This window comes from Esox lucius, chromosome 14 (assembly GCF_011004845.1).
Source record: "Esox lucius isolate fEsoLuc1 chromosome 14, fEsoLuc1.pri, whole genome shotgun sequence".
Classification (NCBI taxonomy): domain Eukaryota; kingdom Metazoa; phylum Chordata; class Actinopteri; order Esociformes; family Esocidae; genus Esox; species Esox lucius.
The window spans coordinates 13,252,717-13,368,436 of record NC_047582.1 but is presented as its reverse complement, the minus strand read 5'-3'; the positions used below and the strand labels follow the sequence as shown (position 1 = coordinate 13,368,436).

General features: G+C 41.8%; 4 protein-coding genes across 7 annotated transcripts; 2 read left to right on the top strand and 2 right to left on the bottom strand.

Annotated features, from left to right (window-relative positions):
- The first annotated feature begins 25,042 nt into the window (after nt 1-25,042).
- trim69 (tripartite motif containing 69) lies at nt 25,043-28,726 on the top strand. Its single transcript, XM_010877523.5, has 6 exons — nt 25,043-25,872; nt 26,250-26,345; nt 26,433-26,666; nt 27,158-27,180; nt 27,293-27,408; nt 27,691-28,726. Exons 1-6 carry the CDS (start codon nt 25,246-25,248, stop codon nt 28,233-28,235), a joined length of 1,641 nt encoding a protein of 546 aa, XP_010875825.3. The 5' UTR covers nt 25,043-25,245; the 3' UTR covers nt 28,236-28,726.
- A 1,413-nt stretch (nt 28,727-30,139) lies between these two features.
- bmp1b (bone morphogenetic protein 1b) lies at nt 30,140-59,297 on the bottom strand. Of its 4 annotated transcripts, none has more exons than XM_010877524.4 (20): nt 59,025-59,297; nt 54,728-54,844; nt 54,400-54,549; nt 54,022-54,139; nt 53,055-53,233; nt 52,846-52,951; nt 42,955-43,079; nt 42,347-42,462; nt 41,973-42,075; nt 41,541-41,657; nt 41,133-41,278; nt 40,791-40,986; nt 38,501-38,626; nt 37,455-37,618; nt 37,011-37,191; nt 36,770-36,901; nt 34,293-34,420; nt 33,954-34,167; nt 31,725-31,975; nt 30,140-31,537 (listed from the first exon to the last, which is right to left on the bottom strand). In XM_010877524.4, the coding sequence occupies exons 1-20, from the start codon at nt 59,167-59,169 to the stop codon at nt 31,403-31,405; spliced, it is 2,949 nt and encodes a 982-aa protein (XP_010875826.1). In that variant the 5' UTR covers nt 59,170-59,297; the 3' UTR covers nt 30,140-31,402. The 4 variants fall into 4 exon arrangements, with proteins under 4 accessions (XP_010875826.1, XP_010875828.1, XP_010875827.1 ...); XM_010877526.4 differs by having other exon boundaries at nt 36,776-36,901; XM_010877525.4 differs by having other exon boundaries at nt 37,455-37,615.
- Nucleotides 59,298-66,331: 7,034 nt separating this feature from the next.
- Nucleotides 66,332-74,220, bottom strand: npffr1l1 (neuropeptide FF receptor 1 like 1). Its single transcript, XM_010877629.4, has 4 exons — nt 74,181-74,220; nt 73,500-73,805; nt 72,366-72,465; nt 66,332-71,959 (listed from the first exon to the last, which is right to left on the bottom strand). Exons 2-4 carry the CDS (start codon nt 73,798-73,800, stop codon nt 71,122-71,124), a joined length of 1,239 nt encoding a protein of 412 aa, XP_010875931.2. The 5' UTR covers nt 73,801-73,805; nt 74,181-74,220; the 3' UTR covers nt 66,332-71,121.
- A 3,717-nt stretch (nt 74,221-77,937) lies between these two features.
- antxr1b (ANTXR cell adhesion molecule 1b) lies at nt 77,938-101,987 on the top strand. The gene is made up of 18 exons (XM_013137083.4): nt 77,938-78,371; nt 81,747-81,818; nt 81,976-82,047; nt 82,269-82,350; nt 82,525-82,555; nt 82,781-82,860; nt 83,315-83,383; nt 83,496-83,576; nt 83,775-83,835; nt 84,290-84,388; nt 86,154-86,223; nt 86,423-86,501; nt 86,708-86,803; nt 86,954-86,995; nt 94,917-95,012; nt 95,122-95,289; nt 99,938-100,018; nt 101,266-101,987. Exons 1-18 carry the CDS (start codon nt 78,217-78,219, stop codon nt 101,677-101,679), a joined length of 1,848 nt encoding a protein of 615 aa, XP_012992537.2. The 5' UTR covers nt 77,938-78,216; the 3' UTR covers nt 101,680-101,987.
- Nucleotides 101,988-115,720: the final 13,733 nt, after the last annotated feature.

Here is a 115,720-nt window from a genome sequence, read left to right as displayed (position 1 = left end):
AAGACGGGGACAGGATGTAGCTTTCCCCCCCACACTGGCCAAAAATAGTCTTGTCATCCCTAGACATCAGTCTAGGATCCTCAACCTACTCCTATTCTCTTTCACCTGGGGATCCTGTTATTGAAAGAGAGAGAGAGATACAGACACACAGACATTTTTCAGTAGTATGTTGCTGTGGGAACAGTTGCTAAGCGATGTTTAGACAATTAGATAACATAAGGGGGAGGGAGGGGGAAGTAAATAGAAGAAAAAGTAAAAAACAAGAATATAAGACTTCAACTCAATGATTCCAAGGGGGGAAATGAGGATTGGTTAGAAATTCAAATGATCAGTGCAAATGTATTCTCTCAGTCATCTCAGCTATCCAAAACACGCATCCTCTAAGGTAGGCCGATAAACTGGTGCAGATATGTCTTTACTCCACAATAATTGTATTTTTGATTCACTGAATAATAATATAAATTAAGAGACAATCAACTAATCTATCAAAATAAATAGGCTCATGTTAAATTTCTGTAGTATTTAATATCTGTGGTATTACACAGTGGAGTATTCAACTCCATTGTCATTTCTGTTACAGGAAAACTGCCTTAAATGTTCAATATGTCCATGAGTCTGTGCCCTGTGTGCCTCGGTGCATTTCTGCCTTTAAGTCGATCTCATTCCTGCAGACATGATGGCTATTTTTAGCCTAGCGACTGGCGAGCTGCAGAGCTCTTGATGTCCCTTATGGTTTCCACACAAATGTTGAGTCTAATTGAGGATGTGTGCATTCACACCACATATCCACCCCAAGAAAGGTTGCTGTCGGCCCATGGACACGCATGCATACACAAAGTAACCCCTCTGTCCATGGCATATTATTTAATGCCCTATACCCATGCCTTTATCATCTCTTCATACCTCAGCCTGGTTTACATCCAAACTCCTGTGTCATGTTTCACATTCCCTCTCTTTAATCTTACTTCTACACTGTCATCTGTAGCTTTTCTGCCAGACCGCATAAGCGGAGCCGGCCACAACGAGAGAATGTGACTGACTGACCCTTGTTAAATAGCATAGTGGTTAGAGACACGGACTCTTACACAAGGGTCTGGTGTTTGAGCCTCACTGCAGTCAAAGCAAATTACGCTTTAGGATTTGTTCAGGATAGACAACAACTTTGCCACCCACAACCTTGAGTAGCTGGCTACATTGTAGTAAGGCCAAAATAAAATTGTATTATGGTATTATATACCGACTGTTTCTGGTGGATTTTCGAAGCAGGCCTATGCATCCGTGCATGCTTTTTTTGTAGTATAATACAGTAACCTCTTGCGCTGTAAAAGAGGATGGGTTTCCACGATTCTCTGGTGTTTTCACTAGACGAAAATCACCTATTGTCACCTATATTGATTGATATTGTATCAATGTAATTCAAGAATGAAAGAAAAACAGACGTTGTTGTGCCATGAAATTAAATAGCACAAAACGAATTATGCATTAGTCTTTGTTCAGGATTGACAAAAACGTTGCTGGATACAACCTTCAGTAGTTACGTTATAGTAAGCCTAAAATAAAACTGTTTACAGTTATATTGTGACTATTTCTGGTGGGTTTTTTGGGGGGTAATTTAGGCTAGATTACAACCCCTTGGGCAGTAAAAAGCGGGTGGTTTCGATGATTCTCTTTTCTTTTCACTTGACGATAAACGTCAGATATCATCACCTATATTAATAGTTGTATCAATGCTATTCACGAATGAAAGGAAAAGAGCGTTGTTGTGCCATGAAATGAAATAGGCACTATAAAGTTCACCTTCAGTCTCCCTAGAAATTGTTAAATTCTCATGACTATTCCAAGTAGTAAGTTATAGTAAACCTATTTCTGGCTAATAAGCTGTTAAAACGGCAAGTGGCAAAAGCCATACAGTTCATAGATGCTGTTTGTGTAACTTTATTGGAAAGGTTTGCTATTTTTGATCCTGGGAAGGTCATAGTATGTTGATATGGGTCTCCATATGTTCTCCGAAAACAATTTGTGTCAAAACGACTACTGTATCAATGGTTATCGCTGTTTATTCTTTCTGGAAAATGTATATGCAGCTGCCGTGCAGATTAATCTGTCTGAGGAGGCTGTATCTGTAACCGGCTTTGCTTACAGAACTGTAGCTCACATTAGCTAGTATAAACTAGCTCAAACAAAAATGCCAACAGGTTCTATTAGCTGCTGTTCAACCGACGCAAATCTGTCAGCAAGGTGGATTTATCCTGCAACTGGCTTTGTTTACTAAACTGTAGCTCACATTAGGAGTGGGATTAATTTCTACCTAGTGCCAACTTTGTGTCCCTGGAAGAGGTTGAATCAGGTCTTATCAACCCTGAAGTTTTGGAAACCTTCCACAATCCCAAAGAAACTGGAAGAGTCAAAGGCTGAAGGGACCAAAAGGACAACTCTCAATTCTGTAAGTATATAGGCATGTAAAAGCTATTTGGATAATTCTGTCCCGTTCTGCATTAATAGTTTGGGAAGTACTGAAATTATTACTTCTACGGAGCATTGGCACAATTTTCAGTCATTTATCGTCCCTGACTGATAACATTCCGGAATTACGGTCTGTCTTTTAGACAGTTAGTTTTCATTTTATTAATACAATAGGGGACTGCACATTCTCGAAACATTTTGATAATTGTCTGTAAATTGTAGTTGTTGCTAGCTAGTAAACTCCAATGAGGTCAGCACTGTAGTGCAGCTGTTTTGAAACAGCACTGCGCTGTTAGCTCCAGTGCGGAAGTTTAAAGATGTTGTGAGGTAGTGCATTGTTTATGAAAAAAATTGTTAGGTTTCACAGAACATAACTATTGATACAAAATGAGTTTTGGCACAATTTTTTCTGGAGAACATATGGAGACCTATATCAATACACCGTGGCCTTCCCATTTTGGAAAACCAAATGTATCATATATTTTCCAACGCTACATCAGTTGCCTGTTTAGTTCGTTTTTAGCCTTGAGAGACTGCAGGAAAAATCGTAAACTCTTAAAACTGTATTAATTTCAAAAGTAATGTCTCCACAGTCCAGGATTAGGCTAATTAATTAAAAAAAAAAGAAACGTTAGTCAGTTTAACACAAAGCTTAATGGTGTCTAGCGAAATATTCAAACTTGGCGTGATGTTAATGCGTGACAAAATGATAAAGGTCGAGACGCAATACCGACACTCAACACACGTCTAGCTTCATGGCATGGTGGGTAAAGAAGCAGCCTCTCATGTGGGAGTCCCAGATTTGAATCCAGTGAGGATAACATTCATCCCTTCTGGTCAGGGGCCGGACAAACTAGACTTGCCTGGTTCCTTTTCTGTTTTTTACCTGCTACATATCTCCTCTTTGCCATACAGTCCTATCAATGTTCCACGTCCTGTCACCCTGCACATTTAACTCAGTAAATATTTTTTTAAACTGATATACAGACTTTCTTGTTTCAAACTCATTGGTAAAATGATTCATTGGGGCAGACATAAGACCCCACTATATAGTTATATACATTTTTTTAAATATAGTTTAGTGGAGTTTTCTATGTACAGATTTTATTTTATTATATTTTGAAGACATACAATTAGGGCCGGAAATAATTGGACACTGACACAAGTTTTGTTATTTTGTCTGTCTACCAACATGTATTCAAGTTACAGTTAAATAATGAACATAGGCTTAAAGTGCAGTCTCTCATCTTTAATTTGAGGGTATTCAGGTCCAAATTGAAGGAAGGGTTTAACGCACTGGTGAGCTCTGCATCATAAAAAGGCCTGGATGTCCACGAAAGAAAAAAGTGTTGGATGATCGTAGGATCCTTTCCATGGTAAAGAAAAACCCCTTCACAACATCCAACCAAGTGAAGAACACTCTCCAGGAGGTAGTCATATCATTAACCAAGTCTACCATAAAGAGAAGACTTCACAAGAGCAAATACAGAGGGTTCACCACAAGGTGCAAACCAGTCGTAAGCCTCAAGTATAAAAAGGCCAGATTAGACCAAGAAACATAAAAAAAAAAGCCAGCCCAGTTCTGGAACAGCATTCTTTGAACAGATGAATCTAAGATCAACTTGTACCAGAATGATGGGAAGAAAAAATAATGAAGAAGGCTTGGAACGGCTCATGATACGAAGCATACCACATAATCTGTAAAACATGGCAGAAGTTGTGTGATGGCGTGGGCATGCATTGCTCCCAATGGCCATGGGTCACTACTATTAATTGATGATGTGATAGAAGACAGAAGCGGACAGATTAATTCTATAGGGATATATTGTCTTATCAGATTGAGCCAAATTCAGTGAAGTTGATTGGATGGCACTACACTTTTCAGATGGACAATGGCCCAAAACATGCTGCGAAAGGAACCCAGGTTTTTTTTTTAAGGCAAAGAAGAGGAATATTCTGCAATGGCCGAGTCAATCACCTAATCTCAACACGCATTGCATGCATTTCACTTGCAGAAGACAAAAGTTAAGGCAGAAAGACCCATGAACAAACAACAACTGAAGACATCTGCAATAAAGGCCTGGCAAGGCATCACAAAGGAGGAAACCCAGCATTTGGTGATGTCCATGCGTTCCAGACTTCAAGCAGACATTGCCTGCAAAGGATTCTCATCAAAGATGTATTTGTTTTTTTGTTAATTTGTCCAAATACATTTGAGCCCCAGAAATAAAGGGACTGTGTAATAAAATGGTTGCAATTCCTAAACGTTTCACACAATCTTTTGTTCAACCCTTTGATTTAAAGCTGAAAGTCTACACTTCAATTGCATCTCAGTTGTTTCATTTCAAATCCATTGTGGTGGCGTACCGAGCCAACATTATGAAAATTGTTTCAGTGTCCATATATTTCGGGACCTAACTGTACATGTATCATGGAACACTGTGAATATCATTGAGTGGAGGCAAAATGGCAACATCAGGACAATGCATCAGGACCTTTCAAAAATCAGGTGAAAAATGTATGAAAGCGCAAGGAGAATGCTTTTCAGGCTACTAGGTAGGCTACGTGGCTTCTAACTATTGATTTAGGTTAAAATATTTGCTTTAATTTGGTTTAAGTCATCATGGGTCCCAGCAAGCTTCAGTAACAAGGTCTTTAAGTGCATCCAAAACATTGTTTAGGGTTAGACTGAAAATGCGCCCTCTATTTCCGAAATACAGTTGGAATTCCTGTTTAAAACACCTAAAAGAAATAGCAGACAGAAGATATTTCACTCTTTAATTAACTGTCTGAGGTTAATGAAAGGTTATGGGGCTGGGGACTGAGCTGCTAAGCGGCAGGCTCTGTAGTGATTTCTATGAGGCAATGACATATCTTACATCTTAATTACTCTTAAAGCCAAGATTGTGTATGCACATGACCTCTTCTCACTTCAAGTTTCCAGTTTACTTCAGACAGAAAGGAGACAGGACTATATTTAGAATTTATTTTACTATTTTGCGATCTTGACTGTCACCTAGTGTTGGGAATACTAGAGTTCCATGATGAACTCTAGCTTTTCACTAGGACAAGATAAGTCTTCTTCTGGATTCAGTCCAGACTCAGACTTGTTGTAGTTAGATTGAGGTTTAGGATGCATCCTCAACAACTTTAGATGCCAGGTAGGACTTGATGCGGCCCATGTCAGAGGTTGTGTACTCGACCACTGGAGGGAGACAGACACCAGGGTGAGATGCATAAGAACACCTTGAATAGAGCCCCCAAGAATCTGAGTCAGGGCTTATGAGGATCATGAAAAGATCAGGAAAAGCCATTCTATTAGTTTTCTTCCTTCATCCAGTTCTGCAGTGGGTAACACTTTATTTGAAGGGGTATGCATAAGACTGACATGACATTGTCATGAAACTGTCATAATCATGACATGACACATGAAGGAATCATTATGACATAACCTATCAATGTATTTGTTATGACAACTTGACATTAACCACGACAACATTAGATTAGATTCAGCTTTATTGTAATTGAACAAGTACAGTACAATGAAATTGAAGGAGTGCAACTGAAATGCAGGAATAGCAGCAATGAGGTACCCAAGGTAGACACATACCTGTAACAACAGAAAACTTCTGACGTTGCTAGGCAGTGTCAGAGTCCAGTAGTAAAAGGGTCAATGTGGTTAGTGATGGGTCACAGAGTTCAGCAGGGTTACAGCAGATGGAAAGAAAGTGTTCATGAGCCTGCTGGTGCCACCTGCCTGTACCACCTGCCTGATAGAACGGATGTGAAGGGTCCCTGATGATGCCACATACCCTGTGCAGACACTGCTTGCACTGGAGGTCTACGATGGCCGGGAGCTGGGTACCAGTGATGTGCTGGGCGGTTTCCACCACCCGTTGCAGGGCCTTCCAATCGGCTACAGAGCAAACGCCAAACCATGCTGTGGTGCAGTTAGTCATACACGTCATAGGAGGCCTGATTATCAAACTTGAAGAAACTATTTAGCTTTGTGTGTTAGCATTAAAAACAACTGTCATGTGTGGTCGTCATGAGACCAATGAAAATTTTCATGACACAGTGGTACAATTCCGACTTGTCATAAAGATGTAATTAAGCTTGTCAAATGCTGTCATAAAGATGTAATTAAGTCTGTCAAATGCTTTTAAATACCTTAACAAAAGCAAGATTATTTATTGTTTCTGCACAACAAATGTTTCCTAAAAAAACAACTACTTTTAACAATCCTACTTTGGTAACACTTTCCGATAAGGGTACATGAACCACCATTAACAAATGCAGTAGTTACCTTGAACGAATTATGAACATTGATGAACAAGACATGAACAAACGGTTAATAATGATAACCCTTAATATATTCCCCTCCTTGAACTGCCACCTTAACGTGGTGGAGGGGTTTGAGTACCCGAGTGACCCTAGGAGCTATGTTGTCTGTGGCTATATGCCCCTGGTAGCATAGGCGCCGATTTATATTTTCCTCCGTGGGTGCTCATAGGCACACGCCATTTATATATATATATATATATAAATATATATATATATACACACACACCTATATATACCTATATATACACACCTATATATACCTATATATATACACCTATATATACATATATAAACGCACTACGCACACCTATTCATTTACTTATTAATAAAGCCGTAAAGTAGATCTTTCAAAATGTACCACTTATCACAAATACAGGATTGGAGATGAAAAGTTTAACTGACACGTAGGCCTAACCGCGATCAGTTCGTGGGAAATTAATGTTTTGCGCTATTATCTAAATATCGATAAAAAAAAACAACACATATAGTTTCTGTGAGTTTCTCCCTAATTTCTGCTTCGAGTTTTTGATAGTGGCATTTTTTCATCTGAGAAACGCTGTGATTGGTGGATAGGGAGCACCCGGAGCAGGCGACTGGTTATGTCGCTGTCACTAACATCGACATAACCAATCACAGTGTGACAGACGCTTTACATATCACCAACGGCAAGTTTAATTTTAAATGAATGTAGCCTACTGGCGGACTGGCGTTCTGGCACACGTGGGTGCTCGTGCTCGGTATTTTCGTGGGTGCTCGCTATTTTCCGTGGGTGCTCGCTATTTTCCGTGGGTGCTCGAGCCCCGGAGCACCCACGGTATTGGCGCCTATGCCTGGTAGGGTCTCCAAAGGCAAACAGGTCCTAGGCGACGGGTCAGACTAAGAGTGGTTCAAAACCCCCTTAATGATGAAAAACATTTTGTGTTCTGTGACGTCGCCCGGTAAGGCGCAGCCGAGGCCCCACCCTGGAGCCAGGCCCGGGGTTGGGGCTCGTTCGCGAGCGCCTGGTGGCCGGGCCTTTCCCCATGGGGCCCGGCCGGGCTCAGCCCGAACGAGCGACATGGGGCCGCCTTCCCGTGGGCTCACCACCCACAGGAGGGACCATAAGGGGCCGGTGCGGAGAGGATCGGGCGGCAGTCGAAGGCGGGGGCCTCGACAACCCGATCCCTGGACACGGAAACTAGCTCTAGGGACATGGAACGTCACCTCGCTGGCGGGGAAGGAGCCTGAGATCGTGCGTGAGGTTGAGAGGTTCCGACTAGAGGTAGTCGGGATCAGCTCTACGCACGGCTTGTGCTCTGGAACCACACTCCTTGAGAGAGGGTGGACTCTTCACCACTCTGGAGTTGCCCATGGTGAGAGGCGGCGGGCTGGTGTGGGTTTGCTCATAGCTCCCCAGCTCTGCCGCCATGTGTTGGAGTTTACCCCGGTGAACGAGAGGGTCGTTTCCCTGCGCCTACGGGTCGGGGATAGGTCTCTCTCACTGTGGTTGGTGCCTACGGGCCGAACGGCAGTGCAGAGTAACCGACCTTCTTGGAGTCTCTGGGAGGGGTGCTGGAAAGTGCTCCGACTGGGGACTCTATCGTTCTACTGGGGGACTTCAACGCCCACGTGGGCAACGACAGTGACACCTGGAGGGGCGTGATTGGGAGGAACGGCCCCCCTGATCTGAACCCGAGCGATCTGAACCCGGAAGAGCTGGAGGAAGTGTCTGGGGAGAGGGAAGTCTGGGCCTCCCTGCTTAGACTACTGCCCCCGCGACCCGGCCCCGGATAAGCGGAAGATGATGGATGGATGGATGGGTTTACAAATGCTAACAGAGTGTAGTGTCATTTGTTCATGTTGACACAGGCAGTGCTTGACATTAACTTTTTGGCTCACCAGCCACTGTGGCTAGTGGTTTTCCAAAGTTACTAGCCACTCAGCATTTTCATTAGCCACCATTTTGTTGTTGGGAAATTATGTTTTATTTGTTTATCAATGCTATATCATAGCCTGTCTAGTTCACACTGTCGGACACTGACGTGCAAGGCAATAGGCCTAACACAAATGGACCAGAATCTAACACTGTATGTAGGTAGTGCTCATGGGAGTTGTAGGGACATAGGTCGCAATGTCACTCTCATTGCAATGCGACTACAGTTAAAAAAAGTATATATATATACAGTGGGGAGAACAAATATTTGATACACTGCCGATTTTGCAGGTTTTGCCTCTTACAAAGCATGTAGAAGTCTATAATTTTTATCATAGGTACTCTTCAACTGTGAGTGACGGAATAAAAAATCCAGAAAATGGTGTTCTTGGGGTTGTACTCACACTTCTTCTTCCTCCAAACAGTGGAGTTTAGACCAAAAAGCTCAAATTTTTGTCTCATCAGACCACATGACCTTCTCCCATTCCCCCTCTGGATCATCCAGATGGTCATTGGCAAACTTCAAACAGGCCTGGACATGCGCTGGCTTGAGCAGTGGGACCTTGTGTGCGCTGCAGGATTTTAATCCATGACGGCGTAGTGTGTTACTAATGGTTTTCTTTGAGACTGTGGTCCCAGCTCTCTTAAGGTCATTGACCAGGTCCTGCCGTGTATTTCTGGGCTGATCCCTCACCTTCTTCATGATCACTGATGCCCCACGAGGTGAGATCTTGTATGGAGCAATAAAATGCAAATTAATTATTTCAAAATCATACAATGTGATTTTTGTTTTAGATTCTGTCTCTCACAGTTGAAGTGTACCTATGATAAAAATGACAGACCTCTACATGCTTTGTAAGTAGGAAAACCTGCAAAATCGGCAGTGTATCAAATACTTGTTCTCCCCACTGTATATATAAACACAGACACAGGGGTTTTCCTGGCTCAAAATAAGGCAAAGGTGGTACCCCAACCCTCGCACTCAACCAAAATACTTTATATAATATGTGGCTACCCACTTGAAAAAGACAACTATTAAATCTGCCTTGTGTTAAATCTGCAAACTGGAGACAGCTAATAACGAACCGAAGCCAGATAACAACAAGGAACAAGCTAATCGCTAACCCTTACAGTGCAACGACTGCAAAGTACCTAAACAATACAGTTATGGTATTCTATTATTATAATATTAGGGATATTCAGTACAGTACAGTAAAAAAATCGTTTTTTCCCAAGGAATGCACCACCGTCATGGCATTTTACATAGATATGTGTCTCTGTCATCTGTCATAGTTATACAATTATCATGCTTTTCCAACCCTCCACATACACTTTAACAAGTTATCAAACCTATCGACATGTCCAGTGTACTTTTGTACTTTACCCACCTAGAAAACAGGATAAATGATGAGAAAGACATGGCTTTTCCTTGAATAGTTACGAGAACGCGCAGGTTTGTGGATCGTTAACAGTCCCAATGCCACACGACCACGTCAAACTGCCCCCAATAGTAACTGTCCTTTCAAAATTCTATATCAACCCCACATGCGACCATACATTTTGTATCCTTGACACCTATTTGAGGACACAAGTAGCCAGTCTATCTTATTAATAATGGTTACCGCACTGTAATCATATTAACTAATTTGATTATGGATATTATCTCTTGAATAATGTATAATCCTATTCTTCATGCAAACCACTAGTTACATGAATGGATGTCCTGCATCAACATTAACAAAATTATAGCACAAACTATGTTCCTGCAAAAAACTTTTATATTAACTTGAGTTGTTTTTTCAAATAATGGAAAAGTCTGCCCAAGACACCATTATAATGGCATATGACTAACAAGTGGTGCCCCGCTATAATTTTGAGGTGAATTTTCAGTGACTCAGGAGTGCAATTACCACCATGACTCCATTTCCAATTTGTATTTCTACCATGTACTTTCAATATGCTGTGTAGGAGCACCAGTCTCAGGATCAGCAAAGTCCCTTTGATGTCAGACAGAATACTGGCTAAATAGTTTCTTCAAAATTGATAATTAGGCCCATGTTTATGACAGGTTATGTTGTCTCAGTTAATGTCAACTTGTCATAACAAAGACATTGACAGCATATTTTGTCTCAGTTAATGTCAAGTTGTCATAACAAAGACATTGACAGCATATTTTGTCTCAGTTAATGTCAAGTTGTCATAACAAAGACATTGGCAGGTTATGTTGTCTCAGTTAATGTCAACTTATCATAACAAAGACATCACAAGCAATGTCAACCTTGCATAAAAATGACATAATCAACCGATTATATTAGGGTCACGTGTAGGGTCACGTGTAATGTACCTAGAGGGACATCTGCTGACATGTCTTGGATAGGGGAGTCACTCTGGAAACGAAATTACAGGCAGTACCGGCAGGGAAGAGACTGACAAATCTTGTCAGAGAAAACAGGCTAGAGAACTCAAATTGGGTAAAGGCTATCCAAAAGATTAACAGATTAACAGGATTTGTAATGTCGTAACGTACAAAAATGACCTCACAAAGAAAATGGTTCAAAAAACTGAACTAAATAGCGGGTGCTGATAAGAAACAGATTATTAGAATTCTGGCGATTGTGATCTGGGGAGTGAGCTCTAATCAGGTGATGGGTGGCGTGTTCGAGGGCATGAACTGGAGAAAGACCTTACACTCAATTGACTTCCTTGCATAAATAAAGGCAATAAATAAAAATTAAGGAAATGAAGGAATTTTACAGCAAAACAGTTAAAATATGTGAAGTTTCAAATTTAGCAGAAATATGGTTTAAAATGTGTTTTGATAATTACTAGTATTTCTGGATAAAAGTTGTCTGTAATATGTAAATATATGTTCAGTTGCTTAGTTACAAAATCAGTTCTGGGCCTGTTTACTTGGCAGTCAGAAGAAAATGTGTGTGTGTAAGTGTGGGTGCAAGTGAGTTGTGTGTGTGTTTGTGTTTGTGTGAGAGGAGGCAGTCTTCCTCCCAGCCTCACTCATTGCTTCATCTTCATTGTCTACAGTTAATCCGGGCAGTTTGATGTTGCCAAAACCCAACTGAGAACTGAGAACTGGACCACGCCTTATGCATAAGTGACCTTGAGAGCATCTCCCATCAGGGACAGGTCTCTATAAATCCTACGGAACTCACCAGACAGCATTTTCACCACACAACTCGCTCCTACAGAGAGAATAGGATATTATTCCAGGTACCAAATTTATAGCTTCTTCACTGTGTCAATGGATGGGGATCACAGCGATACCAATGGAATCCCTTGCTTTGTAAGTTGAGGTGCATGAGGGAAATGTGATGAGTCCATACTCTGAAGGGAGATACCCGAGGACCTTTCCTCCCTGAAAGCTTCAGTGATAAGGTCTTTAAGTGCTTCCAAAACTTTCTTTAGACCTTGGGTCAGTTGTGCCTCAAACATGTAGATCTGATGCTAAGTCGAAAGATGTGGAAAGCTAAGGATTCTTCCCTCAAACTTTTCTGTAAAGTTTGTCAGACCATCAATTTAGCACTGCAGACATCAATGAGTTCTTGAGTAGGATGTCTGTCTGGAGTCACACACGGTAGTGCTTGTGATGCTTCAACAAGTGTTACGTGCACGGACAAAAGTAGATCAAGCAGCAGACAATTTGAAGACAAAATACTTGTTTAGAACTTGTAATTCGATGCCTAGTGCGTAACAGATTATTAAATGTTACGACAGGCACAGCTTTCCAGGACCAACTCATAAAGAGGATGGGGGATGACAGTTGTTTGTGGAGCTACAGCAGCTCTTGAACAATATGCCTCGCAACAGTGTAACAAAAATCTAATCATCTCATGGCCAGAACTTGACCCAGTTTGAAATGAATCAAGAAATAGTCTTCATTTGTAGCAGTTTTAATCTAGCCTCCCTTGTTTAAAGCACACCTTTTCCAGCCAGGAGATGTAAATGAATCACGACTCAGTTCATGTGATGTGTGTTCAGCCAATCTTCAGCCTGGGATAATCAATCACAACGACATTGTTTAGTTTTAAATAGGCCTACCATCTCCTGGCCTTTATGGGTTCTGTGTGTGCATGCTCTCCAAGAACTACAGTTTTGTGTAACTGGTCAGATTATTAATGTACACATTACAAGATATTACACATTACTGATTTTCATCCCCACCGCTTCACACTCGGCTGCAAACCGTCCAAGTGCATGCTGGAGGTCCTGGCTTGAAGGGGCCAACACGACAACATCATCCGCAAAGAGCAGAGACGAAATCGTGTGGTCCCCAAACCTGACACCCTCCGGCCCCTGGCTGCGCCTAGAAATTCTGTCCATAAAAATTACGAACAGAACCGGTGACAAAGGGCAGCCCTGCCGGAGTCCAACATGCACAGGGAACAAGTCTGACTTACTGCCGGCAATGCGGACCAAGCTCCTGCTTCGGTCGTACAGGGACCTGACAGCCCTTAGCAAAGGACCCAGGACCCCATATTCCCGAAGCACCCTCCACAGGATGCCACGAGGGACACAGTCGAATGCCTTCTCCAAATCCACAAAACACATGTGGACTGGTTGGGCAAACTCCCATGAACCCTCCATCACCCTGTAGAGGGTATAGAGCTGGTCCAGTGTTCCGCGGCCCGGACGAAAACCACACTGTTCCTCCTGAATCCGAGGTTCTACTATCGGCCGTATTCTCCTCTCCAGAACCCTGGCATAGACTTTCCCGGGGAGGCTGAGAAGTGTGATCCCCCTATAGTTGGAACACACCCTCCGGTCCCCCTTCTTATAAAGAGGGACCACCACCCCGGTCTGCCATCCCAGAGGCACTGTCCCCGACTGCCACGCGATGTTGCACAGGCGTGTCAGCCAAGACAGCCCCACAACATCCAGAGACTTGAGGTACTCAGGGCGGATCTCATCCACCCCCGGTGCCTTGCCACCGAGGAGTTTCTTAACCACCTCGGTGACTTCAGCCCGGGTGATGGACGAGTCCACCTCTGAGCCCTCATCCTCTGCTTCCTCAATGGAAGACGTGACGGCGGGATTGAGGAGATCCTCGAAGTATTCCTTCCACCGCCCGACGACATCCTCAGTTGAGGTCAACAGCTGCCCACCTCTACTGTAAACAGCGTTGGTAGGGCACTGTTTCCCTCTCCTGAGGCGCCGGATGGTTTGCCAGAATCTCTTCGAGGCCAGCCGATAGTCCTTCTCCATGGCCTCACCGAACTCCTCCCAGGCCCGAGTTTTTGCCTCCACAACCCCCCGGGCTGCAGCCCGCTTGGCCTGTCGGTACCCGTCAGCTGCGTCAGGAGTCCCACAAGCCAACCAGGCCTGATAGGACTCCTTCTTCAGCTTAACGGCATCCCTTACTTCCGGTGTCCACCACCGGGTTCGGGGATTGCCGCCTCGACAGGCACCGGAGACCTTACGGCCACAGCTCCGAGCGGCCGCTTCGACAATGGCGGTGGAGAACATGGTCCACTCGGACTCAATATCTCCAACCTCCCTCGGGATCCAGTCGAAGCTCTGCCGGAGGTGGGAGTTAAAGATCTCTCTGACAGGAGACTCGGCCAGACGTTCCCAGCAGACCCTTACAGTACGCTTGGGCCTGCCGAGTCTGTCCAGCTTTCTCCCCCGCCATCGGATCCAACTCACCACCAGGTGGTGATCAGTTGACAGCTCCGCCCCTCTCTTCACCCGAGTGTCCAAGACATACGGCCGCAGGTCAGATGAGACGACAACAAAGTCGATCATCGACCTGCGGCCTAGGGTGTCCTGGTGCCACGTGCACTGATGGACACCCTTATGCTTGAACATGGTGTTCGTTATGGACAAACTGTGACTAGCACAGAAGTCCAATAACTGAACACCACTCGGGTTCAGATCAGGGGGGCCGTTCCTCCCAATCACGCCCCTCCAGGTGTCACTGTCGTTGCCCACGTGGGCGTTGAAGTCCCCCAGTAGAACAATAGAGTCCCCAGTCGGAGCACTTTCCAGCACCCCTCCCAGAGACTCCAAGAAGGTCGGGTACTCTGCACTGCCGTTCGGCCCGTAGGCACAAACAACAGTGAGAGACCTATCCCCGACCCGTAGGCGCAGGGAAACGACCCTCTCGTTCACCGGGGTAAACTCCAACACATGGCGGCAGAGCTGGGGAGCTATGAGCAAACCCACACCAGCCCGCCGCCTCTCACCATGGGCAACTCCAGAGTGGTGAAGAGTCCATCCTCTCTCAAGGAGTGTGGTTCCAGAGCCCAAGCCGTGCGTAGAGGTGATCCCGACTACCTCTAATCGGAACCTCTCAACCTCACGCACTAGCTCAGGCTCCTTCTCCGCCAGCGAGGTGACATTCCACGTCCCTAGAGCTAGTTTCCGTGTCCAGAGATCGGGTTGTCTAGGCCCCTGCCTTCGACTGCCGCCCGATCCTCTTCGCACCGGCCCCTTATGGTCCCTCCTGTGGGTGGTGAGCCCACGGGAGGGCGGCCCCACGTCGCCCGTTCGGGCTGAGCCCGGCCGGGCCCCATGGGGGAAGGCCCGGCCACCAGGCGCTCGCATACGAGCCCCAACCCCGGGCCTGGCTCCAGGGTGGGGCCCCGGCTGCGCCATACCGGGCGACGTCACGGTACTCAATATTTTTTTTCATCATTAAGGGGGGTTTGAACCGCTCTTAGTCTGACCCGTCGCCTAAGACCTGTTTGCCTTGGGAGACCCTACCAGGGGCATATAGCCCCAGACAACATAGCTCCTAGGGTCACTCGGGTACTCAAACCCCTCCACCACGTTAAGGTGGCAGTTCAAGGAGAGATCCGAGGCCATGGTCATCAGTCGGAAAAGGGTGGCTTGCCCACTTCAGGTTGGTGGAGAGTGCCTGCCTCAAGTGGAGGAGTTTAATTATCTAGGGGTCCTGTTCACGAGTGAGGGAAGGATGGAACGGGAGATTGACAGACGGATCGGTGCAGCTTCTGCAGTAATGCGGTCGATGTATCGGTCTGTCGTGGTGAAGAAAGAGCTGAGCCGTAAGGCGAAGCTCTCGATTTACCGGTCAATCTACGTTCCTACTCTCACCTATGGTCATGAGCTTTGGGTCATGACCGAAAGGACAAGATCCCGGATACAGGCGGCCGAAATGAGCTTTCTCCGCAGGGTGGCTGGGCGATCCCTTAGAGATAGGGTGAGAAGCTCGGTCACCCGGGAGGAGCTCAGAGTAGAGCCGCTGCTCCTCCACATCGAGAGGGGTCAGCTGAGGTGGCTTGGGCATCTGTTTCGGATGCCTCCGGAACGCCTTCCTGGGAAGGTGTTCCGGTCCCGTCCCACCGGGAAGAGACCCCGGGGAAGACCTAGGACACGCTGGAGGGACTATGTCTCCCGGCTGGCCTGGGAACGCCTCGGTGTCCCCCCGGAAGAGCTGGAGGAAGTGTCTGGGGAGAGGGAAGTCTGGGCATCCCTGCTTAGACTGCTGCCCCCGCGACCCGGCCCCGGATTAAGCGGAAGATGATGCGATGCGATTACAAGATAAAAGGCAACAGATATCCTTGTGACATCACAGAAAGCTAACATGAACTGTGGCGCTATTTCATTAAAACCAATTCCCTGTCGACAAGGTAAGAATGTTTTAGAAATGTACAATATGGAGCGATAATCCATTAGTAATCCATCCTCCATCGTGTACAATGTTTATTTACATGATTTCAGGCTCAAAAACATATTTTCAGGGGACCCATCCAACTAACTCCTCCCCATGTATGTCAGTGCCTAGCTTGCAGCACTGTAGAAAGGCTGATGTTGGAGGGCCAGTGTGCAGACTGTGCCTTGGTGAACGTCTGTACCCGCAGGCCGCTCCCACACCAGGGGGATCACAGGAACACCTGAAGCTGCGTCAGATCAGGAGGCTGCTGTCCAGGCAAAGAGAGACCATTCAGACCTACTCGTGGTCACCCCGGAGAAAAGTCCATGGATCTGCACACCAAGCAGAGGCCCAGCCGGGGTGTGGCCGTGCTCTGGACACACCATCTCCTCCTGGTTCTTATCGGACACAGAGGGATCAGCAGAGGAGTCCTCAACCACAAGGTCGATCAGATGACCGCAGGCCTCCGCAGTGAAAGGTCTTAACCTCCCTTGATTTCCCAATTACCTGGAAAATAATGAAAAGTGTATGACTGAGTAAACTGAGCTGAATCTGTAGAAAACTGTCTGCACTCCCCTGGTTACTGTTATGCTGTATGAGTACATTAATTAAAGCAAGCTTCTGTCAAAATGGCCAACAAAATTGCCTCTAATTTCTAGGTGCATTTCCATATAACCAACATGTTACTTGGTGTACTGGTGTGGCTGGTGATGGACAACATATGCGTACAGAATTTACAACCCTGTTTCCCCAACATTTGGGAAAATGCATAAAATGCAAATTAAAACAGAATGCAATGATGATTCTGGCTCAATGATATTAAGGTCAGGAGACCTTAATGTGTAATGGCCACTCCAGAACCTTCACCTTTTTCTGCTGTAACCACTGGAGGGTCAACTTGGCATTATGCTTAGGGTTATTGTCGTGCAGGAAAGAACAAGAGCGTCCCATGCGCAGCTTTTGTGTAGAAGAAAGAAAATTGTCTGCCAGTATTTTCTGATAACATACTGCATTCATCTTGCCTTCAATTTTCACAAGATTCCCTGAGCCTAAGCTCACACACCCCAAAAAACATCAGTGAGCCACCACCATGCTTCACAGTGGGGATGATATTCTGTTCACTATAGGCCTTGTTGACCTGTCTCCAAACATAACGCTTATGGGTGTGACCATAAAGCTCTACTTTGCTTGGGTCACTCCAAATTACAGTGTACCAGGAGCTGTGAGGCGTGTCAAGGTGTTGTCGGGCATACTGTAACCAGGCTTTTTTGTGGCATTGATGCAGTAAAGGCTTCTTTCTGGCAAATTGTTCAAGTATCCTTGTATTGTGCTCCTTGAAACAACCATACCGTCTTTTTCCAGAACAGCCTGTATTTCTCCTGAGGTAACCTTGGGGTTTTTCTTTGTATCCTGAACGATTCTTCTGGCAGTTTTGGCTGAAATCTTTCTTGGTCTACCTGACCTTGGCTTGGTATCAAGAGATCCCTGACTTTCCACCTCTTAATAAGTGATTGAACAGTACTGACTGGCATTTTCAAGGGTTTGGATATCTTTTGCTCTTTGCAGATGATGTTGTCGTGTTGGCCCCTTCTAACCAGGACCTTCAGCATGCACTGGGACGGTTTGCAGCCGAGTGTGAAGCGGTGGGGATGAAAATCAGTACCTCCAAATCCGAGGCCATGGTCCTCAGTCGGAAAAGGGTGGCTTGCCCACTTCAGGTTGGTGGAGAGTGCCTGCCTCAAGTGGAGGAGTTTAGGTATCTAGGGGTCCTGTTCACGAGTAAGGGAAGGAAGGAACGGGAGATTGACAGACGGATCGGTGCAGCTTCTGCAGTAATGCAGTCGATGTATCGGTCTGTCGTGGTGAAGAAAGAGCTGAGCCGCAAGGCGAAGCTCTCGATTTACCAGTCAATCTACATTCCTACTCTCACCTATGGTCATGAGCTTTGGGTCATGACCGAAAGGACAAGATCCCGGATACAGGCGGCCGAAATGAGCTTTCTCCGCAGGGTGGCTGGGCGATCCCTTAGAGATAGGGTGAGAAGCTCGGTCACCTGGGAGGAGTTCAGAGTAGAGCCGCTGCTCCTCCACATCGAGAGGGGTCAGCTGAGGTGGCTTGGGCATCTGTTTCTGATGCCTCCGGAACGCCTTCCTGGGAAGGTTCCGGTCCCGTCCCACCGGGAGGAGACCCCGGGGAAGACCTAGGACACTCTGAAGGGACTATGTCTCCCGGCTGGCCTGGGAACGCCTCGGTGTCCCCCCGGAAGAGCTAGAGGAAGTGTCTGGGGAGAGGGAAGTCTGGGCATCCCTGCTTAGACTGCTGCCCCCGCGACAAGTGGAAGAAGATAAGTGGAAGAAGATGGATGGATGGATGGATATCTTTTAATATCCTTTTCCATCTTTCTAAAGTTCCATTATCTTGTTACGCTGGTATTTTGAGTTCTTTTCTGCTCCCCATGGCTCAGTATCTAGCCTGCACAGTGCATCCAGGTGAGAACAAACACACTCATTGACTATTTATACACAGACACTAATTGCAATTTAAAAAGCCACAGGTGTGGGAAATTCACCTTATATTGCCATTTTCACCTGTGTCACCTTGTGTGTCTGTAACAAGGCCAAACATTCAAGGGTATGTACAGTGGGTATAGAAAAGAATCACCCCCCTTTAAAATAATCACATTGTTGCTTTGCAGCCTGAAATGAAAACGGACCAAAACAATTGTTGTTTTATTCAGCTGTATTTACAACTTATAACATCTAAGTGAAAGACATAATACCAACATTTCCGAAAAAAAAAAAAATACATTAAAAAACAGAATCACTGAGTTGGAAAAAGAATCACCCCCCTCCTAAAAATGACTTGTAAACCCAACCAGGTATAGTTAATCACCTTAGCACACAAAGCCAACTGACTTCCAACTGTGATCAGCTGTGGTCATTTTGATTTGCTCAGCATGAAACAAGCTTTTCCTGAAGCATTTCAGTCCTTGGTAGTGCAACTGAAGAAAACAATCAACTATGGGTGGCAAGGCATTGTCAAAAGATCTCCGGGATAAAGTAGTGGACAGACAGAAGTCAGGAGATGGATACAAAAAGAAAATTCAAAGGCTTTATCAGTGCCTAGAAGTACAGTGAAGTCTATTATTAAGAAGTGGAAGGTATTTGGTACAACACAGACCCTCCCTGGGTCAGGACGTCGCTCCAAACTGGATGAAAGAGCCAGGAGGAAACTGGTCGGAGAGGCTACCAAGAGGCCTACTGCAACTCTGAAGCAGTTGCAGGAATTCATGACAGAGTGGTCATTGTGTGCATGAGACAACAATATCACAAATTCTCCACAAATGTGGCTTGTATGGGAGGCTTGCAAGAAAAAAGCCACTCCTTAAGATAGGCCACATGCAGTCACGACTGAGCTTTGCCAAAACGCACCAAAATTCTAAGGCCATGTGGAAAAAGGTGTTATGGTCAGATGAGACTAAAATTGAATTAATTGTCCTCAACGCCAAACAATATGTCTGGTGAAAATCTAATACAGCTCACCATCCAGATAACACCATTCCTACAGTAAAGCATGGAGGTGGTAATATGTTATGCGGTTGTTTCTCTGCAGCAGGGAATGGGGCATTTGTCAGGATAGAAGGAAAAACGGATGGGGCAAAATACTGTCGAATTCTTGAGGAAAATCTGCTGTTCTCTGCCAGAAAGTTGTCAATGGGAAGAAGATTTACCTTCCAACATGACAATGACCCAAAGCACACAGCAAAACTGACCACACAGTGGTTGAAGGAGAAAAAGGTGAATGTCCTTGCATGGCCTAGTCAGAGCCCAGACTTAAACCCCATTGAAAATCTGTGGAATGACTTGAAGACAGCAGTCCACAAACGGTCACCATCAAATTTAACTGAACTTGATCAGTTCTGCAAAGTAGAGTTGTCAAATATTGCAACATCTAGATGTGTAGTAGAGACATATCCCAACAGACTAAAGGCTGTAATTAAAGCAAAAGGTGGTTCAACAAAATACTGACACAAGGGGGTGATCCTTTTTCCAACTCAGTGATTTTTTTATTTTTTTCTAACATGTTGGTGTTATATCTTTCACTTGGATGTTATAAGTTGCACTGAGTAAATACAGCTGAATGAAACAAAAACGGTGTCTGTCTTCATTTCAGGCTGTAAAGCAACAAAATGGGGGGTGATTCTTTTCTATACCCACTGTAAACTTTTGATCAGGCCCATTTGGGTGTTTTCTGCTATCATTATGATTTAAAAAGGACAAACAACTATGTGATATTAAATAGATTAATATGATCACTATCCTTAAATAAAATAGTTTTTTTGCATGATCAGTCATATTTTCAAAATCTTTGCCAAAACTTCCCCATTTCTGCCAGGGTATGCACATTTATGAGCACAACTGCATATATTGTGTAGCATTAATGGTGCAAGTCACCCATGCCATGTGCACTAATGCACCCCCATACAGTCATGGATGCTGGCTTTTGAACTGTGCACTGATAACCAGCCAGATGGTCCCTCACCTCTCTAGTCCGGAGGATGCAGTGTCCGTGGTTCCAAAAATAATTAAAATGTTTTAAAAACAGGACAGTTTTCCACTTCGCCTGAGTACATTTGAAATGTACTCAAGCCCAGAGAAGGCAGCAGCATTTCTGGATCTTGTTTATATCTGGTGTCTTCTTTGCATGGTAGAGTTTTAACTTGCATTTGTGGATGCAGCGATGTACTGTTCACAGACAATTATTTTCGGAAGTGTTCCTGAACCTGTGCAGTGATGTCCACTACAGAATCGGGCCCGAAGATTATGGCCATCCAATATTGGATTTTATTTGCACTATTTGCCTACGAAGTCTTTCACAGAAAAGTGTACACATGGTCTGGAACAATGCTCAGGTAGGTGGTACGTGTCAAAGTAACATCCATATGAATGACAGGACCCAAGGTTTCCCAGCAGAACATTGCCCAAAGCATCACACTGCCTCCACCGTCTTGCCTCCTTCCCATAGTGCATCCTGGTGCCATGTGTTCTCCAGGTAAGTGATGCACACGCACCCGGCCATCCATGTGAAAAAAAGAAAACACGATTCATCAGACCAGGCCATCTTTTCCATTGCTCCGTGGTCCAGTTCTGATGTTCATGTGCCCATTGTAGGCGCTTTCAGCAGTGGACAGGGGTCAGCACGGGCACCCTGACTGGTCTGCAGCTACTTAGCCCCATATGTGACAAAATGCAATGCACTGTGTGTTCTGACACCTTTCTATCAGTACAAGCACAACATTTTCAGCAATTTCTTGCTACAGTAGATTGTCTGTTGGATCAGACTACACGGGCCAGCCTTTGCTTCCAAAATGTATCATTGAGGATTGGACGCCCATGACCCTGTCACTGGTTCACAGCTTCTCCTTCCTTGGACCACTTTTGATAGGTACTGACCACTACAGACCGCTGCAGAATGCTCGGACCCAGTTGTCTAGCCTCGAACGTAAATACCCCAGATCTGTAGTACTAGAACCTTAGAACCTTTCAAATATTGCTGCGGTAGTTGCTTATCTTCCCTCTCCGACAGAGTAGAACATCTCTGCTATTGGTCTTACTACCTTGGGCATACAGAAGATGGAGTGGTGAGTTTATATTAATTATATATTAATATACACTGATATATGTACAGTTAGTTCCGGAAATAATTGGACACTGACACAAGTTTTGTTATTTTCATGTTTACCAAAATGTACAGTTACAGTTAAATAATGAATATGGGCTTAAAGTGCATTTTAGGGTATTCACATCCAAATTGGAGGAAAGGTTTAGGAATTACATCTCTTTAATATGTAGCCCCCTCTTTTTCAAGGGACCAAAAGTAATTGGACAATTGACTCAAAAGCTGTTTCATGGACAGGTGTGGGTATTCCTTCGTTATTTCTTCATCAATTACACTGGTAAAAGGTTTGGAGTTGATTCTAGGTGTGGCATTTGCATTTGGAAGCTGTTGCTGTGAACCCACAACATGCGGTCAAAGGAGCTCTCAATGCAAGCGAAACAGGCCATCCTGGGACTGCAAAAAATAAATCCATCAGAGAGAAAGCAGGAACATTAGGAGTGGCCAAATCAACAGTTTGATACATTCTGAGAAAAATAAAAGGCACTGGTGACAACAGTGGTGGATGATAGTAGGATCCGTTCCATGGTAAAGAAAAACCCCTTAACCACATCCAGCCAAGTGAAGAACACTCTCCAGGAGGTAGGCATATCATTAACCAAGTCTACCATAAAATCAAACTGTACCAGAATGATGGGAAGAAAAAAGTATGGTTGTTACAGCTCATGAGCCGAAGCCTACCATATCATCTGTATATCCCAGTGGAGGCAGTGTGATGGTACGGGCATGTATGGCTTCCAGTGGCCCTGAGTCACTAGTGTTTATTGATGATGTGACAAAAGACAGAAACAGCTGGATTGATTCTGAAGTGTTTAGGGATATACTGTCTGCTCAGATTCTGCCATATTCTGTGAAGTAGATTGGACGGCGCTTCCCTTCACAGATGAACAATGACCCAAAACATACTGTGAAAGCAACCCAGGAGTTTTTTAAGGCAAAGAAGTGGAATATTCTGCAATGGCCGAGTCAATCACTTGATCTCAACCTGATTGAGCATGTATTTCACTTGCTGTCCAAGACTTCAAGCAGTCTTGCCTTTTATGATTGTGTTAATTTGTCCAATTACATTTGAGCCCGTGAAATAAGGGGGACTGTATATGAAAATGGTGGCAATTCCTAAATGTTTCATTCAATATTTTTGTTTGTACCCTTGAATTACAGCTGAAAGTCTGCCCTTCAATTGCATCTCAGTTGTTTAATTTCAAATCCATTGTGGTGCCGTACAGAGCCAGAATTATGAAAATTGTGTCAGTGTCCAAATTGTATTGAAATGGTGGAAGCCATCAATGGTGACGTCTCTGGAGGGTTCTCTGGAGACTGGCGCCCTCTATTATTCTGTAGGTTAGTTAAATTATCTACCAAGTAGAAACAAAGAACAGTCTTAAAGGAGCTATAAGACCAGATTTTACCAAGAAGCTAGTGCAGACTGAGACTGTACTGGTAATGGAACATCATTACTTTCAATCAAAGGAATTCTACTTCTCCTGAAAGTTTAAATTACAGTAATTTCTTCTTTTCTTTATAATGTCATTGAGTGGGAGTAGTTGATCGGCTACTGTCTTCTGCAGGAAGTTTGTCTCTATTCACTCAGTCTTATCAATCTTTAAAATTAGAAAGTGCATGGCTATTCTTGGTTGTCCATGAAACATTAAAACCATTAAAATAGAGAACTCTAAATTTGTTGTAATTATTGGAATAATGCAAAAGAACACATTTTAGAACTACAGATATAAGCTTGAATCATTAATGCCACACATCCTTTTAAAATATAACAATAACAAATACGTTATGGTTTCAGTTACCACAAAAGCATCCGTGTTGTAATATAATATTTAGTATAATAATATAATATATAGTATAATTTTCAGTTACCACTCTGGACGATGTTGTCACGTTCTCGAGGGTAGCAGGACAAAGACGCAGAGGTGATTTAAATAAAATACTCTTTACTTCAAAGACTTGACACGACATAAACCAATCACCATAACATAGGACAATGCCTAGTTATCCCCTTGTTTAGTCTCTATACAAGTTCCTCCTGCCCTAGGGTTGGTGTCAGTCAGAGGTGAAATCAGTTACAATGACAACACTAAACTGAACACAGAAAAAGGGAAAACTAGAACTTAAAGTCATAGAACATAGAAACATAACGACCGGCATGGCACAGCCCGTCACTGGCCAAAGCAGATGCTTAACAAGGACAGTGGGATAGTTTCCCTCAACCTGGGTTCCAAAATGACAGTTCTGCATTAACTGTTAACATTTAGGCCTAATTTAATGTTCAGTGGTGAAAGAGGGTAGCCTTGGTCACTTATAATCACTTTCATAATCACGTGTCACAGTATATGGATCCTTTGAATCAAGAGTTTTAAGGTCATGTCTAAGGCTGACTTAAGGAATACTTTTTTTTTTAATGTTCTCTTTCTCTATTTGAAAAAAAACAATGCCATGGTTCATCAATGATGTTGATACATTCCTCCCACTCGCAAGACACTTACAGTAACCAGGTTAGGGGCATGCAGAATGCCACCCACTTCTTCAGTGCGGCTTCATAGAATTTGAACAGGAGGAATTCTAGTTCCTAATAACACCGTAGTATGAAATAAAAAGATATATAAATCAAAAAGAAAGGAAAATACAAACACAATAAAACATAACAGATATGTACAATGTAAATAGATAGGCTTGCTAAAGTCAGCCAGCCAAATAGAAAATAAGGCACATCTGTTTTGCCTTTCAGTTTTCACACACACACACACACACACACACACACACACACACTGTACATTAAGGATCAACTGATTCCCATAACTGAGAATTATTGTAAAGTAGGTTACGATTAAGAAACTTTTTTTCATGAAGCAGGACTGAACAGTTACCGCCCTACATACTGTAAACAAACAGACCAAGGCAGGAAGTATTCCGGCCGTCCTGCCTTCCCTTCCTGACTGTAGCCCTGACGTCAGACGGGGAATTTAATAGGAGGCCCACAAATCACCCCCTGCTTTTTTTGGGATGAAGCACGAAATTGAAACCGCCTCCTCACCAGACTCTCTCTTTCCCACAGTCAACAGGAAGACTGAGCAAAGTCAGACCGGAGACCAAGGAGAGAGGAGCCACACTCAGACAGAGGACGACCAGGGAGAGAGGAGCCACACTCAGACAGAGGACATTGCAACAGCTGCAAATTCAGCACAAAGAAACGGGACGTCTCAGTAAAGGAATGAACACAAGGAGTAAGAATCACAGAGAGTTGGAGAAAGTCCAGCTAACGGCTCCACAAAACGTAGAGGTGGAGAAATCAGACAAGAAAAGTTTCAAATACAGGGAGGGGGAGATTTCAAAGCGTACTTCAAAGGAAAAGCCAAGGCCGTCTGCTATGGCTGGGCAAGTATCCAAGAGCTCAGCGCAGCGACTTAGCAGAGACCTGACCTGTTCAATCTGCCTGGACCTTTTTAAGCAGCCCGTCTCTCTGCCCTGTGACCATACCTTCTGCCAGGCATGCATCGCTGGCTACTGGGCAGGTCCCAGAGGGCAGGTCCAGGGGGGCTCTGGCTCCTGTCCCCAGTGCAGGAAAGTGTTCCCTGGTCAGAGCTATCGGCCCAATCGCATTGTGTCCAACATAGTGGAAAGCTACTGCCAGGGCTTAGAGGAGAGCGGGGGGCTGCTGGGGGACGGAGGGGTTCCGGACAGAACGCCTGCCCCAGCCCCACGCTGTGGCCGCCACCGAGAGGAGCTGAAGCTCTACTGTGAGGAGGACCAGGAGCTGGTGTGCCTGGTGTGCGGTCTCTCTCAGGAGCACAGGAACCATAACATGGTGTGTGTCCAGGAGGCTCAGCAAAGATACCGAGTGAGTCACGTTCTGTTTTGATGTGCGTCGCGTAGGGGAATGCTTGCAAAACGTAAAGATAAAGAAAACACCAACACAGTTGCAGGGAAAATTAACAGCGGGAAAAAGATCGTGAGGGGCTTTGGACAAACCGTTTGTGTTACATTTGACAAGATTTTAAAAAAGAAATACATTTGGCAGAAATAATACTTGAAGTGAGATGGAATCAACAAATAAATTCTAAATCATTTGTTCACTTCATAGGTATACGACGAACAGCCCATTAGTCCCACGCTTTGCGAGCCTCAATCCCAGGGAAGATTAATGTATTTGAGCTCTGTAGAGAACAAATGGCTGATGACAACTTTGAGTAATGCTGCTTTGATTTGGCCATGCAGGCATCTCTCAACAGCTCCATGGACTCTCTGAAAGTTGAGCTAAACATGGCCATGCAATGTGAGAGAGAGACTGAGGAAGAGGTCAAAAAGCTTAAGGTATGTATTGTAGCTCATATCTACACCTTGTAATAATTTATTATGTATTATTAGAAAAGTATCCCCCCCGCCCCACACACTCTCCAGGAGCACACAGCAGACCTGAAGCAGCGCATTGAGGCCCAGTTCAGCGACTTGCACCAGTTCCTGTACCAGGAAGAGAAACTGCTGCAGGTGAAGCTGAAAACGGAGGAGCGCAGGGAGCTGATCAGGCTGGATGAACACAAGGCCCTGCTCTGTGTGGAAGTTTGCCGTCTACAAAGGGCCCTGAACGAGATCGAGGACAAGCTAAGGGAGCAGGACCCCTTTGCTCTGCTGCGGGTGAGAGGGTTATCAGGGCAGGGCTACTCTTTATCTCCTAGTTATTCCAACCTGTTGGAAGTCCAAAGGCCAAGTGATGGTCAATAATGAGTTTCACTCTGAAAGTATTACAGTTGGATTTTATTTTAGGTGTATTTCCGGTTGGGAGAAGAAACCTTGTTTTCCGGCCAACATCTGCTGTAATTATACAGTAACTATCCAGTCTAGACATTCTGCATTACGGCCCTGCTGATAGTGCAGGGGCCCTTTAGGGTGGAGCACAGACAGGATGTGGGCCCATGATCTCACTCCTGGTCGATGCTGAGGATAAGGAGCTTGTAAGGGGGCAGGCTCTGGCCCAGGGACTTTCCCCCAACTAAGGGGAGATCCCACAAGCCTGGATTGCGTGAGCCCAGGCACTGATGTAATGTGGAAAACCGCTTTCTCTGTTTTGAATCAGTGCCAAAACTTATCAGCACTCTCTCCCCTCTGTTTTTCCTGTCTCATCCTAGAATATCAAGACCCTGCTCCAGAGGTGAGGGCGGCTGCATGTGGGAGGTTTCAGATTTAACCATGTTATTCCACAATGGGGTTTTCCTGTGTCTGTTTGGAGCACAATTGTCTGAAGCTTGTGTTGTCTTTGGCAGGCCAACGCCAAAGTTTGAGAAGCCCACTCTAACGGCTCCTAGTCTATGTGAGGGACGATTCGCAGGACCCCTGCAGTATCGTGTGTGGAAATCACTGAAAGGAAGCATATACCCAGGTACTGCCATCTAAAGCATTATGAAAGTACATTCCAATTACAGCACACAGGACCTGCAATTTAGGAGCTTTCAGCTACTAACCTTGCTGTATTTCAAGCAAAATGAATAACTTGAACTCACAGAGTTATCCACTTTGAAAAACAGAGTTTCCTACTTGACTACACATAACGTACTCCTTGTTGTTTGGTTATTTTAAATAAAAATGACAAATGGTTCACTTTAGAATGACACTGCTGTAATCGGTATGACGGAATGGTTACACAGGTTTTCTGCGCTCTCAGTTCCAGCCGCCATTACCTTCAACTCCAGCACAGCCAACCCTTGGCTTAGCCTGACCTCCTCCCTCACCTGTGTCCGCTACCAGACCTTCAACCACACCGTCCAAGACAACCCCGACCGGTTCAACGCCGCCCTGTCCCTGCTGGGCAGCCAGGGCTTCACCCATGGCCGACACTACTGGGAGATCGAGGTGTACAGCAGCACCGTGTGGACCGTGGGTGTGGCCAGAGAGTCTGTATCCAGGAAGGGGGTCATCAAAGCCCTGCCGACCAATGGCTTCTGGACCCTGTCCCTGTCCTATGGGATACAGTACATGGCGTGTACTTCGCCGCCCACCGTGCTGTCGCTAGAGGAGCGTCTGAATAGGATAGGGGTTTATCTGGACTACAGGAGGGGCCTGGTGTCTTTCTACGACGCGGAGAACATGACACACCTGTACACATTCCGGGAGAACTTCACAGAGACACTGTACCCTTACTTCAATCTGGGATTCCTGGATAAAGTGCATGAGAATGAGCCCCTCAAAGTTTTCCTTCCCAAAATATGACAGCCATATTTTCTGTAGCCTCAAAAGCCTGAAGCGAGTCTTACGCTGTTGGTGCTAAACCTCATTCAGTGTGACTGACGAATGGCGAGTGTCTGACACAGAATGCATATCGTATTGTTTTAAAATGGTAGAAATTAAGTAAGCCAACTCTTTCGTTTCAGAAATATGTTACCAAAGTCATCTGGAAGGTAGGCAGTTAGATTCACAGTCAAGTTTGGTAAATGTTTCTGCCATGATTTTTATGTATGCACCTTTTATAACCTTTTTGCTGTATCACAGTGTATATAGCATCTGATTAACGAATGATGAATACAAAATTGCCTCATCATCCACAATGACAGGTCATTATTTCTTCTAAAAAGGTACGGCAAATATTTGAATAAGTAATCATCAGTGCATAATTATAATTTTTATATGATAATTTTTATATGACAACTGAAATGTATATACCAAGATAGCGTTAAAAATGAATAAAACATTTTTCTCTCTTTGTTGGAATCTAACTTTTTTCTCAGCAGTAAGAGCCACAGGCATAAACACCATTCTGCATCACTGGTGAAAAGCAGAGCACAGAAATTATGGAAATTGGTCAATCGAAGAGTGTTTTCTGTGTAGCAGTCTCTCTGTCTTGTTTGGATCCAATTGCCTTAGACTACAGTAGATACAAAGAAGCTGAGTAATGGGTCAAAAATAATTGGAGTTACATTTAAAATGTACAATTTCCTAGAAATCCCTGATAGTTCAAGTCAGAAAATTGCTTAACCATAGATGAGTTGTAATTGTCTACTTGTTCATGCAGTTTTCAGTTTGACTCACTTTATAAATTAAAACTATTGGACATAAAGTACATAGAGCCACTATAAATACAGTAAAAATCTGTCATAACTCATTCTTGATCAACATCCAGGGGGTAATTCATCATAAACCAGTCTCAATCAACGTGGAATAATCAGTCATAAACCTGTCTCTATCGACATTAAATAATCAGTCATAAACCAGTCTATTAACCTTACATAATCAGTCATAAACCAGTCTCTATCGATATTAAATAATCAGTCATAGACCAGTCTCTATCGACTTGGAATAATTTGTCATAAATCAGTCTCTATCAACATTAAATAATCTGTCATAAACCAGTCTCTATTGAGATGGAATAATTTGTCATAAATCAGTCTTTATCAACATGCAATAATTAGTCATAAACCAGTCACTATCCACATGGAATAATTTGTCAAAAAACAGTCTCTATCGCCATGCAATAATCAGTCATAAACCAATCTTTATCAACATTAAATAAACCAGTCTCTATCGACATGCAATAATCAGTCATAAACCTGTCTCTATGAACACCTAAACCAAACAACACTGACACCATTCCAGGTTATATGTGTAAAAACACTGCAGTTCCACAACTTTATACAGATGACTAGCTGGTCAGCCTTAGAAGTGCTGTGTCTGAAAAATCCCCACAGAAGTACACAAATCAGCTCCCTCCCATTGCAGAATTAAAGAAGTAGGATTCTTCCAGGAACCTGCATTGAACATGACCGCATAGGCCTGGTTTCTAATCCATCAGTGGAGCTACAGTCTCTGACCAGAGTGGTCAACCAAGAGGCCAGCGACAAACTGATGTACTGCTCTTTATGATGTTGAATTGAATCAACCATGACAGGGAGGAGACAGAGCAACTGAAATGTCTTTGAATATTGATGGAAAAATAGTGGAGACAGGAAGATTGATCAAGATTTTACAACTATTATTGAGGTATAACATAAGTAATATTTCTTATGGATAAAAATGTTTTGGTCTGTTTTAGTCACTATGGCTGACTCATTCTGTAAAGTGTGCTGAATACTAGGAGCTCTAAGCTGCCCAGTGAAATAATTTGTGAAACTCATAAGTGATGACTATGTTGGAGGTTTATTTGGACTGAATCACAGAAACAAATGATGAAAAGAACAGATGATCACAGTACACTATGTTTATTAGCCTAGCCTTTGAAAAGATTACCAACAAATGCCCTCCTAACATCAATCATGAGGGGAAAAATATTCCTGTCCTGCTTTAGAGGACCATACTAATTACAACTGTGTGCTCAAAACACGTTCCCATTACTATCAGATCCTGCTAATCATCAATATCCAACCCTTAATGATATTTAATACAATACAGTGCCAATAGTTAAAGTCAAGAGTAAATATTCCTATTCAGGAATGAACCATTTGTCAAAGACACACCAAGCTTAAGGTGGTAAGGTACCAAGAAGTTAAGGTTCAGAATCCAGGCAGGACATGATCGGGGCACTGGAGAGCCTATAGACCTTACCATCCTGTATCCAATAAAGTCACCATCCATCCTGTTTCCCATAAATTAAACCCACCATCCTTCCCGTTTCCTATAACGTATTAACATAATCCCAATATCCTTTCTGTTTCCTGTAATCCCCCCATCCTTCCTGTTTCCCATAAAGTAATCCCACCATTATTCCTGTTTCCCATAAAGTAATCCCACCATCCTTCCTGTTTCCCATAAAGTAATCCCACCATCCTTCCTGTTTCCAATAAAGTAATCTCACCATCCTTCCTGTTTCCCATAAAGTAATCCCACCATCCTTCCTGTTTCCCACAAAGTAACCCCACCATCCTTTCTGCTTCCTATAAAATAACCCTATCTTCCATTCTGTTTCCTTCCTGTTTCCTATATAGTAATCCCACAATCCTTCCAGTTTCATATAAATTAATTCAACCAGACTTCCTGTTCCCTATTAACAAATTCCACCATCCTTCCTGTTTTCTATAAACTAATCCTTCCCTCCTTCCTATTTTGTATAAATTAATCCCATCACCCATCCGTAGCCCTTCAGGCCTGTAGGATTTTTTATTTGAAACAGAAATTACAATAATTTGGAGAATTTTATTTCAGTTTTCTCCACATATCCCCCCTCTCATCTAATTTAATCTAAATGAAACAAACTTGAAAAAGCTCTCTACTGCAGCATGGCTTGACTCCTTACAGTGGCGATTAAAGGGTAACGGGGCTGGCTTTGGGCATCGAGTGGGTTGTGGGGGGGGGTCTGGTGGGGTCTGCTATCCAAGCCTGTGACCCTTTAGGGAACCGGGAGTGTCAAAGCGCTGGGATGCACAGTTTCCTCTTCAGTCTTGAGGGCTTCACTGGCTTGCGTGCAGTGTGTCTTGGAACTTTGTGCTGGTGTACCGTACATGGAAGCCCTTCTTATTGATGGTGTCGTCAGAATGGAACTTTATAACGATGGCGTCCCCAGCAGAGTAGATCTCCTCAGGGGGCTGGAAGAGAAATAAAGACAAAGAGAGATAAAAGAGAAATTGAGAAAAATAAAGAGAGGAGGGAGAAATTCAAAGCGCAAGGGATTATCTGATACCTGTATAGTTTGTGAACTGTTACATGCATTGTTACAACATACAGCACCTGTTACAGTATAATATGTGTACTGGAGCCTTTAGTCATCCTTACCCCAGATCCGCAGTAGCGACCAAGCCTCGGGGCCTTGACATCAGAACCATCAAAGAGCTCCATGTAGTCGTAGCCACAGTCTGCCTCTTCCTCAATCTCAAAGGTTTGGAAGATGAGCTCTACTCCGTAACCTTTTTCAGCTGAGACCACCCACTGGCAATCGGAGGCCCCTGGGTAGTTGTTATCCCCAAACTGGGCGTGGGAGTAAAGATCTTTGGTCTTGACCTCAGCTTTAAGGCTCCCTCCACACTCTGAGAACACACAGCCACAAAATTAGAGACTGAGATTCAGTGGAGGAACTCATTCTGATATGGAATATGCAATTTAGCAAAAAAAAAAAAAAAAGCTGAAAGCTAGTTATTGTCGTCATAATTTGTCTGTGGGATTGCATAACTTTATGCAGAAGAATTGAAAATTATTTTGAAAGATACTGTATTTTGCAAAAGTCTTAGGTCACTTGAGAAAATTGTTAAGAAGAACTGTCATAAAGAGAAAAACTAATTCCAGATAGAAAATTCAGCAGAAGGTGTCACAGGTGTTGTCAAGGTGCATGTGTAGAAATAAGGAGCCAAACGCAGGGAGGTAGTTTACTATCTGTTCTTATCTTATTAGGAAAAATGGCACGCGTAAAGAACAAGAGCTCACAGGCGCAAAATAAACATGCAACAGCTTCACAAAGTAACGCAAACATAGAACAATACCACACAAAGACACCCGGAAACACAGGAACTTCTATATGCGATCTAATGAGGGAATGGACACCAGGTGCGTGCAATAACAAAACAGGACAGTGCCGTGGGAGGAGGAGCAGCGTGGCTAGAAGGCCGGCGATGACGTGCGCCGAACACCACGTCGGGAGGGGTGGCGCGCGTCCTCCACGCGCGTCCTCGTTACAGAAGGCCCAAAAACCTGCCTGCATCTGATGAACAGTACTCAGTACTTAGTATTCAGTGAAGTGCTTTGCTCATCTTCTGGCTGTGTTATTTTGCACCAAACTACATGCTTCAACTATGAGTACAACTCTTACCTTTCAGCACAGTAAAAACCCTAAATTCTCTGCAAAGGCAATTAATAAGACCAACTTGGAGTACATGTCTGCAGATAGAACAGTCACAGCATTAGATTCACCCCCTCAGAGCCCTGACCTCAAAGCAAAACAAAAAGCATAAATGAAAAGCAACTGAAGTCAGAAAAAGAGTTATGGCAAATCCTGCAAAAATAATTACCTAAAGGACTACTTAAATATTACACCACAGTCTATCAAAACAAATTGCACATCAGCTGCAACAAACAGACTTGTTTTAAAAAGCATAACATTTTGTTAATTTGTGTTTCTGTTTGCTTGCGCACTGGGTTAGTGTTAGTGGATTAGGGTGCACTGGGTTTTATGAATAAAGGAAAAATGATTGCTTAGATAAATGGCTTTGATTTCAAATGTTCAGAGTGGCTTGGAACTTTGGCAAAGTAGTATAGATCCAGAGAACACAAACCCAAAATGCAACATGGCTATTGTAACCTCAAATCATATTACATTAGGATAGATAGGAATAATTCCTTGAGATAATTCATCTAATTATAGGTTTCATGACAAAACAACATATGTTATTTATGCATTAGAAACATAATTTACAGTATGTCATGAATAATATAAAACAAAAGCTGTGAAACAAAAGATGTGAACCCAAAACCAGGGTCAGCAGCGTAACATACCGCTATTTCTTTTTTGGAAAGGAAAGAAAAAGGCAGTGGTCTAATTTTTTTCCAGAGCTGTAATCAACACTTGATTTTAACAGGCCCTTATTTAAGTTCCATTTTATATTTGACACAAGGGGCTGACCATTCACAAAGAAGATATACAATGCTCTTACGATCGAAACCTTTTTGTACATCTTTCACAACGTCCCAGTAATTGGAGTTATTTTGGAGTTATTGATCTGAGAGACAGATGCCTGACTGGCTCAAATGCATTGGTAAGATCAAAGAAAACCACAACACTGGTTCTGCTGAGATAGATGGATTATTTATTGTTATCAATATTTGAAAATGGCTTTGGCAGTGAATTAACTTTGAATTATTTATCATTCTACCAAAAGTAGTTAAATTTTCTCATCTCTGGGAAAATAAAACAATACGATAGCAGCAACCATCTCACTGTGGCCAAATTGCAATAATCTGACTCAGTCCCTTTCTCTTCAGTAATACAGAATGCTAATGCTGTGTTTCTCTCACCTGCACTGTGTGAAGCCTCAAAACCTCTCTTCTGGACAGAGTTATCAGAGAAGAAACGTAGGAACATCTTGTTGCTGCTGGAGATAACTGGTGATGGTTTCTTGGTGCCACAGAAGCGTCCCAGACTGGGGGCTCGGCCGTCTCGACCATCGTAGACCTCTAGGTGGTCATAGGCACACTCCAAATGAGCCTCCATGTCGATCTCATTGAAAGCCTGAACGGTGCATAGATTCAGAAAAGAAGCTTGGGTGGTCTTCCACTAATGACTGTAACGTTACATTATCAACATGACATATAGGGTGCCATTCAATGTAAACTTCCCACTGAAAGTCAACATACCATTTTGATGCGGTGGCCCGGGGTGATGGAGAGAGCCCAGGTACAGGCCTTCTTGCTTGGGTACTTGGCAGGCCAGTTGGGGCTGGTGATGATGCCCGACACACTGCTCACCACGTGATCGCAGCCGGCTAGGAAAGAGACATTTGTTTTGTGTCTGGATTATGTACCCAGCAGTCTGAGGTCAGTAGCCTTGTACATTAGAATGTCAAAGGACATGATTTGAAAATACTGGTTTAATCTGTAAGGGGTCAACCTGAATGTAAAATGGATTCAGTTACAAGTGAAAGTCATCACCGTTTGGGACCAACATTTTTTAAATATTTTCTTTTAGTTTTAAACAACTTAATCCAGATTTTAAACGATATTGTGCCAAACAATGATTTCACGTTTTATTGCAAAAGCTTAGTGAAATTGTTCTCAGATTTGTAAGCATATTGAAGTTTTGACAAAAATTGGAATATGTAAGTTGCTGCAATTAAGCAGAACCTTAACCACGAATTGGATTTCACAAAATTGGGAAGTGTGAAAACAGGGTCAAAGTGAAATGAAGACATTCTGGTTGGTAAACGGAGCCGGCCAAGAAGAGCGAATGTGTCTTTCTTTCTTACTTACTTTGACTGACTGACTGTGCCTTGTTAAATAGCGTACTGGTTAGAGAAGCGGACCTGCAAACAATAGGTCCCGCGCATTTGTTCCGGACAGACAAAAACTTTGCTGGATACAACCTTCAGTAGCTACGTTATAGTAAGCCTAAAGTAAACCTGTTTACGTTTATATTGCTGGTGCATTTTCAAAGTACGCATCCGTGCATGTATTTTAAGAGTAGGGTTTTCCATGATTCTCTTGTCTTTTCACTTGACAAAAAAGTTAGTTATCGAGTTATTGAAAGTTATTGTATCATGTCATTCACGAATGAAAGAAAAACCAATATGTTTGTGCCATGAAATAAAATAGCTCTGGCAGTGTAATCTTCAGTCTCGCTAGCAATTGCTAAATTTTTATGACAATTCCGAGTAGTAAGTTAGGAGATATCAGTAAGCCTGTTACTGGCTGATAAGCTGTTAAAATGGCCAGCGGCAAAAGCCATACAGTTCATAGATGCTATTTCTGGTGGAGGTAAACTTAATAAGAAACGTTAGTCAGTTTAACACAATGTTTAATGGTGTCTAGTGAAAAATTCAAACTTGGCGTGATGTTAATGCTTGACAAAAGTATCTAATGTTGAGATGCTATAACCATCATTCAACATTTGAAACATTCAGCCTATGTATGGCTTTGTGTAGTGGTTAAAAACACAGCCTCTCACATGGGAGACCCAGGTTGAGTTCAGTGAAGGCAAATAATCACAGACCGGCTGAACTAGGCTTGCCTGGTTCCTTTTATGCTTTTTTTATTGTATCAGCATTAGGTTAATACATACATGTCCATGGCACTAAATTCTGTGAGTGCAAAGTTACAATATTCAGTTGTTTTAAGATGAATCTCACATATTTTGTTATGGAGTTCTAGGAACTATGTAGTTTTCCCAGGAAAATAATGGAATAATCTTTTGGTAATTCATTTACTGTAATGGATCAGCAGAATCGGCTGCACCAGGCAAGATTCTGCCGAACACAGTAAAATAAAATGGTGCGGCTTGCACAAACATAACGCAATCAGGCGACATAATGACATGACCAAATTAAATCACGCCTGCATGGTTTTAGACTGTAAAACACTGAGGCAGGTTCCAAGAGGGGTTGAGTGTTCCTAAGTGGTCGCCGTTCTGAGACAAAGTTTCAATATTGCTGACCAAATAATTAAATATATTGCTGCAATAATTCCTTACCAAAACAATGGAGCTTAAGCAATTTTTACAGAAACAATGGAGCTATGCCCCATCTTCTATGAAGTCGTTAGAATGTTACTCTAAATCAGCGGTTCTCTAAAGGGGGTCTGGGTTTTCAAGGGTGCCTCAGAGAGCTGTCTGGGGAATCAAGGAAAAGCCATGATAAAAAATAACAATTTTACATGGTTATTTTACTAAACAATCTATGTAGCAATTACATTCCCTCTTGGGAGCAGTCCTCAAACTGATTGAGCTGCTTTTGCAATTACAGACTGACAGTCTTTAATAATTTAAGATTTTCCTTTTTAAAAAAGTCAATTTTCTTTTTTGCATAATCAAGCAGTGTAGGCTGATGACACTGGAAACAAGCTATTTCATTTTTATGATGCTAATAATGTTAGCAAAACTAGGGAAGGTTTCATCTTCTCATTTATGGGGGTCATGATATATTTTCTTGGACTCTATAGGTAAAAGATTTTGAGAACCACATCTCATAGTAATTCTCTGATGTAATGGCTACCAAAGGTGCTTGTGTAAAGACAAAGAACATTTTCTGTAGCATTCTTTTATCTGTAAAGTGTACAATTTAAAGCAGGACAACGTGAGGACAGTGCGAGGGGTGGGTAGACTTTCACAGTACATAACAGACCTGTACCTTCCTTGCAGTCATGCTTATTGTCATGGAGAACAAAACCACTGCGACACTGACAACTGTAGCTCCCGAAAGTGTTGACACACTCGTGCTGGCAGCCCCCATTCTCCTTAGAGCATTCGTCCTTGTCTCCATGGGAACAAAACATTGTCAAGTATTGTTACACCCACCATATGTGGCTTAAATAATTTAAATTCACATTTTGTTCAAATAAGAAAACAACTAAATTTAGACTTACCAGAGAAGAATTGTGCTTTGAAGCCCTTCTTGGATACTGTGTTGTCTGATTTAAACTCTATTCGCATGTTGTTATTTTGAGAAGTGATTGTCTCTGGTTTCTCTGCTCCACAAAACTTCCCATGAAGCTTGGAGTCAGCAGTCAGTCCACTCCTCACCTCCACATAATCATATTTACATACCTGAGGACAGACGACACCACAGACATGTCAGAATCTGTTCAAGAGGAACAACAGCAAGTACTATGGAATAATTCAAACTACACAAAACACTGCACCCAGACACAGCAACTTATGACAAAACCATTTCCATCAGCATAAAAAAGAAAGCTAGTGCTCAATATCCATGTGAGGCTTTTGTAACTGCCCATTGTCACCCATTCTTGCCCATTCACAGCAATTCAGGGTGTTCTCAGGCTCTATACTACATACTGTATAATACTCACATCGTTGCCCTCTGTCTCAAAGATGTCAAACAGCAGGGTGATACGGTACTGGGTGGGAGCCACTAGCTGCCACACACAGTTCTTGTTGGGGGGGTACTCTTTGGGCCAGCCGGGGGTGGTAATGGAGCCGTTCAGCTTGGTAATGAAGCCTCCACACGCAGCTGCTGGGGGGATACAGAGCAGACATTAGTGTCAGACCTGTGGCCAGGAAGCAAAACAACGCAAACCCGGTCATCACCTGTAGCGTGGTGCTTGTAATGCCAGGGTGATGGGTTTTCGTTTCCCTCAAGGGGTATAAAAGTATGAACACGAATCCTCTCACTACTATAAGATGCTATGGATAAGATGTCAAATGATTTAAACACAAATGTTGACAGGAGTTGTTTCTCTGTAAAGCAGGAAGGCGATGCATGGGTTTCTCTGCTGATCATAACACGACTCAGAAAGAGCTCCTTAGTTGTCAAGCTGCAACATGTTAGCTAATAAGAATATAAGATTCCCTCTACAGTTTGTACTCTTGCCGTACACTAGTTTGGCTTATAGCAAAAAAGCTTATCTAAATCCAATAAGCAGAGCATTTTGGAATAACATAATTTTTGTATCAGCAGGAAAAAAAACATTTTGTACTTGCAAGTTAAAAGATGATATCAAAGAGAGTACTAGTGTTGCCTTTTGATGCAATAGAAAGTTAAAAACACCAACGAATGGATGTTAGTGCATATAGTGTATGAGGTGGTATGACTAATGAAAGACGATGTTCCCTTTGATAAAGGATGATTAGGTTGGTCTGGGGTGGCATCTAATGAGTACTGTCTGTAATGGGAATGTGGCTCACAGAGGCAAGCGAAGCACAGAGATATTAGTCTGAATAAAAATAATTAGTTTAGAGAAAAGGACTGTCGAGGGCTTTTCAGGCCCACTTGCGTCATTTTTGGGAAGATTTATGAAGTTACCATCATTTTACAGTACAAACCCTGAGACATCCGGAAAGTGGGACGGTGAGGCCTGATCATGTTTTCAGATGAGTAAGCAGGCCCTGCACTCACCCTCACAGCTGCGTCTGTCTGAAGCCAGCTCAAAGCCAGGGTCACAGGCACACCGGTAGCTGCCCAGGGTATTCACACAACGCTGCTCACAGCGACCATTATCAAGCTTGGAGCACTCATCCATCTCTACCACCCACAGATGCCGTAGTGGAGCCATTTTGGAGAAGAAAGGAACCAGGGGGAAAAAAACATCAGCTCTACAGTGCATTTTAGAATTAAGTACCTGGCTTACCGTATTGTCAGTCCACAGAAATAATGTTTGTCAACCTAGTGCACTCTATTTTCAGTCCACAGAATAAAATACTACATCATAGAGTAGTTAAAATAGCCAAAGTAAAGCTATTAAAAAATTTCTGTTTCCCCCCACTTGCCTACCTCATACACAAATTAAAGTCTATTAAATTTGCTAATATGGTGAGAAAGGTGCAACTGTTGCTTATTATTGAAAAGTTAGATTTTATTCTACAAGTCAGCCATGCTAGCCATCTTCAGATAACAGTGCAACACTGCTGAACAGCTCAATAAATTAAGGCTTTTTAAAATGACAAATAAGAGTTGTGCTGGATTTGGTTGTCACAGGTGTGTGTTTTCAATAACAGAGTTTATACACCAATCAGCCATAACTTTATGACCACTGACAGTGGAAGTGAATAACACTGATAATCTCGTCATCATGGCACCTTGTCATTGGTTGGGATATATTAGGCAGCAAGAAAACATTCTGTCCTCATAGTTGATGTGTTAGAAGCAGGACAAATGGGCAAGCATAAGGATCTGAGCAACTTTGACAAGGGCCAAATTGTGATGGCTAGATGACTGGGTCAGAGCATCTCCAAACTGCAGCCCTTGTGGGGTGTTCCCAGTCTGCAGTGGTCATTACCTATCAAAAGTGGTCCAAGGAAGGAAAAGCGATGAACTGTCAACAGGGTCATGGGTGGTCAAGGCTCACTGATGTACATGGGAAGCGAAGGCTGGCCTGTGTGGTCCGATCCAACAGACGAGCTACGATAGCTCAAATTGCTGAAAAAGTTAATGCTGGTACTGATAGAAAGGTGTCAGAACACACAGTGCATCGCAGTTTGTTGCGTATGGGGCTGGGTAGCTGCAGACCAGTCAGGGTGACCATGCTGACACCTGTCCAATGCTGAAAGCGCCTACAATGGGCCTGTGTGCATCAGAACTGGACCACAGAGCAACGGAAGAAGGTGGTCTGGTCTGATGAATCACGTTTCCTTTTACATCACGTGGATGGCCGGGTGTGTGTGCGTCGCTTACCTGGAGAACACATGGCACCAGGATGCACTATGGGAAGGAGGCAAGCCGGCGGAGGCAGTGTGATGCTTTAGTCAAAGTTCTGCTGGGAAACCTTGGGTCCTGTTATTCATGTGGGTGTTAGTTTGACTCGTACCACCTACCTGAGCATTTTTGCAGACCATGTGCACCCTTTCATGACAACGGTATTCCCTGATGGCATTGGCCTCTTTCAGCAGGATAATGCGCCCTGCCACGAAGCAAAAATTGTTCAAGAATGGTTTGAGGAACACAACAACGAGTTCAAGGTGTTGTCCAGGCCTCCAAATTCCACAGATCTCAATCCAATCAAGCATCTGTTGGATGTGCTGGACAAACAGGTCCAATCCATGGAGGCCCCACCTCGCAAATTACAGGACCACAGAACCTTCAGAGGTCTAGTGGAGTCCATGACTTGAGGGGTCAGGGCAGTTTTGGCTGCAAAAGGGGGACCTACAAAATATACCTATGCAGGTGGTTATAATATTATGGCTGATCAGTGTACATGTACCCAATTCAGGTCAGGAACTCACCACCTTAAACTATCATTTGAATCTATATGTTATATGATGGGAGTTCTCATAAACAAATACTTTTGTCGAAAACAGCACTTTTGTCTCACCAAATAACAACATTACTTTGTTTTGCCTGTTAGAAAGCTATGTACAAAATGACCCAGTCTATATAACCTGTGAAAGCAATCTGTGTAACCTATGAAAGGTATGAAAGTAATGAAATAAATGTGAAATTCCCCTTACCATGGGTTATGTTCATGTTCTATTTAGGATTATCAACCACCAGTTTTTAATCCACAGTATGAACCTGGTGATTCGATTCTTGAAGGCTGATCTGCTTGACAGCTGACCGGCTTTCTTTTCCAAATGGAAAAACTGCCTTTTCCCTCTCTTGTATAAGCATCACTACGTGATGCTTATACAAGGCCAATGTAATTAACATCACTGTCACTAGTCACAGATGGACGCTCTTATTGACCTCTGACCTTTGAAGAAGTTTGCGGCAAATCCGGCCTTGTTCACTGACCCATCAGACACAAACTTCATCCAGAGCTTGTTAGAGCTGGTCTTAATATCATCTGGTTTATCGTAGCCACAGAAGCGTCCAAGCAATGGACTGCTCTCTGAGTCCCCATCTCTCACCTCCAGGTAGTCATAGGCACAGCTGTCGTGCCTTTCAATCTATGGGAAAAACAATTGGCAGTCGACATTGGAGGATATTGACACGAGATGCTATCAGCTCAGAGTGACTGGACTTAGTGATTGGTAGCAAGCTGATGTGCTGCTGTAATCCCAGACTGAACGTAAACTATTTCACTTCCTTTTACCTCAAATGACTGGAAGGAGAGGCCAACATGGAATTCCTGCGCTACTGTGATCTTCCACACGCACACTTTGTTGGGTCGGTAGTCGTCCGGGTAGTTGGGAGACTGGATCTGGCCATTGTCCCTGTTCACTTCTCCTCCACAGATGGCTGGTGAGAGGGCGGGGGCACACCTTCCATGAATTCTTCCAACAACAATATAAACTTCCTTCTTTTATCTTTCTTTTGACATCAAAGGTGTACAGAGGCAAAGAATACATTTTATGAATAGAGCTTATGTAACTACAATGTTATGACAAGTACGGTTTGTCCTAGCTTAGCTGGTGTCACCTTCAGACATGTTCTATAGTGAAGCTAGCTGGTGTTATCTTCAGACCTGTTGTATGGTGAAGCTACTTGTAGCTGATGTTACCTTCATACATGGCTGAGAAGCCCTTGCCCACCCAGTTGCTGCTGCTCCTGAACTCTATCCATAGCCGACTGTCCGTGGAAACAACTGGGCCAGGTAGACTGTCCCCGCAGTAACGACCTATTGCAGATGATAAACAAATAAAAATACAAAAACTCCAGAGAAATAATAACAACACTGAGGCAGGAAATTAATCTCAGTTACACAGACTGCTATTAACCATGTTATTACTCTGAACATAAAGTACATTACAATAAAATTCTATCCATTTACATGAACTAGCTCTATAAAATTAAAATCTCCATTGAACATTGACACAATAGAAACAAGTATGAGATTGGTTCTAAATGGGTTAATGGCAGATGTCAATGGCAGGCCTCTCTGATTGGTACTCTATGGATGGGATCCATACTAAATCTTCCTCCATGTAAAGACCTTTCAGAGGGGCTTTTCTCCAGAACCCGTCTCGGACCTCCACATGGTCATACCAGCACAAGTGACTCCTGTAGAGGTCCATGGAGGTAAAATTCAAAATGATCTACAACAGAGAGACAGAAATTCAGGTAGGGAGAGAGAAAATATTTTGTTAAGGGAAGTCAAGAGATTGGGGATTCTCTATTGAGCTTAATTTTTTAGTCTGTGTTTGCAAATCCGACCCTACAGTACGACTGTAGCCAAGGCCCTTCACTTGAATTCAAGAACTATAATCCTTTTGCTAATAGGATACAGCATACTTGTGGTCAAGTCAACTGACAGAACTGCAGCTGTGAACTGAGGTTGATGGTTAGCCCTGGATGTTTTCAACTGACCTTCTCTCCAGGTGTGACAGAGATCCTCCAGATACAGTGGACATAGGCTGCATACCCATTGGGAAAACCAGGAGAAGAGAAGTTTCCACTACTGTCCTGTAGGCTGTCACCGCACTCTGCCCACGACAGAAAACATGCTAAAAAAAACACTACAACCTACAACAGGGAAAGAAGGCGGTGTGCAAAACTACACTGGGTTACCAAAAAACGGATCAATATAGGATGTCTCAACAGTACCGCAGCCCAATAAAGGCACAATACCAACCACTCGAAAGGTGGCTTATTCACTGAGACAACCTTGGCCTATACTTGGGGCTTGACCTCTCCAGACCAGAGTTCAATAACACATTGAATTCCAATGTCTGGAAACATTACACAAATTGTATTTTGACAAAAGCAACGCAAGTCCAATCATACTTATGCTGTAGTTTCACCATCAGGCCATTGTCACGCCTTCAGAGAACTAAACACGGTAATCATCTGTAATCACAAGCACCATCTTGTGAATTGACGAAGGAGGTAGTATCAGACCTTCCAATCGTTTTTTAAAATTTTCTCTTTGACATTTCAGAAATGTCATGGCGTCGGCCAAGTCGGTTATGTCTTACTTGAACACTTGTAGAGTTTGCGAGCCTGGGCGATGTCCCCTTTGCTCAGTCTAGTCCTCTGACCAATGGGAGGCCTGACTCCGTTCACATCATATCGGGGCAGAATGGTATCGAGGAAAAGGCCTCTGTAGATTAGACACAAAGACACAGAGGAACCTTCACAAACTCAGATTCTGAAAAACAGTACATGTACAATTTTGTTCATAAAGTCGTTCGCACATAAAACAGATTTGTGTAATGATAGGGAAAATGTGAGAGTATCAAAATGAATGCAGGCTGCTGCTGAATGACTTATTTACAAATTATCACTCATTATTGTTCAATCAGTCAGCATAACAAGCGTTAGCTAGCTCTTTCCCCCATGTGAACACAAGAGACACCCACCACATCCAACCACAGCTTGAAACTAACTCACAGTCATAGTCTCTAGCATTTTATGAACCAGATCTAAAAGAAGTGCAAATCAGGAAGTTCAGTGTTCCTTTAAAGCTGAAATCTGCAGGGGAAACAGAGCTTAATTTTTTCTTAGCACATCTCTCACAGTAACATCCAGCATCATAGATTTTTTGTAAATGCATGAATCTGCTGTTGTATTGCACATGCAGGGATGACAGAGGGAAAAATAAGCAGGTACATTTTTTGAAGTAACTTCTTTGTTATCATAATATCGAAAAACGGTATGGCAGTTTCACCATTAATGACTACAGCTTTAAGACTGACATCTAATTATTATTTTTTGAAGAACTTTTACATTGTATTGAGCTAACTTTTAGGACAAACAAGGGATACAACTTGTTTTAAGGGAGTACAGGGTTGGTTATCACATTATATCGCAGGGGGAGTAGTATACTAAATTCAAAGTACAGTAGATACTTGTTTTCCATAGAAAAGGTCATCCATTGAGGTCATTTCAGGTTAGGGTCTTAAAAAATTGAGGTGGGACGGAGATTTGCATTCTTAAATTGATATTTCTATGGCAGGAGTATGTAAAAAATATTACTTCTGTGGAAAAAAAAAGGGAGAGCTTTATCTCAAGCTTATTTAGGAGTTTCTAGGTCAAGGCATTTGGTAACTATCCTCCTAATTAGCATTAAGCCGATGGTTTGGCATGGTTCTTGCCACACTGATGCTGGGGTTGCTTATTACTACTGCTAACCATCGCCATTGCAACAAGGTATCCAGGAAGCTACATTTACTTTAAAAGCAGTTTGGAACAAAAATGTTCTCAAAGTTTAGAACTCAAAGTTTCACATGATTGGACAACAGCGTTCAGTAGAGTTGAGTAGCGAACAGGAGGTGATCCCTGAGGTTGTTGTTGTTTCATGACCAAGGATGAATCACAACCCATCCTTAGGGAACTACGGTGGAATAATATACATAAATAAAGGAATATGTGAAAATTAATAAAAAGTATTAATAAAAATTTTATTTGACCATATGTAGATGTCTTGTGACCAATTTTATGAGATTGACTATATAATTATGACATTTTAAGGCAGGCTTTTTACTAAAAGTGATTTGACCAGTAAAAACTTTATACCAGAACAATTCCTGAAATTCTCAGCATTTATGCATGGCTAATGCCGTGTTGTTTAGAAATTGGTATTTTTTCAGTGGAAAAAAAAATCAATAGAAGCCTACTTATCTAGCCTTTATTTAGATCATACATTCTCAAAGATTAAAGGCTATTCTAGAAAAAAAAAATTTTTTTGCAGACTTCCTACAAAGAGTTTTTGCATCCAGATAATGTTAAATTAAAAAGTATTCACATTCGGTATATACATTGTTTTATGCAATGTTGTGATCTATATGAACCACTGCCAAACCACATCCCTGGGATACAATACTGTGCAGTATATTACATCTATGATTGGGTCACATTTAGTCCTGTCCGGACCTCTTCTCCAAACTGTAATTCATGTCACTCCGATGGTGGGTCAGAAACATTTAGAGCATAGGTGGGAGACAACCAGTCATTATGGTGTCTATTTAAAAGGTAGACAGTAGCAGTGCCGCCATCCATCCAATTTAAATCAAGGACAACCTTTGTGCGTCTATCTTAAGAATTCCCATTCCTCTCTCATATATGCAAATATGACACAAACACAAACCTGTTTGATATAGTGTTCCAAAATGTACTTTGTAACTTCATAACATTTTTTATTATCCCTGTAACTGTCAGATGGTTACTGTTGATATATCAACCACTGACTTAAACATTTAATTCAATGTTAAAAAATACTATTTTAAATATATAAAAAAATCTGATAGAATAAAGGATTTATTTGTTTTAAAACATTGTAAATAAATTATTTCAGAAAAACTAAAGATGAACACCATGAATAATTAATATAACTAACCCCATAGTGAGGGACCACCAAAAGATACTGTGTGACCCCATACTGTATAACAACCAACCTAACACAGTGTGATTACGAACCCTGCTATGGTCAGTGTTTGACAGGTTTTAACTGTGTTTAGCGCCAATCAGTCAGGCTTCAAGGCGGTCACCCTACCAAGGCAGCCCTTGTTTATCTTACAGAGGCTTTTTGCGCTGCCCAAGTTGACTCTCTCTTCACTGATTCCATATTTCAAAATGTATCCAGTACCTTCGACGCTGTGAACGATCACATTCTCCTCTCCACTCTCTCAGGGCTTGACGTTACAAGAGCTGAACTCTTTTGGATTGCATCCCACTCACTTCTGCCGGTTCATGTACTACAACGTTCATAAAGGACGTTACTGACAAAGAAAGTGGTGAAGGTACTAATCCACGCATAAATATGTCCGCAAACCCCTGGAACCCCTGGTCAATCTCCCCAAGTTCTTCCGCCCACTCCTCTCACTTCTACCTACAGTGAGGGAGACAATGATTTGATCCCCTGCTGATTTTGTAAGTTTGCGCATTGACAAATAAATGATCCATCTATAATTTTAGTGGTAGGTTTATTTGAACAGTGAGAGACAGAATAACAACAACAAAATCCAGAAAAACGCATGTGAAAAATGTAATAAATTGATTTGCATTTTCATGAGTGAAATAAGTATTCGACCCCTCAGCAAAACATGACTTAGTACTTGGTGCCAAAACCCTTGTTGGTAATCACAGAGGTCAGATGTTTCTTGGAGTTGGCCACCAGGTTTGCACACATCTCAGGAGGGATTTTGTCCCACTCCTCTTTGCAGATCTTCTCCAAGTCATTAAGGTTTCGAGGCTGATGTTTGGCAACTCAAACCTTCAGCTCCCTCCACCGATTCTCTCAGGGATTAAGGTCTGGAGACTGGCTAGGCCAATGCAGGATCTTAATGTGCTTCTTCTTGAGCCACTCCTTTGTCGCCTTGGCCGTGTGTTTTGGGTTATTGTCATGCTGGAATACCTAACCAAGACCCATTTTCAATGCCCTGGCTGTGGGAAGGAGGTTCTCACATAAGATTTGACAGTACATGGCCCCGTCCATCGTCCCTTTGACATGGTGATGTTGTACTGTCCTCTTAGCAGAAAAAAACCCCTAAAGCATAATGTTTCCACCTCCATGTTTGACGGTGGGGATGCTGTTCTTGGGGTCATAGACAGCATTCCTCCTCCTCCAAACACGGTGAGTTGAGTTGAGGCCAAAGAGCTTGATTTTGGTCTCATCTGACCACAACACTTTCACCCAGTTCTCCTCTGAATCATTTAGATGTTCATTGGCAAACTTCAGACGGCCTGTACATGTGCTTCTTGGGTAGGGGGAACTTGCGGGCGCTGCAGGATTTCAGGCCTTCACGGCGTAGTGTGTTACCAATTATTTTCTTGGTGACTATGGTCCCAGCTGCCTTGAGATCATTGACAATCAATCAATCAAATGTATTTATTAAGCCCTTTTTACAACAGCAGTTGTCACAAAGTGCTTTACAGAGACACCCGGCCTTAAACCCCAAGGAGCAAACAACAGTAGTGTTGAATTTCAGTGGCTAGGAAAAACTCCCTAAGAAGGCCGGATTTTAGGAAGAAACCTAGAGAGGACCCAGGCTCAGAGGGGTGACCAGTCCTCTTCTGGCTGTGCCGGGTGAGATATTAAGAATAATTAATACATTTCTCTGGGCTAAATCCAGAGGCTATTTGATTTTAGACTAGGTCAGAAGTATGACCAGGTGGACAAGGACAGGGATAGCAACGGGCCCCCCAAACCAGGTAATCCGCAGGTGTGGACCAGGACCTCATCTCCTCCTAAAATTTTAAACTGGAGGAAACTGAGAAAAGTTAGAAGTGCATTCCTCATATCCCCCAGCACAATAATATAGCAACGTAACACCTTGGAACTGAGACAGGGGGGTCCAGTGAAACTGTGGCCCTACGGGACAGGGCCCAACAGGTAGGAAATCAATCCACCCACATTGCCAGGCATCAACCAAAGGGACACCCACCAACCGCAACCCCCCTGAATGAGTGCCAGCAGCGTACAGCCCTATTGCACAAGTGCGCAACAGAGAGTCAACAACAAGCCAGTGACTCTTCGCCCGTAAGGCATTGGAGGGAGGGCATCCCAGAGGCGACGAGAGCCCACCTGGCAAGACAGCAAGGGTGGACAGTATCAAGCCTACTGGTCACCTTCACGCCCCCGGGCCAGGCTACACCTAATTATAAACCGTGCTGTAGAGATGAGTTTTTAGTAGACACTTGAAAGTTTGCACTGAGTTTGCATTTCTAACCTTAATTGGCAGATCATTCCACAGTAGTGGAGCTCTATGAGAAAAGGCCCTGCCGCCAGCTGTTTGTTTAGAAATTCTAGGTACAATTAAAAGTCCTGCATCTTGCGATCGTAGGTTACGTGTAGGTATGTATGGCTGGATCATTTCAGTGAGGTAAGTAGGAGCAAGTCCATGTATTGATTTATAGGTTAAGAGTAAAACCTTAAAATCAGCCCTAACCCTAACAGGCAGCCAGTGTAAGGACGCTAGGACAGGAGTAATGTGTTCAAATTTTTTTGTTCTAGTTAGGATTCTAGCAGCCGTGTGCAGCACTAATTGAAGTTTATTTATTAATTTGTCTGGATAACCAGAGAGAAGAGCATTGCAGTAATCTAGTCTAGAAGTAACGAAAGCATGGATTAATTTTTCTGCATCAGTTTTTGATATAAAGTATCTAATTTTTGCAATGTTTCGAAGATGAAAATAAGCAACTCTTGAGACATATTTTATATGTTCTTCAAAGGAGAGGTCAGGGTCAAGGGTAAAGCCAAGGTTTTTTACAGTTTTTTGGGATACGACCATGCAGCCGTCGAGGTTCACAGTGAGATCTGCTAACAACGCTCTTTGTTTCTTGGGTCCAAAAACGAGCATTTCTGTTTTCCTTGAGTTTAAGAGCAAGAAAGTCTCCGTCATCCACTTCCTAATATCTGAAACGCATGCTTCCAAAGTAGGTAATTTAGGGTCTTCTCCATGCTTCATTGAAATATATAACTGTGACAGTATCCTCCTGTGTAGTTCCGGGCTGATTCCTTACTGTTTTCATGATCATTGCAACTCCACAAAGTGAGATCTTGCATGGAGCCCCAGACTGAGGGAGATTGACAGTTCTTTTGTGTTTTTTCCATTTGCGAATAATCGCACCAATTGTTGTCACCTCAACAAGCTGCTTGGCGAGTGTGCTCCTAATCTCAGCTCGTTACCTGTATAAAAGACACCTGGGAGCCAGAAATCTTTCTGATTGAGAGGGGATCAAATACTTCTTTCACTCATTCAAATGCAAATCAATTGAAAAAAAAATTTGACATGCGTTTTTCTGGATTTTTTGTTTGTTATTCTGTCTCTCAGAATAACAAATAATTCTCTTAGCAGGGGATCAAATATTTTTTCCCCTCACTGTACCTCTACCGCTGACTCTGTTTATACACTAACTATACACTAAGTGTCACAACCCCCATGGTTTCCAAAAAGCATTTATCAAGAGATCAGGCCATAATCAGGACATTTTCACAGGGAGTTCCTGTGTGACATTTGGCTACTTTATCAACTTCGCTTTCTGTCCCTCAGTAGCCAGTTGGTGGAGCTAACTGTCCCCCAGTTCCCATGGCGATAAACCCTTGAATGGCAGCCATGTGCAAACAGAGTGGACTGAACAAGGGCTTTAGGCTGTGCCAACAGGATCTGTGGAGCCCAGCCTTGAATGCCAGAGAACAAGGCCACTCCAACCTAGTTTGTCCTACACACAGATCCAACTGCCAGCCCAGTATTTATCCTGGCCCGCCTCCACAACTCTGGCCTGCAAAAGTGTTGGTGGAGGTAAAAATGTAAAACACTGAAAGAGCAACACTGTAACAACAAGCTTAAGTCCGAGATGAATAGGCATCTGTCATGTGTGAAATCTTCGAAATCACAATCAGAACCTACGGCTTCTCATGGTTCGTTGCTGAAGAACTAGGTGGAAAGGGTTGGGTTTGCTGGAAGACACAGGTGGACTGACCATCCGGCAAATGCCAGAGGGGCTAGAATTTCTTTTAATCAAAATGTATAATTTTTATGTAACTGAACTGTTTTGACTTGTCAAACCTGTGTATTATTATTTTTTATTTCTACATAATTAGTTTATATTTTTGTTTAGTGTAGATATATTATGTCAATCAGTAAGGTGGTTAGGGCAGTTGCTGAGACTTCTTTAGCAGACATATGTTGAAAGTCTCTAGCTATCTTAGAAAGATAAAAGTCTAAAGAAACAAAAGAAAATTGGACCTGACTTCAGCATGTCAAGAAATTTGCTACCAAGTTGAAACAATACCTTTGACTTATGTTGTGGGCTAGTAGTGGGAAAGGACAGTAGAGAAGCACTCTCTGGCAGATCTGAAGCAACAGAAGAACTAAGCAGAGGGATTTTTTTGGAAAGTGGTTCCTAAACTTGGGGGTTGGCTGGGTGAGAGTTACCTTGAACATTTTTTTTTTTACTAATCTTATCAAAAAGTTAAATACCTTAAACATAAATGTTTCAATATGAACACCTGCCCACAGCCTTTCACCCCTACAGGCCCCCTTAAAATGGGTACATAAAACTAACAACACAATATTAAATGTTTTGGTTTCACTTTGTGGTTGTTGGCCTTACCTCAATGACCCACTGGAGTCTATAGGTCACCACTGACATTAACACAGAATAGTAAGTAAAATGTATTAAAAGTCAATAAACGTTATAACACAATCAGCTGTATCAGGGCCTGACTGTGTGGGTGCCCCTCGGCACCCCCATGTTTAGTCTTGTTGGTCCCCAGTTAGAGGCAGCTGCCCAGCATTGCCTCTAATTGGGGATCCTATTTAAGTTGCCCTTTTCTAAACTGAGTTGTGGATTATTGTTTGTGCTGCTTGGTTGCTATGGCAGGTATTATTTTTTTTTTATATCAAGAAACCATTAAAGGAACATTTTCTCCCAACCTCTCTGTGCCTCGGGTCCTGTCTTTAAACTGTGACAAGCTGTGTACTCCATTGAGGTTTGTTTGAGCAGAGTTTTGATTAGTTATGCTGAATACGTTTTTGCAATTCATCATGGCAACACTAACTAACAATATGTTTTATTATGAATCTTCTCTTATTAGCAAACAATTTGTTGTTTTTGCTGTTCTGGAAATAATTTGGTATAGAAATGCAGTAACTTATTAATTATGACATGTATTATTATAAAAAAAATATTTGTGTGTGTGTATATACACGTGCTGGTCATAAAATTTGAATATCATCAAAAAGTTGATTTATTTCAGTAATTCCAAGGAAAAGATGTGGTAGAAAAAAGTGTACAAGCAATAGGGATAACCGCACCCTGGAGAGGATTGGGAAACAAAACTCATTCAAAAATGTGGGGGAGATTCACAAAGAGTGGACTGCAGCTGGAGTCAGTGCTTCAAGAACCACCACACACAGACGTATGCAAGACATGGGTTTCAGCTGTCGCATTCCTTGTGTCAAGCCACTCTTGAACAAGACACAGTGTCAGAAGCCTCTCGCCTGGGCTAAAGACAAAAAGGACTGGACTGCTGCTGAGTTATGTTCTCTGATGAAAGGAAATTTTGCATTTCCTTTGGAAATCAAGGTCCCAGAGTCTGGAGAAAGAGAGGAGAGGCACAGAATCCACGTTGCTTGAAGTCCAGTGTAAAGTTTCCACAGTCAGTGATGGTTTGGGGTGCCATGTCACCTGCTGGTGTTGGTCCACTGTGTTTTCTGAGGTTCAAGGTCAACGCAGCCATCTACCAGGAAGTTTTAGAGCATTAATGCTTCCTGCTGCTGACCAACTTTATGGAGATGCAGATGTCATTTTCCAACAGGGCTTGGCACCTGCACACAGTGCCAAAGCTACCAGTACCTGGTTTACGGACCATGGTATCCCTGTTCTTAATTGGCCAGCAAACTCGCCTGACCTTAACCCTATAGAAAATCTATGGGGTTTTGTGAAGAGGAAGATGCGATATGCCAGACCCAACAATGCAGAAGAGCTGAAGGCCTCTATCAGAGTAACCTGGGTTCTCATAACACCTGAGCAGTGCCACAGACTGATCGACTCCATGCCAGGCCGCATTGCTGCAGTAATTCAGGCAAAAGGAGCCCCAACTAAGTACTGAGTGCTGTACATGCTCTTACATTTCATGTTCATACTTTTCAGTTGGCCAATTTCTAAAAATCTATTTTTTGTATTGGTCTTAAGTAATATTCAGAATATGGGATTTTCATTAGTTGTCAGTTATAATTATCACAATTAAAAGAAATAAACATTTGAAATATATCAGTCTGTGTGTAAGGAATGAATATATTATACAAGTTTCACTTTGAATGGAATTACTGAAATAAATCAACTTTTTGATGATATTCAAATTTTATTACCTGCACCTGTATATATATATATATATATATATATATATATATATATATATATATATGTGTGTGTGTGTATACATATATATATATACACACACACACACACACACACACACATATATATGTGTGTATGTATGTGTGTGTATATATATATGTATGTATGTATCTGTGTGTATATATATACGTGTGTGTGTGTGTGTGTATATATATGTGTGTGTTTATATATGTGTGTGTATGTATATGTGTTTATATATGTATATGTGTATGTGTGTATATATATATATATATATATATATATATATATATATATATATATATATATATATATATATATATATATATGTATATGTGTGTGTATATATAAAATATATAGCTTGGCTACGTTCTTGTCAATATGACATCTTATACAGGTTTATGTGATCAATTTAGTGTATTTTGATTCTAATATATGTACGGTTTCAATCAGAAAATTTTAGTGTGCTTTACTTTCTCCCCAGTCTCCTCTACACCATATCCCTATATCATTTGCATATTCATAAACCGACATAATCCTTTTAAAAGGGAAGGGCCAGAAGGAGTGGTTCTCTCAGTACATAGCCACTTTTTCACTAACTAATGACAAGTTGCACCTCTACCTTGCAGATGAGCCAGGATGAGGACAGATGAGATAACCAGGCCATTGGAGCACTTAGAACATCATTGGCCAGGGGCAACTGGTAGGAAAGAGGATGGTTTTGGTGACCAAGACCAATAAAAACCCATAGCTACTGTAATTGAGCACTGGCAATAACTAAAATCAAGTACAATGTCCAAATTAACCATATGCCCCGTACTGGATTTTTGACCCAGTGTGCCCCTTGCTGGAAAATAGGCAATTCCCGACAGTGACATTGTTATTCTTACATGTTTACTAATTTCACAACACTGGGGGAGTGCTTGAGCGAATAATATTTAACCGAAGGTCAGAATAAGTGCAATGTAAAGGAGACAAATGATTGTATTATCCATCGACACGGTAACCCATCAAACAGAACCCATGAATTGTCACTTTGTATCAACCTGGAAAAGGTGTTCCGTGCATAATGCATGATGCTGTCAAAGTCATACACTTCCCCAAGAGAGTCCACTTCCCCTGGCTCCATCTTCAGGAAGTTGTACTCTTGTCCTGGGACAAACGGGAAGAATAAATATTGGACCTGTAAGTCTAATATTGGTTTTAATCAAATATGTGACAAAATAAACACTTACAGAGGCAGACAGAGATGTACCTGGCTGGATGTTGTCTCTGATAATACTGACATGCTCATCACGGTCAGGACGTGTATGTTCGTGCCAGAAGCCGATCACATGGCCGAGCTCATGCACAACGATGCCGAACTTGTCACAGTTCTTTCCTATTGAGATAGCCTGGGGACCTCCGCCCCTCCTGCCCACATAGGAACAGCACCTGCAGATGGAGACAGTCATTCAGGGGGAAACATGCTTAGAAGACACAGAGGGCTTCCCCCACTGAATTATGGTTGATTCATACTTATTTTTGAGTCTTTCAGACTTAATGTCAAGTTACATAAAATAAAACTGAAAAACTACCCATTCTCACCGATTTCAACTTGCAGTGTATACAGTGCAAGTCTGGAAAAGACTCAAAACACAAACAAACCGTTTGAAGACAATGACACAGACGCACGCAGCGGACAAACCCAAATGCACAGGACACTGCTAATTATCTAAATTATTCCGCAGCTTAGTTCAGTCTTTTTCTTTTTTCTTTCTCTTATTAAAACCTATTTAGTAGAGGGATGTGAAAGGCTGATGTAAGGATTGATGCCAGGATTCCAAACAGCATGTGGTTCCGAGGACATAATCTGGGTCCATTTGTTCCCAGTGTTTTACAAAACTATTAGCAAAACCAATTAGACAAAAAAGATCCAACAGTGTACAGTATGAAATAAAGATATTATAAAGACATTCAAGAGCAATGGGAAGCATATAGAGCTTCTGCTCATGGAATGAATCACCAGGTTTGAAACCACAGCAGCAAAAGACAAAGGCTAAAATGACAGTTCCTTGCATTCTTTTGCACAGGAAAATCATATATCTGTCACAAGGAGAACTCTAAAGCAACTGCTGACGTTCTACTGTAGGGATGTAGGGAATTTCGAGAGCTGTAAATAATGTGAAGAACAGTGTGTGGAAACAAGACAAAACGTGGTATCCAGAAAGCCTTTCACTTACCCACATGGTCGATAAGTGAAGACTATGTAGCTCTCCTCTGCTGTCCTCTCAATGAAGGTCACACAGGTGTGCTTCTCCCAGTGACGCATGGCCTGACGGAATATTGCTCGCTGGCTGCCTAAAAGGGAGGTTGGTCCTTCAAGTGCCCTAATCAAGGACTGCTCTGAGTGTCTCAGTGGACTGAATGACTGTTTCTAGAACATTAGTAGACAGCTTATAGGATTGGACAATCAACAACAAACATTCCATCTTCTCTAAGGTGCCCCAAGGTTAAGGTGACTAAAGATCTGTAAGGATCAATGGAGTGATTCTATCAACCAACAAAGCATCTGTGAATGAAGAAATGTAAGGTGCTTGATTCTCCCAGTCAGATCTTACCACTGAAATTCCCACTGATCACATATGGAATGACCCCATCTGGCCAAACCCGCTCTGGTCTGGAGGTAGCAGCCCTCCTCCTGCGAGGTGAAACCCGGCTGTGTGGCGACGTGTCATTCCTGCTGCTCTCACTGGACCCGGAACCATTCACTGGGACAGACACAGACAGATATGTGACCCATGCAGGAGTGAGGCCATTCAATCGATTTTAACTTGGTTCTTTCAGAGATCTAATGTAATACCTTCTCAAATTCATACTTTTTTTCAAATTATATGGAAGTGTGAAATAAGTCCCATCTTGGATCTACCAAGTCCAGTTGTGTTTTACCTTTTGAATCTGTGTGATTGAAGGTCTGGATGGTCCTATGAGTAAGATCCAGAATACGGTCCACCTTAAACAAACGCAGGTCCTCCTCATCTAGAGCAATGTCTCCAAGGAAGGCAGCTGGAACAGACAGAGAAGCATCACCTCCTCGAGCTTGGTGAAAAACGTTCCAAATAAAAAAAATATGCAATATATCTTAAGCAATGCAACATGCAACTCCTGAAAACTGTGTCACCAGAACATACAACTACTGAACACTGTGTGACCAAAACATACAACTCCTGAACACTGTGTGACCAAAACATACAACTCCGAAACACTGTGTGACCAGATCACATATCTGAACACTGTACCACCAGAACATACAACTCCTGAACACTGTGTGACCAGATCACACATCTGAACACTGTGACCAAACATACAACTCCTGAACACTGTGTGACCAAAACATACAACTCCTGAACACTGTGTGACCAAAACATACAACTCCGGAACACTGTGTGACCAAAACATACAACTCCTGAACACTGTGTGACCAAAACATACAACTCCGGAACACTGTGTGACCAAAACATACAACTCCTGAACACTGTGTGACCAAAACATACAACTCCTGAACACTGTGTGACCAGATCACACATCTGAACACTGTGACCAAACATACAACTCCTGAACACTGTGTGACCAAAACATACAACTCCTGAACACTGTGTGACCAAAACATACAACTCCTGAACACTGTGTGACCAAAACATACAACTCCTGAACACTGTGTGACCAAAACATACAACTCCGGAACACTGTGTGACCAGATCACATATCTGAACACTGTACCACCAGAACATACAACTCCTGAACACTGTGTGACCAGATCACACATCTGAACACTGTGACCAAACATACAACTCCTGAACACTGTGTGACCAAAACATACAACTCCTGAACACTGTGTGACCAAAACATACAACTCCGGAACACTGTGTGACCAAAACATACAACTCCTGAACACTGTGTGACCAAAACATACAACTCCTGAACACTGTGTGACCAGATCACACATCTGAACACTGTGACCAAACATACAACTCCTGAACACTGTGTGACCAAAACATACAACTCCTGAACACTGTGTGACCAAAACATACAACTCCTGAACACTGTGTGACCAAAACATACAACTCCTGAACACTGTGTGACCAAAACATACAACTCCGGAACACTGTGTGACCAGATCACATATCTGAACACTGTACCACCAGAACATACAACTCCTGAACACTGTGTGACCAGATCACACATCTGAACACTGTGACCAAACATACAACTCCTGAACACTGTGTGACCAAAACATACAACTCCTGAACACTGTGTGACCAAAACATACAACTCACCTGTGTGACCAGATCACACACCTGCAGCAAAAAGAACACTGCCTTATCTTACCTCCCCATACTAATTTCAAGGCTGGATGTTTAGTTTTGTCTTTTATTTCAACATTTAAGAATCATATCACACTGCACACTGCAAAATATGAAAGGCATGAAAGACTGATAAAACTTTTCAAAAACCTACCTAAACAAGTACTGGGTGGAAATAATCAAATAAAATCTGAGTAATATTTATTCTATAACCTAATTACCTTCTATAATCTAAATCACAGATTTGTCCAGTGATTTGACACAATCATATTTTGTCATACAGGTATCTGGCATAATTAATATCCCCACAGACCGTGACAAATAATTAGCCACCAGAAAAGCTAAAAGTGCCTGGAACCCCATTAAGCGATCAACACCATTTTTCCATGATGAATCCCATCATAGTCTTTTTGTGGATAGTGGTGGAAAACGCTAGAATGCCATGGCTTGGTGAAACCTCTGAAAGTTGAGCAATCAGTCACTTAAGGCTCTGCCAAGCGTGAAGCTACAATTACTTCCTTTTCAAAGTCATAGTGATAGTTCTTCAAGCTACTGAAACCAAAAAAATTGACAGTTGAGCCTGGATTATGTTTTTATCCATGACTCTAAGCATGATGATTGTAACCTCCACATCTGTGCAGAAGTACCAGCTTTCAATATACTCTAACCCCTTATTTAACTGTTCATCAAATCCTTTGTTTTGTAGATTTTCATTTTGATGTGGGCCAACCAGGCATGATCTCTTTCAACCAGACACTGTAATTTTCTCCAAATCAGGCCCTGATTGTTCTTTTCCTTATACATCATTCAGGATAAATGGCATCTGTGCTTTTATTCCTCATACCGACACTTGCACATGGGTGACACAAATAAGCAAGGGAACAGTACGATATGAAGAAAGGAACTACTAAACCCTGGGTGTAAATTACTTAAACGCTATGCCCTGGCTGTCACTGTCTCAGAGAATTCAAACATGCAAAGAGGAACTATAAACAACTGTCAGAGCAGAGCTACAATATAAAGGGATTACCATGAATTTGACAGTAGCTTTCTGCCAGCTCATGGCAAATTAAGTTCTATATTTCAAATTATAATACAGCTGTTGTGATATACATGTTTTAAAGCATGTACTGTAATAGAACATATTACACTACTGTTAAATGTACTGTATTAATAAAAGAAGAGTAAATTCTACCAAATAAAAAAAAGGTATTGAGGTAGGGAGTTTGTATTTTACTCTAGTTACATAGGATTGGTGAAAGCATGTTGGCTGCTCTCTAAAGAGTTTACACATTACAGTATATTAAGATTTGGTTTTTTAAATCACCTGCACTTCCAGAGGATTTAACAACTGCTTCAAAACTCAACCACTTAATAACCGGATCCAGTTTCCCTTGCATAAAAAAATCTGGAGTGGTAGTATAGCTCAAGGAGACTCCAAACAACATAATTCTGAAAATAATGAAATAAAACATAAAATGAATTGCCATTAGAAAGATTGCTTAAAATCAAATGTTTCACATACAGTCCATAATATACTTTAAAGTGACCATATTTCGCCAAAATATTATTTTTCAATAAAAATTTACACAGATCTTATTGGAAATTTCATAATAATTTTGCATGCAGAAACTCACACATTTGACAACACATTTGAAGGAGTAGAATGTATATTTAAAATGTTACAATTTGTGCATAATCATCCACAATCTTTGACAGTATATTAGTGTAGCGTAATAGTCTAATAGTGTACAAAAACATATCACCCAATTGCTACAGCAGTGTCACTCACAGGCGCAACAAATATATTCTCTTATAAGCTGCCCACTCCGTAAAATATTTTAATGAACCAGAAGGGATTTAATGAAACAGAGAGATTTCACCGGCTTCCAGACCAATGATCTCTGATGTCCAGGCAACAGAGTGACTGACAGAAGGAAGAGGGACCAAGGGGATGTCAGGGATATCTTTATAGGAAAGAAGGTAAGAGGACAATGCTGGACAGAAAGAATGGAGAGGGAACTGGGGAAGACTGTCAGCATGAAAAGTGAATAAGAGTAAGGTGTGAGGGAAGTGGTAATAGGAGAGGACAGGAAGGGATAAATTGAACCAGATATAAGAAACCTCAGAAAGTTGAGTACATACAGTATATGTCAATGTCACCAGCAACTTACATATTTTCCAGTCTATCATTTCTATTGAACGACTCTATAACTAATACAGAATTCCAGCCTCTTATAAAGTAGCTGGAGTACAATATGTTACAACAGAAAGACTGTATGTAATTTAAGGTTCATCACTTCGTTCGATTCATCCAGTCTCGTGTCGAATTTGTCATTTCACCCCCACTTCACATAAACTATTAAGTTTTCATAGCCTTATCCAAACCTACATAACATACGTTTACAGTCGCATGAAATGTCTTACATGTCATTTCAATCTTTACATAAGGGAGAACGTTGAATTGAGGCAAGCTCAAAGTGGTTTTTGATTCATCCATACCCAAATACTTTTCACTTCAGTCCGCATTTGACAGCACTCTGTGAATTCTAAACAACACCCCGCGAAACCCCCCACTGTATTTGACAATGGCCTGCGGTTAACACCACACGACGTGGTTGAACTTGGCCTCGAGTTTACAGAACCGTTTCAAAAGTTTTGTAATGGTTTTTTCGAACATCATGCATTCAGTTACTAGTACTAACATACTAATAACACACTGCTGCAATAATACGGATTAATGCCGTATATCTGATTCGATGGGCATGGGCTCCACATCACCTCGAGCAGGGAAAGACTATCTGTCCAAACAATCATTCTGGAATACAATTGTGAAAGCTGTACTGATTAATCACATATAATATGAAAGATATTAACATTACCAGCTTTGCACGGATCCTTGTAGTTGATTACTTCTGGAGCAATCAGGTCTATGAAGAAGTGGCTTGTTCCCAACAAATCCAAATCAACCGCCAGTAAAACGCGCAGACCCGATAGTACTAACAAAAAGCGCTGAAAATAAGTCATATTTTGCTGTTTACAAAAGCAGAGTTTAGAAAAAGTTAAATGAATGGAAAATAAGTCAACAAGTAAAAAGCGGGTTTATAGAGGGAGGATGTAGGGAAACGAAATATTTTTGGAGGACGGCTTTTTTAACACGCTGCTGCCTCTCCACAATGTCTTTATTCTGGGGCAGTGATTCGCTAACAACCCGGGCGCCGTGCCAACATCCCATAGAAAAGCTTACAAACTTAACACTGGAGGTCGTAGCACAAACAGCACCCTGGTCCCCAACACAGGTCTATTCAGTCTTTTGTCAGTCATTGCATATGTTTTGTGTATAATCTTGTAGTAAGCCTACTTGTAAAATATAGGCCTACTTGTAAAACGGACTATTTTTACATATGAACATGTTGGTTAAGTAATGATAGAGGCAAAGGATCAGTACTAGCCAGTCATGGTAAGGGGTAATGTAATTCAAGGTAAGGGGTAATGTTTTTGGATTTGGATAGGGCGTTAGAGTTAAGTTGTTAAGAGTTCAGGGTTTCAATATGATCCAATGTGCTGAGTGAACTCAGTGATTTAATTGCCCCATTGATTTTACTCAAATTGGTCACTATATTACCATTAGTCAATGTATTTTAGTCCTTTTTGATTAAATGAGTTCAAATTTTGACCCTTTTCAACGCCAGAGTAAATGGGACAAACAACCCCCGAAAAAACAGTTTTGTCACACCAAGTTGCATCATATAGCTCCTATTAAAAGAAACCTTCATTTATTTTATACCTTCAGTTTTTTAAATCACCTTGAAAGGACAATCTGCAGTTGCTACAATATTATTATTTTTTCCCCCCAGAAACCATTTGTCAGTAGAAAGCTTGGAGGGATGGAGCTGAATAAATGTAACTGCACATTAAAGTTATAACTCAAAATATTTTTATAACAACTGCAAATATGTGTTTGTGAAGCTCACATGAGATGTACTACCTCATAGATCATCTCCTCTCTAAAGGTGAGGGCAGGGCACACATTGTTATGTCCAAACACTAAGAGTTACAGTATGCTTGCAGTAACAATTGAGTTTGTTCTATGAACTGTGACTTACATTTATGCATTTATCTTTACACAATTTAACTCTTACAGTCTGGATGTTTAGGTGGTCATGATGGTATTAGGGTCAGGGTGAACCACCCCTACTCTTACAGGAATACAGATTCTTTAGTTACCTCAGAATGAGTATACATTTTTAACACACCATAAAGACAGCACCCTACACTTGTCAATGTACAAACGCTGTCCTTGGGAATTTGGATCTTCTTTAAACAGAGGAGAGTGCCTCCTTCTGGTTCTCCAACACCCCTACCAGTAGCACCTGATCTCCCCTCCAAGGACCTACCATTGGGGTTTAGCAGCCAAACCTTTAGAAGTAACATGGTCCAGGAAAGGCTAACTATGGGCTCAGAGACAGGTTGATTTTTATTTGCGTGGAGGGTGTTTTTTGTTACGGGGAGTGATGTCTATTTCTGGAGAATGCAGTGAAGTTGAAAGCAGTTTTGCAGGTTTCCTTAAAATAATAATTTCCTGCCTTGTTTTATGGTACTTTAGAGGTTCAATTAGAATGATGCCATGTAGTAAAACATGCTTTTCTAACAAGTAGAACAGGAATCATTTCCTGCTCTATTCTTGGAAATTCTATCTGAAATATTTTGAGAAATTTCGTCCAAATACAGTCCGGCTGAGCTGTGGGTTTAGGACCAATTATATTATATAATATTGTGTCACCATCCCCATACTTGAGACGAGACAGAAGCACAAACATGTCACGTCCTGGCTATGCCCCTAGCCACCTCCAATCCTTTTGGTCTACCCAATTGGAGGCAGGTGTCGGTCGTTGCCTCCAATTGGGGACCCTATTTAAGTCCCTTGTTTTGCTTTGCCATTGTGGTTCATTTTGGTTTTGTCTGTGTATTTGATAACCCACGTCACTGGGTGCTTTTTGTTTTGTTTGAGTCTTTTCTTTTCTATTAAACATGGATTACCCACGTTTATTCGACTCTGCCCATTGGTTTCATGAACCAATCAGACTGTTTGATTCTATCTGTCATTGACAAAGTGAATGCGCACAGTGCGTAGACCGCTAAATCCTTATCAGGAACACCAAACAGAAACACAGCAGCTAATCACAGGTGAGCATAGACATGCTGATGATATGCATTGGTACAGCGCAAAGCACAATTTGACACACATTTTTACATTATCTGGTGCAGACATTTACAGAAAAACTACAGCAAATCAATTAAAACTCAGAAAGAGATTTCAAACTGTCAGTATTGTTCATCAAATTGAACAGGTGTCCAATCTGCTTTTCTTGTGTATCTAGGCATTTTCTAATGTACAATTACATAGGAAGAGAATGTGTATTTATTTTATAATATAATTTGTAATATTTATTCTAAACGTCTTTATGATTAAATGTGCAATTGTTTAAAACTAGAAGCATCACCAGAAACAAAATGTTGATTTATTTTATACACAGGTACAGAAATGACATAGCATCTTTATCTGCCGATTCTATTACATGAGTATCGGATTTCGTTATTGGTGCCTCCCTTTAAACAGCTGCAATAGACTCAGAATGAAATCCAATATGTAGCAATGTCAGTTTCAGCCAACAGGCACCTGAAGACATAAGTTAACGCAGGTTTCTGTGCACCTGGGGCTGATATGTATCCAATCAGGTGTGACTAAACAATTATTTCTATTGCTAGTCCCCAAAAAATGTATCAATTGAAGTCCACATTGTGTTTCATTTTTTATAATGTATTTTGTGGAGCCTCCTTTGGCTATTAAAATGTTCAGTTTGATCATGTGGGCATTAGGAACGTAATTTGAAGATATTTACACCACCATTCAAAAGTTTGTGGTCACTTACATTTGTCCTTGTTTTCCATGAAAACATATATGAAATTAGTTTGAAAAGGAAATATAGGAAAAATGAATAGGAAATATAGTTATTGACATGGTTAGAAATAATGACTTTTAATTAAAATAATAAATGTGCCCTTCAAACTTTGCCTTTGTCAATGAATCCTCCATTTGCCACAATTATAGCCTTGCAGACCACTGACATTCTACTTGTCAAGTTGTTATGGTAACCTGAAGATGATTCCCCCATGATTCCTGAAGCTCCTCCCACATGTTGGATTGGCTTGATGGGCACTTCTTTCGTACCATTTGGTCAAGTTGCTCATTAGGGTTGAGATCCGGTGACTGTGCTGGCCACTCCATTATAGACAGAATACCAGCTGACTGCTTCTTCTCTAAATAGTTCTTGCATAATTTGAAGCTGTGGGTCATTGTCCTCTTGCAGGAGGAAATTGACTCCAATCAAGCGCTGTCCACAGTGTATGGCATGGCGTTGCAAAATGGAGTGATAGCTGTCCTTCCGGAAGAAGGACAGCTAGAAGGACAGCTACCCATGTACAAATCTGCCACCAACAAAGCACCCCCAGACCATTGCTTCCACCATGCTTGACAGATGGCATTAATCACTCCTCAAGCATGATTATATCTGGTCCACATCTCATGAATGTTCTTTTTTGTGATCTGAACACCACAAACTTAGATTTGACAGTCCATAACACATTTTCCCAATCTTCCTCTGCCTAGTGTCTGTGTTCTTTTGCCCATCTTAATCTTTTCTTTTTAATGGCCAGTCTGAAATATAGCTTTTTCATTGCACTTAGTCCAACATCCCGGAGTCACCTCTTCACTGTTGACATTGAGGCTGGTGTTTTGCAGGTACTATTTAATGAAGCTGCCAGTTGAGGACCTTTGAGGCATCTGTTTCTCAAACTACACACTCTAATGTTATTATCGTCTTGCTCAGTTGTGAACTGGGGCCTCCCACTCCTCCTTCTATTCTGGTTAGAGACAGTTTGCGCTGTTCTGTAAAAGAAGTAATACACAGCGTTGTACAAGATCTTAAGTTTCTTGGCAATTTCTCATATGGAATAGCCTTCATTTCTCACAACAAGAATAGACTGACTTATTTCAGAAGACAGTTCTTTGTTTCTGGCCAAACTAGCTTAAATGGACAGTTTTATTGCTTTTTTAACAGCTTTCAGCTGTGTTAAAATAATTGCACAAGGCGTTTCTAATGATCAATTAGCCTTTTAAAATGATAAACTTGGATTAGCAAACACAATGTGTTTGCTAATGGACTATGGACTATGGTTTCTTAAAATGGGCCTCTGTACACATATGTAGATATTCCATTAAAAATCAACCATTTCAAGCTACAATAGTCATTTACAACATTAACAGTGTCTACGTTGTATTTCGGATCAATTTGAGGTTATTTGAATGGACAGAAAAATTGCTTTTCTTTTGTAAACATTTCTAAGTGACTCCAAACTCTTGAATAGTAGTGCACATACATATTTATGTAATTTATTTCCCTCAGCCTCCTTGGGCCTGATTTCAGTCTAATCATGTATCAAAAATCTGTGCAGATACAGTGACTAGTGAAAGTTTACCTTCTCCTTTAAAACGCTTCACATTAAAATGAAATCCAAACCTCAAGAGGCGCAGTGGTCTAAGTCAGTGCTTTGAAGTGAAGCTGCATCATAGCGTCCAGGTGTCAACATTCTGATTGTAGCATACCAACAGTGCCCAAGGGGCTAGTACAGGACGGCCCATATTTCTGCTGCCTTCTTGTCGCACTCTAACATCTCCTTATCTCCTTGTTTTATGCCGGGTGCCTGCAAGCTAAATGTGTTCAAAAAACCTAATACTCCAAAAGGGATTACATTCAATGTTTTGCTACTCATAAACCTACATGTATTCATTTAAAGTTGATGAAAAATATCAAAATAAAAATGAAACACAAAACAGAAAGATGTCTTGACTGGGTATCTAGAGTGAAGGGGGGAGGGCCTAGAACCAAGCCCTAGGGGACACCAGTAGTGAGAACCCCTGGTGCCGACACAGATCCTCTCCCCGTCACCTGAAGAAGTACCTTGACAGGTAGGATACAATCCAAGCGTGTTAAGGGCGTCAAGTGCCCAGCGCTGACAGGGCGGAAGGAGTGGAGAGGATGATTGACAGAAAAGCAGGGCATAGAAATGCTTGTCTTAACTAAAATGAAGGAGCTAAGACCCAATGACAACTGGAAAACCAGCCTCAGTCTTCTGAGAACTCTTAGAGTTGTTCAGGGTTGGGAGAATTTGAATTAAAAATATATATATATATTAACATCTGTAATGGCTGTTTGATGTAGTTGTAAGTAATCTTGCTCTCGGGTTTGAAGACACAATAAGTACCTTCTTGTTTGTTTGTTCTTTGAGAAATGTTGTCTAAATCAGCTTTAACTTCAAAATGTCCCTTTCTTTCCTAAGAAATGCAGTTACATGATCCTTTTTAAAAACAACATATGTGAAATCTGTGAATGTTGAGTGTATATTATCACTAGCATGAGCATACACAGCCCTGTTTGGCTGATTGTCTAGTCAGTGGCGGTCAGTACCATTAGGCAAGGTAGGTATGGTCCCAGAAGGCTTATGGCCCAGTGAAAATTCAAACTGAAATACAATTTAAAAATATATAATAATGCATTGTTTTTTAAATTTATTTTTTGTCTTAAGATCTGATTCTGTTATATATATCATGCATAGATATCAAATTAAATAATGTATAATACATTATTTGTTCCTGAAACCTCTCTAACTCAAATGGTCTGTCCCGTATGGTTTCTCACCCAAACAGCCCAAAAGATGTCAGGAATAGGTAGCTTACTCAGTTAGCCTGAAAATGTATTTATTATTATATCTTTCTTTTTTCAATTTTCCATTAGAAGGCCTCCATACGCTGTATGCTTGAAACATTATGTATACTCAACAACTTGTCTTTACCTGTCAGCAACTCCTGATGTCTCTATCTGTGTTCGGGGGCAGTAATGAATGGAATGTCGCCTGAGTAATGCTCCTAGTCTCTATCTATGTGTGGTAGTAATATAGAGGTGAACAGGACTCTATTCCTTATGGGGAGAGCTCAGTTAGCAAAACCTCCAATAGTAACATGCCCCTGCCGTCGAGTCTGAGCTTTCACCAAGTTGTCTGGGCAACCAACATTCTATGATTACTTATGTCTCTGGATCTATGTCTGTATGCAACATTGCATTCTCTAGGCTACATCGTGACAACAACAATTCTTTGTAGGTACATTTTTGCAAGTTCTGATGTTGTCAACTGTACAGCTAGGAAAGAATATAAAGTGGATATAAAAAGTCCACACACCCCTGTTGAAATGCCAGGTTCTTGTGATGTAAAAGAATGAGACAAAGATAAATCATGTCAGAACTTTTTCCACCTTTAATGTGATCTATAACATGAACAATTCAATTGAAAAACAAACTGAAATCTTTAAGGTGGAAAAATAAAAAACTCACAATAAACAAGTTGCATAAGTGTGCACACCCTTAAACTAATACTTTGTTGAAGCACCTTTTGGTAGGAGTCTATTAGAATGGCACATCTTGACAGGGCAATATTTGCCCACTCTTCTTTGCAAAAGCGTTCCAAATCTATTAGATTGCGAGGACATCTCCTGTGCACAGCCCTCTTCAGATCACCCCACAGATGTTCAATTGGATTCATCTCTGGGCTCTGGCTTGGCCATTCCAAAATGTTAATCTTCTTCTGGTGAAGCCATGCTTTTTTGAATTTGGATGTGTGCTTTGGGTCGTTGTCGTGGTGAAAGGTGAACTTCCTCTTCATCTTCAGCTTTCTAACGGACGCCTGAAGTTTTTGTGCCGAAATTGCCTGGTATTTGTAGCTGTTCATAATTCCCTCCACCCTGACGAAGGCATGATGCTGCCACTACCATGCTTCAGTCTGGGTATGGTGTTCTTAGGGTGATGTGCAGTGTTGTTTTCGCGCCAAACATACCTTTTGGAATTATGGCCAAAAGGTTCAACCTTGGTTTCATCAGACCATAACACATTTTCCCACATGCTTTTTGGGGAACTTGATGTTTGTTTTTGCAAACTTCAGCCGGGCTTGGATGTTTTTCTTTGTAAGAAAAGGTTTCCGTCTTGCCACCCTACCCCATAGCCCATTTATATGAAGAATACGGGAGATTGTTGTCACATGTAGCACATAGCCAGTTCCTTTAATGTTGCTGTAGGCCTCTTTGAAGCCTATGGCATGGCATTGCAAAATGGAGTGATAGCCTTCCTTCTTCAAGACCCCTCTACAAATCTCCCAATTTATCACTACCAAAGTACCCACAGACCATCACATTGCCTCCACCATGCTTGACAGATGGCATCAAGCACTCCTCCAGCATCTTTTCATTTGGTTTGCATCTCAAGAATGTTCTTCTTTGTGATCCGAACACATTTGTGCCATTCAGAGTTATTGCTTTTTCTTCGCAACTGCCTAGAAGGCCAGCATCCTGGAGTAGCCTCTTCACTGTTGATGTAGAGACTGATGTTTTGTGGGTATTTTTTATGAAGCAGCCAATTGAGGGCCTGTGAGGCATCTGTATCTCAAACTAGACACACTAATATATTTATCATCTAGCTCAGTTGTTCATTGGGGCCTCCCACTCCTCCTTCTATTGTGATTATAGACAGTTTGTGCTGTTCTGTGAAAGAAGTAGTACACAGTAAGAGATTTTAAGTTTCTTGGCAATTTCTTGCATGGAATAGCTGTCATTTCTTAGAAGAAGAATATACTGACAAGTTTCAGAAGACAGTTCTTTGTTTCTGTCCATTTTGAGCCTGTAATCAAACCCAAAATTGCTGATGTTCCACATACTCAACTTGTCTAAAGGACAGTTTTGTTGCTTCTTTAATCAGCACAACAGTTTTCAGCTGTGCTAACATACTTGCAAAAGGGTTTTCTAATGATCAATTGGCCTTTTAAAATGATAAACCTGGATTACAAATACAATGTGCAATTGGAAAACAGGACTGATTGTTGCTTATTATGGGCCCCCGTATGCCTAGGCATATATTCCATTAAAAAATCTGCCATTTCAGGCTACAATAATCATTTACAACATTAACAGTGTTTACACTGAAATGCGGTCCAGAATGTAATTTATTACCATCAAACAATGAAGTTAAAGTTATTTACACAGTTTTACATACCAAGCAGACATCAATCAAAACCAACAGATTGTCCAATCTAATCTAAAAGGCACATCTTAAGTGCAGATGGAGATATTTCCCCTGTGGTTCTGGTTACAGGAAATCTAAAATATATGAAGATTTGTCTTGCTATTCAATGGAGAACTCTAGACTTCCCCCATAGCAATAAAACTATTTTATTTCAACTTGGTCAACAAAGTGAAACTGGACCGGTACCCCTTTACATTGACACAATTAACACATCTCCAAAGACAGACAGTTGTCTCTTGTTTCCCTTAAGTCCCACAGACATAACCACACATGATATGTACAACAAAATTGAAACATATTGGAGAATTTGTCCTGTTATGGGACCCAAAAATTCCAATCCTACAGTTGAATTTACACCAGAACCATAATTTTACAACATTCTCGGGTCATCCTACTTCACACCCAATTTGCTTCAGTTTGGATGTGTGGGGCTACTTTGACACCCCAACTCGTAGATTTGCTCACGTGAGTAAGCAATTGTGTTGGTGACGTTATACACATTAAAACAGTACGATGGGACATACTCCAAATCACACCTTCCACCAAAGACATAATTGTGTTATACCACAGAAGTGTCTAAAGTAGGCCATCAGCTCAGGTGTCCGTCTGGTCTAGTATAATGTGCAGCATAAAGGGTCATTTATACTTCCTCTTGAAAGAGTGTGCATGGTCACCATTTATGTACGGATTGCTGAAATGTATTTTGCTTTTGGTGGTTTTTGCTTGGATGGGAGATTTTGGCAATATTTCTTTTCTAGCCATGGCCCATTGAACCATACCCACTTAGTAAATTCCCTTGAAAAGATGTTGGAAATACGTCTTTCTGGTTGAAAAGACCTTGATATAGGTACCTTGAATAGACTTTGAAAAAACGTTGAATAGGCATTAAGAAGATGTAATTGAAATTATTTTGCTTAGTGGGATTTTTCTTTTGAGCTGTAGTGTGCTCACATACTTTACATTTTTCACTAATGAAAAAAATAGGAGAGAAGAGGGGGGAGTGGTAATACTCCCTCGGGACAAAGGGAGGTGTGAGTTCATCCAGTCACACTTTATGAATTAAATAACAACCAAAAAAAGATGTGGTTCAATGAAATCCCCTGTCACAAACCCCCCAAAAACAAACCAATTTAAAGCAATCCATCCAAAGCATCAAATCCACGCACAAATATTTACCATGTACAAGTTTCCCAGTAAATTAACTTTAATATGCTGCATCCCACAGCTAGCTTGGGAGTGATGTTGCAGGGCTTATAGGAGACACTCTCCACTTTGATCTAAAGACCCCCAATACTATAGAAAAATTTACTATGGTAACTTTTCCATATCATTCCTCCAAACAGCTATTTGGTTTTCAATTGGTCTGAGCATGAGCAAGATTTCCTATCCACAGCATCTACCCTATTTGTTTGATTGATACCTCTTTGGTCTTCTCTGACGAATAGCGTTTGATAAATAAGAATAGACCGAAGTCAAATCTCTGTCTGAAATATTATATTATGATCTAACTTTGGCACACGTGGTCTCCTTCACATTAGAATTCTTCATATTATAAAGCCAGATGCATTCCAACATTTTCATACCAGTTTCATAGGGATGTGCATTTAGACCTTCTAAAGGTTATACTGTTTCAAGGTAGTTCATAGAGCCTTTGTCTATTGTGTACACTGATCAAATTGTATACAGTAGCAGATAGTGTTAACAAATTATAGTATCAGTGAAAATACTTGTGGTGTGACTGCACTGTTGAGTTTGGCCAAGGCAGCTATGTGCACCATCACATTAAAATCTCATAAGAAATGTGATGTTAACGTTTCTCTTACAGAAATAAATTATTCAATATTCTGTTCTGTTAAGCTGAATTCTGTTGTTATGTGGTCTGGCAAACATTGATTCAGCTTTGATTTAACTTCATTAAACAAGAACTATTGACTACAAGAGCAGTGTGTTCTCTGGGGAGCAAATGACCACAGCAGAGACTGTAAGTAAAGAATCCTGCACATACTTAGAAGCTTCAGTAAACTTTAGGTGTTGAGAATTTTTGAGAGAAGTTGGTAACCACTCTGCAGTTCAGATGAAAGCACATACTCATTATATAATCTGATTTGAGTCTGGGGATAGCCAGTCAAAAAACAGGAGCCACTGACTCAGAAAAAGCATAAAATGGTTTTCCCAAAGGGGAACCGTTCAATGATGTGTATCTCTCCCTGTCTTACATACACTCATCTTTAATCTTTCATTTAATAGGACCTGGAGACTTAAGCAAACCAAGACATTTGTATATAATAGATTTGGGAGATGTTTGATGTGTGGAGTGATATATGTACATGTGTAAGTATGTTTGTGTGTGTGTGTGTGTGTGTGTGTGTGTCTTCACCTGTGTATTTGTGTGACCCGGTCAAACAGCAGTCGGTGTTACTCCATAGTATTAGTTGAGGGATCCTCTGAGGAATTTCTGAATGTAATTATTATTATGTATATTTAATTTGATTCAGCCACATCCCCCAAAAAAAATTGGCTTAAATTGGATTTGAATTGAAATAAGGATAATATAATTCAAAGAAATTTCCCTAAAGTTTCATTCTTTTGAAAGACCTCTTTATGGGATATATTTTCTGGCTACTGTATGCATCATTTGCTATTGAAAGTGGAGAGATTTTTTGCACAAAGAGCTCAGGGGGCAGTTCGCAGAGGGGGCAGTGAGTTTGACTATTGGACCACGCTGAGCCACATTTGACAAATCTTTTCTTAACGGGATGTATCACTCAAATAGATCATAGAGATACAATAAAAATAATTGTTTTCATTAATCTCTTAAATATCTGCCCTAATATTTAGTCTCACATTGAAGTGTTTGCAATTTTGTTTCAGGAGCACCAGGTACATAAATATGTGAACATATGAATTGCATTCATGAATTTTATGGACAAATGCCAATAAAATGAGGTCAGTCTAACAGTAACCTGATCCACTGCTTCATTATGCAAAGAAAACCTTTCTTTGTCATGAGGTGTGTGATTGTTCCCTTGCCGTACTCTAGTTTTTAACGTAATGCTTTTTTTAAATGTAATTTATTTTCCAAATGTTCAAACATGATGGCAATAATTAATTACAATAAATTGGGTGTTCCAAGCCTTGAATGCCCATTAAAAGAAAGCCTTGAATGCCCATTAAAGGAAAGCCTTGATACATCAGACTGTATACCATAGGTTTAAAAAAATATCTTTACTATTTTAATTAGATAGTTCTAGAGAACTCCAACCTTGCAAAACTAGAGTTCATAATTAAAAGGCAACATGAATGATCATCGGACGGTCAGCATCTGTCAGCATACAAATTAACGTGTGATCACTGAAACACTAATGGTCTTGGCACCCTCTATGAGCCATTAGACCTATGCAGGCCGCTGAGAATAACAGAGACCTCTAGTGGCCTAAAGACATTTTATCATGGACACTGCCATTGATGGCTTCCACTATAAGTGGAAGTACAGTACGCCCAGTAATCAAATAGGTGCAACTTCTAACTTTATGGGTTTTAGAAACTTAAAAAAGGGGGTCTGTCTGCATCCATCATGAATATGATGCGAAATATGAAGAGATGCATCAAAGTTAGACAGTTCCTGCCCTTTTTCCAGACATTCTCTAGAGTCTGCATCACAGGCAATCTTTCTACATTCCCCAAGAAGCTGATGGTGGCTGAGGTTAGGGCAAAGTTGCCGTGGTGATTCCATTCCAACTAATTCTACCCGCCTCAGAACTCATCATGACACCGATCATTTCGGATAGGTTTCCTAATCTTCACCCGCCGGTCGCTCCAGCCAGGCTCCGATCACCATGTGCGGTGCGACGTGTCTGCTCCTGTCTTCCAGGGGGATTCCGTGAGCTCCGTGTGGGCTGATCTTTAGCGTGCCGCGGCCTGCCTTTCTAATCGGGGGCTCGGGCTTCTCACTCAACACTCTGTTCGGAGGTGGGAAGACAAAGCCCGTGTTGACCAGCACCTCCGTTGTCTTGCAACAGGACCCGCAGGCCACCGCGGCCTGAAACCCCCGGCGGAAGTTCTCGTTGAAGAAGCCGTAGATGACGGGGTTGATCCCGCTGTTGAAGAAGGCCAGCCAGTGAGCCACGGGAAACAGGTAGCTGCTCAGGAAGTCTATCTGCTGCGTGTCCAGGTCACGGTAGTCAGTCAGGAGCATTAGAGTCCACAGGGGCAGCCAGGACACCATGAAGAGCATGGCCACCATGATCAGCATCTTGATGACTTTGACCCTGCGCTGGGATCGGGCCCTCCTCACTTTGGCCGCGCTGACCTGCCTCAGGCTGGTGGAGAGCTTGGCAGCGATGCAGCCATACATGACGCTGATGACCCCCAGCGGGGCCAGGTACACGTGGACAAAGATGACCATGGTGTAGACCCGACGCATCTCCGGCTGCGGCCACTTCTCGAAGCAGACAAACACAGGGTAGGTGTGATTGTCCTGGACCGCGTAGGTGTTCTCTAAGTGGATGACGGTCAGGGTGGCGGCTGAGGGGCAGATGACAGCGAACGCCAGCACCCATATGAAGAGGATGGTGAGGAGGGCAGACACGGGTCTCATCCGGTGTCTGAAGGGGTACACAATTCCTGTGAACCTGGGGAGGAGGGAAATAGAGTGAGAGAGAGAGAGAGAGAGAGAGAGGGAGAGAGAGAGAGAGACGTAGAAAAAGAGAGAGAGAGAGGTATAGAGACAGAGAGGGAGACACCACCCTTCCCTTGGCCTTAGGGTATTGTAAAGTGTGAAAATGACTTCCTGATTATTTTTGTGAAATGAATTTCTTGACATGCGATACAGTCCCTGTATTATTTTAACAACGACAGCCTCTACTTGACTCTGGTCATTCTGTAACATAATTGAAAGGGTAAAAGACCCTTAGTATGATGCCATCCTTTACCATCGCTAAAGCTGCCCAACTGATGATTATGATGAAGGAGGACATCTTTGTTTGACTACGAATTGTGACAAAAACTAAAAAAAGAGATGACATGGTGGCGGATTACCTGTCAACAGCTATGGCCACCAGTGTGAATACTGATGCTGACACCGACATCCCCTGGACCAGGTTACTCATGGTGCATGTGATCTGGCCAAATGGCCATCCTGAAACGACAGACACTATTACTGCTCCCTTGTCATGTGGTCATAATAGGTTTGTAAAGGAATCAAGCCCAGAAACTACACAAGCACAGCTGCAAAGTATGATGAATAATTATTACTACATTGTATTATTTGTCACGGACAGGCTACACCAGAAGAACATGTATTATAAGGAGAAAGAGGATCCCTGCACACTCTGAACCAATGCAGATTTCATGTGCGGATATACTCTTTCTTCTGTTACTACGTTAATTCTTGGTTAATCTCCTGTAACTCAACAACTGACAGGTGCACGGCCGCTTGTCCTAGCTAGCGGAACATGTATCATGGCAACAACCCCCAGTGTGCTCTGGAGTCACAAAAAGCAACATGATGGATAAAAACCACTGTGTAGACTGAAGAATTCAGTCAACTTGCAGGAGCCCGACCCACCAAAAGGAGTGACAGATTGACAAGACAAGGACACACTTGCTGGTCTATCCTCTCTTAGACAGGAAAACAATGCAAGTCCAATTGACCAATGCCCATGGAAGCCTCTCGGTCAGACCACCCACAACATCTTTAGGAAAATAAATATATGACTTGACATGAACTTGTATATGGATTTACTATAGAAGAGAGCCATGTACATTTTGTCACTGGGTGAAACTGTAGGGTATTCCCTTATTGATTCATATCAGCAGTAATCTGATTGATATTCAGTGTTTTCACTCCACTTTTCCAGACCTTATAACCATTGGTCAGATGAACTTGCACAGCATCAAACCAAAAAGGCAAACTATTGATTAATCCAGACTAGGTCCCATCTAAACCAGCATAGTTGTACTACTATATATTTACTGTAAATGCTCAAAGGTTTTCTTTTTTAATTATGCAGATTGCTTGGAAATGATCTGGCTGGATTTAAAGATAAAAGCCTGCAGGAAAGTTCTCAACACTCCTTTCCAAAGCTATAAATGAAAGCATCAGTATATGCTAATACATTTTTGTCAAGACAATCCTCTTGAGTCCAGGCTATAAAATGCAAAACCGCTCACCTGATATAAGACTGTCAATCAAAGTCGTTGGAACGCAGAAAACTCCAATCAGTAAGTCACTAATGGCCAGGTTGAGGATAAACAGGTTGGTGACCGAACGCATGTTACGGTTCCGGAGGACTACCAGGGAGACCAGCACGTTCCCAACGACGCAGAGCAGTAAAACCACCACAAAGCACATGGTGTAACTGACGGCCATGCCTGTAGAGTGCAGGTAATAAGGCATGTAGGTGCCGTTGGACTTTGCTGCGCTCTCCGTGGTGCTGTTCACCTCAGTTTCATTCAGTGACGCTATCTCCATTTCACCTTTAGAATCACATCAGAAAAACGAGTTCTATTAAATTGCCATAAAAACTTATATTTACATATTTATATAGATAGATAAACAGAGAGATATAGATGATATATGGGTAAGAAAAGTCATGGAAATGAATATACCTCATCAATCGTTAAAGGAAAGGTTGACATTTGAAAGAATTGACTCCATCGTTATTTATTGTTATTTTCTTTATCTTTACACTTACATGATTACTCAAACAATTGCTCCAAACCGTCTGTGCAGTAAACATGTTAAATAAAAAGGAGCCTGTAAGTTCAGTGACAATTATAACTGAAATCCAAAAGATTGAAAGGACCAACTTTTCCATTACATCTGCTGAAATTTTAAATAAATGGACATACCTTTGTAAGAGCACTACTATTTATTTTGTCCGGTCTTGCCTGTGCAGCAGGTGAGCTTTACTGTGCATCATCTGACTGTATATCGTCTTGCCAAACGCATCAGCGTCACTCGTACTTCACTGCGATTAGGATACCACAGTATGAACCACGTGGTACATGATGCTGCCGCCAATACTAGATGGAAATAAACTGAATGTATTAATGTAATATGCTTCCCTTTTCAAACATTTAACAACATTTGATTATCCTTTTTTTACTTTTATGAAATAGCCTCGTCTTTTTAAAACGAGGATGGGATAATAAACAATATGTCCACAATTATTTTATGTTCCACTTAAATGAATGCTCATTAGACCCTTTCTATTCGCATTAATTACGGATATCTAACCTTTTAAAATGTTTACCTAGTGTGCTTTTTCTCGTGGTTGCATACGTATACGCTACATAAAATGTCAATGTGAAGGGATTACATAAGGTTGTCAAACTATTTTGATTTAAGATCATTTTAATGATTTTATAGTAATGTCAAAAAGTTTTTTAACTAAATATTAAACATTCAGTTAAGTACTTCATTTGGCTGTCAAACGTTTTTGTAAATGGAGGTTGTTCAGGCAGCGGCATACTGCCCCAAGGCTAGACTCTGTTGCTTGGTAAATATAACTCTGCTGCTGTTGACCTTCTATTCCATTATACATACACTGAACCATCCACCTCAAAGGTGTGGCATATCAAGATGCTGATTAGACAGCATGATTATTGCACAGGTGTGCCTTAGGTTGGCCACAATAAAAGGCCACTCAAAAATGTGCAGTTCCATCACACAGCACAATGCCACAGACTGGTTTTCAGGGAGCGTGCAATTGGCATGCTGACTGCAGGAATGCCTGTGAATTGAATGTTAATTTCTCTACCATAAGCCGTCTCCAAAGGCGTTCCAGAGAATTTGGCAGTACATCCAACCGGCCTCACAACCGCAGACCACGTGTAACCACACCAACCCAGGACCTCCACATCCAGCATCTTCACCTCCAAGATCATCTGAGACCAGCCACCCGGACTGCTGCTGCAACAATCTGTTTGCATAACCAAAGAATTTCTGCACAAACTGTCAGAAACCGTCTCAGGGAAGCTCATCTGCAGGCTTGTCGTCCTCATCTGGGTCTTGACCTGACTGCAGTTTGTTGTCGTAACCGACTTGAGTGGGCAAATGCTCACATTCAATGGCGTCTGGCACTTTGGAGCGGTGTTCTCTTCACACATGAATCCCGGTTTTCACTGTACAGGGCAGATGGCAGACAGCGTGTATGGCATTGTGTGGGTGAGCAGTTTGCTGATGTCACATTGTGGATCGAGTGGCCCATGGTGGCGGTGTGGTTATGGTATGGGCAGACGTGTGTTATGGACAACGAACCCAGGTGCATTTTTATTGATAGCATTTTGAATGCACAGAGATACCGTGATGAGATCCTGAGGACCATTGTTGTGTCATTCATCCACGACCATCACCACATGTTGCAGCATGATAATGCACGGCCCCATGTTGCAAGGATCTGTACACATTTCCTGAAAGCTGAAAACATCCCAGTTCTTGCATGGCCAGCATACTCACTGGACATATCTCCCACTGAACATGTTTGGGATGCTCTGGATCGGCTTATACGACAGCGTTTTCCAGGTCCTGCCAATAACCAACAACTTCGCACAGCCATTGAAGAGGAGTGGACCAACATTCCACAGGCCACAATCAACAACCTGATGAACTCTATGCGAAGGAGATGTGTAGCACTGCGTGAGGCAAATAGTGGTCACACCAGATACTGACTGGTTTTTGGACTCCCCCGGATCCCCCGAATACAGTGAAACTGCACATTTTTGAGTGCCCTTTTATTGTGGCCAGCCTAAGGCTCACCTGTGCAATAATCATTCTGTCTAATCAGCATCTTGATATGCCACACCTGTGAGGTGGATGGATTATCTTGGCAAAAAAGAAGTGCCCAATAACACATATTTAGACAAATTTGTGAACAATATTTGAGAGAAATAGGCCTTTTGTGTATGTAGAGAAAGTCTAGGATCTTTGAGTTCAGCTCATGATAATATAATTTATAATTTTGTTCAGTGTAATAGAACAACCATCCTGGCATCCATGGCAGATCTACATGAGGGTGATTCAATCTATGATTATTGACTTGGACGCATTTAAATAAATAGACTCCCAGCCAAATAAATTGCAAAAATAAGGAAATTAAATCATCAACACGATTATCATAGAGAGGTAAATCAATTGATATAATTAACAATGAACAATTGAAAAACATTGAATTTAACCAGACTATAGCAACAAAAGTAACTATTGTCCATTGATTGCACCATTTTAAATGGTACTGCTGTTACTGACAAGCTAGTTCCTGTCACAGCCTGATCCCTTCTACCTGTGTTGTCTTTCTGTTCCACCCCCACCAGGTGTCTCTCATCTCCCCATCATCCCTGGTGTATTTAACCTGTGCCCTTCCCTTGAGCTTGTGCCAGTTTATCTTGTGTCTCGTGGCAAGGGACCTCATGTTTTTCTTGTCTACAGTTTACTCCATGTAACTGTTCCTAGACCTCCAGTGTTCTGAACCCCTGTCTGTCCATGATGGTGAGCCTGCCCATCGTCTGCCTGTCCTCCAATCCATAACACTGTGTTCTGAACCCCTGTCTGTCCATGACCGTAAGCCTGCCCATCGTCTGTCTGTCCTCCAATCCATAACACTGTGTTCTGAACCCCTGTCTGTCCATGATGGTGAGCCTGCCCATCGTCTGCCTGTCCTGCAATCCATAACACTGTGTTCTGAACCCCTGTCTGTCCATGATGGTGAGCCTGCCCATCGTCTGTCTGTCCTCCAATCCATAACACTGTGTTCTGAACCCCTGTCTGTCCATGACCGTAAGCCTGCCCATCGTCTGTCTGTCCTCCAATCCATAACACTGTGTTCTGAACCCCTGTCTGTCCATGACCGTAAGCCTGCCCATCGTCTGTCTGTCCTCCAATCCATAACACTGTGTTCTGAACCCCTGTCTGTCCATGATGGTGAGCCTGCCCATCGTCTGTCTGTCCTGCAATCCATAACACTGTGTTCTGAACCCCTGTCTGTCCATTACCGTAAGCCTGCCCATCGTCTGTCTGTCCTCCAATCCATAACACTGTGTTCTGAACCCCTGTCTGTCCATTACCGTAAGCCTGCCCATCGTCTGCCTGTCCTGCAATCCATAACACTGTGTATTGAACCCCTGCCTGCCCCGGAGCTCCCCTGGCTTTACCCTAAACAGTAAAATTGTTTGTACGATTTTCCTGTGTTTGGGTCTAACCCCTGAGTTCTGAAAGTTCCGGTCTACAGTTGTTTCAAACGTGAACAACAAAGATGAAAGAGTGCATAATATATAATTGTAACAGGACAGGATTTGTCACATGTTATACAAATTGTAAACTTTACATAAAGTATTTTGAATTGTGTGCTAAAATGAAAAGGAAAGAAAACCACTTTAAAAGACTACAGAATAATCCCTATCACTGCTGCCACACCAGATATTGACACTAAGTGGCGCTGTTGCTGAAGAGGAAGAAAAAACAGCAAAAAGAGAAAAGGAAAGAAATACACAAGAAAGTCAGAAAGGAAAAATACTAAATGACAACATTTATACTCTCTCTCTCTGTCTCTCTGTCTCTCTCTCTCTCTCTCTCTCTCTCTCTTTGTGTGTGTGTAGAGAGGGAGAATGTCTTCCCTGGAACAGATATTCCTGATTTAGGCCAAGCAGCTCCACTCCCCCTCTTCCAACACAGGACTTCTCCTTATGAGATGGGACTCTGAACCAGACAGAGAATATTTCATGCCTGGAATCTTAACTGTGCTGTCCCATGGCTGTGTGGATCTGCAGGTCCTGACGTGCTGGGAAACAGAGGAACTACCCCGGAACAATCAGAGAAGAATTTGGACTTTGGTCTTTCTGAAGGTGTTCGTTTTTTGCTTTTGAAGCTTTTTTTTCTGAAGCTGGAATAATGTCTCTGTGCCACTGCAGGCTGGCCTTGCTTGCAGCAGAGATCTGTACCATGATGGTCATTCTGGTGTCTGGCACTGCAGGGCAGAGCCCCGACGGGAGGGAGGCGGGGTCCTCCTGTTACGGGGGCTTTGACCTTTACTTCGTTTTGGACAAGTGAGTGATTCTCTGTCTTCATGTACGCTCCCAGTCTCGTAATACTTTTGAGGTTCTGAGTGTGCTTTATATGGAAGTTGTGTTCCAGTCGTGAAGAGGCTTAGATGTTTCAGCACGGCCATTGCCATTGAAGGGATCCTACATTTCAATCTAGTCAAGTGGATGGGACTTATGCTTTCCTCCTTCCTGGTGACCCGGTTGGCGGGGAGGAACGTTCGGCTTCAGTGGAGTAATGTCAAACAGGGTCATCAGGAAGGAGGAAGTTGGAAGTTCCACCCACTTCACTGTATTATAACAGTGGAATCCTACAATGTTGAGATGCATACTCTCACAGCTTCCATAATGGGAAATATGCACAGTAGATCTTTGTTCTAGTTCAATCAACCCAGCAAACAGTACTTTTCCCTGGACGTCCCCAGTTGTCACAACATTCACTCTCCCCTGTAGGTTTTAAATATTTGACAATCTAAAAACAACAATTTTAGGACATTCAATTAATGTTTTGTCATGGTGCTATGGAGGATTTGTACCAGTGCAAGTAGATTGATGTGGAATGTGAACATATCTGGACATCCTGATAGTTGGTAATTGATAATCCTGGGAAATTTTTATAATGGCTTGACATGATCCTCAATTATGTCCTGGAAACTATTCCACGTCTCCTAGAGAATGTGTCTTTGGACCACTCCTGTGACGAATATTTGAACATTGTAAAACAACCTATGGAGGGCATTGAAAATGTAACTGAAAAGATCCTGATGACAAAAAAACGTCCCTCCAAATGTAACCTAATGGACGATGCAAAATGTCTTAATATAGGGAAGTCACCAATCACATATTATAATAACACACTGAGCAATTATATTTCACAAAATAGTCTGGAATTGATGGCTTCTGTGGCAGATGTACTAACCACAACCAGAGGCCGGACAGTGCAACTTCCAAACATGGTCTTTGTCTCCAGGGGCTGCCTGGAGTGTGTGTGGTGGAGGAGACCAGGTATTGGTATAACAGGCCAGTGTACATGTACTACCAGCCTCCACCAGCAGATGGATTCTAATCAGATCAGCTAACAAGCAGAGAAGGGATTGACTGTAGTTCCTCAGATTTCCGCACCTGGTTCCATTCACAAGGCTCCACTCATTTCTATTAGAAGATTGAGACAAAAACTGCCAACAAAACACACCTATAAATGTGTTGTGCCGTCAGTGGCCTTAGAGTATTTATTGGACTAATCATTGAGCATATTAAGGAACGCTGGGAGATGCTATCTGGCATGTAATTGTTGTGTGTTTCATAATGTAATGTACCCCTTCCCCTGGCTCAAAATGCACTAAAAATGAAGATTGCTTTCCCGGTTGTTGGCAGCTCCAGTGGAATGACGTGTTGGCAGCAAATTAGAATACACATGTGAGATGGCATCCAGTTTCTCCTGCTTCATTAGGTTCTCGTCTTCAGTCTTGTGAGCAATCCCCTACCGTGGATATAAGATGCTTAGTAGGTGTGATCTTTAAACAAAGCAGCTTTCCTGAACCTGTTGTTCAGTGAAGTTGTTGGGATGCATATGGTGGCACCTAGCGTAAAAGTAACCAAATGAAAAGTAAACGTAACACTGAAAAAAGAAATCTCATGTTTGTACAAAAACAGTAAGGAAAAGACAAAACAACATTTTCTAAGTATGTATATTGCTTAGTTGTATATTTTGCTTAGTTTAATGGCTCAGAGCAATGTCTTCACAGGCGTATTGTATATCACACAGACTTAATGCGCTTCGTAACGTCGTTTGGAGCTGTAACATCCTAGGCATCATTCATTGCAGAGAGAATTTATCCTTATCTTTCTCTGCAGAATACCTGTCAGGACTGTGACTCATATCACAGCACAACACTCATTCTGTAAAAACAAATGAGGGGAGTAAAGAGAGTCAGAGACTAAAAGATGGACAGTAGAGAATCAAAGTCAAAGAGAGAACAAAATACACATTTTCTTTGATCATTTCTTAATGAATGTAATATTAACTGATTTTCAATAGCCATATTGCTGTTGCACAAATCAGCCAATAACTTATGAGTGTAAATCAGCAAATCAGTCAATGACCAATGTATCCTATTACTCAGCTCTGAACCGCTCACAATCCAGTGATGCTGTCCAAGATTTGTGATGCACCAGCAGTGGAAACCCAAACTTGTAATGATCTGAGTAATATCAATTGTTAAGCCTGTCCAAACTACTCGCCATTTCATAAGGTCCCTGTTTATATGCCTAAAGTGTTACTGCATTTCTAGAGGAAAATTATTCTCTCTCTCACACACACAGAAATATCTTTTTTGAGCTTGTTTTTCACATAAGGGCTAAGGACTGTGTGCTGTGTCTGGTCAGTTTACTCTGATAGACTTTCATTGTGATTCTGAAGACATCTGATGAAATCAATAATAATGGAATGTATATGGCACAAGTTCAAAGTGGAACATCAAAGAGGATTAAGGGCCTTCCCACAATGTCTCTGGTTAGAATCTAAAACCAGAGGAAGTGTGCAGTACCAGATAACTGTCAGTTAAATGGTAAAAATACACAATATTGGCATACTCTGTTGTTTTATCTGTGAAGTGACACTGTTATTTTCTCTATCATCCAAGATGTTGTAAATACAACTTCCCATCTTTAAAAAAATAATATTTAGGAATATTTTTTCTTGCTAAATTGCCAACCCCTTATGACATTGAAACATTATATCAATAAAAAAAGACTTTACCAATCTCATTGCATAGCGACTCTTTGTGGTGGGTTATGAGTCTGCAAGCTGAATTGAGGTCGACAACATTACTGGCATTGCTTCTAACTTGCTGGTTCTGCTGACATGTTGGCTAAACAAGCATTATGGTATGAAACAGTAAGATTTAGATGGGCATGTTTTGGGGCAGCCCGACCCCGGTCTATTAGACATCACAAAATTGGGAGAAAAAAAGGCTTAACTAAAACACCGGAGCAGCAATTGGTTTGTTGAAGGTTGGTGTCAAAGAATAACAATAGGAATTCAGCCACAACAACACAGTATTTTCCTTTGTTATGAGATTGTTTACTTTCCTTTTTCGATCGTCTTATATTGGGACAATATGGGAAACAGCAAGATCTCTGAATATTTCCAGACCAGTGTAATTGTTTAGAATAATTATATAGTAAAACAATTGTTATCGGTGCCACTAAGTTTATCTCACAAGATAGTATCATATTGTAATTATCTCAAATAGAGCTTAAAGAGCTACTTGGAATTGTTATTTCTAATTGAGCCCAACCCTGGTGGATTAGTGAGTCATGACATCTCTGAGGAGGTTTTAACCATTCCACATTAAATAAATCATCCAATCTTTCTTTCAGGTCAGGGAGTGTACAGCACCACTGGAATGAGATATATTACTTTGTTGACCACCTGGCTCATAAATTCATAAGGTACAGTATCGTGTTTACTGGATGGCATTACATATCCCAGAGAGCTCATAGAAATCTACACTGGCCTAGTCCATCAAGGACGAAAAAGCATTTGAACAAGATGTCAAAACAAAGAGATTTTGCCTGTCGACTGAAAAATAACCCTCCCAATTTCCAGTCCTCAGCTTCGGATGTCCTTCATTGTATTTTCAACAGAGGGACGGATCCTGATGAAACTAACAGAAGACAGGCAAGACCAGCTGTGCCTATTCTCTTACTCACAATAAATAAAGACAGGACATACACAACGCAAGACTTTTAATGACCGGCTCATGACCTCATCGGGCCAATTATTTTGTGCACATCATTTTCTCACTCTGTGTATATAATAAAGAGTTAGCGGCCACGCGCTTACGTGGTGGGTACTAACGGCCTGTATTGTGTGCTCTTGCGGGGGATGCATCTGAGCAGGGAGCAGATTCGCGCGGGCCTGGAAGAGCTCCGCATGGTGCACCCCGGGGGAGACACTTTCATGCACAAAGGATTCCAACGGGTGAGTCGTGGTTAGGGGACCACCAACTGAGGGTAACCGAGCAACAGCTTGACGAATCTGACGGAAATATAAGCACGTGTTTTAATTAGTTGAAACTATCCATGATTAAAATGCAAAGGAAAATGCTGTCTTGTATGGATCGATAAAGTATTCTTCTAAAATCTGCTTCTCCAGGCCAGTGAACAAATCTATTATGCTGGTGACAGTGAGTAGATATCTTGTTATTTTCCATTAAAATAAATTAGTTGGATAGAACTCCAGATTTTATTAAGCACCCAGTCATGAGGCACAAATGAAAAGCTACTAGTGAAATTAAAAACAAATGATTCCTACTGAAGTCTACCAAGAATTATAATATTTCCCTTCAGTGACAGCTAGACAGTACATTCTGTGTCTTTTGTTTATTAACTAATCGGTCCTGGTCCAACAGGTTTCCGTACGGCCAGTGTCATCATTGCCTTGACAGATGGTGAGCTGAGGGAGAATCAGTTTGATCTGGCAGAGAGAGAGGTGAGAATTATTTTTCCAATTATAGACCTGCAGTAATGGATGACTGATGACCAATTGGCAACGTTTATCTGTAATTCACAGTGCATAGAGTGCAAATCTCTTCACATCAATAATGTAACAGACACACACATCTCTACAAATCATAATGGCTTATTGGGTTGTCCAATCCAACAGTACAGTAGGATGTGGCAAGTCCTACCTCAATCCACTTCCTGAATGCTGTGCCAAGCAGAGGTAGGGTTAAATTCGGCCATGGATCGAACCAACAACCCTCCAATCTCAGGGTGGATATTAACTAACAAGCAACAGAATAAGTTCCACAAACTGAGAAGACAAAAAAAAAAAAAAATGTATACTCCTTTTAACAATGTTTGTGTCTGAGAGCACAAATGAAGTTCTCTCTATATTGCACTATGAAATAGCTTTAATGTCTGAATGCTTCTTTAAAAACCAGGCCAGCCGTTCTCGTCAGCTGGGTGCCTCGGTCTACTGTGTGGGAGTAAAAGACTTCAATGAAACTCAGGTGAGCCACAGTCTGGTGTTTTTGTTGAGAACTGAGGAGACGTGGGTTTAGAAGTTGTCTAGTTTTGACATTAGTTTTAATACACTGTTAAATGATACATCTTACATTCCAGCTTTGGACCATAGCAGACAGTAAGGACCACGTGTTCCCTGTGAATGACGGCTTTGAGGCGCTTCAAGGAGTCATCGATTCGGTAAGGAGAGCCATGTCACAGGAGTTAGAGAAACAATGCCAACAATTGTTTGCTATTGCAAGGTAGGCGTTTGACATGGTTGGAAGACTACCATAGTAATAAATGTGTTCAACAGATGAATGCTAGGTAACACAGCCTTGTTGGTGCTGTAACACCTCCTTCTCCTCCTCCTTTCTGTGTTTTTCTCCCTCTGTGAAGATCCTGAAGAGATCATGCATTGAGATCCTGGCAGCAGAGCCCTCAAGTATATGTGCAGGAGGTGAGGGGTCAATGAGCTTTCTAAATGCTGCTGGAAAGTGGGAATGGGTTGTTATTGTGGGCTCTGACTGCATGACAAAATGCTTCATGTCACATATGCTGCTACATAGTGAATCCGGGTAAATAAAGCAAAGCACAAGGTTTAGATAGATATGGTTAAAACAGCATCCACGTTGTCTTAGGCAAGTGTGCATTTGACCTGAATATTTGCCAATTACAAACAATCACAAATCGTTATGGATTATTGGGGAGCTTTTATCCTTGTGAAATCGAGCCTTAAGTGAAACTAATGTAATATTTTTGTTGGGAACGTTTTATTTTGATGCCCTCTGAACTCTTGGCCACAGTAGAATCATGAGAAAATTTTTATTTGAGTGGAATCATGATAAAGTGCGACGACTCTTTACCAACGATTAGATGTATTTGATGATCTGATCTCTTTCATCTTGCACCAGAGTCCTTCCAGGTAGTAGTGAAAGGAAACGGTTTCTCCCATGCCCGCGAGGTGGGGAAGGTCCTCTGTAGCTTCCGCATCAACGACACTGTCACTTTGAGTAAGTCAACCTTATGGTACCTGCAACGTACAGCCCATGAACTCTAATTAATCCCATCAGACCCCTGTTTACTGGAATCATACAAAGAGATTTGGCTCAGCTACAGTATGTCACAGTGAATTGACTGGTACAAACTGTCCTCTTGCTATAAGAATGGCAAAGGAGAAGGATTTTAAACATCTTGTAGGAAAGACCCTGAAGTAATCCACATTCAATCAATCACTGCACCAGTAGGGTTCTCATTTACACTTCTGACAATTCGTTTTTTTGTTCTTCATCTTGTCATGTCACTGGGCTGATACAGAGCAGCACTATCTCTCAAGGTGCCCAAGGGAAAATCAGGCCACAAAATGACTCACTTGAAATTGTAGCACCAAGCTTTTGAAGATCCTCAATGTCAGCAAATTACACCAAGGAACACAATCTGCTGAAGTGCACAAACAGATCTAGATTGGAGTGATGTGGTTTGTTTGCTTATCCAAAACTAACATGCACATAATAAGTTGTTGACTGGGTACTGATAGGGTCAATGCAGTAGGCAAACTCTTTCTGGGAAGCCAGGTATGCAGGATATAAGACAAGGTGTGTTGAATTTAATCTAAAAATCTGTACAAGACGACTTAGATAATCATTTCGGTGATTCAATAAATTCAACACACCTCGTCTTCAAGGTTAGTTAAGTAACAATCCTGCAGCTCTCCAGGAAGTGAGTTGCCAACTTGTGGTTGATTTAGGAAAGCAGTTATGAGCTCTACCTTGGATAAGGCCAGTGGTTCCCAACAGTCTACTTGAGAAAACCACTGGTACAATGCTCATGACGGGGTACTTCAGGGGTACTCAATACAAGGCAAAATGAAGCTGATGGCACCGAAACAGTAAGAAAGGTGGGAAACAATGGATGCACCTCATTGAAACATGCAATAATATATTCTGATAATAAACCATAAACTGTTTAGGGAGAAGTTTGATTCTTACACTTATATCAGATTTTTTGGCATTTCTCCTTGAGGTAGTAGGGGGAATGGGGCAGTTTGTCTTGGCCACCTGCAGGAAGGGGTTAGCATGCCCACTGCTCTTAGATTCTAATGATTTCTAGTCTATCCCAACTCTAAACACACACACACACACACACACACATACAAAAAAAAAAAAATCCTTTGCTTCGCTTCGGCTGGTTTAATACTTAAGGTTTCACAGACGTATGGAGATGTATGCAGTGCCGGCCCTAGAGTTTTGGGGGCTGAAAGCAAAATATAATTTTGGGTGCCCCCTCTCCCCTAACGGTTTGGACCTAGCAGTCATGGACCCTAAGCAACCGCCTATGTAGCTTGTGCCTATGGCCGACCCTGGATGTATGTGAAACTCCTGTGCCGTGTGCACACTTCATGTTGTCTCAGCCAGAAAAAATAAACCACATTCACTCTGAAGGATTTCAGTTTCTTCATTTTCCACAAGTTAAGAAGGTCCAGAAAGACAATAACAAAGCATGGAATTTTCACAATTTATCTCAGTACATTTCAGTTTAGGTGAATTCTATTGATGAATTACAACTCTTTAGAAATTATGCTAATGTAATTATGTAATAATGTAATCCATTGTAAGCCATCTTCTGTACTATATTTTGTTTGCTTAATTTTCTTCCTAATTCTATGATCCTCTGGGGTTCTATCTACTGTATTCAGTATGGTATTCCGTATTGGATATATTCTCATACAGTACGTTATTGTTGAGCACCCATAAAGCATTCTCTTTAATAACTCCATAGTGAAAAGGCCATTGGTGGTGAGAGACACCTATCTCCTTTGCCCAGCTCCCGTACTGGAGGAGGAGGGGACGTAAGTCACAGTTTACTCTAACATCCCTGCTGCTATAAATACACTATCTGTTCTCCAACCTCAAAATAAATTGTGTTGCTCTCAAGTACATATTGTCACAGCTGCCTTTGCATGCGTCTTGTAAAATACAGAGATGTGTTGATTAGAAAAGAACAAAGACAGTACAGGGCCTCACTCGTCATACCTTCACCTCCCTCAGGGCAGCAACCCTCCACGTCAGTATGAACAATGGCCTGAGTTTCATCTCCAGCTCGGTCACAATCACCACAGTCAGCTGTGTGAGTACCAACCCTTCTATCGACTCTACACGGCCACATCTGTCAACCAGCGGCTAAGTGCAATATTGTGAATCTAATTGCATGGCTGGTTTTATAAAGGTACTTTTCCCTATCCATTCCAAGGAGATCAAAGAAGCTGTGTTTAAGTGAAGCTTTTAGTGTGAGTACACCTGGTCCTTATCTAATTTCCTCCCTGCCTCCTCCAGTCTGATGGGAGGTTGTTGGCCATTGCTCTGCTGATCCTGTTCCTCCTGCTGATTGTGGCCCTGTTGTGGTGGTTCTGGCCTCTCTGCTGCACAGTGGTAATCTCTCTTGTTGTCACCTGCTCACCTACAAAACCGCTTCCTGCACCCCATCAGAGACACTGTCTTATTTTAAGAAGTCAACTCCTTAACCCCTGTGCAATAGCAATCTGGTTTTGTTCAGTATGTGATTAATTTTCATCTTTGCAGATCATTCATGAGCCTCCACCTCCTGTGATGGAGGAAAGCTCAGTGAGTAAAGTTTACATTTCTTATTATAATCTACTTTGTCTCTAAGCCTGCACTTCCTGCGGAGTTGAAACGTCACTAGCATACCCTATAATCAGCCTCTAATTGTCTCTTTATCTCACTTTCCAGCTGTATGATCTGATAACAGCCAGCAGTCTATGCCTGAAAGAGCTTGTATCTAATGGAAGCATTAAAATAATTTCTGTGAACTATTGGCTTAGAGCAGTTTTTTTCAGAAGCAGATGTTCATCAGAGGCCATTGATCACAGGGATGCCGACAGGTATGACAGGGCCCGGGACAGAATTTAATGTTTAGGAGCCAAACCATGGGCCAAAAAATTTATAAATAGTAATTATATTACTGTCCAAAAAACAGGTCAGAAATGTTTTATTGTTTAATGTTTTAATTAATAACTAGGTCACATTCAAATCTCTTTGTTTTTGACACAGGTAATTTATTATGGCATATCTTTTCAATTTCAATTCATAACCTACTCACTTACAACATGCACATATTTAGACGTTCTCTTTTAGATTTGTCCTTCCATTTCTGTGCTCCTAGTTTTGGTTACATGGTGGCAAAGTTTTAGCCAGATAGTTACAGTACTGTAGTTTGAAAAATGTATTTGTTAAATTTAAAAAAATGTAAGCTGCAGTATGATTCTTTTAGTAAAATAAAAATTACAGCATTTTGCAATAAATGCCAGAAAGCGGTTCCGCATCAATGCCCAATAGAGAATCACATTCTGAATAAAAATATTAAACATGGAATTACCTGTTCCAAAAAAGCGCTAACTCAGAGTTCGACGACGTTCTTCTTAGCTTGGCTAACGTTAGCTTAGGGTTCCCGCTAGCTAGCTACAGAGAGTTAGTCTTAGTCTTCTTTCGCTTTGCCGTTTTGGTAGTGTATGCTGTAGTAGACAAGGGAGGAAGTGACTGTCGTCCTGGTCTCTAGCTGCATTTATAGTTTCTTATATGCCTTACGGCATACTTGTGCTATATACAGTGGATATAAAAAGTCTACACACCCCAGTTAAAATGACAGTTTTTTGTGATGTAAAAGAATGATACAAAGACAAATAATTTGACCTATAATGTGAATAATTCAATTGAAAAACAAACTAAAATCTTTGAGGGGGAAAAATGAAAACCTTACAATAACCTGGTTGCATAAGTGTGCACACCCTCTTATAACTGGGAATGTGGCTGTGTTAAGAATTAACCAATCACTTTCAAATTCATGTTAAATAGAAGTCATTACACACCTGCCATCATTTAAAGTGACTTTAAAGTTCAGCTGTTCTAGTAGGACATCTAAGAGCAAAAGCCATGTTCTGCAGAGAGCTTCCAAAGCATCAGAGGGATCACATTGTTGAAAGATATCAGTCAGAAGAAGGGTACAAAATAATTTCCAAAGCATTAGATATACCATGGAACACAGTGAAGACAATCATCATCAAGTGGAGAAAATATGGCACCAAGAACTGGACGTCCCTCCAAAATTTATGAAAAGACTAGAAGAAAACTGGTCAAGGAGGCTTCCAAGAGGTCTACAGCAACATTAAAGGAACTGCAGGAATTTCTGGCAAGTACTGGCTGTGTGCTACATGTGACAACAATCTACTGTATTCTTCATATGAATGGGCTATATGGTAGGGTGGCAAGACTGAAGCCTTTTCTCCATCCATCCATCCATCTTCTTCCGCTTATCCGGGGCCGGGTCGCGGGGGCAGCAGTCTAAGCAGGGATGCCCAGACTTCCCTCTCCCCAGACACTTCCTCTAGCTCTTCCGGGGGGACACCGAGGCGTTCCCAGGCCAGCCGGGAGACATAGTCCCTCCAGCGTGTCCTAGGTCTTCCCCGGGGTCTCCTCCCGGTGGGACGGGACCGGAACACCTTCCCAGGAAGGCGTTCCGGAGGCATCCGAAAAAGATGCCCAAGCCACCTCAGCTGACCCCTCTCGATGTGGAGGAGCAGTGGCTCTACTGTGAGCTCCTCCCGGGTGACCGAGCTTCTCACCCTATCTCTAAGGGATCGCCCAGCCACCCTGCGGAGAAAACTCATTTCGGCCGCCTGTATCCGGGATCTTGTCCTTTCGGTCATGACCCAAAGCTCATGACCATAGGTGAGAGTAGGAACGTAGATTGACTGGTAAATCGAGAGCTTCGCCTTGCGGCTCAGCTCTTTCTTCACCACGACAGACCGATACATCGACTGCATTACTGCAGAAGCTGCACCGATCCGTCTGTCAATCTCCCGTTCCATCCTTCCCTCACTCGTGAACAAGACCCCTAGATACTTAAACTCCTCCACTTGAGGCAGGCACTCTCCACCAACCTGAAGTGGGCAAGCCACCCTTTTCCGACTGAGGACCATGGCCTCGGATTTGGAGGTACTGATTTTCATCCCCACCGCTTCACACTCGGCTGCAAACCGTCCCAGTGCATGCTGAAGGTCCTGGTTAGAAGGGGCCAACACGACAACATCATCTGCAAAGAGCAGAGACGAAATCGTGTGGTCCCCAAACCTGACACCCTCCGGCCCCTGGCTGCGCCTAGAAATTCTGTCCATAAAAATTACAAACAGAACCGGTGACAAAGGGCAGCCCTGCCGGAGTCCAACATGCACTGGGAACAAGTCTGACTTACTGCCGGCAATGCGGACCAAGCTCCTGCTTCAGTTGTATAGGGACCTGACAGCCCTTAGCAAAGGACCCAGGACCCCATATTCCCCAAGCACCCTCCACAAGATGCCGCGAGGTACACAGTCGAATGCCTTCTCCAAATCCACAAAACACATGTGGATTGGTTGGGCAAACTCCCATGAACCCTCCAACACCCCGTAGAGGGTATAGAGCTGGTCCAGTGTTCCACGGCCCGGACGAAAACCACACTGTTCCTCCTGAATCCGAGGTTCTACTATCGGCCGTATTCTCCTCTCCAGAACCCTGGCATAGACTTTCCCGGGCAGGCTGAGAAGTGTGATCCCCCTATAGTTGGAACACACCCTCCGGTCCCCCTTCTTAAAAAGAGGGACCACCACCCCGGTCTGCCATCCCAGAGGCACTGTCCCCGACCGCCACGCGATGTTGCACAGGCGTGTCAACCAAGACAGCCCCACAACATCCAGAGACTTGAGGTACTCAGGGCGGATCTCATCCACCCCCGGTGCCTTGCCACCGAGGAGTTTCTTGACCACCTCAGTGACTTCAGCCCGGGTGATGGACGAGTCCACCTCTGAGCCCTCATCCTCTGCTTCCTCAATGGAAGAAGTGACAGCGGGATTGAGGAGATCCTCGAAGTACTCCTTCCACCGCCCAACGACATCCTCAGTTGAGGTCAACAGCTGCCCACCTCTACTGTAAACAGTGTTGGTAGGGCACTGTTTCCCTCTCCTGAGGCGCCGGATGGTTTGCCAGAATCTCTTCGAGGCCAGCCGATAGTCCTTCTCCATGGCCTCACCGAACTCCTCCCAGGCCCGAGTTTTTGCCTCCACAACCACCCGGGCTGCAGCCCGCTTGGCCTGTCGGTACCCGTCAGCTGCCTCAGGAGTCCCACAAGCCAACCAGGCCTGATAGGACTCCTTCTTCAGCTTGACGGCATCCCTTACTTCCGGTGTCCACCACCGGGTTCTGGGATTGCCGCCTCGACAGGCACCGGAGACCTTACGGCCACAGCTCCGAGCGGCCGCTTCGACAATGGCGGTGGAGAACATGGTCCACTCGGACTCAATATCTCCAACCTCCCTCGGGATCCAGTCGAAGCTCTGCCGGAGGTGGGAGTTAAAGATCTCTCTGACAGGAGACTCGGCCAGACGTTCCCAGCAGACCCTTACAGTACGCTTGGGCCTGCCGAGTCTGTCCAGCTTCCTCCCCCGCCATCGGATCCAACTCACCACCAGGTGGTGATCAGTTGACAGCTCCCCCCCTCTCTTCACCCGAGTGTCCAAGACATACGGCCGCAGGTCAGATGAGACGACAACAAAGTCAATCATCGACCTGCGGCCTAGGGTGTCCTGGTGCCACGTGCACTGATGGACACCCTTATGCTTGAACATGGTGTTCGTTATGGACAAACTGTGACTAGCACAGAAGTCCAATAACTGAACACCACTCGGGTTCAGATCAGGGGGGCCGTTCCTCCCAATCACGCCCCTCCAGGTGTCACTGTCGTTGCCCACGTGGGCGTTGAAGTCCCCCAGTAGAACAATAGAGTCCCCAGTCGGAGCACTTCACAGCACCCCTCCCAGAGACTCCAAGAAGGTCGGGTACTCTGCACTGCCGTTCGGCCCGTAGGCACAAACAACAGTGAGAGACCTATCCCCGACCCGTAGGCGCAGGGAAACGACTAATAATTATAATTAAGCCAAAGAAATGGGGCCCCCCCAGGCCTGGGCCCGGGACAATGTTCACGGTTGTCCACCCCACCCGTCGGCGTCATTGATTGATCACAACAACATGACTTGGTTCATGAAATATAGATATTTGTAGGGCAAATGCAGGGCATTCAGAAACCGTGGGACCATAGGGTGTCACACCTTATTCCTACCTCAGAGAACTAGAGTTATAGAGATAAAGTTCCAGCTTAGTTGGTCAATCCATGTGATGCACTATGGGGACAATTACAGCCACAGAACCTACTGAAAGAAACGGCCTTGCGCAAAGGCATACAGTCCTATTCAAATGACCTATTCACTCCTTCCCCTGCAACACTATGAGGTGGCTGGGACCCATAACATCAAGGCCTCAGAAATGTGCAGGTTGATGCCCAGCTTGCTACAGCCAACCCTTTAAACACTGTCGTCAAATGAAGCTGCACACAGCACTTTCAGAACCAGAACTTTCGGTCAAGTCCTATAAAGAAGATACTACCAGCTTTTTCTAACAGTAAGTCTGATTAATCCATGGACCATGTTTTCTTTGGCCAGTGGGTAGCCAGAAGAATCAATAATAGATGCCCTGAGAGTCTGATGTCACAGGTGAGCAGATTTGTTCATACCCAATAGTGCATTTGGATCATTCATCAAGGACACCTCAGACAATGCTTTTTTTTTTTATCACAATGCACAAAGACCAATTGATGGCCTCCCAAGAGCAGTCCAACTCCCTAGAAAGCAGATTCACACCTACACTGGGTTGCAACCGAAGAGATAATTTGCCGTTGTGACTGAAATTGCTAACTTCTTTATATTATCATGGACTAAGACAAGCTTGTACCCATAAGTGTGTCATACTGATAGACTAACTGAGAAGGAACAAGCTGCATCACAAACACAGAACCTTACTCTTAGCAAAATGTCTTATTTGGGCCTTCTGTTAAAAGAAACCAAAATGTCAAAATAATTAAGTAGTTGATTTTGGCCTTTAAGAGATGGAAGTAATAGCGTTAATTATTGAAAGGGTTACTGGCAAGGCAAGGCAAGTTTATACACAGGGCAATTTAACGTGCTTGACTTTAGAAAAAATGATAGAGAATAATAATAAAGATTATTAAAAGATTCATAAAAGACAGACGAGAACAAAGAACTTTAGCCTAGATTTAAAATTGACCAGACCCAGATGACCTGAGGCATCTAGCGGGATCATACTAAGTGATATAATTTGGCCCTGAAGCACTTAGTGAGGTACAGATGAGTAGTTAAGAGATAACAGGGAGCAAGTGCAGAGACCTAAGAATTGATGTTATGTGTTCAGCTTTGTTCGTTTTTCATAGAACTCGAGAAGTAGCATTCTGAATGAGCTACAATTTTCTGAGCTCATTACAGTAGTCCAACCTACTGGAGATATAAGCGTGGATACGTTTTTCTAGATCTTGTTTGAACATGAATCTTCTAATTCAAAATGAGTCTATTAAGGTGATCATAGACTCATTTTGTTATTAATTATAGGTGGCATAATTACCCCTAGATTTTTATTTTGGCTTTTAGTCTTGTCTTTGCACTAAAGACAGTTATTTCAATTTAATCTTTATTTACAGGTGCGTCTCAAAAATGTAGAATATCATGGAAAAGTTTTATGTTGTTCTTGGAAAGATATATGCCCATTTTTTATTTCAATCAATCACATTTATTTATAAAGCCATTTTTACAACAGCAGTTGTCAAAAAGTGCTTTTACAAAACACCCGGCCTTAAAAGAAATGTATGCCAGCAACACATTTTAAAACATTTCGGACAGTGTCATGTTTATTACTGTGTTGCATCTCTTAATAACTCTGTAATTCTTTGGAAACTGAGGAGATCAACTGCTGTAGTTTTCAAAGTGAAATGTCTTCCCATTCTTGCTTGATATAGGATTTCAGTTGTTCAAAAGTTAAGGGTCTCCTTTGTTGTATTTTCCATTTCATAATGCTCCGAATGTTTTCTATGGGTGACAGGTCTGGACTGCAGGCACACCAGTTTAGCACCTGGACCCTTTTGCTATGGAGCCATGCTGCTGTAATACATGCAGAATGTGGTTTGTCATTGTTTTGCACAAATAAGCAAGGCCTTCCCTGAAAATTATATTGATTAGATGGAGGCATATGTTGCTCCAGAACCTGTATATATTGTTCAGCATTAACGGTGCTTTCACAGATGTGAAACTCACCCATACCACTAATGCACACCCATACCATCACGGATGTTGGCTTTTGAACTGCGCACAGATAACAAGCCGGATGGTCTCTTTTTTTCCCCGGAGGCCCATGATTCCCAAAAATAATATCACATTTTGGTTTGTCAGACCACAGGACAGTTTTCCGTTTCACCTCAGTCCGTCTTAAATGAGCTTGAGCCCAGAAAATGTAGATGCGCTTCTGGATCTTGTATATATCTGGTTTCTTCTTTGCATGGTAGAGTTTTTACTTGCATTTGTGGATACAGTGACAAACTTTATTCACAGACAATGATTTTCAGAAGAGTTCCTGAGCCCATGCAATGATTTCTACTACAGAATGATTTCTACTACTTTTTGGCCTTGTCCCTTGTATTCCGAGATTTCTCCAGATTCTCTGAATCTTTTAATGATATTATGTCCCATAGATTGAGATCCCCAAACTCTTTGCAAATTTTCTATTGAGAAACGTTATTCTGAAATGTTTGCACTATTTGCCCATGCAGTCTTTCACAGAGTGGGGAACCCCTCCCCCATCTTTACTTCTGAAAGACTCATCCTTTCTGGGATACCCAATCATGTTACTGAACTGTTGCCAATTAACATTTCCAGTCTTTTGTTGCCTTTGTCCCAACTTTTTTTAAATCGTGTTCCGGCATCAAATTCATAGAAGGGCATATTTTTCAAGAAACAATGAAACATTTCTGTTTCAACATTTGATATGTTTTCTATGTACTATTTTCCTTTGAATATTTTACACTTTTTGGAAACATAGTTTTACTTTTTGCAAAATATCTGATTGGAACATTGATGAAGGACAAATCCAATTGTTCTATCAATCAAGGACTTAGTGGAATGAAACAAAACGTTATTACATTCATTATTCATATCTTGCTTGCCCTTCCAAACACACAGTGATGTAATACCGTGAGCTTTTAGGTGGGCAAAAAATAAACATTGTTCTTCCTGGCCAATTATATGTGAAAAAAATCTCACTGTCATGATACACAGCATCTAAGGTCCGCCAGGGTGAAGTACCCCTTTAACATTGGTGTACCACCGAAAGACGTTAGTTTAGCCACAAGTGTACTTACCGTGGTCAGGCTCTCAGACATGCTTGGAGCTTCAAACAGGGACACTGTGCTAAATCATTCTTTGTCAGACTCAACCAGAAAATCACATTCATCATACCTGACCCCTGCAGAGCTCGTTTGGAACATTACCACTGGTTTCGTAACTGGTTGAAGAAAAAGAAAAGGCATTTGAGATAAAAAAAACTAAAACAAAAAAAACGTGGGGATCCATCTGAAGTTACTCTTTTTTTCTCTGGTCAGGACGAGGACGAGGACGGGTATCCCAAGAAGAGATGGCCCACAGTGGATGCCTCGTATTACGGTGGCCGAGGTGTTGGCGGCATCAAGCGAATGGAGGTGAGAACGCAGCACCCACCGTGGTTCTCAGACTACCATCCAACTACACCTCACCCTTAGTGATCACAGTCCTGTTCCCCACGACACATCTCTGCATGTCCCTGTACAGGTCCGGTGGGGTGACAGAGGTTCCACTGAGGAGGGGGCCAAACTGGAGAAAGCTAAGAATGCCCGAGTCACATTGCCAGAGCAGGAATTTGACATGCCACCAACACGCACTCTCAACAATGGAATGCACAAACCTATCAGCCCCCAGACGTGGTACTCTCCAATAAAGGTACTGTACAGGCCTCTGCGGAAGAATGACATAGTTATGCCATTAAAAGAAAATAAATTCACTATATTTTCTCTGTATTTTTCTATTGAAATCAAAGTACTATAGTATACAGTCTATGGAGAACACCCCCAATTATAATAAGTCGATTTTTTTAAATTGAGCAGAGCAGAAAACTAACAAACAATGTAATGTAATTACTTTACTAGGAAATTTGACTGAGAGCACATTGTCATTTAATGCAATAGCCTGGCAAAAAATGGTTTACTGACCCTTTCTTCCAGCCCTGGGATTCAATCTACTGTAGCAATCTTTTGGCTAAGGATCAGATGCTTTATACTCATGCCACCTCAAAATATTTGCAATTTAATTTGAATTATTGGAATTTAAATACAATTAAAATTAAAGGATGTAGAATTAAATTTAAAACATTTTAAAAGCAGTACAAGTCAAAATGGCGCTATCTTGACATTTTGACTTGTAAAATGGTCTTTGTATATAGTAGAATGAAATGTGTTATAATGGTTGTTTTGGCAGAATCTCAGCAACAAGTACAATGAAGTACAAATTATTCTTTCTGACATTATAATTCTTATGAGTTATAATGTTAAATAATGCAAATAAAACAAATTTTCTTCATTTTGTTCTTCATAAAAAAAATGTACTACAATATTCTAAGGTAGACATCACACTGGGGAACCCTGAGGTCATGAGAACCAGTGTAACAGAGTTGGGGGACATTCATATAAAATTACCAGAAAAGGAACCAGGCAAGCCTACTTCAGCCAGCCCCCAATTAAAAATTATAAATGTTGTTCACTCACTGGATTTGAACCTGGGTCTCCGACGTGAAAGGCTCTGCCTTTAATCACAACGCCACAAAGCTATGTTTTTTGGATGTCGGTATAGCATTTCAACATTTCGTCACGCATTAACATCACTCCAAGTTTGAATATTTCGCTACACAACATTAAGCATTGTTTTAAACTAACGTTTCTTATTAAGTTTACCTCAACTAGAAATTGCATCTATGGACTTTATGGCTTTTGCCACTTGCCGTTTTAACAGCTTATTAGCCACTAATAGGCTTACTAGTATTTACTAACTTACTACTTGTAAAAATCATAAGAATTGAGCAATTGCTAGTGAGACTGAAGATTACACTGCCAAAGCGATTTCATTTCATGGCACAAACACATTTGTTTTTCTTTCATTCGTGAATGACACTGATACAATAACTATCAATTTTGGTGACGATAACTGACTTTTTCATCAAATGAAAAGACGAAAGAATCGTGGAAACCCTACTCTTTTACTGCCCAAGGGGTTTTGATAAAGCCTATATTACCCCAAAAAGCATGCACGGATACGTACCTCGATAGTTACAATATTGTATAACTGTAAACAGTTTTATTTTAAGCTTACTATAACATAGCTACTGAAGATTGTAGCCTACATCCTGAACAAATCCTAGTGCATTATTTGTTTGGACTGTGATGAGTTTTGAACACGGGACCTATCGTTTGCAGGGCCACTTCTATAACCACTACACTATTTAACCAGGGCTGGGTTGTTGGTCGCTCACTTGCTTGCTCACTCACTCAGAGACATTCGCTGTTCTTGGCCGGCTCCGCTTACGCAGTCCGGCAAAAAGTGTAATATTTTAAAACATTAATACAGTGGGGAGAACAAGTATTTGATACACTGCCGATTTTGCAGGTTTTCCTATTTACAAAGCATGTAAATGTCTGTCATTTTTATCATTTTATCATTTTTATCATAAGTACACTTCAACTGTGAGAGACGGAATTTAAAACAAAAATCCAGAATATCACATTGTATGATTTTTAAATAATTAATTAGCATTTTATTGCATGACATAAGTATTTGAACACCTACCAACCAGTAAGTATTCCGGCTCTCACAGACCTGTTCGTTTTTCTTTAAGAAGCCCTCCTGTTCTCCACTCATTACCTGTATTAACTGTACCTGTTTGAACTCGTTATCTGTATAAAAGAAACCTGTCCACACACTCAATCAAACAGACTCCAACCTCTCCACAATGGCCAAGACCAGAGAGCTGTGTAAGGACATCAGGGATAAAATAGACCTGTAGACCTGCACAAGGCTGGGATGGGCTACAGGACAATAGGCAAGCAGCTTGGTAAAAAGGCAACAACTGTTGGCGCAATTATTAGCAAATGGAAGAAGTTCAAGATGACGGTCAATCTACCTCGGTCTGGGGCTCCATGCAAGATCTCACCTCGTGGGGCATCAATGATCATGAGGAAGGTGAGGGATCAGCCCAGAACTACACGGCAGTACCTGGTCAATGGAAAATCTTTGGAGGGAGCTGAAAGTCTGTATTGCCCAGCGACAGCCCCGAATCCTGAAGGATCTGGAGAAGGTCTGTATGGAGGAGTGGGCCAAAATCCCTGCTGCAGCGTTTGCAAACCTGGTCAAGAACTACAGGAAACATATGATCTCTGTAATTGCAAACAAAGGTTTCTGTACCAAATATTAAGTTCTGCTTTTCTGATGTATCAAATACTTATGTCATGAAATAAAATGCAAATTAATTACTTTAAAATCATACAATGTCATTTTCTGGATTTTTGTTTTAGATTCTGTCTCTCACAGTTGAAGTGTACCTATGATAAAAATTACAGACCTCTACATGCTTTGTAAGTGGGAAAACCTGCATGAACGGCAGTGTATCAAATACTTGTTCTCCCCACTGTACATAAAATTACATAAAAACATGAATATTCATTGTTTAATATTTTTATCTATTTACCACATGCTTTATATGACCACAGGCATAAATATGATCACCCAAAAATCACTACCAGTTACCAAGAAAAGAGAACATGGAAATGTCATCTCTTTGTGGCCTTGTGGTGGAGCAGTGGAAGGTGGGGGTGGGAATCTCATCTTTCAGTTGGTATAGGAAGAAGGTTTCAAGCTTGTACTGTACTGCTTCAATTGACAGAAACATGCTGCTGGCGTGTCAGTTGACTGTTGAGGACCAGGTTCACTCTATATTTGAGGTGGAATATCTCCAGCAGTGATTCACATAGGAAGATATTCCATATGCCTAACCCTAGCATACACGTTTCTGCTACAATTAATAGCAGGTGTTACCAGCTCAAATTTCTTTGGAAGAAAGTAATTGGTATTACAATATAATTCACCAATCAATTCATAATTTACTCTGGCCTAGCTACTCATCAAAACTCAGTAGATGCGTCAATGTTTCCAGAAAGTTAGTTTAAAAACTTTGCAGTCAGCTGGATGAGCAGTAATGTGAACCAGACATGAACTGAGACGACCTCTGGAAGATGAAATCTGCACAGCAGAGGGGTGTTGGTGACGGTCCCAAAGCAAATTGCATCTATTATTATTACATAATATGTACAGTATTAGACACAGTTTGCACTTGATAACCCCTCTACTGAACAGGGTAGTGGTCAATTCAGAATTATATTTCAAACTTTAAACTATTAAGTTCAATAAAATTTAATTTTAATCAATTTGTTTGAGATGTGACACATGCAAGTCTTGTTCATGTGACAAATCTTTCATGAAAAATATATTCCCCTGGGAGAGCATTGGCCTAGTGGTCATCCTTTGTCCATCCTTGTAATTGAGACCTTACCTGTCTCCAAATGTCTTCTCTTAATCTGTCTCCCTCTATAATTTGGTCATTAAAAACATTGAAAACAAAAAAATGCAGTAAGGACATGAAAGATAATACAAATAAAAAATAGTATTTTACGTTTTGTTTGTTTTGCATAAATAAATGGCATTTCATCAGTATGTTTTACTTGAAAATGTATACGTTTCCTTATTCTTACTAGTAGGTGAACACACCTTAACTCAAACAACCTTTTACGGTCTCATGTAATGTTATGCCGTTACAATGGTTATCTAATCTAGTTAATCTATCTAATGCATTATGAGAAATGTGCATATATTTAAAAACATTAAAGGGATTATGAATTATTATAAACAATTCATATTATATTAGAGTAAATAACAATGCTACAGTATATTGATCTAAGCAATTTTAGAGTAATGAATTCAACACAAACTCCATTCTACTTGCTAAATTTAAAGTAAATTCAAATTATGCTACTTGTGGGTGGAGCTGGTTAAAAATATAATTCATAAATCAATTCATAAATTCATTCAGAATTGACCCTTGCTACCATTTATGATCAAAACAACAGTCAATAATCAAAACAAGTTAGTTGGAGCATGGCTGCAGTGTCAATGTTTCCAGAAGGTTCGTTTCATAACGTTGCAGTCAGCTGAATGAGTGGTAATGTGAACCAGACATGAACTGAGTTGACCTCGGGAAAATGAAATCTGCACAGCAGAGAGAAGCTGGTGCCGGTCCCAACAAAATACATTCCTTCCCATTTATCGGTACCTACCTGACTATTCTTCTACAGAGACACACAGCTTTCCATGGACAAAGTGTCATCCAGCCACCAAACCATACAGAGACAGAAAGACAAAGAAACAAATAATGTTGGACAAATCAACATCCCTGCATGCTGACAGGCAAACAGGCAGGCAATATTTTTGTCATCATATTGTCATATATAATGTAACATTGTTCTTTATTGTTCCTGCTTTTGTTCAGGGCAAGCTGGATGCTCTTTGGGTGTTTTTAAGAAAAGGATATGATCGGGTGTCTGTGATGAGACCCTATCCTGGAGACAAGGTAAAGCACAAAAACAAATAGCATAGAATAACCGCCAATATAAAAATGTACTGTCACTGCACTGTATGGACTGTCACAGAATACATTTTAACTGCTTAACAAGAGCACCCGAGTGTGATTCAAGCTCTGCTAAGGTAAAGGGCAGATAGCTTACAGGAGCCTCTCTTTAAGAGCCCTTCCAGGGGTTAATAAGGTCCACTGGCCCAGCACTTGGTTATTATATACTGTTACGCAAGAAAAGCAGAAAGAATGCAGTGAGAGTTAACAGTGAAGGAGGCTGAAACCACACTACGTAATGCCTAGGCCCTCTTTGCTGCAAATTCTCAAGAGAAATCTAAAATCCCTGGAAAAGCAACGGAAAGATGAAGGTCTGAAGCCAAGACCACAGCCTGAGGAGCAAAGCAGACAGAATGGAAAATGAAGAGGGGAAGGCTTCATCCTACCATCTTTTTTTCTCTTCTCTTTTTGCACTACTTTTCTTCCAAAAGTTTTTTCAAAACTATTTTTTTTACTGTTTTTCCATCAAAGAAAAATAGTGTTTTTTTCATTACCTCTTTAAACAGTCCTTACAGAATGTTGGAAATTCTAAAAACCAATTAAATTCTGAGATTAATTAAAACCGCTTTTGATTGCCCTCAATGCCAATTTCCTCATTAAATCCTTAGCTCAGCCTAATACTTTTAAACCCCTTCCAGCCAGGCAGTAAATAAAAGACTTCAGCACTTCAGAGTTTCAGCAGTTAACTTCTGTACAGTCAGGACCGGGTGAGGAAGGCACAATGTATCCTGGATTTTAAAGACTAAAGAAGCTAACATTCTGATATTGCTCCAAACTGAAGGAATGAGTTTAAATGTGCTGGAGCCATTAAGGGCAGATGGCTTCCCACATCCCCACCTTCCCGTAACTCTAGTCGGGCTGGGTTGACCGGGTTTTATACAGTATGGTCACAGATACAGCAGTGAATATCAGGACGGCGCAAACCAAAAGGGATTGCTACTTCTGTAAATACCATTGTTTTGACCAACTTGACTTGACTTTTATAAATAACCAGAAGTCAGCACTCTAGATTATTCAGAAAGGAAAACAATGAAGAGAATTTGATTTTCCGTTCTGGTCATATTCGAATGGATTTCATTAAATACTTCAGAGGTAGTTCATAAATGCCAGTGCATCACCAAATCACTGCTGACTGCATATGATTGCTCTCCTCTCCTCCTTGTTGATTCTCTCTCTCTCTTGACTTACAGGGGAGATGCATAAGTTTCAACCGGGTGAAATCCTACCCAGCTCCTCGTTATCCAATCTACAACCAGCCCTCCACGCCCATCTACAGTCTTCCTCATGCCTACAGCCACCCCTCCTCACGGGGCACCCTCTCCCACATGCCACCCACCCCCACCTCCACACTTCCACCCCTGCCGTCCACGCCCCCTCCGTCCTGCACCACTCCTCCCCCATACACCCCTCCTCCAAACCGGGCCTTGCCCCCGTCTTCTCCAACTTCATCCTCCCCTGTGGCCCCGCCCACCCCTCCACCCTTTTGTCCAGCCGCACCCCCCTCCCCAACTGGCTCTCTCCCGCCATCCCCTCAGGCTCCACCCTTGTGCAGAGCTCCTCCGCCTTCACGCCCTCCCCCACGCCCATCTGACCAATGCCAGTGAGGATGAGAAGGAGAAAAGGGTCAAAACATCTGTCAAGGAAATGAAAATGACCCCAGTACTGTTTCTTTCCTCCACCTACCCACAATACCATCAACAGACAGACAAGCCAGAGAAAAAGCCCTGGTCTAGCCCTCTGGAACACTATCTACTTCACCCAAAGGATCAGAGAGAAGCTAAGCAATTGATCTGTCAAAGATTATATTTGTCATCTGCTCTATTTAAAAGGAATCAGGAAGATTGACATAAATAGTTTTTTATTCTAAGATTTTCAGAAAAACGAGCTCCAGGTAGTACAAGGCTGTGGCCAATCAGAGGCATTGAGAACAGGAATTGATCAGTGGACGTGTGTTATTCTGGATTGTGGTAATTGGTAACTGTGCATGTCGGCATCTTTAAAGTTAAAGTCGTCTCTTCTTTTTGCTGGTGAAAACAAATGGGCATTTTCTACACAGACAGTTCAGTGTAGTTGCGTTGTGTCTTTGAGTATTGCTCACATGACTACCGTGCAAAGGATTTACTGCTTTGCTTTATTAGTAGATGTGGAAAATAAAGCCTTTTTTGACAGAAGGGATAAACATACACTTTAAATAATCTGAAAGGTACAGAAAATCCTACAGACTGACAAATTGAAATATACATACACTACCATTCAAAAGTTTGGGATAAATTAGAAAATGTCCTTGCTTTTGAAAGAAAAGCATTTTTTTGTTTGTTTTTAATCTTGTAGCTATTGTAGCTGGAAACAGATGATTTTCAATGGAATATCTACTTGGGGGTAGAAGCCCAATATCAGCAACAATCGCTTGAGTTCCAATGGAACATTGTGTTTGCTAATCCAGGTTTATCATTTAAAAAGGCTAATTGATCATTAGAAAACCCTATTGCAATTATGTTAGCATCACTGACAACTGTTGTGCTAATTAAAGAATAAAACCAGAATAAAACTGGCCTTCTTTAGAGTACAGTGGGGAGAACAAGAATTTGATATACTGCGGATTTTGCAGGTTTTCCCACTTACAAAGCATGTAGAGGTCTGTCATTTTTATCATAGGTACACTTCAACTGTGAGAGACGGAATAAAAAAATCAAGAATATCACATTGTATGATTTTTAAATAATTAATCTGTATTTTATTGCGTGACATAAGTATTTTATCACCTACCAACCAGTAAGAACTCCGGCTCTCACAGACCTGTTAGTTTTTTTTCTTTAAGAAGCCCTTCTGTTCTCCACTCATTACCTGTATTAACTGCACCTGTTTGAACTCATTACCTGTATAAAAGACACCTGTCCACACACTCAATCAAACAGACTCCAACCTCTCCACAATGGCCAAGACCAGAGAGCTGTGTAAGGACATCAGGGATAAAATTGTGGGCGTGCACAAGGATGGGATGGGCTACAGGACAATAGGCAAGCAGCTTGGTGAGAAGGCAACAACTGTTGGCGCAATTATTAGAAAATGGAAGAAGTTCAAGATGACGGTCAATCTCACTCGGTCTGGGGCTCCATGCAAGATCTCACCTCGTGGGGCATCAATGATCATGAGGAAGGTGAGGGATCAGCCCAGAACTACACGGCAGGACCTGGTCAATGACCTAAAAAGAGCTGGGACCACCGTCTCAAAGAAAACCATTAGTAACACTACATCGTCATGGATTAAAATCCTGCAGCGCACGCAAGATCCCCCTGCTCAGGTCAGCACATGTCCAGGCCCGTCTGATGTTTGCCAATGACCATCTGGATGATCCAGAGGAGGAATTGGAGAAGGTCATGTGGTCTTATGAGACAAAAATGTATCTTTTTGTTCTAAACTCCACTCGCTGTGTTTGGAGGAAGAAGGATGAGTACAACCCCAAGCACACCATCCTAACCGTGAAGCATGGAGGTGGAAACATAATTCTTTGGGGATGCTTTTCTGCAAAGGGGACAGGACGACTGCACCGTATTGAGGGGAGATCTTGGCCAACAACCTCCTTCCCTCAGTAAGAGCATTGAAGATGGGTCATGGCTGGGTCTTCCAGCATGACAACAACCTGAAACACACTGCCAGGGCAACTAAGGAGTGGCTCCATAAGAAGCATCTCATGGTCCTGGAGTGGCCTAGCCAGTCTCCAGACCTGAACCCAAGAGAAAATCTTTGGAGGGAGCTGAAAGTCTGTATTACCTAGCGACAGCCCCGAAACCTGAAGGATCTGGAGAAGGTCTGTATGGAGGAGTGGGCCAAAATCCCTGCTGCAGTGTGTGCAAACCTGGTCAATAACTACAGGAAACGTATGATCTCTGTAATTGCAAACAAAGGTTTCTGTACAATATATTAAGTTATGCTTTTCTGATGTATCAAATACTTGTCATGCAATAAAATGCTAATTATTTACTTAAAAATCATATAATGTGATTTTCTGGATTTTTGTTTTAGATTCCGTCACTCACAGTTGAAGAGTACCTATGATATAAATTACAGACTTCTACATGCTTTGTAAGTGGAAAAAACTGCAAAGTCGGCAGTGTGTCAAATACATGTTCTCCCCACTGTAGTTCAGTATCTTCAGCATCAGCATTTGTGGGTTCGATTACAGGCTCAAAATATCCAGAAACAATCAGTCTATTCTTGTTCTGAGAAATGAACAATATTCCAAGAAATTGACAAGAAACTGAAGATCTTGTACAACCAGGCCCAGTGCAAGAACTAAGTGACTGAGGGGGCAGAAAATAATGGCGAGTGGGCTAATCTTTTTTTAGGCAATTTTTCTATAAAATGTAATCAGAAAATGCAACTGAGGGGGCTAAGGCCCCTCTTGCCCCCTCGTGGCGTTAGCCCTGTGTACAACGATGTGTTCCATCTCCTTCACAGAACAGCACAAACTGTCTCTAAAACATTAACAGTGTCTACTCTGTATTTCTGATAAATCTTATGTTATTTTAATGGACAAAAAATGCTTTCTAAGTGACCCCAAACTTTTGAACAGCAGTGTATAAAAAGCAGTAAATATTCTTATTGAGAGGAAAGAGAAAAATCTGGGAAATGAATAAATGACATGCTGTGCTCATTTACACAGGGATCATGTAAATAGTTTCTAAAGCCAAATGAATGAAAAGCCTGTTATGTGGACTGTTAAATGCGCAATGTCATTTCAACAGCTGGATCCTGCTACTTGAGCTGATGGATATTTTAAAGCTCTACTATGCTAAAAGAAAATATAGTAACAATTTCTAATATTAGGGTACATAGTACTGTAAGCTAATATGACACTATTATATGTTACCAATTACATTGACCATTGGAAATCAACAAATCAGACAGATTGTCAACAATTGGCAAAACATGTACACACAAGCACATTTTAGAGTGACCTGGCGGTTTTGACGATGTCACCATTGTGGTGTCACTGTTCCTACAAAGGAATGAGGATCTGTAATGTGTGTATTGATTGTGCTTTTAGAGTCTTTAACATATGTATAGAATGCACAGAATGCATCCAAAACCAACAAAGTCCTTTTTTCGGACAAATAAAGAAAAATATTTAAAAAAATATTTTAATTCATCATAGTTTTTGCTGAAAAACTATTCATAAAATCTCATCTCTATCTGCTTATCCGGTATCGGGTCGCGGGGGCAGCAGCTCCACGACTCATAAAATACAACACAAATTACATAATCGGAGGTCCAAGCTGTCAAATATTGTATAAAAGCAGAGTACGCAGATAAGCCTGGGGATTCCCAAATTACATTGACAAGTAAAGGTGCAGTAGGCTATTAATTGTGCATACCTTGAAGAGTGCTTAACTTCAAATAAAATGTATTTCAATTGACGTGGCTTGAAATAATGCATTAAGATTAAACACAATTTGTGGTGAGACTGGGGGTGCAATGTTTCAGTATTACGTGCTCTTATTTTCTGTTGTTTTTTATTAAGTGTCATGTGTTTTTTGAGGACCACGGGAAGACTACTTGCTGCTTTAGAAAAAAGCTCAGACAACTGAAACATGGGGTAATTTATTGCCAAGGGAGTGGGGTCTAAGAGGAGTCTTATATTTTTCTTTAATACTTAGTGTCCAAAACATTAAAATAATTATTCTTTCTAACAGATATTTAACTGATTTCCAAGAGTTGTGCATCCCTGGAAGTAATTCAATTCATATAAACATACAGTGGGGAGAACAAGTATTTGATACACTGCCGATTATGCAGGTTTTCCCACTTACAAAGCACATAGAAGTCTGTTATTTTTATCATAGGTACACTTCAACTGTGAGTGACGGAATCTAAAACAAAAATCCAGAAAGTCACATTATATGATTTTTATGTAAATAATTTTCATTTTATTGCATGACATAAGTATTTGATACATCAGAAAAGCAGAACTTAATAATTGGTAGAGAAACCTTTGTTTGCAATTACAGAGATCATACGTTTCCTGTAGTTATTGACCAGGGTTGCACACACTGCTTCTCCAGATCCTTCAGGTTTCGGGGCTGTCGCTGGGCAATACAGACTTCCAGCTCCCTCCAAAGACTTTCTGTTGGGTTCAGGTCTGGAGACTGCCTAGGCCACTCCAGGACCTTGAGATGCTTCTTACGGAGCCACTCCTTAGTTGCCCTGGCTGTGTGTTTCGGATTGTTGTCATGCTGGAAGACCCAGCCACGACCCATCTTCAATGCTCTTACTGAGGGAAGGAGGTTGTTGGCCAAGATCTTGCCATACATGGTCCCATCCATCCTCCCCTCAATACGGTGCAGTCGTCCTGTCCCCTTTGCAGAAAAGCATCCCCAAAGAATGATGTTTCCACCTCCATGCTTCACGGTTGGGATGGTGTTCTTGTGGTTGTACTTATCCTTCTTCTTCCTCCAAACACAGCGAGTGGAGTTTAGACCAAAATGCTCTATTTTTGTCTCATCAGACCACATGACCTTCTCCCATTCCTCCTCTAGATCATCCAGATGGTCATTGGTAAACTTCAGATGGGCCTGGACATATGCTGGCTTGAGCAGAGGGACCTTGAGTGCGCTGCAGGATTTTAATCCATGACGGTGTAGTGTGTTACTAATGGTTTTCTTTGAGACTGTGGTCCCAGATATCTTCAGGTCATTGACCAGGTCCTGCCGTGTAGTTCTGGGCTGATCCCTCACCTTCCTCATGATCATTGATGCCCCACGAGGTGAGATCTTGCATGGAGCCCCAGACCGAGGGAGATTGACCGTCATCTTGAACTTCTTCGATTTGCTAATAATTGCACCAACAGTTGTTGCCTTTTCACCAAGCTGCTTGCCTATTGTCCTGTAGCCCATCCCAGCCTTGTGCAGGTCAACAATTTTATCCCTGATGTCCTTACACAGCTCTCTGGTCTCGGCCATTGTGGAGAGGTTGGAGTCTGTTTGATTGAGTGTGTGGACAGGTTTCTTTTATACAGGTAATGAGTTCAAACAGGTGCAGTTAATACAGGTAATGAGTGGAGAACAGAAGGTCTTCTTAAAGAAAAACTAACAGGTCTGTGAGAGCCAGAATTCTTACTGGTTGGTAGGTGATCAAATACTTATGTCATGCAATAAAATGCAGATTAATTATTTAAAAATCATACAATGGGATTTTCTGGATTCCGTCTCTCACAGTTGAAGTGTACCTATGATAAAAATTACAGACCTCTACATCCTTTGTAAGTAGGAAAACCTGCAAAATCGGCAGTGTTTCAAATACTTGTTCTCCTCACTGTAGGTTTCACCAACGTAGCAGGACCAGAATGTTAATGCATCCACCAGAATTCCAACCTTGGTGACTCTGTGACAGCGCTAACTGCCAGGCAGTCATTTTACCACAGTCCAGAGTCTGCTAGCAGCTCCTGTAATGAAGCAGAAACTGGACAAAGCAAAATTTAGGAGGAAAAATAGGTTTAAAATAACTAGAATCAGGTGCACCAAAACTCATGAAAATGATTAAGACAATTGAGGGTTTTGGAGTCAAACCCCAAATCTCAATCCGGTGGAAAGTTGTGGTGGTATTTGAAGTGGGAAGAAAGCGCTCGAAAAATGAGAAGTTGAAGCAACACTGAAAAGAAGAGTGGGAGGAAAATTCCTCCTAGTCAATATAAGAGACTGATAGTTACAAGACACGGCTTCTGTGAAATTTCAGGGGGGCAACACCAGCTATTGAATCTAGGGGAGCACTTATTTTTTCAGTCCATGATTGCAAAGTATAATCTTTCACTGTAATTTGTTACATAGTGTTGACAAAGAGATTACATGTAGTTAGGTCTGGAACTATTTGGACACTGACACTATTTACATAATTTTGGCTCTGTATGCCACCACAAAGGTTTTAAAATGAAACAACCAAGATGTAATTAAAGTGCAGACTTTCACCTTTAATTCAAGCGGTTGAAGAAAAATATCGTATGAAACGCTTAGGAATTGCAACTCTTCATACACAGTCCCCTTATTTCAAGAGCTCAAATGTAATTGGACAAATTAACACAATCATTAATGTTCAGTTTTAATACTTTTTCGAGAATCCTTTGCAGGCAATGACTGCTTGAAGTCTGGAACGCATGGACATCACCAAATGCTGGGATACCTCCTTTGTGATGCTTTGCCAGGCCTTTACTGCATGTCTTCAGTTGTTGTTTGTTCATGGGTCTTTCTGCCTTAAGTTTTGTCTTCAGCAAGTGAAATGCATGCTTGATCGGGTTGAGATCAGGTGATTGACTCGGCCATTGCAGAATATTCCACCTTTTTACCTTAAAAACCTCCTGGGTTACTTTAACAGTATGTTTTGGGTCATTGTGCATCTGTAAAGTAAGGTGCCATCCAATCAACTTCGCTGAATTTGGCAGAATCTGATCAGACAATATTTCCCTACTCACTTCATATTAAATCCGGCTGCTTCTGTCTTCTGTCGCATCATCAGTAAACACTAGTGACCCAGTGCCATTGGAAGCCATGCATATGCCTGTACCATCACACTGCCTCCACCATGTTTTACAGATGATGTGGTGTGGTGCTTTGGATCATGAGCCATTCCAAGCCCTCTCCATACATTCACATATACACTCACCTAAAGGATTATTAGGAACACCATACTAATACTGTGTTTGACCCCCTTTCGCCTTCAGAACTGCCTTAATTCTACGTGGCATTGATTCAACAAGGTGCTGAAAGTATTCTTTAGAAATGTTGGCCCATATTGATAGGATAGCATCTTGCAGTTGATGGAGATTTGTGGGATGCACATCCAGGGCACGAAGCTCCCGTTCCGCCACATCCCAAAGATGCTCTATTGGGTTGAGATCTGGTGACTGTGGGGGCCATTTCAGTACAGTGAACTCATTGTCATGTTCAAGAAACCAATTTGAAATGATTCGAGCTTTGTGACATGGTGCATTATCCTGCTGGAAGTAGCCATCAAAGGATGGGTACATGGTGGTCATAAAGGGATGGACATGGTCAGAAACAATGCTCAGGTAGGCCGTGGCTTTTAAACAATGCCCAATTGGCACTAAGGGGCCTAAAGTGTGCCAAGAAAACATCCCCCACACAATTACACCACCACCACCAGCCTGCACAGTGGTAACAAGGCATGATGGATCCATGTTCTCATTCTGTTTATGCCAAATTCTGATTCCACCATCTGAATGTCTCAACAGAAATCGAGACTCATCAGACCAGGCAACATTCTTCCAGTCTTCAACTGTCCAATTTTGGTGAGCTTGTACAAATTGTAGCCTCTTTTTCCTATTTGTAGTGGAGATGAGTGGTACCCGGTGGGGTCTTCTGCTGTTGTAGCCCATCCGCCTCAAGGTTGTGCGTGTTGTGGCTTCACAAATGCTTTGCTGCATACCTAGGTTGTTTATCTCAGTCAAAGTTGCTCTTCTATCAGCTTGAATCAGTCGGCCCATTCTCCTCTGACCTCTAGCATCAACAAGGCATTTTTCGCCCACAGGACTGCCGCATACTGGATGTTTTTCCCTTTTCACACCATTCTTTGTAAACCCTAGAAATGGTTGTACGTGAAAATCCCAGTAACTGAGCAGATAGTGAAATACTCAGACCGTGCCACGCAGAAAATTGCTTAAATCACCTTTCCTTCCCATTCTGACATTCAGTTTGGAGTTCAAGAGATTGTCTTGACCAGGACCACACCCCTAAATGCATTGAAGCAACTGCCATGTGATTGGTTGATTAGATAATTGCATTAATGAGAAATTGAACAGGTGTTCCTAATAATCCTTTAGGTGAGTGTAAGCGGCATGCCGTTTTTTTAAAGCGCTCCATTGCTAGCCATTCAAAAAAGGCTTCCCGCCCCGCTCCTTGAAGCCGGACGGCAGCGCTGGCCACGGTGGAACCGCAACCGGCAAAAAAGCCCCGAATGTATTGTGATCCTAGTCATGCCTCTGCGAACAGCTGATTTTATTAGTGCTACAACAGGAGGAAATCTTTAACACCGATTAAATCATACACTGAGCCTTTGCCCAAGTAAAAAAGACTTGCGAACAACTGACTGTCAGTTTTATCGTTCTGCAGGCATTATTGACTCAAATGAACGAAATTACCCTAAATAATTGAACCTTTTACTGAACGACTCGACAAGGTCCTTGTCAGTAGAAAGAGTGGAACTTCCCATCACTATCTTTTACTGAGTTTCATTTTAATGAACAGAGATAACTACTGTTTTGTTTGTTGGGCCTGCCTTTTTCCTTGAACGCAATAGGCTACTTTTCCCAGCTTAAAGTAACTGATTGGTCAAAACAGCAGAGGCGGGACAATGTCAGCTGCCCCCTGTTGTCTCTAGTGGTATGTCTGAAATGGGAGGTTGAATTAAAGATAGAGGAAAACAGCAGTGATAAGTCAGAGGTTTCATGCTGAGGACAACGACCTACCATAATGACATCTGTGGTGTGTTTTCAGACACCCAGACCTGCTGAGGCATTGGTAATGTGAATGCCAAATAAAAGGGAAGGAAAGTCTGCCTGTTTTGAGACTTGCCTTCACCAAGAACAGCAGCCAACTGCAATCACCACTCACCACTTGACCTGATGCTCTCCTTCAGAGGATGCAGCTCTCAGTAATGTGGCCTGTCAAGACATATTGCTTGTTTGTTCTTCACTCTTAAAGCACATTTATGAGAAGCTAAAGAAGTTCAGGAAATTACATAAGTTGTTTTGTGGATGTATCGATCATCTACAAAGACCTATTGCAGTGTTCCCTGCCAGCACACATCTTGGACGCTGAACAAATAATTTGCTTGTGTTGGAAACCTAAGAATTTATATTAGTCTTACTAGAAAATGCTTATCCGGGTTAAAAAGACATTACGCAATAATAAGCAGCCCTGTTGGGAGTGACCTCATAGTCGTGCCTGTGGCAGATCACAGAGCTAATGGGAACTAGCTCAACTCAGCAGCAGAGGTATAGGAGGCAGTAAAAGAAAAGGCCAAACATGATGCAAATTCTGTAAGGACCTGGCACAGGGTTACAGCTGGTACCAGGCCGCCAAACCGGAGGCTCTGTTCTGCTATCAACTCCTTCAGTGTAACAGACTGGTAGATCAACACAACAGCCATTTCTGATGGCACTGAGAACAAATTGTCATATTAACAATGAAAATATAAGACACTACATTGCATTAGGACAACAGGTCAAACTGCCTTCTGACCGATTACTACAGGACCTTAAGGAATGATTAGAGAAGAATGCCACTTGACAGCGAGTATGATAACATTTATTTTAAATAAGCATACTGTTAACATGAACGTTTAAGCCAATTTTGGAGTAAATATTTTTTTTTTGTGGATAATCCTTCATTGGGCTTAGGACACCATGCTGTTAATAACTAAGCATTGGACACAAGCATCAAGGGTGTTGTGACAAAGAGGAAATCCAGCAGAGAGCACCAGCCAGCAATGCTGCCCTCCTCAAGCCGCTCCTTCAAAAGGACTTCCAGACCAATATAAGATAGAGGCATTCAGAGAGATTACAGTACATGACAGAATACATATATATACATACACTACCGTTCAAAAGTTTGGGGTCACTTTTTTGAGAGAATCTGAAGAGATTTCACTCCAATGCTCCCTGTAGCACCTCTCACAAGTTTGACTGGCTTGATAAGCACTTCTTGAGTACCATATGGTCAAGCTGCTCCCACAACAGCTCAATAGGGGTGAGATCTGGTGACTGTGATGGCCACCTCATTATAGACAGAATACCAGCTGACTGCTTCTTCCCTGAATAGTTCATGCATGGTTTGGAGCTGTACTTTGGGTCATTGTCCTGTTCTAGGAGAAAATTGGCTCCAATCAAGTGCCGTCCACAGGGAACAGCATGGCGTTGCAAAATGGGATGATATGGATGGAGTGTTCTTTTGCCCATCTTGAGGTTTTCTTTTTATTGACCATTCAGATTTTTTTTTTTTTTGCAACTCTGCCTAGAAGGCAAGCATGTGCACTGTAGAGCCAATTTGCACTGTTGTGTGAAGGGAGTATTACCCAGGATTTCTTAACAATTTCTTGCATGGAATAGCCTTCATTTTGCAGAACAAATAACTGAATAGTTTCAGGGGAAAGCTCTTTGTTTCTGTCCATTTTGAACCTGTAATCAAACCCACCATTTCTGATGCTCCATTTTTTATCACTTCTTTAATCAGCACAATTTTTCAGATGTGCTAACATAATTACAAAATAGTTTTCTATTGATCGATCAGCCTTTTGAAATAATAAACCTGGATTAGCAAACACAACATTCCATTGGAAAGCAGGACTGATGGTTGCTGATAATGGGCCTCTATACGTCTATGCAGGTCTTCCATTACAAATCTGCCGTTTCCAGATACTAGATATAATAGTGATTTACAAAAACATTGTAATTCTGACCAATTAGTTATTTTAATGAACAACAAATGTTATTTTCTTTTGAAAGACAAAGAAAATTCAAAGTCACCCAAAACGTTTGATCAGTAGTGTATATACAGTGGGGCAAAAAAGTATTTAGTCAGTCACCAATTGTGCAAGTTCTCCCACTTAAAAGGATGAGAGAAGCCTGTAATTTTCACCATAGGTACACTTCACATTGTAGGATTTTTTAGGAATTTATTGGTAAATTATGGTGGAAAATAAGTATTTGGTCAATAACAAAAGTTCATCTCAATACTTTGTTATATAGCCTTTGTTGGCAATGACAGAGGTCAAACGTTTTGCTGGTCACACTGTTGCTGGTATTTTGGCCCATTCCTCCATGCAGATCTCCTCTAAAGCAGTGATGTTTTGGGGCTGTCGCTGGGCAACACAGCCTTTCAACTACCTCCAGAGATTTATGGGGTTGAGATCTGGTGACTGGCTAGGCCACTCCAGGACCTTGAAATGCTTCTTACGAAGGCACTCCTTCGTTGCCCGGGCAGTGTGTTTGGGATCATTGTCAGGCTGAAAGACACAGCCACGTTTCATCTTCAATGCCCTTGCTGATGGAAGGAGGTTTTCACTCAAAATCTCACGATACATGGCCCCATTCATTCTTTCCTTTACACGGATCAGTCGTCCTGGTCCCTTTGCAGAAAAACAGCCCCAAAGCCTGATGTTTCCACCCCCATGCTTCACAGTAGGTATGGTGTTCTTTGGATGCAACTCAGTATTCTTTCTCCTCCAAACACGACGAGTTGGGTTTTTACCAAAAAGTTATATTTTGGTTTCAACAGACCATATGACATTCTCCCAATCCTCTTCTGGACCATCCAAATGCTCTCTAGCGAACCTCAGACGGGCCTGGACATGTACTGGTTTAAAAAGGGGGACACGTCTGGCACTGCAGGATTTGAGTCCCTGGTGGAGTAATGTGTTACTGATGGTAGCCTTTGTTACTTTGGTCACAGCACTCTGCAGGTCATTCACTAGGTCCCCCCGTGTGGTTCTGGGATTTTTGACAGCTCTTTGGTCTTTGACATAGTGAAGTTTGGAGTGTGACTGTTTGAGGTTGTCTTTTATACTGATAACAAGTTCAAACAGGTGCCATTAATACAGGTAACGAGTGGAGGACAGAGGAGCCTCTTAAAGAAGTTGTTACAGGTCTGTGAGAGCCAGAAATCTTGCTTGTTTGTAGGTGAACAAATACTTATTTTACAGAGGAATTTACCAATAAATTCAATAAAAATCCTATAATGTGATTTCCTGGATTATTTTTCCTCATTTTGTCTCTCATAATTGAAGTGTACCTATGATGAATATTACAGGCCTCTCATCTTTTTAAGTGGGAGAACTTGCACAATTGGTGGCTGACTAAATACTTTTTTGCCCCACTGTACACATACCTTTTACAACCTTACAGCATTCCTCAAGAGACAGAAAGGGTCGGAGTAAACATATGACAGCATGAGATAGAACATATTGTTAGGTCAAAGGTTTATGATTGGTATTGGAAACATTTAAACTTAACAAGGAAACATTTAATAACCTAATGTTATAAAATGTTCACCCCATTTTGGTAAAGCCTTTGGCTGCTAAGTAGACTTGTATTTTCCTATGCTCTGTAGGTTTAAAATGTTTTAGAATCATTACTGTTGGAATGCCATTATACAATCAAGTACAATGTAAAAAAATGTATAGTGCATTTTCATAAATAGCAACTAACTATTAAACAGATGTCAAACTCATTCCATCGAGGGCCCAGGGTCCGACAGTTTCCCTCTTTGTACTTCATTAAGGTCACTGATAAGTTAGCAACTTCCCTCACTTAGATCTTCATATATTTAACCAGTTATAAGGAAAATAATACAACTAGCTGACAGTAACCCCTCTGTGGAACTAATTTGACACCTCTGAACTAACATGTTAAAAACATCATAAAGGTTTCTCCTATGGTTACAGACCTAAGTTAAACATCCTTTATGAAAATCCTTTAAAAGTCCTTTCATAAAACATAAATAACAGTGTTCACCGGTGAAGATGAATACTTCATATAATAGATCAAGGACATCACAGTCATTGATACGAGGGTTTGGTCAGGTTTAAGAATGGATGCCGTGTTAACACTTCTATTGTCACAATTTTGGTGTTAAAGATAAGTGGATGCCTCTGACACTTCCCTATAAAATTACTGCTGTAAATGAGTAAAACAGAAGTTAAATTAACAGACAAATGTATTGATTTGTATTCTGATCTTTTTTTCAAAGTCTACTTAGTTCTAGAATGATCAGAAATAAGCCAGAAGAACTAAATTGTCACTTATCAATGGCTATAGATGTGAAAAGAGAACTCTTCAGACAGTAAGCGCATTGGCCAAACTCTCTATACATTTGACATGACTGCAGTATACTGTAAACATTAGACACCGAAGAGATCAAATGTCATCAGCTCATCAAATACTCAACGGTTGTCATTTAGTACTACAACAGTATTATTCAAGTCCAACCATATGAAAGTTGTATAGGACATTAGTATATTATTAACAGTGTTACAATCATTAATGTAACAAAATGATACAGTCATGAGAAAAAGTAAGTACACCACATGGAAAGTTGTCTGCTCATACATATCCATATGTCCAAATATGTATAATCTTCAACACTACTGACAGATAAAGGTAACCAAATTTAACAGAAGACACTGAAAATATTATACTTTGCAATAAACAACCTTGAAAAACAATCCTTCAAAAGTTATCGTTGCTGCCTTTGGCTGAGATAAAACAAACAACTAGGTTAAGTTAACGGTCTACCAGTCTCACATCTATAGGGAGACATCTTTCTCTTCTGTAGAGTACTGCTTCAACGGTGACATGTTTGAGGGCTTGGTTGCGTCCATGACCAGCTTCTTACCTCCCCACAAGTTTTCAGAAGGATTGAGCTCAAGGTTTTGACGGCCATTGCATAACCCTCCATCTATTCTTTTTGAGCAATTATGTTGTAACTTGGTGTGTGTTTTGGATCATTGTTCAATTGCAAAGCTTCAGCTTTTTTGACAGATGTCCTCACAGTATCCTCAAGAATTTGCTGGTACTGTACAATGTGGAATTCATAGTTGACTCAATGACGAAAGCAGCCCCAAACCATAATGTCACTCCCT

Excerpts from the sequence above, each read along its gene's own strand:
- trim69 (XM_010877523.5), top strand. The coding sequence starts at position 25,246 with ATGAACACAAGGAGTAAGAATCACAGAGAGTTGGAGAAAGTCCAGCTA. Across the intron at positions 26,667-27,157 it reads ACCCCTTTGCTCTGCTGCGG|AATATCAAGACCCTGCTCCA; the intron begins GTGAGAGGGTTA and ends GTCTCATCCTAG. Across the intron at positions 27,181-27,292 it reads ATCAAGACCCTGCTCCAGAG|GCCAACGCCAAAGTTTGAGA; the intron begins GTGAGGGCGGCT and ends TGTCTTTGGCAG.
- bmp1b (XM_010877524.4), bottom strand. The coding sequence starts at position 59,169 with ATGACTTATTTTCAGCGCTTTTTGTTAGTACTATCGGGTCTGCGCGTT. Across the intron at positions 42,463-42,954 it reads CAAACTCTACAAGTGTTCAA|AGTGCGGTGACAGCCTACAG; the intron begins GTAAGACATAAC and ends TGTCGTGGGCAG. Across the intron at positions 36,902-37,010 it reads CAAAGCACAATTCTTCTCTG|ACAAGGACGAATGCTCTAAG; the intron begins GTAAGTCTAAAT and ends GTTCCCATGGAG.
- npffr1l1 (XM_010877629.4), bottom strand. The coding sequence starts at position 73,800 with ATGGAGATAGCGTCACTGAATGAAACTGAGGTGAACAGCACCACGGAG. Across the intron at positions 72,466-73,499 it reads GATTGACAGTCTTATATCAG|GATGGCCATTTGGCCAGATC; the intron begins GTGAGCGGTTTT and ends CTGTCGTTTCAG. Across the intron at positions 71,960-72,365 it reads GTGGCCATAGCTGTTGACAG|GTTCACAGGAATTGTGTACC; the intron begins GTAATCCGCCAC and ends CCTCCTCCCCAG.
- antxr1b (XM_013137083.4), top strand. The coding sequence starts at position 78,217 with ATGTCTCTGTGCCACTGCAGGCTGGCCTTGCTTGCAGCAGAGATCTGT. Across the intron at positions 83,836-84,289 it reads CTCAAGTATATGTGCAGGAG|AGTCCTTCCAGGTAGTAGTG; the intron begins GTGAGGGGTCAA and ends ATCTTGCACCAG. Across the intron at positions 86,996-94,916 it reads CTGTGATGGAGGAAAGCTCA|GACGAGGACGAGGACGGGTA; the intron begins GTGAGTAAAGTT and ends TTCTCTGGTCAG.